The 144,179-nt window shown below is 33.4% G+C and overlaps 11 protein-coding genes and 1 long non-coding RNA gene across 12 annotated transcripts; 4 read left to right on the top strand and 8 right to left on the bottom strand.

Annotated features, from left to right (window-relative positions):
• The first annotated feature begins 563 nt into the window (after nucleotides 1-563).
• LOC11426526 (F-box/kelch-repeat protein At3g23880) lies at nucleotides 564-2,191 on the top strand. The gene is made up of 2 exons (XM_003614550.1): nucleotides 564-1,834; nucleotides 1,960-2,191. Exons 1-2 carry the CDS (start codon nucleotides 564-566, stop codon nucleotides 2,189-2,191), a joined length of 1,503 nt encoding a protein of 500 aa, XP_003614598.1.
• A 723-nt stretch (nucleotides 2,192-2,914) lies between these two features.
• Nucleotides 2,915-3,595, bottom strand: LOC11409659 (proline-rich receptor-like protein kinase PERK2). Its single transcript, XM_003614551.1, has one exon. It carries the CDS (start codon nucleotides 3,593-3,595, stop codon nucleotides 2,915-2,917), a length of 681 nt encoding a protein of 226 aa, XP_003614599.1.
• A 6,871-nt stretch (nucleotides 3,596-10,466) lies between these two features.
• On the bottom strand, nucleotides 10,467-11,987 carry LOC11411191 (uncharacterized). Its single transcript, XM_003614552.4, has 2 exons — nucleotides 11,098-11,987; nucleotides 10,467-11,015 (listed from the first exon to the last, which is right to left on the bottom strand). Exons 1-2 carry the CDS (start codon nucleotides 11,767-11,769, stop codon nucleotides 10,875-10,877), a joined length of 813 nt encoding a protein of 270 aa, XP_003614600.1. The 5' UTR covers nucleotides 11,770-11,987; the 3' UTR covers nucleotides 10,467-10,874.
• Nucleotides 11,988-35,779: 23,792 nt separating this feature from the next.
• LOC112422105 (uncharacterized) lies at nucleotides 35,780-37,599 on the bottom strand. Its single transcript, XM_024784851.1, has 4 exons — nucleotides 36,967-37,599; nucleotides 36,749-36,896; nucleotides 36,359-36,435; nucleotides 35,780-36,226 (listed from the first exon to the last, which is right to left on the bottom strand). Exons 1-4 carry the CDS (start codon nucleotides 37,597-37,599, stop codon nucleotides 35,780-35,782), a joined length of 1,305 nt encoding a protein of 434 aa, XP_024640619.1.
• Nucleotides 37,600-42,567: 4,968 nt separating this feature from the next.
• Nucleotides 42,568-43,392, bottom strand: LOC11405160 (uncharacterized). The gene is made up of 2 exons (XM_003614558.1): nucleotides 42,814-43,392; nucleotides 42,568-42,702 (listed from the first exon to the last, which is right to left on the bottom strand). The coding sequence occupies exons 1-2, from the start codon at nucleotides 43,390-43,392 to the stop codon at nucleotides 42,568-42,570; spliced, it is 714 nt and encodes a 237-aa protein (XP_003614606.1).
• Nucleotides 43,393-48,605: 5,213 nt separating this feature from the next.
• On the bottom strand, nucleotides 48,606-50,990 carry LOC11406693 (endonuclease 2). The gene is made up of 9 exons (XM_003614560.4): nucleotides 50,806-50,990; nucleotides 50,395-50,569; nucleotides 50,101-50,208; nucleotides 49,933-49,988; nucleotides 49,757-49,840; nucleotides 49,576-49,668; nucleotides 49,308-49,375; nucleotides 49,078-49,151; nucleotides 48,606-48,989 (listed from the first exon to the last, which is right to left on the bottom strand). Exons 1-9 carry the CDS (start codon nucleotides 50,914-50,916, stop codon nucleotides 48,874-48,876), a joined length of 885 nt encoding a protein of 294 aa, XP_003614608.1. The 5' UTR covers nucleotides 50,917-50,990; the 3' UTR covers nucleotides 48,606-48,873.
• Nucleotides 50,991-57,690: 6,700 nt separating this feature from the next.
• Nucleotides 57,691-67,562, bottom strand: LOC11408231 (endonuclease 2). Its single transcript, XM_003614562.4, has 9 exons — nucleotides 67,325-67,562; nucleotides 66,870-67,044; nucleotides 59,220-59,327; nucleotides 59,047-59,102; nucleotides 58,876-58,959; nucleotides 58,585-58,677; nucleotides 58,410-58,477; nucleotides 58,025-58,098; nucleotides 57,691-57,934 (listed from the first exon to the last, which is right to left on the bottom strand). Exons 1-9 carry the CDS (start codon nucleotides 67,433-67,435, stop codon nucleotides 57,813-57,815), a joined length of 891 nt encoding a protein of 296 aa, XP_003614610.2. The 5' UTR covers nucleotides 67,436-67,562; the 3' UTR covers nucleotides 57,691-57,812.
• Nucleotides 67,563-69,818: 2,256 nt separating this feature from the next.
• On the bottom strand, nucleotides 69,819-70,894 carry LOC120580600 (uncharacterized). Its single transcript, XR_005646391.1, has 2 exons — nucleotides 70,427-70,894; nucleotides 69,819-70,187 (listed from the first exon to the last, which is right to left on the bottom strand). It is a non-coding gene; the product is annotated as an uncharacterized lncRNA (long non-coding RNA).
• Nucleotides 70,895-74,631: 3,737 nt separating this feature from the next.
• On the top strand, nucleotides 74,632-81,325 carry LOC11415791 (pheophytinase, chloroplastic). Its single transcript, XM_003614566.4, has 8 exons — nucleotides 74,632-74,890; nucleotides 74,982-75,074; nucleotides 76,147-76,358; nucleotides 76,514-76,658; nucleotides 76,751-76,823; nucleotides 77,725-77,871; nucleotides 77,967-78,092; nucleotides 80,802-81,325. Exons 1-8 carry the CDS (start codon nucleotides 74,721-74,723, stop codon nucleotides 80,889-80,891), a joined length of 1,056 nt encoding a protein of 351 aa, XP_003614614.1. The 5' UTR covers nucleotides 74,632-74,720; the 3' UTR covers nucleotides 80,892-81,325.
• Nucleotides 81,326-86,543: 5,218 nt separating this feature from the next.
• Nucleotides 86,544-93,087, top strand: LOC11408142 (acyl-acyl carrier protein thioesterase ATL3, chloroplastic). The gene is made up of 5 exons (XM_024783401.2): nucleotides 86,544-86,758; nucleotides 87,504-87,604; nucleotides 92,542-92,651; nucleotides 92,768-92,863; nucleotides 92,954-93,087. Exons 1-5 carry the CDS (start codon nucleotides 86,544-86,546, stop codon nucleotides 93,068-93,070), a joined length of 639 nt encoding a protein of 212 aa, XP_024639169.2. The 3' UTR covers nucleotides 93,071-93,087.
• A 25,894-nt stretch (nucleotides 93,088-118,981) lies between these two features.
• On the bottom strand, nucleotides 118,982-120,894 carry LOC112422107 (protein FAR1-RELATED SEQUENCE 5-like). The gene is made up of 3 exons (XM_024784855.1): nucleotides 120,838-120,894; nucleotides 119,746-120,711; nucleotides 118,982-119,125 (listed from the first exon to the last, which is right to left on the bottom strand). The coding sequence occupies exons 1-3, from the start codon at nucleotides 120,892-120,894 to the stop codon at nucleotides 118,982-118,984; spliced, it is 1,167 nt and encodes a 388-aa protein (XP_024640623.1).
• A 14,287-nt stretch (nucleotides 120,895-135,181) lies between these two features.
• LOC11406694 (acyl-acyl carrier protein thioesterase ATL3, chloroplastic) lies at nucleotides 135,182-139,290 on the top strand. Its single transcript, XM_003614577.4, has 5 exons — nucleotides 135,182-135,597; nucleotides 137,284-137,384; nucleotides 138,256-138,365; nucleotides 138,495-138,590; nucleotides 138,676-139,290. The coding sequence occupies exons 1-5, from the start codon at nucleotides 135,383-135,385 to the stop codon at nucleotides 138,790-138,792; spliced, it is 639 nt and encodes a 212-aa protein (XP_003614625.1). The 5' UTR covers nucleotides 135,182-135,382; the 3' UTR covers nucleotides 138,793-139,290.
• Nucleotides 139,291-144,179: the final 4,889 nt, after the last annotated feature.

The following is a 144,179-nucleotide window of genomic DNA, read 5'->3' on the forward strand; positions in this document are numbered from 1 at the left end:
AAAAAAAAAAAACTATACTTATCTTTAAAAAACAAACAAACTATACTTATCAAAAAAGCAAACTATACCTTATCTTTTTTAATGATACCAACAATATAACAAATATAATATAAATTCTTATTTTTTTAACTGACACCAACAAAATAACATTCTTTTAATCAAATTTACTTAAGAGGATAGTTGGTTGAAACAACCAATTTTCTTTATATATAATATATATATATATATATATATATATATATATATATATATATATATATATATATATATATATATTAAATATTAAAAGGGCCAAACTAACATATTCTATTGTTTTTCTTAAAAAAAAAAAAACTTATCCTATTGTTTTGTAAAGAAAAAAAAAGCCTTCATAAAAAATCAGTATAACGACACTAACAAACAAATAGAAGTATCCCTTAAAAAAAAAAAAATAGAAGTCGAAGTAAAAAAAAAGAAAAAAAAAAACTTATTCTATGGTACTGTATTGGGTAATTTAAGTTTAATAACATCAGGATTCACGACAAACTCAAAGTAAAAATAGAAGTCGGTATAATTGGTTTGCGATGAAAAACGACCGTACTAAAAAGCGATCTCAATCCAACACACCTATCATTCCCGACGAACTCATTGCCGAAATCCTTATTCTTCTTAACCCGAAAACAATCGCGCTATTCAAATGCGTAAGCAAGTCATGGAACACTCTCGTCTCCGATCCAATCTTCATAAAGAATCATCTTAAGAAGTCATCACAAAACCCACGTCTCATACTCACACCACTAACTTCGAAGTACCCTATCAGTAATGTCGAATCCTTCTCTGTGAGTCGTTTACTCGAGAATTCTTCGATCATTGTTTCCGGTGACAATTGCCATGGATCAGAGGACACATGTCATGTTGTTGGTTCCTGCAATGGATTGCTTTGCTTGCTTTTCCATTCTCGCTATAAGAAAAGTTTCTATGTGTATAAGAAATATTGGTTTTGTCTATGGAACCCCGCCACGAGGACAAAATCTGAGAAATTAGGAATTTTTAAAGACTATGTCAATATATATCTATCGAAGCCTTACAAGTTCACTTTTGGTTGTGATATTTCAACCGGAACTTACAAGGTTGTGGCCATTAGTGAGAAGCCGGTTCTTTCAAAACAAGGTGAAGAGGAAGATGTAGTTTCATGGAAATGTGAGGTCAGAATTTTCAGTTTTGGTGATAATTGTTGGAGAAAAATTCAAGATTGTCCTTTGATTCCTGTTTGTGTAATGAATATTCTCATTAATCGAATTAATAATGGCGTGCATTTGAATGGTACTGTTAATTGGTTGTGTCTCCCCGATTTCCTTATGCCGTCTTATGAACATGGTTGGAAGTCTATTACTAATGCTAAGCAGTTTGTCATTGTTTCGCTTGATCTATCAACGGAGACATACAAGCAGTTGTTGCTGCCTCAAGGTTTTGATGAGGTGCCAGAATATCAGCCATCTCTTCATGTTCTGAAGGACTGCCTTTGCTTTTCGCATGATTTTAAGACGATTGAATTTGTTATATGGCAGATGAAGGAGTTTGGAGTTCAAGAGTCTTGGACTCAGTTGTTTAGAATCGACTACTATAAAATCTACCATAACTTGAATTTTTATGGACTCACTGAATGTGGTATTCCATTGTTACCATTGTACCTTTCTACGGATGGAGATACACTTATATTGGCAAATTCTGAAGATGACCGGGCAATTATCTATAATCGGAGAGATGAGCGAGTAGAGAGAATTAAAATTTCCAACAAACTGTGTTGGTTTTCTGCCATGGATTATGTTGAAAGCTTGGTTTCGACTTGTTGGAAGTAAGTTCTCTTATTCCATTTACAAGTTTTAAAATTTACTACTTTTAGACTGTTTTGTTGTTTAATTGTAAGTTTTATGTTTTGCTGTATTACTTCTAGACTAATGGATATTTCTTGAATTACAGATCTGCAAATCTGACTCCAAGCACATACTCCGTACACGCAAGTATGGTAGTAGATGATGATAATGAAATTGGAGATATAGTTGGAGATAGCGGTGCCGAAGAGGAAGGACCTTTGTTATCAGAGAATTTGGACGACGATGAACTAAGCGAGGATGGAGAGATAGTCGGAGGTATCAGTGAGGAAGAAGAAGGGCCTTTATTATCAGAAGATTTGGATGAGGATGGACTATGAAGATGATGGATGAGTTAATTTCATAGATTAAGATTATTTAGTATGATCAAAGTATAGGAAGAAGTATAACATATAACAATTCAATCAGCCACAGTTTTTCTCATTCTGATTTTTATTTATGCTGATATTTATATATGTTGATCGTCAATCAGCAACTATGTTGGAGTGAGATTCTAATTTTTTAGTTGGTTTTTCTTAACATGTGGGGTGATCTCAGTTAGTTAATTTTGGAACATGTTTAGGCCCTGTTTGGGTTGAGCTTATTTTGAGCTAATGAAAAAGAGCTTATGAACTAAATTAGTTTTTATATTAATTCATAAGTTCTCACTAACAAAAATTGTACCTTCATGAGTTGTTTTTTCATAAACTATATTAACAAGCTTATAAATAATACATAAAAACATTTATTTGCATAAGTTGTTTGGCAAATAATCATATCCAAACAGAGGAATATGATGTATGTTTCGATCTATACCAAAACAAACATGAATTTGTTCAGTAAAAACACACATAATCACAAACCAAAAATTAAAACAATTTTATTGTAAGCAATACCCTATTCAAGAGAAACAAGGCACGCAGAACCGAATACCCAAAGCAATGCCTCACTTAAAACACATACCCAAGCATAGTAAAAAAAAAAACAGCAGCCTATGGTAAAAACAGCAAACCTTACTAATATTACCAAAAAAAAAAAAAAAAAAAAATTATTGGTACGATGCACTATTCACCCCCTTCTGGGACGTTCCTTGCCTTTCGAATAGCCTGCACAACCACCACAATAAGCATGACAATGTCCAATCCTCCTACTATAATCCCAACCCATTCCCCAACACTACTTGCTATATTACCTCTAGCACGACCTGCCTGTCTTCCTCCATTAATATCGCCACCACCTATTCCTCCTCCTACACCGCCACCACCACCTTTGTCACCTGTACCATCCCTTCCATGACCTTGGGATTCTGCATTTCCACCTTCACCCGCTCCATGGTTTATTTTAGGAGGAAAGGGTGATGAAAAATTGGGTGGCGGAACTACTGGTGGGAGAGTTAGAGGATAGGGTGGGATCAGAGTTGGAAATGAGGGTGGTACTCTAGATGGTGGTTTTGGACTTGGTTGTGGTAAACTTGGAAGAATTGGAGGAGAGGGTGGCGTTGGATGTTGAAAAGACGGTGGAACTCGAGACGGTGGATGAGATTTTGGCACTAATGGTGGTAAACTTGGAAGAATTGGAGTTGGGAAAAACGGTGGGATTTGAGGTGGTAACGATGGTGGGTAAGACTGTAGATTTTGAGTTGAAGTTTGAGGAGAGGGTAAATATATAGTCTCTCCTACAGTGGTTTCAACAACGAAAAGCAGAAGCACCGAGATTATTAGAAGTTGTTTGTTGAATGCTGCCATAGTTGAACAGTTGTGGAGAGGGGTTTAGAGTTTAGAAGTAGATAGTATACAAAAAGATGTCTATGGAGGGAGGGGTATATATAAGCTTTGGTAGACAAACAAAGATATGGCCTGTCCTTATTTGTCTTGTCAGTCATATAATTTTGAATGGTCCTACTATGTGTGACCAAACAAGCCCTCGTGCAAGTACTAATTAGAGCATCTCTATTGGTCATAGAAGTTGAAGTTGGTAGGTTAGTTAGAGGAGCATGATTATCGGTTGAGAAATGCCGTGTCTTTACTGGGCAAGAAACAGTGTGTCAGAAAGATGTGGATATTTGGCTTTGAAAAGGAACCAAAGTTGCCATCGTTGCACTGCATTACTACGGCGGTTTTAGAGTAAAAAAAATGGCAAATATATAAAGTACAAATAACACACATTTCTCACATTATGATTGGTTATTGTGAATTTAGTGGGACTCATTTTAAAGTTTTAGATGAGTGGTATGAATATTTAAAAAATGTGGATGAGTGATTTAAATAATTGGAAAATGTGAAATAATATAATATATTATATGGGATCCATTTATACCATCCATATAGAGCATCATTATCGGTTCAACTTTACGGTGTCTTTTAAAACTCTTTACTAAGACCATGTGCAATGGTTACAAATTTTCAATACCCTTCAACACCCACTTTTTTAATTCCCAACACTTCACATCATTTTCTCTCTCATAATTCAACACCCATTCAATTTTTACCTCTCCAATGGTTTTTTCATTCAACACCCTACCCCACCACCTTTTATTTCTTATTCTTATTTAATTTTATATTTTTGTTTTTATAATTACCTAAAATTATTGATTATAATTAAATTAAAATAATACAATTAACTATTTATTTTTTAGTTTTTTTGGATCAGAAGAATTTTGGGTTTTAAAATAATGAAATTATACGATTAAATTTCAGAAGAATTTTGGGTGTTGAATTGATTATTATTGGGATCCATTTCAATAAACAAAGACTAAAACTTCAAAAGAAATGCTAATAATAAGATTAAGAGAGTGAAAATTTTGGTTTTTTTTCTGTGTCCAAATTAAATGATCCAAGTCTCTATTTGTAGAGGAAAAAAAATCACAAATTTTGGTAAAAAAAAATAAAAAATTAATTAATTTGCAATGAAATAATTGAGTCCAAATTATTAAGAAGATAAAACTCCAAGCAGCCAACAGAAACGCGACACATGGCATACGGTGCAGATTTTCAACATGTTGAAATGGTTCATTATCTCTTTCATCCACATCATTTTCAATAACCCCTTCTCCAATGGTTTCAGTAGTTGAAAATGGCTTTCAATAGTTGAAAATGCAATGTATCATAAAGGGACAGATATTTCGCATGGTAAGAGAGTAGCAAAACTCATCAAAGTGGCATTGCATTGCTACCTTAGTTTTACTGATTGTTGGATTTACTCCCTCCATTCCTTTTCTTTTGATGTTTTAGAACTTCAACTGTATTCCAAAATTTTTGATGTTTTAGTGAATTTGTTATTGTTTTCTCAAGTTTACCCTTGTTGGAAAACACAATAAACTATTAAAGTAGTTGTGACCTTTGGTTTATCATATGTGAATTTAATGATAAATAAGAACATTTAAGTAAAAAATACACAAATGTTTGTATACTTTAATTACTCCTTAAAACTTGTGTCAAGAGGTAAAACATCAAAAGAAAAGGAATGGAGGGAGTATAAACCATTATAAAATTAACTTATAATTTGAAAAGGTGTTATAATTAATATAATACAATTGTGAGGTATATTGTGGGATCCACTTTAAAGTTTTAGATGGATAGTATGAATATTTAAAAAAGGTAAGAGAGTGGTTTAAATAATTGGAAAGTGTAAAATAATATATTGTATTATGTGGGACCAATTTTTACCACTAATATGGATGGTATGGATATTCATAGTATTCAGTTTATGCTATTTGCTTGCTTAATTATCATATTTTTTGTTTAATTGGCAATACTCAATAAATCAATCATTAAAACTTTATACTTACGCACAAACCCACTGATTGGAAGATTATTTTTCTAACATTAAAAATTAAAAATCGAACTCGACATCCCTATGATATACCGCTATTTTATTTTATTTTTTATTCAAAAAAAAAATATATGATATACCGCATTTTAAAGCCGACCCAACACATATTAAAGTCCAAGACAAATGTTAAGAATTAAGATAATGTAATTTTGAAGTTTTTTTATTTTATGAAAAAGCAAACAAATAACTAAAATCACAGGAGAGGCATGAATAAAATAAGAGTTATATTTTAAGCTAATCTAATGAAAGGTAAACCTGAGTGCGTTTGATTTGCTAAAAAATGAATGACAAGATATAACTACTCAAGTTGTCCAGTGTTTGATTTGTAAAACTGTTTCAGGTACAGGATAAACTGGAGGCAAGGGACAAGACAAAAACTCATATTTTTGTCCGTCATCAAACCACAACACAACTTTTTGTCTCACGTATAAATTGTCTAAAATATCAAAATAACATTTTGTCCCTCAAAAATCGTATAAAACAAAACATTACTCAATGCCATAAGAAATTTGTCTTGTGTTGTTCTATCTTGTGTTGTACTGTTCTGTTCATTACTTACTGTTTTGCAAACCAAACACACCCCTCTAAACCAAGGGCAAAACAAAGAGAGGAGGCTTATCCCACCATTGAGAAGCATAATTAGCTAGGCTCGACCATTTTTAGCCAAGGCATCTGCTACAATTTTTTACTATAATTTTGAAGCTTATAATAGTACTTTAGTAAAATTACTTGATTCTAATTTTAATTAAATTTTCATACATTTTAGTTATAAAATCATACGTTGAGCTAAAGTGCTCAATTTCATTTGATATTTCTTTTTCTATTGATAACAAAATGAACTAATTTAGTTTTTGTTGAAGCAATATTAATAAAGTAGAATATGAGGTCTTTTTACAAAGTAAATGTTTATCAATATTAGAAATTCAGGCTTTTTATCAAGTAATATTAGAAATATGAGGTCTTATCCCTAGACCAATTAGACACCACAAATGATATAATGGTTGAATATAGATCAAAATAACAAAAACTTAGAGTGTGTTTTGATGGGGAATATTTTGAGGGAATGTAATGTTTTGAAGGAATTCAACTACTTTAAGTTGAATTCTATTTTCTGAATTCATCTGAAAGTAGTTGAACTCCCTCAAAACATTACATTCGTTCAAAACATTCCCCCATCCAAACACACTCTTATGGTAAAAAGAACGATTAAAACCACAAAAACTGATTCAAGTTTAAAATTCTTAACAAATTTCATAAAATAAAATAAAAACATCTTGACCCCAAAAGAAATAAAGTGTGTATTAATAGTCATACGAAGTGTTCAAAATAGTCAAAATTTACATTGGACAATTTTTGTTTAACCTTTCAATTTATAGGAGAAGGTGAAACACAATCAAATGAAGATTAAACTCAACTCATTTCATTAATTATAAATGATTTAATACATACTACCTCCGTCCCTAATCATATGACCTTTTTGAAAAAATAACGAAAATTAAGATAGTGGATATTTGTATTAAATATATTTGTAATTACTATTGTTGTTACAATTTTATCCTTTAAGAGACATAATTGGTTTATGTTTTCAACATGTTATTTATTGCTGATTGAAGAAAAAGTTGTATAAAAAATAGGGGCATGCATGTAAAGAAATAATTAATGTAGTTGGAAATAGCAAAGAGGTATTATAAAAAGGGACAAAAAAATTTCTCAAAAGGGTCTTATAGTTAGAGACGGAGGTAGTAATTATTATTTATATTTAATAGAAGGCAAGCAGACAACAAACTGCGTTGCTAGACCTTGTTGGATGACAAAATCAATCCTCGTAAACTTTTTTTTTTTTTTACAATAATGTAATCATAAATTTGGTGATTAACACGCAACACTAACCACCTTACTAATAAATGAGCAATATTGTTTAAAAAAATGATCTTAAAGTTTAAAAAAGATTGATACGTTTTACCGTGCAAAACAATAACACTAAATTCGAACTAAGAGTTGAGCTTACCAGATACGTTGTCTTGAACTGGTTTATAAGACATGTGGGTATGCTCAACTCACCAAAACGACATTGTTATAATTTATTTTTTATTTTTTAAAATCATGGGTTGGGTTAGTGTTGCTAAAGCCACACCAACCTTTGAAGAGGTCCTCCCATGGTAGCGCAGGAATTTCTCATTTTGACGACGCCAAATACACCACCTCATCGTCACAAAGCTGAACAAAGCAGAGTCAAAAATTCGTTTGCTGGCTCTATAATACAGTGAGAAATACCTTTTTGAAATGATTTAAACTTAAATATAAAAGAGTAAATAGTCAATTACCCCCCTGAAATTGTAACTTTCGTCAAAAAACCCCCTGAAATTGTCAAGCGTCTGTCAATTATCCCCCTCCGTTAATTTCCTCCATCCAACATGTTGATGTAGCTGTTAACTGCCACGTGACACTGACACATGGTCAGAAAAGTCATGCCACGTCATAGAGGGGTAATTGACTATATTTATTTATTTATTTATTTTTAAAATCTGATTTTGTTTTTCTTTTCATAATTAACATTTGTGTCATCCACTGAACATGCAAATACCCCCCTGAAATTAAACATTTATGTACAAATACCACCCTCAAATTTAAAATTTATGTAGCAAATATACCCTCAAATTTATAACTTATATGCAAACATCCTCTCCAAATGTAAAACTTATATGCAAATTACACCTTGAATCATAAAACTTTAATGGTTAAGTAAAACTTATTCTTAATCTATAATTTACTATATCTCTAATAACAATAAAAAAGAAAAAAAATCACATCTTTAAAATAAAACAAAGGGGGAGAGGTTATTGGTGCATGAATGGATGGTTGTGTGTAGGCTCAGGTAGAATTGTTTTTTCGCCAAGAGCTTGGGAATATTTCTAGCTATGCTCCTTCATGGGTTCCCACGGAACACACCACTAGTTCTCTATCTGTTAAGGCCTAAGGGTGTTGCTCGAAATGATGACAAATTATTGTCATTACACTTTTGCTGTTGGAGAAAATTTAACTTCCCGCTGTAATTACACTTTGCCATAACTACCAAATTTACCTTCATATATTATATATATGTCTTGGTCAAATCCTTGTTAATTTTTTTTCCTCTGTAGGATCTGCAATTATTTGCTCTCAAAACACAACATTTTGATGCATATGCATCTCTGTTTCCATGTTAGTTTTAAGTTGTTAAATGCAGACTTAAGTTTATGTATTTAAATACATTAACTAGGATGTATGAATATCATCATTGATGACCATTTTCATTTTAAACTTTTGTTGTAGACTTGTTTTCAGCATCATGTAATCAATGCATAATTTTTATGGTGTGATTGAAATTGTGATTTTTATAACTGTTTTATTTTAAAGATGTGATTTTTTTTCTTTTTTATTGTTATAGATTAAGAATAAGTTTCATTAAAGTTTTATGATTCAAGGTGTAATTTGCATATAAGTTTTACATTTGGAGATGATGTTTGCATATAAGTTATAAATTTGAGGGTATATTTGCTACATAAATTTTAAATTTGAGGGTGGTATTTGCACATAAATGTTTAATTTCAGGGGGGTATTTGCATGTTCAGTGGGTGGCACAAATGTTAATTATGAAAAGAAAAAAAAAATTTAAAAAAAAATAAAAAAAGAATATTTTTTTCAAAAAAAATAAATAAATATAGTCAATTACCCCCCTATGACGTGGCATGACTTTTCTGACCATGTGTCAGTGCCACGTGGTAGTTAACGGCCACATCAGCATGTTGGATGGAGGAAATTAACGGAGGGGGATAATTGACATACGCTTGACAATTTCAGGGGGGTTTTTGACATTTTGCAAAATTCAGGAGGTTTTTTGACGAAAGTTACAATTTCAAGGGGGTAATTGACTATTTACTCAAATATAAAAATAAGCTATGTGAAAGTTTGTATGGAATTATACGTTGTTTTTACACCAATATCAAATTGAATTATAGTTAATAATAGGTAAAAACTTTGAACGAAAATCAGTGAATAAATAGTATAATATAATATCCCGATATATAACATTTGGCATATTGTTCTTCTTTCTTCAAAAAAAAAAAAAAAATTTGGCATATTAGTAATATACATATCACAGCATTTGGCATAATCGCTTCAATTTTGTAACATTTTTGCTGGTACTTACTACTTACTCCCTCCGTTTTTATATATAAGTAAAATTGACTGTAGTAATATACATATCAGTGAATGAATCTTTATTTATATTTAGAAACGGAGGGAGTACTCAATAATCGACTGTAGTAAACATTTCTCACAACAAAAATAAGAAGGAATATACCCTTGAAATTCAAAAAGGCACAGTGGCCGTCTCGATTTCAAAAAGAACAACTACCGTAAAACATAACATTTTGTAACATTGCATATGTTTCAAAGACCGGTCTAGTAGGTATATAAGACTTAATGGACTGAGTGATATGATAAACATAATCTTAAACTGAATTTAAATTCAGGTGACCAAATCAACGATCCAATTCATCAACTTCAAACTTCAGCAATCAATAACCCTTGCCACAAATAGTAAAAAAGGTTACACATACATTGGATTCTATTATTGTTAGAGGTGGAACTCATGAAGAGAAAAATTGTACTTGTAACTCTCTTTTCAAAACATTCCCAAAAATGTACTTGTAACCATAAAAGAGATCTAAAAACAACATTTTCATATAAAACCTGACACACATTTCTCACTGTGTAAGGTGAGGTGAGCCAAACCAGTACAAATTAAGTTAAAACAGTACTATTTATTAACCAGATTTAGCATCAAAGTCAAATTTACACCAAACTTAGCAATACTAAGAAAAACTCATCAGTGAACAGAGTCATTGAGTCACAGACCAAACTTACACCAAATAGCAACATTAAGCATTAAAGGATTAAGGACTAAGGCACATGCATCATTGAAACATCAAACTTCAAAATTGTGACACATTTGAAATGCATCATTGAACAGAGTCACACACCAAAAAACTTGATATGCTAAGTAAGTACTAAAAAATTAGCTTAACTAAATTCTAAAGCTATCTCATTTCTCACCAAATTTTCCAGTAGAGTAGAGCACTATTCTTATAAACAAAAAGAATGAACTAACCATATTATATCTATAAAAAAAACCCTAATATTAGCACCATCTCAATCTGATTCATCATCATCATCATCATCCAACCAATTCCTTAACCCTTTCCTCTTCCCAGATTTCCCATTCTGATTTGTATCTTGAACCTCATACATTTCTTCATTAACTTCTCTTAACCACAATCCAGGAAAAATATTCTGCAAAAAAAATAAAAAAAAATTCAAATCAATGAATTTTTTTAAACAAGATAAAATTAAAAAGGAAGAACATGCAACTTACATTTATCTGTCTTTGAACATTTCTGGGCCTCTTAGTGGGCCTTTTCCGAGGCCCACGGCCCATAAACGCCACGAAATCTTCCTCGATTTCCTTCGTTAAAAGCTGAACAGAAAATTTCCTTCTTTCAATCTTATTATTATTACTTTTGACATTGATGTTACTTCTCAACCTCGATGACACGTACTCGCCGCCGGCGACAGCGACGGTTACGGTGCTTTCAACCTTCGCCGGAGAAGGTGAATCACGTTGTTTGATCTCTGTTTTTCTTCTCGTTCTCATACTCCACGACTTCAAAGTCTCTCTTTCTTCATCGCTTTCTTCTTCGATTATTCCTTTTCTCAAAATCGTGTCTTTCAATCTATCCGTATCGATTTTCAGATCATGCAACAGTTTCTTCCTCACAACAGCGATCCCTTCTTCATCATCATCATCATCACCGCCAAAGCCGATGAAGACTCTCCTTCGTTGTACTGAACCACGATCGGCGCCGCCGCTGGTTGAAGAACCGTTGCCGTCATAAATGGCGGCGTTGGAGCATCTAAGACTGCGTTGAGTACCCCACTTCAAGATTGGTAAGGTGAAATTGTGAAGGGGTTTGCGTTTTTTGGAAATGGGTGAGATAGGTTCGGTTTCTTCGTTTTCTTCTTCTTCTTCAATACCTCGTAAAACCATTTCGAAGAAGAAGAATGAGAGAAGAAAGAAAAACAGTGGTTTTTGAGAAATTGGGTTTTTGTGTTGATGATGGTGAAGAATTGTGAAGTGGCCGGAAAATGTAAAGTATATATAGTAGTGAAGAAATAAAGAGATGAAACGGTTTTAAAATTCGGGTTTGGGTTCGGATCCTTTTGTTGGGTTTGGATTCAAATATGTCCTTTTTCTTTTTTCTTTTCTTTCATGAATGGACAAGTTGAGTTGAATTTAAAATATAAAATCCAACCTGTTGTTGAATCCATTTTTTTTTTCTCCTTTCAAAGGTTAGATTCAATTGCAACAATAAAGATTAAAATGAAAGGGTCTTGCTTACGAGTTGTTTTTTTTTTTTTTTTTTATGTTTCAAATTAATTTTAATGTGATGAATACACGAATCTTATGATAAATTTTTTATTTATCAAGTATCTTTAAGGTATTTGTTAGCATTTTTTAAAAGGAAAATAAAGTTTTTTGATAAAATTTGCTATAGTTACAAGGCTCTGTGGATAAAATAGACTTATATTTTAATATTTATTTTGTTGGTTTAAATTAGGTATCTTTTTCACATGTGCAGAGCAACCGTAGAGACTAATCTCTCGAGTTTTGTGGAACTTAAATGAACAATCAATTAACCATCTAACTCATCCATCATTAAATTCAAAGTGCATATTTTCTATTTTTTTATACTCCTTCCGTTTCATAATACTTGTCCATTTTGGAGAATAATTTTGTTTCACAATACTTGTTACTTTCATGTTTCAATGCAATATTAATTATTGTCTTGTCAATAATACCCTTACATATTTATTGTAGAGAGAAAAAAATAGAATAAAATAATAAAGGGTTAAATATGTTTTTGGTCCCCATAAATATGTCAACTTTTCATTTTAGTCCCTCTAAAATTTTGCTTCAACTTTTAGTCCCTATAAAATTTTCAATCACTACTTTTGGTCCCTATTTTTAATTTAATTTTTGTATTTTTTAATAAAATTGTGCAGAAATGTGTCAAATATTCAAAAAAAAATCCTAAAAAAAATTAGATTTTTTTAACAAAACACAAATTAAATATGAATTTTTAACCATAAACAATATAAAAATTCATATTAAATTCATGTTTTGTTAAAAAATTCTGAATTTTTTTTGGAGTGATTCTTATAATATTTTGAATTTTTCTGGAAAATTTTATTAAATAATATGAATTCTACATATAAGTTTACTTTAAAAGAGGGACCAAAAGTGAAGATTGAAAACTTTATAGGGACTAAAAGTTGAAGGAAAATTTTAGAGGGACTAAAACGAAAAGTTGACATATTTATAGGGACCAAAAACATATTTAACCCAATAATTAATAAATGGTTAAGGGTATTATAGGAAACATGCACATAATTTCATCAAAAATAACAAAATTTATTTAGTTTCTTGTAATTTCTTCAAATTGGACATGTATTTGAAACGGATGGAGTATTAAATTCAACTTTCCATATTTGTATTTGATTAAATAGCCTTAAATTTAATCTAATTCATGCTCAAGGCTAGAGCCTTTACTTTATCGTTTTCCTTTCAAGTAAAGTTTTTAGTTTCACATAAAGAAGGAGAGTTCACAAGAAGGACAAGACAAAAACTTAATAATTTAGTGGTCTCAAGATTAGAACTAATTAATGAAACAGACATGAAAATAATTACAACTTACAAGGAACATCTGGTAAGAGACTTTCACAAGTTTGGGTGAAAATAATGGCTTAAGATGAAGCCACAAGACCCCTTGAATGATGAAAAAGTGAAAATGGAGGCTGTTTATTGTTTGTATGTGTGAAATAAGTAGAAACAAAGGACCTAGGGTTTCAATCAGTGAAATCACTACAAATTATTTAACTTGGGGCAAGAGTTGGGTTCTATCTTATTTTATTTTACCACTTATATAATTATTTTGCACAAAGCATTCAATCTATAAAAAATTTCAAATATAAAAATCGCACAATTCTTGTCAAAAATAAAAATCACACAATCAAAGAAATCATCAATTAATTTCAGATGAGAATCTTATTTAAACTTTAGGAGATGAGAATTAGAGAAGTTAGGATAAACGTTCTTATTTGATGATTATTAGCCAACGTGTACGGGGAACCTTTAAAACCTAAATAATCTAACTCACATCTGGGCAATCTAGATTGTATAGTAGATCCAACCAAAAACAAGATTCTTTGAAGGTACACAATTGGTCTGCTATACTTTTAAAGCTTTATCCTCCAGATCAACATAATTTTCTTTTGAATATATAATATCACATAACAAGATTTAACTAGTTAATTCTGTCATGAACCCAATAACAACTATCATATTGGCTGAACTACCAAGACATGCCCACCAGAAGACCATCTTGATTGCATAATACGTTAATGTTGATTTTTTTTTTTTTTTTTTTTTAAATTGATGATTGAAGATTCGGCAAAATCGTGGCACAATTTGGTGAGATCGTGACACGATGTGGTGCAGGTTTTAGAACTTCTGCTATACTTTTATAAAAAAAAAAAAAAAAGCTTATTACAATCACTTTTTAAAAACAACTTATTTATACAAAACAACTTATTACGACCTCTTTTGAAAAAACAGCTTATCTTATGAAAAAAAATTATTACGATCTTCTTTTAAAAACCAACTTATTCAAAAAAACTTATTTATACAAAATAGCTTATTATGACCTCTTTTCAAAAAAACAGCTTATTTAAAATAGCTTAATACGATCTCTTTTTCAAAAACAACTTATCCAAAAAAGCTTATGTATACAAAACAGCTTATTACGACCTCTTTTCAAAAAACAACTTATTCAAAACAGCTTATTTATACAAAACAACTTATTACAATCTCTTTTTCAAAAACAACTTATTCAAAACAGCTTATTTATGCAAAAACAACTTATTACGACCTCATTTTCAAAAACTGATTAGTCAAAACAATTTATTTATCCAAAACAGCTTCATACGACCTCTATTTCAAAAACAGCTTATTTATACAAAACAACTTATTACGACCTCATTTTCAAAAACCACTTATTCAAAACAACTTATTTATACAAAACAGCTTAATATGACCTCATTTTCAAAAACCGCTTATTCAAAACAAATTATTACGATCTACTTTTAAAAAACAACTTATTCAAAGCAACTTATTTATAAAAAAAAAAAGCTTATTACAATCACTTTTTAAAAACAACTTATTTATACAAAACAACTTATTACGGCCACTTTTTAAAAAACAACTTATCTTATGAAAAACAAATTTATTACAATCTTCTTTTAAAAAACAACTTATTCAAAACAGCTTATTTATACAAAACAGCTTATTATGACCTCTTTTAAAAAAACAGCTTATTCAAAACAGCTTAATACGATCTCTTTTTCAAATACAACTTATCCAAAACAGCTTATGTATACAAAACAGCTTATTACGACCTCTTTTCAAAAAACAACTTGTTCAAAACAGCTTATTTTGTATAAGAGATCGTATTAAGCTGTTTTGTATAAATAAGTTGAATAAGCAATTTTTTGAAAAGGAGGTCGTAATAAGTTGTTTTGTATAAATAAGTTGTTTTGAATGAGCGGTTTTTGAAAATGAGTTCGTAATAAGTTGTTTTGTATAAATAAGTTGTTTTGAATAAGCTGTTTTTGAAAAAGAGATCATATTAAGTTGTTTTGCATAAATAACTTGTTCTAAATAAGGTGTTTTTGAAAATGAGGTCGTAATAAGTTGTTTTGTATAAATAAGTTGTTTTGAATAAGCGGTTTTTGAAAATGAGATCGTAATAAGTTGTTTTGGATAAATAAGTTGTTTTGAATAAGCGGTTTTTGAAAATGAGGTCGTCATAAGCTGTTTTGTATAAAAAAGTTGTTTTTGAAAAAGAGATCGTATTAAGCTGTTTTGCATAAATAAGTTGTTTTGAATAAGCGGTTTTTGAAAATGAGGTCGTCGTAATAAGCTGTTTTGTATAAATAAGCTGTTTTGAATAAGCAGTTTTTGAAAAAGTGATCGTATTAACCTAATTTGCATAAATAAGTTGTTTTGAATGACCGGTTATTGAAAATGAGCTCGTAATAAGGTGTTTGGTATAAATAAGCTGTTTTGAATTAGCTGTTTTTGAAAAAGAGATCATATTATGCTGTTTTGCATAAATAAGTTGTTTTGAATAAGGTGTTTTTGAAAATGAGGATGTAATAAGCTGTTTTGTACAAATAAGTTGTTTTGAATAAGCGGTTTTTGAAAATGAGGTCGTAATAAGCTGTTTTGTATAAATAAGCTGTTTTTGAAAAAGAGATCGTATTAAGCTGTTTTGCATAAATAAGTTGTTTTGAATAAGCGGTTTTTGAAAATGAGGCCGTAATAAGCTGTTTTGAATAAGCTGTTTTTGAAAAAGTGATCGTATTAAGCTGTTTTGCATAAATAAGTTGTTTTGAATAAGCTGTTTTTGAAAATGAGGTCGTAATAAGCTGTTTTGTATAAATAAGTTGTTTTGAATAAGCGGTTTTTAAAAATGAGGTCGTAATAAGTTGTTTTGTATAAATAAGTTGTTTTGAATAAGTTGTTTTTAAAAAAGATTGTAATAATTTTAATAATGCCTAAAATTGGAATTTTGAATTATTAAGAGGACAAAATTGTCAATTTGTATGTTTAACCCCCAAACCCCCCAATTTAGGGGAATTTTAAAATTGGACAAATGAAGTCCTTCAAAACCCGCCAAAACCTTTCCCTTATTTTTTTAAAACTCGCAAACAAGGTTTACCACTCCATAAGCCTTTCCTTCCCTTCCCCTCCCCTCCCCTCTAAAATCCAACTCGCAAACAAAGCCTTAAGGTTTAAGCGTGGAAAGCATCTTCAAGATAAGAGAGAGCTGCTGGTTGTTAATTTGTTTGTAGGCTTCAAAGTCTTCCTTAGTCACAAACTGCTGTGAAGTAGAAGGAGAGGCAGCGTATGCAACTTCGTTCGCACACTGAGAGGGAAGAACTCCACACTTATTTTTGCATTGAGGAATTTCTATTAAAACTTGTTGCATTTCTGGTCTGAAGGGAGTAACTACAGTTTCCCTTAGAACAAATTCAGGAATGGGTGTTTTCCTGGAAGAATTTCCTTCAATAGGGAAAAATTCAGAAGTGTCCTTAAGCATTTTAGCATTCTTTCTTTCTTGTGCTTCCTTTACATTTAACGCAAAATTATAAAGAGTTTCCATTGCTTGCTTAAATGTTGCTGTGTTGTTATTAGCTGCATAAGAGCCATATGTCTTATTTTCCGCAATCCACTTTTCAACATAAGACAAACATTCAGCCCATTCGACGTTAACTTCTTCGGGATTGAGGGTACTCAAGTTATGACTTCTTACCCTATTGACTTTTTTGATAAAAACGTGAATAAATTCATCTAGATTAGGAAAGCCAATGGGAAGAGGTGGAATTGATGGTGTAATAGTTGATTGAGTTGCAAAAGGTAAGTTCAGGTTCATATTCAGTTTGAAGAGGGGAGTATGGTATACCAAGTGGTGTCTAATCCATTTCTTCACCTATTTCACGATTAGCAATAGTTTCGTTACCAATTTGATTGGCTATTGCAATGCGGTTAGCTGAAGGTGAATCACTTGTAGAGGAAGTAGAGGGGTTAGATTTGTCAGGTCGAGGTTTAGATTGTTCAGGTTGAGGCTCCGGTTGTTGTTCATGTTCAAGTTTAGTTTGAAGAGGGGGATATGGTGTACCAATTGATGTGTCAACCATTGCTTCATCTATTTCAAGACTAGCCATAATTTCCTTACCAATTTGATTGGCCAAGGCAATGGTGGGTCAGGTGAAGATAGATCACTTGAAGAGGAAGTAGAGGGGTTAGATTGTTCAGGTTGAGGTTGTTGTTCATGAAATTGAACTTGAAGTGGAGGGGGTTCGAGTGTATAATTTAGGGTTTCCCTCCTTTGTTCAAATCCCTCGAAATTAGATGGTTCATAAGTGTCAGTTGACGAGAGTTCAGGGATTTGAGTGGTTTGGAGAAGGTGGTTAGATGAAACAGTTTCAATAAGGGTGGCAGGTGATATGGTTTCTTGTAAGGGTGTAGATGAATCAGGTAAACTAGGTGAATCTACAACATTTTTACTAAAACCTTCACTAGAAGAATTTTTATCAAGAGTATTACCTCTTATCCTATATAGCTTTGACAAGGTCATATCATCTTCATTATTGACCATCAAGACGTCTTCCATGAAAGCTTTCTTGCCTTTCCCTTTATTCTTGCATGCTTTTTCGTTGACAACTATATTTTCTTCTTGTCCAACAAGAGCGGTGGCAGATCCACTTGATTGATCTTGACTCATAGCCTTCTTAGTCTTACCTTTACAAATCAATAAATAAATTATTATTTTTAACTAAATAAAAAAAAAAATTATCAATCAAAAGGAAAACATTCAACCAACCATTAACGGTTTCTTCACAGCTTTAGGCATCTTAGTAGACCTTTGACATGGTTGACAACCCTCCGCGAGCCTCTTCTTGCCACCGGCAACGGCGCCATCAATTCTAGTATGAGACGTGAAATTGTGTTTCACATTATCAGAGGTTGTAATCGGTGCTTTCATATATATTTTTTTTTGTTGAAGAAAGGCTGGTTGAAGCACCAGCGGTATTGATAATGGTGGTGTTGAAGCATGTGAGATTGCGTTGAACACCCCACGTCGGTAATGGTAAAGTGAAATTGTGAAAGGGTGTACGTCTTTTGGGACTCAAAGACATAGGTCTGGTGGTGTGAGAAACTATTTGGAGGATGTAGAAGAAGAATAGGGTTTGGTGCTTGTTCAAAAAAGATTAGGGGTTTGGTGGTGGTTATGCAAAGTGGCTGGAAATAGTAAGTACTATATAGGCTTAATTACACTTTTGGACCCCTATCTTTCCAAAAGTTGCGGTTATGGACCCCTAATTAATTTAAATACAAAACAACCCCCTATGTTTTGATTCTTTGGCAGTTTTGAACCCCCAGTCAGCGCTAACGTGGCACCCTAAGTGAGTGCCACGTGTCAAATTTTTTATTTTTATTTTGCCTTGGGGGGCCAAAACTGCCAAAGAATCAAAACATAGGGGGCTATTTTGTATTTAAATTAGTTAGGGGTCCATAACCGCAACTTTTGGAAAAGATAAGGGTCCAAAAGTGCAATTAAGCCTACTATATATAATGTTGAGGACGCGGTTTGGATTTGGATCCATCACTTACTGATTTATTGATTTTGACATTTTAGGCCGTTTTCCGTTTTCTTCGTAAACTATTTTCTGCCTTAATCAAAATTGTGTACATTTCAGAAAACTTTTATTTATTTTGCACGGTATAATTTTACAGCTTTAAAATCCTGACTTATATCAAAAGGTTTAATTAATAATTACTGCTTACGTATTTTTTCTTCTACATAATCAAAACTGTGTACATTTCAGGTAATGTTTAAATTATCTAGTATACAGCATTTGCAAACTTGACTTATATGAAAAAATAAATTAATTACTGCATTTAAAACTCACTGAATAAGCATCCTCTATATATCACACGTGTTTTCTTAATATACCAATAAAATGTTTAAAACTAGTGTAACGCCCCGTGCCAAGCACGGGATACATTTTATTTAAAAAAATTTAATATGATTTAAATTTTAACATATTTTTTAAATATTATTGTTTTTGTTTCTTTTCATCCATAATTTTGGCGTTATGTGATATTTTATCTTCGTATTTAAAATTGAACAATAAATAATCATTTATTGAGATCAAAAAGTTAAATTTTATAGATGACTATTTTTGTGAGAGTGATAAAATAATCAACAAAAGTACAATTAAATCCAAAAGATAAAAACACTATAAATAATTAATATATTTCTAAAAAATTAACTAATTAGTAAGAGTTTGTATTAGCTTTGGTTTGTCAGTCATTCAATATATCAAATGGATATGATTACCTATGTTTTAATTTTTCACTCTTAATAAAAATATTAATTTTTTACTTAATCACAATGATCTCTACGATCACAATTATAAATAAAAAAAACCTAATTCAAAATTTTAGTTACATCTATTATTTTTATTGGTTTCATAAATAATATTCATTGACATTATTTTTTTAATTTATGAAAATAAGCACATTTTTGAATAAAATTTACCTCATAAATATATGTATATTTTGTACTTCATTAAAAAAAATGAATTTTTATGTTAAATTTTGAATATAAAAAAAGCATTAACAAATCATTTTTGGTTTTATATTTGTGAACAAAAAATAAGTTTAAAACACAAAAACAATATTTTTAAAATAATAGGTTATCGCTAATTATTCACACTTAGTGAAACTTAATTTTTGTATTTACTTTAGAATTTGTGTAAAGTTTAAGACAAAAGTAAATTGAAAATATGGAAACTGTTTTTTTATTTTTTTATTGAAGTGTCAATACATGCAACAAAAACGCTTTGTTTAATTGAAAATTGAAATTTCTAAGACAATAAAAGAGGTGCCCTACATCACCATACAAAATAACATTATACCAAAAGGTGTGCAAACTTTACCAAAATAGACCTGTAATAAAAAAAAAAAAAGCTTATTAACATTCTTCAACTCCTCAATAGTGGTCCTAGGAGTAAGTAAGAGAAACTCCTCATGTACAGATATGCAAGATGAATTTGGTAACTGGATCAATCCCGATGCAGGAGAATTTGTATTTGCACTAAGAAAGCTGTAATAAAAAGTATCAATCAATAATATTATAACTTAAGAAAAAAAATGTTATATTAAAAAAAATATATATACCTTTTCCTTAGTTCCTTTGTTTCACCAATTTCAGGATTGAATGTGATTCTAGTGGAAGAAAATGCATTTTGCAATGCTGGTTTTCCTATCATTAAGATTCAAAAGTATATGAATCAAGTATATATATTCGTATAAACAAACAATCACAATTGCTAGTCATAAATTATTACCTTGAAACAATTTAACTTTTGTCAACATAATGGCTACAACAGCATTTTGAGATTCACCGGAAGATAGGAAAGAGTTCAGCTCCAACTCAATGACATTCATATTTTAGTTTTTACACCATCTCTTTCGTACTCTCTTTCAACTCCAACTCCAATCATGACTCCAATTACATCTGCATATATAACACACATTAAAATATCAATCAAATTACTATTTATTATTAAAAGAATATAACGTACAATTGAATCATATTAAACAAAACATTATTAATTCAATATATAAATTATTGTGTTATTTTTGTAAGCAAAAATAATATTTAAAAAAATCTACATAAAGAAAATTATAGTCACTTACCAACTAAGTAGTTGTTGTCGTAAAATTCATTGAAAACATCAGGTGCAGGTGTAAACGAATACACGTTTGTTGGGACCAAAATAGTTATAGATAGTTTGACTTTTGTGTTGATTGTGAAATTCAGTTTGTATTCTTTGCGTGATGGTCGATACAAATCACTGTTGCTAGCAACATTAAATGAGGAAATCGTGAACACCATTCCCTCTTGGAGTTGATTCTTGAACTTGTAGATCAATGTTCTTCGTATAGACGCACCAATTTGATCACCCTAGATAAAAAAGATGAGAACACTATAATTTAAACAAAAAAATACTAAAAAAAACAAAAAAGAAAAACAATATGAAAAAGGTAACTTTCGATCCATTAGAACCAACTCCATGGAAAATGGTAGTTTTTTATTTTTGTAGTCTTGACCAAACCAAGCACGAACAACCTTCACAACCAATGTCCACGATTGTTTTCTTGGCGAAACATTAAAGATGAAGTTGTGTTTCGTTGACATTTTCCTTTGCAATAGAAAAATTATAGAAATAGTTTAGAATATAGATATCAGAGCACCAAAGAACAGAAAACGAAGAACTATATTTTGTGATTGTTGTGTACTCATACCCAAAATCTCTACTATTTATATAGAAAAATAGTATCATAACGGTTAATATAAATTAATTATCAATTTAACCGTTTTAAAATTAATATTATCAACGTCTTTAATATTATAAAACGTGCATTAAACGATTAAATTATATTTCATGTAACGTACAAAAAATTAACTTCATAACATTTGAAATTTAATTTAATATTTAATAATATCTTATAAATAATTATGTAATATAGTTTTGTAACAAACAAAAATTAATTATATAACCTTAAAAACTAATTAATACAATGAATTTTTTAATTAGTAAGTTAATGCCTTAGTGTAACGTCCCAAAATTCAAAATATAATTTATTCAGTTTATTTATTATAATTTTGTAACCAACCAAATTTTGAATGTTACATATAAATGTTAATTGAATACTAATTAGATTAATAATTATTTGATTTGTAACGTTCAAATTTTTATTGTAAAATATAAATTTTAATCGAAACAGTAATTATATTAATCATTATCTGATTGTAACCAACTATTTACTTTATGTACAATTTAATGTTAAATAAAAAACGATTTTTAATAATAATTAAAACTATTAAACTTGTATTAAAAATTAGGAGGAAATTTAGGAACATATGCCAAGTAGGCTTTTGATGAGGTGGGCATCCTTAGAGGAAAGGAATTTGAACTAGGCTATTTCTAAGAACTCTAAATTGTTAGTATAAAGATGTTTTCGAATTTTTTCACATCTTCTATATGATGTAAAACTAATTTTATATGAAACAATGCTAATACATTGTAACAAAAAAAAAGAAGCTAATTTTTACTGTTTTTTAATGTATTTATTTTTCTTCGTGAAGCTTTAATTGGACAAAAAAGAACATTTATTTTTTAATGCTAATACATTTGTTTTTTAATGTATTTATTGTAACAAAAAAAAATGCTAAATAACAATCAGATTTAATTAAAAGCTAAATCAGAAGCTTTAATTGGACAAAATGGCTTTTCGTTATCTCTTCGTGAAGAAATCTGTCGGGACATATAGCAGTCCTCTATTTTTATATCAAAGTATAAATGGGGTCAATTTTTATTGGCTAGTCCATACAGAGTTTTCACCCTCATTTAAATAGGCTATCCACATATGAATGGTGGATCGGTCTCCCCAATTAGTCGGGCTTTATATCGAATATCGATTTTTCAATAAAAAAACAAAATAATTGCTATTTTAACTTTTTTTATTTTAGATGCTATATCGATATATTCATGAAATAACTATTTTTAATTTTTGGAAAGAAAAAAAGTGTTTTCAATCTTTAATTTTTGCATTGTAACTTTTTTTCGTGCATATTGATAACAATTTAGGGTTTAATATTATATTCATATATTTTCCGTGCACTGAATAATTATTTTTTTTAGAGTTGCATCGAATTTTTTTTTTTTTTTTTTGTTAAATTGGGAAATATTCATGTGAAAATTAACTACTTTTGTTTCAACCCCTTGCAAGAACTTTTTTTATGACCAAACTACTTGCAATTACTACACTTGTATCGCTTTTCTTTCCTACTCACTAGTGATGAGTCTCTAGCATTTTCATCTGCATATTTGCCTCTAGCCTTTCCTACTCAGAAGAATGCAAAACCAGATCAGAACATCAGAAGCATCAATTCACATATTAGAAGTAAGCGTTAATATACTCCTTGTAATATATGTCATTTTCGATTTTCCCCTGTAAAATTTTTTGTTTAGTTTTCGTCCTTGTAATTTGAATTTTTTTTGGTTTTTGACCTTCATGACAAATTTCACCCCCTGTAAAATCTTCAAATTTCGGTTTAACCTCCTATAATTTGAGCAAATTTCGGTTTACCCCTTTGCTAATTTGAGCAAATTTCGGTTTACTCCATTTCCATCTCATCTATTTTGTACAGTCAAAATTCATGAAGGTCTAAAACCATAAATCTTCAAATTACAATGATGGAAACTAAACAAAATTTTTTACAGGGAGAAAACCGAAAGTGGCCAATATTACATAGTATAAAGCACTGTTAAGCTTAGAAGTAACATATCAACATTTCTCATATCAGAAGCAACATGACAACATATCAGAAGCATTATATCAACATATCATAAGCAACATAACAAGCAGCATTTCCCATATTTCACAAAATTTTACATATTGCACATGTCACGTATCAGCATATCACAAAATTTGGGAAAAACAAGTTTTCAAGTAAAAAATTATCGACATTATTAGGTGGAAAAACGAAGGGAAGTGAAAATTTCACTCTACTAGAAAATAATTCACCTCGCACTCATGCTTATTAGTCAAGATTTACCGGTGTAGCTAAGAGGTATTACTTTTACAGAAAACATGTGGACAAATAGATAGAAAGACACAAACTAGACATGAAAATATAAATTGGTTATACCTTTGATAAAACATGATTAAGTCTATCTCAGTTTTGGTTAGATTTTCTAAAGCCTGTAAAAGATGGATAATAGTTAACACATCACTCATATTCATCATTCAAGATTCACAAAACTCATGTGGACAAACCAGAAACTGAAGAGGTAGAAACTAGAAGAAAAAAAACTCACCTTCAATGATGAAACAACACTAATTAAGAGAAAAATAAGATATTGATTTAAGGATAGCGACGATGAGAGAACACGATAGCGACAACGATAGACAAATTGAGCATCAAAATATAATATGGTTCCACCTTTGATAAAACATGGTTTGGTCCATCTCAGACATGGTTAGTGTTCCTTAAGCTTGTAAATGATGGATAATAGTTCGCATCAATCATGCTCACAACTAAAGATTCTTTAGTCTGCCAAAATATATTCCTAACACAGAAATTACGCAGGCAAGTAGTCATCACAACGTACAATACGTCTGCACATATAGAGCTGACACACCAAAGCAGGAACAACCAATGTCAAAGAAGAACCTCACAAATAACGCTAGGACTACAACTAAATAAAACATTACAAGATCTATAACTCAAAAAAAATTACCATCGCAAAAAAATAAAAAAGACTTTGTAAACTGTTTGCACAATTTCAATTGAGTTAATTTGTTCTTACACTAGATTTTACAATGCTAGTGTAAATTGAACAAATGAACAGACTCCTTAGGATTTCTACGATACGAACTTGAAAATAAATCCTAAGTGTTTTCCTCAATTTGATTTAACAGAGAAATGACATAGTAAAATAGTAGAGTCTTGTTACTTATGATGACGTGTCATCTTACGTTATTCTTAACATGTTTTTTAGTCATTATCGGTAGGTTTTAACAGCAAAACAGAGGAGTATTAGAGCATGATAAATCAACAATTAGTTTTTTTAAGTGTTTATTATAGTTTATTTTATTTAGATTTTATGTGTTTTTATTTACTTTCTAGAACTATTTTACTTCAATTGCTTGTTATTTCATTTCAGGAACAAATATGGTGAAAGATTGAGTCTTGGATAAAAAGAAAGGGTTTTGGAGCATGATTAAAGGATGAAAGGATCTAGAGCATGATTTGGTGCTGATTGGAGACTAAAATATAAAGATCCTGTGCAAAAATATCAGGCATGGCCGTGCCTAACAATGGCGTGGTCGTGCCTCCAAATGTTCAAAGAAGTGCCATTTTTCAGAGAGCTGGGCCCGACCCGTGCCTGTGGTGGCACGACCGTGCTTGATACCCAGCTTCCCTTTTGCTTACTTGACAAGCACGGCCCGTGCATGCACAGGCACGACCTGCCAAGGTTCCAACTGCCTTTTTTGTAATATTTCTAACCTAAAGACCATTAGTTGCCTTATGGAACATTCTAGTGATTTATTTCTTAGGGCTTAAGTTAGTTAGGCTATAAATAGAGAAGCCACCAGACATATCTTGTAACGCCCTAATTGTTATTTAATTATTTTTAGTTGATTTAAAGTCTTTTATATGATTTTAAATAATTTATGTTGATTTTGTGGTGTGGTGTATTTTATTAATGGCTATTTTCATTATTTAATAGAATAAGTGGAGAAATAGAATTATTTTGGAGTGTGGGAGTTAATTAGGATTTAATAAAAATTAAGGGAGTTTAATGAAATAAAGGGGGAGTTATAGTTTTAGGAGTGAGGAAAAGAAAAGGTCAGAAGCAGTTTTACGTGAAACAAGGTTTGGGAGAGAAAATCAAGAACAAGGGTGGGAAGAACAAGTGGAGTCAGAGAATCCGATTGTTGTGCTTTTGTTCATCTAAATTAAGGTAAGGGTGAGACTATCTCTCAATAATCATAGTATATAATTTCTGAAAATTGATCTAATTGAATTGTTCTTGAAAATAAAAATTGGGAATTAGGGTTGATGCTGATTTTGAAAGGGATGGTGTAAGAATCATGTTTAATGTGTTTAGTTTAGGGTTTAGAATGATTTCTTAATCTATAATGTTGCTGGGATCAAAATTATGAAGGAGATTAGAATTTGTGGGATAAATTGGAGAAGTTTTGTATGATTGCTAGAATGGTCTGAATTGTTGTTGTTGATGCATGTTTTATGTTCATTTAGATGCCTAATTGTATATTGAACCGATAAACAATCTTTGGAAACATGTTTGGGCATTGGGAGATCAAAATTGGGAGTTTTGGGTGAAAAATGGGTGAAAACCGTAACTTTTGTTCTGCAGAATTTTGAATGGTCGCTTAAGCGACGCTAGTTGTTGTCTGATGAATGCACGCTTAAGCGGGCTATAAGCGAGCTGGTAAGCGTGCAGTCACAGTAGCTACTGGAATTTGGACGCTTAAGCGTGCAGATGGACGCTTAAGCGAGCAGTTATTTTTCCAGCACTTTTGGAATTTTGTTCTGAGCTTCCTAGGGTCAATCTGAACTTCTTAAAACACTTCTTTAACTTGTATAATCATTAGTCTCATACTTAATCCTACTGGAACATCTCCTTGAATGAAATTTGGACTTGGTTTTTGAAATCAAAACTTAACTTTGAAAATTGCTCAAGAACGTTGACTTTTCCGGAAAATGGGATCTTCAAGGAAATGGAATGGGATTAAGATAGAATAGAGATTATATGATTCCTGAAAATTGTAGTGATTGGTTTCCTTGAGTTTTATTTGGTTTTGCTTTTGAAAATGGAAGATTCTTGTAAAATGTTAAAGAGAGACGAACATTGATGAAAATATCCTTTTAAGCCAATCACCTTATAAATCGTTCATATTTAGTTTTGTATGACTATATGGAAGTATTTGATTGATAGATGAGTGTTGAATGTGATGTTTATCTTAAGGTGATGTATTTTCCTCTTGACTTGGAAAGTGAGCAAATCATATATCTGATGTGAAATTATGTAAAGGTGATGATAATTGGTGAATACATCTACATTGTTTATTATGATATGGTGGGTGAATATATATGTTGTTGTGAATGTGTTGATGAATCTTGCTATTAAGAGTCGTTGTGTCATAGTTGACTATGAGGTGGAGTATGTCATAATTAATTATGTACATTGTTTGTTGTCGTTGCCGTTGTTGAGTTTAGTGAATTTGGAGATGATTGAGTATGAAACCAAGTGAACATATACTATGTTGAATGAACTTGATGCATTAGTTTGATTATTATTAATTGTACATTTTTCTGGAATGGTTGGACTGGTTTGTGATGATTTTGCTGTTGACGGTGATGTATGCTTTCATTTAATTAAAAACCATACATGTTGTTGAATTCTGAAGTCGTAAATCATATATACATATATGCATTAGTTGAGTTGTATGTAGATATACACAAGTGGGTCATTTGCATAAGCATAAAAGCGGTGATGGCCTCGGTCCTGGAACACCTTGTCGTTCAAAGCGGTGGAACACTATGTTGTTCAAAGCGGTGTTAGTGGTGAGGACTTATGTCCTGATGAGAATGCTTTAACCATTCGACAGCGGTGAGGGTCACGGCCCTGATTATGGTACCACATGCATAGTTGCATTTGTTGAGGAGTCTTAGTGGAGTTGTCATGTCTTGCATGAGTCTTAGCGGTGGTGTCGAGTTGTTGCATGAGTCGTTGTTGTTGGTTTTAATTATCATTTGGTTGATGTTGTTAATGATGATATACTTATATATTGATGAATTATTATTATGACAGGGTGTTAGATTTAATTGATGAGTTATATATCTATTATTGATGATATTGTTGATTATGAAATATATACATATATTGGATAATTGTAGTTATCGTCGTTGTTGGTTGAATTAGTAAGTGTTACTAAAGTTAAAGAAGTAAGAACATTATTGTTAAATATATGTAGTTGTTTATATTGTTATGATGTGATGATTATGTTGTGTCGTTTATATTATTATGAGAAGATGTTTATGATATTGATTACGATGTTATGATGACTGTTTATGGTGTTGAATATGAGGTTGTTATGATGTTACATGATGATGATTATGAATGTTGTGATGATGATTATGTGATGTTATCTATGAGTTGTTAAATGTACTTGATGATGATTGTGTTAAGTTGATAAGTTGTCTTTTATTCATGAATTGCTAATGGAATGTTTGATGAATAATTATTATTATGGAATGATGATGTTACGTATAGTTGCTAAGTTGTCCTCTATTCATGAGTTGTTAATAAGGTGCTTGGTGGAGAATGTTAATACGAATTAATGATGTAGTTATGTTGTATATGAACTATGAGTATGATGTTGTTACGTTGTTTATGTCATTGATTATGAAGTTGTCATGTTGTATACGGATTATGAGTATGATGTTATATGATTATGATTAAGATGTTGATTATGATGTTAAATGATGCTGTTATGATGTTGTTTATGATATCGAGTTATGATTGTTGATATGATGAGTACATGATATGGTTTAGGAGTCGTTAAAAGAATTATTATTACTAATTGATGGAGTTTAAGTTGTTAGATGCATTTGATGAATTATATATTATTATTTATTGATTGTAAATCTCACCCCTTCTGCTTGAAAATGTTGCCCTTCGTATGGGTAACTTGCAGGTATTAAAGATTAGTAGGAGTGGTGGCTCAAGTGTCTTAGGGTTCTGATACGTAATGGGATGAGAAATTGTTGTTATGTTTATCATTCCTTTATGTGTCAATTTTGGAACATGTTGTTGAAGCTTTTATTGTCGTTGAATTAATTCCGCTGCAAAGTTTTAATTACTACGTTGTTAAAATTTGAAGGATAATTATTTAATTATTCCATTTGTGATTTTTAAGAAAAGAAGTGTAACATTCCGTTTAAGGTGTTTTACTCTGATTAATTTATGAAATTTTTATGTTGGGAAAACGGGGTGTTACATATCTCTTCATCTTTTGTTCTTGAGAATTTTATGTGACAATTGTTTCCATTAATAAAAGTTCTTCTTTCTTGTTATTTACTTTCATGTTCTTCTTCTTCTCTATGTCTACGATGAACATGAGTGAGTAGACTTCTTTGTTTTGGGATTGTTGGATGAGTCTAATGACCTAATCCCTATCAAACCAAGCCTAGAACCCTAATTTTATGTAAATATATTTTCTAATCTAATTTCATCGTTTTTCTAATTGAATAACAAGTATTAATCGAAGGATCGAAAGGTGAAGTTTAATAGTTGTTATTTCATCATCTCAAATATCAAGCGAATGATAGAATGATGAAGTTTAATATTGGAACAAATGAAATTAGACAAGGATTACGAAACATGAGAATAGTCTAGTAAACCTTGAGACCTTAAAGTTTCGTTCTTAAAGGGTTTCAATAACAATCAACCATGAGAATAGTTGTGGTTGTTATTGAAATACATTCATTGAGACCGAAAGGAGATATGAAAAGCCAAAGAGAAACTTGTCTTTAGAAAATAGATCCAACGTAAGATTTATGTTTAGGGTTTGGTTTGTGAAAGATTTGTTATCAAGATGAACCAATAATCCCAATGCGGTTTTATCATTATTAACTTTCAATCATCAAAAATCCCAACTTTTAATCTTTAAAACTTTCAGCTAATCTTTGTTTGAAAAGTAAATAAAATAGACAACTCTCTGTCGGAACGATAACTCTTTTTACTACTTCGGTAAAATCGTGCACTTGTGGATTTACGACATCAAATTTCCTATGATTTCAGGATATTTGTAATGTTTTCTATATTTGAGTCAGTGATTTTGTTCTTCCTAAAACATAACAATTTTAGCATGTTTTGATGTAACAAGGGATAACTTCTAACTTAGGATCTTTCAAAAAAATTGTAGATTGACCATCTCTAACCTTCATGAGAATAATATCAGAGAATAAATCAGTATACTCAGCCTAACATGTTCCTAATAAGGAAATCTCTTTCCACAACTTTGAGACACCTCTTAAACCCACCGTCCTTCCCCCATCATGATCTTATGGAAACTCTTTAAAATATTTTGCTCCAATATTATCTTTCCTCAAAGCCTCCCTTCATGTGGTCAACCTCTAACTCCACTTCCCAAAAGGGCAAGATTAACTAATCTTAAATGTCTGATACCCAACCCTCCTTCACTCTTTGGCTTACAACAAACATCTGACACCTAGGGAATATTTCTATCCCCTTTAGACCCTTCCCAAAAGCAATAGTGTTGAATCCTCACAATCTTTCTCCAAAATCAGTTTGACATTTTAAAAAAGGAGAGGAAAAAAAATCAGAATTAGGTTAAGAACAGAGTTTAAAATATTCACCCTCCCACCCAAACTAACAAACCTATTTCTCCATGAGCTCATACGAGATACCAGAGAATCTAACACAGGCTGTCAAGTAGACAATCTCCTAAAATTAGCCTCAATTGGAAGACCCAAATGCTTTTAAGAATTCTAGAGATTGTGACATACCTATAATGTCTTAACTGAACATAGAAACAACGGGTTGCAAATGATTTGGTCAACTTTTCCAAACATTGCATTATAAATTTTATTGTATATATGTCCCCTTAGTAAGATATCATATCTTGAAAATCCCCAAAAATAAAACTCTCAATTTATACCATACTTATATATTTGAGAAATGTTTTATGGGAGTTTCTACGGTGAAGTCAGGAAAATGACTTTTTTGAAAAAGTTAATTTTGATTTTAATGTTTGATTCATTTTTAAATTGTTGATTACTGATTAATGATCAATAGTCAGTAATGCTTGCAACATCTTGGACTTACAGGTACTATTTTATCGTTGACATCTTTAACATGCAAACAGATTTGATGATATTATGTGATAGTCTTAAGTGTTACACTTTGTGGGGTGTTACACTTGAAACAAGGTAGGATAAAATTAGATTAAGTGTAATATTGTTAATCTGATGAATTGATGATACTATGTAAACTGAACTTTTGATTCCACTGTACAAACAGTGGGGTGCTACTCACTACAGTTTTGATGTTATAATGTTAACTTCATAAAAAAAGTCATTTTCATGACGTCACCATAGAATTTTCCATGTTTTAAATATCAAACCTTACATCAAACCAACATGACTAACATGTCTTCAATTTGCTTAAAAATGAAAAAAATTATGGTTGAACTGCTCAATAATTTAACCATGGACAATGTCAATTTCGGTTTCAATCAAAATTTCAAATATTTCTTTCAAGTTTTAAAATGAAGACATATCTAATATTATGATTTTTACTCGCAATAAAAAAATTGGACTAATATTTTATACTAAGTTAATTTCAATAGGCCTAAATTATAATTTCAAATATATTTTTATTCGTCTCATATTCGCTTTCCAAAGTTCACAATTAGAAGATAAGGTGTCATGCTTCCTCCAACTGTTTCTGCAACATATTCTCCTACCACAAAATTTATATCGTTAGATTTGCTTAATGACATAGATTTTATGGAAATGAAAATGAGAACAATTAGAAATTTCCACACACAATACCACATTTTGTCAGTCCTCCCCCTCTCTCTCTCCATATACATATATATCAATTTGTCAAAAAAAATAAAAAAAATAAAAAATAATATATATATATATATATATATATCAAATTTCATCTTGCAAAATTTAATCGATGCTTCCAGAAAAACCACTAAAGAAAGCCTCTTTGTCTCAAAATTAAAATCTATAAGCTTTACAACCAAATCTAAAACTGCAACAATATATTCCAAAGTTTATCTACAAGTACCACTCATAGATTTTAACCAGCCCATGCTTCTTTGATAAAATAAGAATAATTGGAATAGATAGATGTCCATGTAAAACAAGTGCATAGTAAAATAAGATGGGAAATATTAACTAGTGTCTCTGGAGCATTCTTTAATCATTTTAAATAGTAAGTTTTTAATGAAAAATTATGTATTAAATGTATTGGAAATTGTAATTGTTAACTTTAAAAAGAATAACTGCTAAATTTAAAATGCTTAAAGATTACCCCGAATGCACTCGTTAACAAGACTCAAATAAGATTAGATTATAATAATCAATTCCTAAAACAAATGTAAAATGATATATAAAGGTATGAAATTTGAGAAAATTATAAATTGGTCAAAGAATTGATCACATGAATTGGTCAAACAAATACTCCATCCGTTTTTAAATATAAGTAAAATTGACTTTTTAGGTTCATTTATTTAATGATGTATATGGACTACATACATCATTAACTGAATAAATCTAAAAAGTCAATTTTGCTTATATTAAAGACGGAGGGAGTAATGTGCAAAGAATTTACTTTCTCGAGACACTAAAGACAAAAAGTAATAAAATCCTCCAACTTTAAAATATCATAAATTGGTTAAACAAATACCGAGACACTAAAGACAAAAAGTAATAAAATCCTCCAACTTTTTTTTTTTTGAGGGAAAAATCCTCCAACTTTAAAATATCATAAATTGGTCAAACAAATAATGTGCAAAATTTTTTCTTTATATTCAATAATTTATTTTATTATTAAATTTTAAAATTTGGATTAGAATTTTATTTATTTATTTTGTGAATAAATTAAATATAATTTTTATTATAAGCATTGGAAATAGATAAAATTAAATGCGGTAGTTTTTTTTATATAATTATATATATGTAAAACAAGTGCAAAGTAAAATAAGAATAGTGCATAGTATTCAATTCCTTTTTGGTGGTGTCCAGAGTTCGAACCCCAAACCTTACATATATTATGCATTGTCCTTATCAACTGAGTTAAGCTCACGAGAACATAATATTCAATTCCTAAAACAAGTGTACTCCCTCTGTTACTAATTATAAACAAATTTTATTTTTTAGGTTCATTCAATTAATGATTTATATGGTCCATATTATGAACCATATACACCATTAATTGAATGAAACTAAAAAGTAAAATTTGCTTATAATTAGAAACGAAAGGAGTAAAATGATATATAAAGGTATGAAATTTGAGAAAATCATAAATTGGTCAAAGAATTGGTCAAATAAATTGGTCAAACAAATAATGTGGAAAGAATTTACTTTCCCGAGACACTAAAGGCAAAAAGTAATAATATCTCCAACTTTAAAATATCATAAATTGGTCAAACAAATAATGTGCAAAGAATTTTCTTTATATTCAATAATTTATTTTAGTATTATAATTTTAACATTTCAATTTGAATTTTATTTATTTATTTATTTTGGCAATAAATTAAATATAATTTTTTATTATAAGCATTGGAAATAGATAAAATTAAATGTGGTAGTTTTTGATATAATTATATATATATATATGTACTTGTAGGTTCAAGTACTGATATATTTTGAAACTTCATAACCTATACAATTTCTCAATCTGTGAAATCTGTATTCATATTGCAATATTCACCTTCGTCATGAACAACAACAACAAACAACTATGGGATTTGGTGAATAGCATTTCAGATTCTGAGTTGCGTGAAAAAAAATGTACTGAACATTACATGCCGTGTCACATTGATGGATTACTATCAATTTTAGCACCACACTTTTATAGCCAACATAAATTGAACCAAATTCAGCATTATCATCAATTTATAGAAAAGCTATTAGAGAAAAAAAGGGTAAGAAGCAAACTGTTGTCAGCCCTGATGTCAAAAACTATGAAAACATCAAAGTCAAAGAAAGCATCAGTTTCAAAGAGGGACGCAAATCTGCCGCCTCCGATGGTAGTTTTGGCTTTGCCTGCAAACCATGGAGCCTAAGATTTTGTGATTGTGTCTTTGCGGTTCTATTATAGCTTAGATATGTTAAATTTATGTGTGTGTGCTCGCGCAGGGGGGCACATGTGTGTGTGTGTGAACCAGAAAATTTAATATGTAGTAATCAATTAATATTGTTTTTTAGTTTGATATATATGAAAGCATGTAATTACTAAAGTTTTATATGTTTTAACATATTTACTCTGTACAATATACCTTCAGCCCTCCACCCCTACCCTCATCTCCTCAATCCTAACCCTCCCCACTTAAGATGTAATCATGGTTGTTGGTAATGCGACGATGTACACCCTCTGCATCACCTAAAACCCCATCAGATTTCGTGACCTTATGGGGTTCTATAACCGCCGATGCACTCAGATCTGGTTTTAGATCGGAGATCTGTGCTTCAATCTGGTTTTCATTGATTTGTGACTAGAAGTTTCTTTCAAAAATGGTTTCGTTCTACTTGATGGATCCTATAATCTCTCGCTGCTGCGAGCTCCACCCCAACAACGTTTGGTATTTATGTTATCCATTTCAAAACCAATGCGGCCTTATGGCCTGTGCAATGGTTATAGTTTTGACAGCTCTTTTAAGACTCGTTGGATCTATTCTGTTTGAGGTCATTAATAATGGTTGCTCAGTTTCATTAGAGCCACGTCATTGTCGTAACATTACGATAATTGCTGCTTTGAGAATCTAGACCTTTGTTGGTTTAGATTTGTTGGTTTGATATGTGATTGTTGCTAATTTTCTGGCTTCGTTCGCTCTTCTGTTGTTGATAGTATCCGTCAGGATTGTCATCGAATGGATTGAATAGATACTCGGTTCATGCTCACACTATTTAGATCAATTATATTTCCAGATTTATTGAAATCTAAAGGTTTTACGGGCTAATGTTATGCACTAGTACCCCCCTAAAACCAGTTTAGGATTGAGTTTTCTAATCTTGTTTGGGTATGTGTTCATTGTCTTATCCAAAGGCATGTTATTACTTGTTATGGTTCATGAACGAAGATGATGTTATATGGATCTGTGTGTGTTGGTACAGTCGGCCCATTTGCCAACTTTCAAACCCTAAAATTGGTGCTTGCTTTCCCATTTACCCTGGTATGTGGGTTTGTTGGATTGTATCCATGATGATTGATTGTTTCTTAGGATTGATTAGGGTTGGTTCATTTGTGTTGATTTTTAACTCTATATTATCCATTTGGGTGGACTACACTTTTGTGTTAACATTCTTGGTTTGTTCTCATGCTTCCGAACCTCCGTACTTTTTTTTATTTTTATCTAATCCATATATCAGCTTGCTTAGCAAAAATAAAAATGTACTCACTCTGTAATTTGATGATTTTGTTTGATGGTAAAACTGTTAGATCAAATATCTTTTGTTGAAAATTTGGTGCAACTATTGAATTAGATGTAAATTTTTATTTTTGATTTTTTAAAGTTTTGTAGGTAAAAGGGGTGAAACACCCTAAATATAACTGCCAGCTTTCGCGTGCTCAATAAAAAAAATTATTTTTGAAAATTTGTATTTTCTAAATTAATTTAAAAAACATTTTTCCTGCTGCGTTAAAAAATTAATTTCCGAATTTTCTAAAGTCAGATACCTTTTTCACTCTTTCGATGCAAAAGAGGTATCACGGTATTTTTTACTTTTGTAGTAAACTTTTAATTTGAAAAAAAAACTCAATTTTCGAACTAAAAATATACTTCTCGTTTCAATTATATAACATAAAATTTATTAGAGTAACATTGGTGTGACAATCCTCACATTTCATACTCAAAGTAAATTACTCACACACAGTGGCAGAGGTAGAAAAAATATCGGGGGTGGGCCAGCAAAATATACTCTAATATATAAAACATAAATTTTTCAGTTGTAATAAACTCTAAGCACAAAGTTTAATCAAAAAAGTAAACTACATACCTTAGAAAATTAAAATAAGTCGTTACGCGATCCAACTAACTTGAAATCATCAATAACTGACTCAGAACTAATACTTGCACTAATTTCCCTTTCGATATAAACTGTCATGGTATCATTTAGAAACCCACTTCCCATCTTGTTTCTCAACCTAGTCTTGATAATCTTCGTTGCTGAAAAAGATCTCTCAGTTGTTGCTGTAGAAACTGGAAGAGTCATGATAAGGCGGAGTAGTCTATCAATCAAGAAGTAAATTTTATTCCTCTCAGTTGCAACCAAACACGAGCATAATTCTTGAATAGTTGATAAATTCTTCAAACATGGTTCTTTGCGGGCATCAACAATGAATTGCTCGAGTTGATAACACAAGTGAATCTTCCCTTGATCATTGAAATCCATGGGATAATATTTATCAACAAGAGTGCAAATAGTATCAACATCAAAAGCTTTATAACTATCCTTAGGAGTCAAAGCACAACTTAGAGTTAACAAATTCATTGCATCCTCACTAAATCTACTATTCAACTCTTGTAATTGTTTATCAATGGTAGTAAAAAATATTTCAACTCTAAAATAGTGCTCTATTGTTACCTGGTTCTCTTCGAGACGAGAGCGTCCAAATCTTGTTGCTGAATGCAAATCATCGAGATCAGGAATCTCAATAGCATCTCTTACACAAAAATATCTCACATTAGCAAGTAATTTATCCCAACCATCTTCTCAATTGTTGAATAAGAGTTTTTGTGTTACGAACCAGAAACATAGCATTAACTACATCTTGAGCTTGGAGTTGCAAGGCTTGACAAAGCACATATGTTATCCCCATAATTTCTTTCATCAAATGCAAGATAAATATAAAATCAAATGACTTCAAGTAATTGTAAGCATTGTCAGCATTCCCACTTGTAGAATAATTTGTTACTTCCTTTGCAATTTTTTTTAAAACAAAACAAGTTGCTTCCTACATGCAGATCAAGCTACAAATAGAACTGAAATGTGATCCCCATCGAGTATCTGTTGCCCGTTTCACAGTACCAATTTGGTTTGCACCTTTACCAGGTACTATCCCTTCAATTTCCAACAAATATTCATTTTCTTTTAGTTGGGCAGCTTGTAACTCATCATGTCGCTTAGGAGAAGAACAAACATTATTGACAATAAAAAGTCAGTTTCTCAAAGAATTTATGAATTGGTTTGACTTCACTTGATGCAGTAATCAAGGAAAGTTGTAATCTGTGAGCAAAACAATGGATGTAGTATGCATAAGGACAATCCTTCATAAACAATGCTTGTAAACCGTTCCATTCTCCTCTCATATTGCTTGCACCATCATACCCTTGACCACGAAGGTTAGAAACATCAAGGTTATGTCGAGAAAGTATATCACACACTGCTTCCTTAAGACTTAAAGATGTAGTGCTAGTAACACATCTCATATCAAAAAATCGCTCTTGTATTAAACCATCTTTATCAACAAATCTTAACACCAGAGCCATTTGTTCCTTTTGTGACTCATCGCGAGCTTCATCTACAATGATACAAAACTTGGAATCACCAATTTCCTCACGAATATGTTTTTTCACTCTACTAGAAAGAATTTCCAAGAGCTCTTTTTGAACTTGATGGCAAGTATATTTTCCATTCTTTGGAGCATTATTCAACACAACTTGTGCAACTTCATCATTATAAGAGGCCAAAAGTTTTAGCAACTCAAGAAAATTACCTTGGTTTTTTGATATAACCTTTTCGTCGTGACCCCTAAAAGCACAAGCTTGAAGTGTTAACCAACAAACAACATCAATTGAAGCCTTGAGACGTAGTCGGTTATTCATCATTTGACTTGAGCTTTGTTTTTGAAATCCATGTCTAATGTGTGCCTTTTGATTCAACAAGTCATTACAAGCTTTCACTGCATTGTTGTGATGTGAGCAAGGATCCTTCCCAATGTGCTTAAGAAAAGCACAATTCTTTCCATCTCTAACTCTCTTCCAACCTCTAAATTAAAACATGTAATAACGAAGACATCAAATTCAGAACGTCCATTTGGTCCATTGTTAAAAAGATAGCATGGTAAGCAAAATGCGGCATCCTTTGAAGGTGAATATTCTAGCCATGAATAAAACAAGCTAAACCAAGTGTCTTTAAACCGTCTTGGATGATCCCCTTTACCAGACGAAGGATATTCTTCTAAATGGATTTGATATGGACCCCAATTCAGATAAGCTCTTCGTATTTCATCCACATGATTTGCTGGAAATGTCCATATTGGGGAACGCTTTTCAAGATCACGTTCTAAATAATTCAAAAAATCACCCGCGTTATGCAATTCTTCAATTTTTTGAACATCAACATGTTGAGTTGTATGAGTTATGTCTTCTTCAATTCTTGGAACATCAACAGGTTGAGTCATATGAATTATGTCTTCTTTAATTCTTGGAACATCAATAGGTTGAGATGTAGAAGTTATCACTTCTTCAATTATGGAAACTTTAACAGGTTGAGATGGAGGAGTCATTCCTTGTTCATCTCTTTCACTCTCACAAGCTCTCTTCTTATAAAAATGATCAAGTGTTATACTCTTCTTCTTCTTAACTTTTCTTTTCAAAAAAATAAATAATTTCATAAGTCAAATAATTCCGTAAGTCCATAATTCTATAAGTCAAAATCACTTATGCTTCAAAAGTTTAATTGGAAACAATTAGAACATATTCATTGCAAATAACACATTGGCACATTGCTACTGCCATATAAAAACATTCATTTACCAATAATATGAACAAAATGTGGGTGAGCCGTGATAACATTGCTACTGCCATAACAAGAGAAGAGATTGCATTTTCAAAAATCCAAAAGTTGTGGGTGGGCCGTGATAACATTGCTACTGCCATAACAAGAGCAGAGAATCACATAACAATTGCAAGGTTGCTCAAGATGTGCATAACAACAAAAATATGAAAACATTGTAGTTTCTAAATTCAATTATCAAATACCAACAATCAACAAACAAGAACAACAAATAAGAAAATCAATTAACATTCAAACTTAGTAATAATAGCAATCATCAATCAAAAATTATCAAACAACAACCAATCTTAGTAGCAAACAACAACAAACAAACACCTTTAAATTCTAAAATCAAAAAGAAAATCAACAATAGTAAAAAAATTACCTTTCCATTTGGATAGGAAAAATAGAGAGTGAAAAGAAAAAGGGTTTTTGTTTGATCTTTTCTGAATGAGAGAGAAGGGAGTGATGGCGGTCGGAAGGGGAAGAAGTGTCGGCGGTTGCGCGGTCGGAAGGGGAAGAAGTGCGGCGGTCGCGCTTCAAAGAATGAGAAGAAGTGCGTGTAGTGTAATAGAGGAAGTGGAAGGGGAAAAGTCTGAAGTGAGAATGCTGGTGGGCCACTTGGAAAAACAAAATAAGCTGAGGGTATTTCGTAATTTCCCTATATTTGGGGGTGGGCCATGGCCCACCTCAGCCCATACAAGCCTCCGCCACTGCTCACACATGATAAAATAACATTCTAAACCTATTTTTGATGAATTCATATTAAAGAGCGGTAAGAAATAAGCACGTGATTGATGGAATAATGCACGTATCAAATTTGTTGAATCGGAAATCAATAATAACAACCACGACAATGAATGAATTTAAAAGAAACAAATTGGAATTGAAGATGGAACTCTTGCAGTGCATCGTGGTTCTAAAATTTATGATATAATAATACGATAGCAAGAGATACATAATACATAGTGTTTGGGTTCTTTTTATAGACTAATTTTACAAATGAAAACTCCTAAAATCGTGCAGGAGATGTGCACCAATAGTTGAATCATATCAAAAACTTAAGAGTAATATGGAAAAAATTGGCTTTCGGGCCAGTGACGTCATGCATCCTTTTTGAGATTTTTTTTTCTGTTTTACTTCCAACACCCAAGTATGTGTAACACAAGGAAAACACCAGCAGTGACCATGCAAGACACAATAATTGACTCTTAAACAAATGGATATCAAGCTATTTAGACGGTGTACTTTGTGTGTTATCAAAATGCAAAGAATTACACTAAAAACATAGCTAAAAACATCATATATATTTCTTTATCAACCCTAAACTTAAACTGGTTCATGCAGTCAAGCAACAAAACAGCAAGAAGTTGGAATTTACATGAATTTTGATGATGGAACATACCTTTTCGGAGATTGTGCTCATATTGTCATTCTTCCCACTTCCAGACTTGACTAACTTACCACTTCCATGCAAGCGGGACAAGCTTAGAGAAGATACTTATTACTTCCAATCACTTACAATTCCAAGATACACATATGTACCTCATAAAGATAGTGGGGTTGGTCAAGGAACTTGCCACACTCCAGTTGTCATGTGATTGTACTTTGCTGTGAGATTGAAACAATTCTAAACATACACTCAAGGTACATATTATACCACACACACATATAGAGGTCTTTTTCAATGTTTCTGAATGAATAAAATATTGTGCAAGGGTCTCTATTTATAGCCATTGGTTACTTAGGGATTAAGAGAGGAAAGTTGGGCTTTATCCGCCGATCCAACTTGAAAAACAAGCAAAATATGGATTTTTCACCCTATACCAGGTGCATGGCACATGGATGGGGGTGCAGGACGCCTTGGGCATCAAGGAATGCTCGTCCCAGGTGCATGGCGCATAGGTACAAATGCAGGTGCGATTTCTTGCGTTTTCAACTTTTTTTTTACACATATATATCACATCATTTGGTATAATTGCTTGAATTTTGTATCTTTTATGCTGGTATTAGGATTAAGGAATATTTCAAACTTCTTGGTCTTTACTCAATAATCGACCATAGTAAACATTTATCTCAACAACAAAAAAGGTAATACAGTATAAAATATGCATATTACTACAATTTGCACCGCAAAAACTGTTAAACTTTCAAAGGCCCATCTAGTAGGTATAGCAATCAATTATCAATAACCTTGCCATAAATGGGTATATACCAATGTTTTTAAAACCGGACCGGATAATTAATAAATAAATTAATAAATAAAAAAATAAATATAGTGTTACTTTGTTAAAGAATAAGGAAAAAATGTAGGCCCAAAAAATTAGTTACTTTGTTATTACTTTTGAGCCCAAGCCCACTTATAAGTTGTTAAAACCCTAGAGTAAAAGTTTCTTCTCCTCTTGCTTACAAGTTTACATTATGATGAGTGTTATTTGAACAACTAATTTGATGACAACTTATTTGACAATTATACTTTACAAAGAAAAAAGTGATTTGGCACGGAAACCATAACAATAGAGAGATAACGTAAAAAAAAATAATGTGAGTATGGGAGAGAAAATTGTTGCAAAAGTTGTCACTAAATGGATGTTCAAATATCATTTCTCTTACATTATAACAGCCGCCACATCTCTTATACCTTCTTCTTCTTCTTCTCTTTTTATATTTTTTTACAACATCTCTCTTCTCCATTTGAATGCTAATAGGAGTTTTGGCTGTATATAGAACATGAAAAACCAGGAAGTCTTAACTGAAGAAAAAGGTCTAGTTTCCAAAACTCTGTATTTCACTTTGTCATCTTAAAGTTTCTTCTACTCGTTCATTTATGGCCAATGAAAGGAAAAGAGAAGTCTCTGATAACAAAAAAAAAAAAAGGGAAGAAGTGCAAAAATTGAATTTTTTTTCCTTTTAATTTTTTAACCGAGCGGTTCGAATAAACCGGATCCGGTTCAGCGGTCTTACCGGTTTTCGACGGTTCTTTTCTGTTTTACCGGTTTTTACCAGTTCTTAATACTACTGGTTTTTAAGACCTGTCCGGACCGGTATAAACTCCGGTTCACGGCTGAACCGGCCGGTCCGGTTTTAAAAACATTGGTATAGACTACACATGAACCTTTGTTGATAAAAGAAGGTTACACACATACATTGGGTTTCTATTACAGCGTTGTAGAGTTGGAACTCATGGAAAAAAAAAGAGGTTGTACTTGTAACTCTCTTCTTAAAATAATCCCTAAAAAGTATCATTCATAAAGAGCTATAACAGAGATCTACGCAAAAAATTTTTACAGATAAAGCTTGAACCAGAAACATATTTCCCATTGCATAAAATGAGACAAACTAGTACAAGTTAAAAGAAAACAGTACCAATTACCAGGACCGTTTCTGAGATTTTGGTGGCCAAGGGCGAATCTACAATTTGGATCCTAACCTAACTAATAAATATATATAAACATCAAGACAATTACTCTTCTCCCATTTATAATTGCCAATTCCCATAAAAAAAGCCGAATGTAAGTTAGCTCAGATAGGTCTATTTTCAATGTGACTTAGACATTTTTCAGCGTGAGTTAACTAAGTAGCACAAAAAACTAAGCAACTTTTTTTAGGGTCTAATAGACCCCTAAAAAAATATTGTGGGTCCAAATTTCGTACTTATTTTTTGAGGCCTAGGACGATGCCCTGCCTTATATACGGCCCTGAATAGTACAATTTAATACGATTTTGAAAGACAAAGTAAAAAGCTGCCCAAGACAATTGACAAGTAATAAAGTAGTAGTACTAACTGAAACATCAAACTTTAAAATTGTGACACATTTGAGCTGCATCATTGAACAGAGTCACACCAAAAAACTTGATATGCAAAGTAAAAGTCAGCTTAACTACGGTTATATCATCTATCATCAAATTTAGTGGGGTACTATTCTTGTAAACAAAAGAATGAACCAACAATATTATATCTATCAAAAAACCTAATATTAGCACCATCCCAAAGATTGAGAATCAAAACAAAAAACCTAATATGATGATTCTTCATCATCAAAACACTTCCTTTTCCCTTTCCTCTTCGCAGATCTCTCATTCTGATTTGTATCATGAACCTTGTACTTTTCAGCATTAACATCACTTAGCCACAATCCAGGAAAAACATTCTGCAAAACAGTAAAAACAAATTAGGTATTTATTATCAATGATAAATTAAACAAAAGCAGTAATATATTGAGAGATTAATTATTCATTAAAAGGGAAAACATGCAACTAACGTCTAACTCTTTCTGAACAACTCTGGGCCTCTTGGTGGGCCTTTTCCGAGGCCGACAACCTGTCAACACCATGAAATCTTCATCGATTTCCTTCCTCAAGAGCTGAAGAGAAAATTTCGGTGTTTCAACCTCGTTACTAGGAATATTACTTCTCAACCTTGACGAAATAGGATCGACGAAACCATGGCCAGCGGCGTCAATTTCAATTCTCGACAGAGAAGTGAAATCACCATTTGCATTATCGGATGAGGTAATCGGAGCTTTGCTTTCTCCATTCAAAAACGCGTACTTCAATCTATCAGTGGCAGTTTTCAAATCAGTTTTTAGTTCATGCATGAGCTTCTCTCTCACAACCGCGATTCCTTTGGCATCAGTTGATTCGTAGGAGTTAGGGCTAGAAGAACGGCGGTCACCGAAGCAGTTGATTGAAGCACCGGCGGTATCAATAACGGCGGTTTTGGTGCATATATGAGTTCCCCACTTTGGTAAGGTAGATTGGTGAAAGGATTTGGGTCTCCTTGATTTTGGAGACATAGGCTCGGTCTCTTCTTCTTCTTCATGAAAACGCCGTAAACCCATGAATTTAGCGGCAAAGAAAAAGAAGAATAGGGTTTGGTGTTGATACAGTGTGAAGCGGTATTGTGTTAGTGTTTCTGTAGAGTGGCCGGGAAATATATGGGCCCAGAAATATATATATATATATATATATATATATATATATATATATATGATTTTGAGGTTTGTTAACTTCGACCAATAAAATAAAGGTCAAAAATAATTTTTTCGTTTTTTTTAAGGTGGTCCTTTAAGTTTCAAAAGTCTCAAAACAAGTCATTTTAGTTTTTGAATCGTTTCAAACAAGTCATATCGTAGATAGCATAATTGGTAATTGCTTCCTTGAACTCATCTTTGGTACCAAATCTGGCTCCTAACAACCACTTAAAATTAGTCATCTTTTTAGGCATGATAAATGGTGGATAATGCTCTTTGCTGCTATCATCTGAATCATCACCATTATCCTCTAAAATGACTTGTTTGAAACGATTCAAAAACTAAAAGGACTTGTTTTAGACTTTTGAAACTTAAAGAATTTGTTTGGGACTTTTGAAATTTAAAGGACCACTTTAGGAAAAACGAAAAACTTAAATGACCTATAAATCCATTTGACCTAAAATAAATACTTCCAAGTTAGCAAAAGTGCATATTTTTATTTGGACAAAAATATCTTTTATCATTATTATTTAAAAGGTTTTGTTAACGAGTGTCCTAAGGGTACTCTTAGATTCCTAATAAAGAAATTATTTTTTAAAAAGTCAAAAACTCCAATTTCCAATGCATTGATTTCATAAACTTTGACAAAAACTTACTATTTAAAGTTACTAAACAATGCCCTAAGGGCATTTGTTAACATTTCCCTTATTTAAAACTAATAGCTTGAGGATTACTTTAATAATTTTCATTAAAATATTTTTTTTTGAGGGAATTAAAATTTATTTGTTAACTTGCACTAATTTGCTATACTCATTAATGTGTCTTTTAGCAATCCACACCTCAAGATGTGATTATCAACCTTTTAGTTATAACTTGTTAAAAGACACCTTCATAAAATGTGTATTCTAACAAAACCCTATATATATATATATATATATATATATATATATATATATATATATATGAGACGACACGGTTTTTTAAGCACGAACTAGGTTTGGATTTGGATCATTCACTTGGGATGAAAACGGGTGAGTCGTTGTGAGGTATTTTTTTTGGTTGCAAACTGTGAAGCCCCGATTCTCTACAAATGATGAAGAATTGTGATCACACGTATCTGATACGGATACGTCCCGATACGTTGCAATACGCGTATCCGAGAAGTATCAGGCAATAATTAATATTTATATTTTTTGAAAAAATTGACTGATACATGTCGGATACAGTTAACTTATATTTCGATACCGATACTTCTGTCTTACATGTTTCCTTTAAAAATAATAATAAAAGAACTGAAATTAAAATACATAAAAAGACCGATAGCGCTGTCAAAAAATACTATCTCTTCTAACCCCAAAAAAGTAGGGTTCTACGTCACCGTTGAGAGATATCTATTCCCTCTTTTAACCATTACCTACCACCTATTAACTCAATCTAATCATCAACGTCATTGATTGCCTCCATCAACATATAGTTGGTGAGTTTTGCTCCGTTTCTCTTCTCACTAATGCTATGTTTCCTCTCTTCTTCTCCCTTTAATATCTTCTTCTCTTCTTATGTCCTTCTCTTTGATTGGGAAAAAATTGTTTATTTTTAAATTTTTTGTTTTCAATTTCAATTAGTCACTATTAAGTAGTCAACATTAACACTAGTGTCCTTTTTTGATAGTACCAATGATGTTCTCTTTGGATGGTACTAATGATGTTTAACTATATTTTAATTTGTGCAGAAAAAATTTCATTTAGTGGCATTTACAATACCAAAAATAACTATATTTGGACATTAGACATTTTTTTGTCAAAATCATAGAAATTAAGAAATATAATTACTGTTGTATGAGAGTATATATTAGGAAAAATATTATCTAATATCTTTCTTAATTTGTATCAAATGATCAAAACGTCATGTAATTTGGGACGGAAGAAGTATTGATTTTGACATCTTTTAGTAAAAGTCTAATTCGTAAAAATATGATTAGCTTATAGTTGACAAATAGCATACACAGTTTACCAGGGGTTGAGCCAGGGCCTTTGCTAGGAGCACATTTGCCAGGAGCTAAACCCCTGACAAGGTCATTTGCGATGAGCAGATTTGCTGGTGATTCTGCTCCTGGCAAAACTCTTGGCAAACGTCCAATTGCCAAGGTATTTAGCATTTTGTTAGGGCTTCTGCCCCTGAAAAAATGCAACATTTCTTGTAGTGTTTAGTAAAAGTCTAATTCGTAAAAATATGATTAGCTTATAGCTGACAAATAGCATACAGCGTTGACGATTGATAGCTTAAAGTGTTTAATTGAAAAATAAGTTTATTAAAAATAAATTGTTTGGTAAAATTTGTCGTTGAAAGAGGATAAAAATAGAATGGCATAAAATTATATGTTTATTTATTACTTTTTTTATAATAGTATCTATAAACTCTGTTTACTTAATAATATATTTATTTGTAAATATTTAATTTATTTTTAATCTCTAAAATGGTAAATGGCCTATAAAAATTCAATCAAAAATTGGTTAAATCTACTATTAATTATGTTTTTTTAACTATTTTATAAATTGCAACAAGAACATTACGGGGAGAGTAAAATGCATACATACAAAATTAAAGAACAATAGGCGGGAGGAAGAGCATGTAGGGAGTGTTGTGTTTTGTTGAATTCTATTGTTTTGCAAGACGGAGTAGAGGACAGGTGGTCCTGGCATCTTGAGCCGACTAAAGGTTACAAAATTAAGTTGTTGTCTTATTGGTGGTCTTAATCCCCTCATGTGCTTGGAAGTAGTCACTAAGATTGCTAGCTTTGTTGTTTATGTTGTTGCTTTTAATTTTTTCATATAATTGTTTGAACTTTCTCTGAGTTTTATTCTGGCACTTCTTGTGCTAGGTAGAATTCTACGTTTCAATTAATATATTTTATTTTGTCCTTTAAAAAAAAAAAGACTAGAGGTAGTTTCCATCAAGAAAAAAAAAAAAAAAATGCAAATGTGTGGTTATATTTCATCGTCCATTGTTAATGACACAGAGAGGATGTTAAACGGCTTTTGGCGGGGAGGAGGTAGCCAGAACAAAGGAATTAGATGGATGTCTTGGGATAGGTTAACTTTCTTGAAGTCTAAAGCTAGGATGGGATTTAGAGACTTGAAAGCTTTTGATACTATGTGCAAGTCGAATAGTCTAGTTGCAAGAATTCTCAAAGCGAGGTATTTTCCAAACTCCTCGTTTCTTGATTATAATCTTGGTCATAACACTAGTTGTCCGTGGTGTAGTATATGGTTCACTCGCCACAATCTTTCTTATGGTTGTAGCCTTGAAGGTGGGGAATTGGAGATAGTGCTTCTGTTAGAGTTATTAATGACCCATAGTTACATGTGCATGAGGGAACTTGTGTGCCTTCACCGCATACTTGAGAGGTTCATAATTTGCTAGTGAGTGACTTAATTGTTTAGGGCCAAAGAAGTTGGGATGTAGCAAATATCCACTCTTTGTTTCCTTCTAATGTACCTTTGTTATATCAAGATGGCATTGATACAATTGTTTGGAAAGAGGATAGAAGTGGAAGTAAAAACAGGCTACATATTGTTGAGGAGAATTTCGGGGACAAGGTTAAACTTCAAATGGCTTGGAATTGAAAAGGTTCTGTAATGTGAGAGTACCGCCAAAGGTACAAAACCTTGTCTCGAGGATCTGTAGAAGCTTCGTACCAACCTGGAAAAGGCTAAACGAGTGTCACGTCCCTTATTCATCTAGCTGTGCAAATTTGCGTTGAATTGGAGGAGATTTAGTGGATTTGTTTTTTCAATGTGAAAATAGTGTTCACTGTTTTTTTTTTAGGGAGAGAATAGTGTTCGCTGTTGGTATGCAGCAGGGCTGTGAGATGTTATTCGTGACAGAATTCAGCGATTCTCAAGCATAACAGTGAGTTGTTAGACATGCAAGAAAAATAAAAAGGGTAGTGTTTTAGGTTATGATGTTGTTACGGAGCATATGGTGTATAACATAAATGTGTAAATGTGGAACCATCAACAGATGACGGCCCAGCAGATTTGCTCTCTCGCAAATTTAAGGTTGGATGAATGTTTCGTTCAAGATTTAATGTAACTAACAAAATCAAATTATTGAAAAAGTTAACGAATACTTGTGGGTATCAAATATTCAACTGATTTTACTCCTGGTTCCTTTTTAGGGTTTTTAGTATGGTGGGTGGCTCTAAAGGCGTTGATCTAGACATCTTCTCTACTAAGACTCTGAGCAATTTATTATCTGCTTTGTAACCTGTAGGAATTTTGTTGGGTTTTTTGTTTCCTTGTGAATTTTTTTGAATCTGGATTGCATGTAGTCAAAACTAAAATTAGATTTTATCAAATTGATTAAAACTATATTGGATCTTGAAATTCGGACAATCTTAATCGGAAATCCGTAGGTTTCATGACTGCAAGACTACTGTTCCAGTGGATGCAATTCCGATTATAAAATTGGAGACAATTTTGATCCTGAGTTCTAGTGGCCAATATAGTCAAGACCGCAAGTTGGCTCGTGGGATTGTACGATTCTACGATCCAGAGAACCACGGGTTCCATGCAACAATACTAGAAGTTGACTAGTTGCTATCAGACAAACTATAAAGGCATATGTGCTTATTGTTTTTAAGTTTGTTTTGAATCCAACTTTGATTATTGTTTTATTTTTATGTTTTCTGCTGTTAAAGCACTTAATGCCTCACTGTTTTATTTTTACTGTAGTTCAAGGTCCAAAAATATCTTCATTTTGAAACCAACTATTACTTTGCATGGATATTTCCAAAGAATGCTAAAGAACAAAAGTTGGCTTCCGCCATCGACAATTGGAATGAAGCTACGACTCCATGGTGCAGGTATTGTTGCTTTCACCTTTGATCAATATATAGTTTTTGACCCGTTACTTTTTATGATGAACATATTATGCAGGTATTGTGGTTATGGCTCTTCTACTCTTAAATATTAATGCTTCAATTTTTTGGTTCAACCTAAACATCTTTGTAAGTTTGAAAAGTTTATTGCGTAACGACATTTGAATCAAGTCATTTGTAATGTATCAATGACCATTCTAGCTACAGCCGACAGGGCAAGATTGACATTGGAAAGTTAATTCAATTCTTTTATACAGTAACACAGAATCAGCAATAGCAAAGTTACAAAGTAGTAGCAAACTTCTACGCCCACCCCCCGCCAATTTTTCCAGAATGGTGGGAAACAATAATGAAGTTAAGAGTAGGTTATTCTCTTTGAAAAACTAGAGGAATTGTAGTGGCATATTTTAACAGACTTCAAGAGAGTCTGGTAAATTTTGCCTTATTATAATCATAATTATTTCACTAAATCACATTGACATTGCCAACTGTGGGTCAAAAATACGATTTAGAGTTGCAGCCAATCGAACTCCCCCTTGAGCTAATCGCAAATTGACGATAGGATAACGTGACAGGAAGTAATCATCTGCAAGAATATTTTCATTATATAATTAAATAAAGTATAAGAAGTGTCAAATAGCATAGTTCTACTTCTAAATTTTCTTATAGCTTACCATCAAGTACTGAACCTTCAGATGCATCCTCATATGCCCATTTACAAGCATCTTTGCTACTTTCAGTAGCATATCTGAAAAAATAGACCAAAGTTAAGTACCTGTTTTCTAACTTTTAAGCTTGTAATGGAATTTTTTCAATACATAATAAGACATTTAAAAAATTTGAACAAAATTCAAAGAGAACTTAAGTACTGAAGTATGTGACAACTATATCAGATAGAACATACGTAATCGGGCATGGGGTATCCTTAGAACCGCAGCTCTCCCAATCTTCTACTTGATCAGCCCATTCTCTCTGTATATCGAGAAAAGAATTAAGAAGAAAGAAATGAGTCATGTTGGTTAGCTCAGTTGGTGGCTACCAGAGATATTATATGCATGGGTCCATGTTCGAACCCCAGATTCTCCACTTAAGAAAAAAAAAAAATTGACATAATAAACTTCAAAACACAATTTCTCGTACTGATTTTTACAAATTAAAGACATATCATGTACCGTGATATTTTGTTGAATTGCATCAACGAACTCGCTTAGTTCTGAGTCATAGAATCTTTCAACTTCTGTCTCAATTATGCTAACATCCCAAACCTTCATATAAAATACAATTTAAAAATGAATAGAAAAATCTATATCATATGTACGTTCTATAATAGATGAAGCAATGTATTTGACATACATGATGAAGATTTTGTTTTCTTTTGTACCAACGAACAGTAATTTCATTGCCTCCTTTGTCCGAAACAAAGCCACAATGTAGAGGCTGCATATTAAACAAGTTGCACATTTACTTAGATGGAAGCATTCAAGCATGTTATTTGGATTATATTTGATTTTGCTTATGTTAATGCAAACCTGATGGATATCTCCCATAAAATGTGAAAGGAATAGAAGAGCTTGGGTGAGGTTATCTGATAAATGATCGATGTTAGTGTATCGAAATCGAGTGGATGTAAACTTACAAAAACACAAAACAAACATTCAACTGAGGTTATTTAATTTGATTTTTTTTTTTTGTTTTACATTTAGATTCAATGTCACTGCCATAGTCCAGGAGCTGTGTAGTGTAATTGCTTATCGCGGCCACGACACATCGCCCCTTTGTTCCAGTTTTATGATCTATACAATCCCCTGAATGTTTAAAAAACAACAGGTCAGTACTATAGCAAGATGTTTTTTCAAATTTTGAGAAACTATATACAAATACTACGTGATGCTATTATTCTGGTCATGATATAAATAGAGTTTGATGGTTGTACATTGTCACTGTAAAACAAGAATCATTATATATAGAAGAAGAATGAGAAAGGATGTTACTTTTGTCCTTGTAAGTGCAAACATTGTCAGGTGTATCAGCAAAGTGTAGAGGGGAAGACCACTGAAAGATAAACCTCACATGATCTGCCCATGAACACTTGCTAGATAAATCATTGTTTGCAGATTCTGGCAACAATTTTTTCACAGCCTTAGCAGCTGTATTGCTTAGGCGAGCCTATTTAAAAGCAAAAAAATTTAACTAAAATCAGAACACATTATAATAGAAATTATTACCAATCAAATTTAGAAATGAAAAAAAAAAATATGAAATCCATCTTTCATTTTTTCATTACTATTTAAAATAAAAAAAAAAAAAAAAAAAAACTCAGTATCTGATTCAAAAACCGATTAAATTTAATAACAGAATTAGTAAAGAATATTTCATTAACAAGGTAGGAACTAGGAAGCCACCTGAGCAATCTTACAAACAATGGCATGTCCATCATCTCCCCACCCTTGTGTATTTTGGATCAAAAGAAGGAATGAAACTATGGCTACAAGTGCAATTCTATAACAACCCATTGCACTTTAATTACTTTATAATAAGCCACACATGTAATGATGGTATTTGATATGCTGCTTTTCAATAAAACAAAACTATATATATAAACCGGTTGTGAAATGGATGTGTTATTTATTTCTTTTTGGTAACGTGCAAAATTGAGATTTGAAGTAATATTTTAGTGCTTGTTAAGTCAACATTGACAGGTAAGATAAGATGCTATGATTCGTGATTAAAGCGTGGTAGATATTTTATGGTTGATGAGTTCTATCTTCACAAGCAAGTACCAATAATATTCGAGTGAAGGTAGAAAGAATATTCCCAATTTCCTAAAGTGACTGGACATATGATTATGATTTTAGATGTTGATGATCTGAAACATATAAATAAATAGAAGTACAATAGTTAGTTTGATATTGTTGGTGCTGTTCTTCCTTATCCTCTTGGACGAAGCTTCCCAACCACCAAATATATTTTTAGAAACTGTATTTTTCAAATGACATGTTTGTCAAAATAGCAAATACGTCTCTGAATTTTATAAATGTCAATAAGTTTAGTCTTTCCGTCAAGTCTCATCATTAACAGTGATGACATGGAGTTTCAAGTCAGCTTCCATATGTACAAGGACGAATTTGAAGAAAGTCAATACAACAGTCAAATCGATCTCTGAATTATTCATTAAAAATCAAGTTGGTTCATGAATTATGTCACTCACTATCAAATTGATCCCTGTATTATTTATCGTATCTATCAATTTGATTGATACTGTCAAATAAATGCTAAAAATGTGAAGAAATTGATTCGATCCCATCTCACTTAGGTTAAACCTTGCTCAAACTCTTCTAATTTGTCTACGCCATTTTAATCTTACCGTAATCAAATCATGCACATGTTTTGAATTTCATGATTTTTCACTACATTTAACGGTTTCTTTTTAATTATTTCGTGATTTTATTGGTTTTGAATTTCATGATTGTTCATGTATTTTTGTTGAGTAGTTGCTATGAAAATGCATTTTACATTGTGTGTTGTTGAAGATGTGATAGGTTGTTTAGATCACATGAAATTGTTGTTTATGAATATACTTTCTACGGGGGCGGGGGCGGGGGCGGGGTGAGGGAGGGAGGGAGAGAGATGTGTTGTTTATTGTTTACCGTGGTGAAAGATTCCATTTTTGGTTGTTACTAAAAGTATTTTACTAAGGGCATTATTTGGATAAACAACTTAATTGAGTGCTTATAGTATAAGGTATTATGTATAAAATAGGTTTGTCTGGATGAGTTATTTAGCGCAAAAAAAAAAAAAAAAAAAAAAAAGAATTAGAACGACTCATATGAAAACAATACAAAATGTTCTCCAAATCATTGACAACTCTTCTAATGACCTCTTATTTACCCTCAAATGCAAAGAAAATAACTAAAAATATAGCCTAAAATATTATATGATGCTTCGTGATCACGTATGCATTGATTTGATCAAAATAAAATGGAATAACCATTATTGTAAAATGGGCTAAAAACAAAGGACCACGTTTATAATTTTGGGACAAAATCTATTTTTCGAAAAAAAAACCTTATTTCTTTTTAGTGTTTGCAATAGAGATTTGAAGTAATATTTCAGTGCTTTTTAAGTAGGGATGACAATAGGATCCAGACCCAATGAGTAATCGTAAAAAATACTCATAATAGGTAGGGTAAAATCTCATTTTCATGGGTTCGAGTTTGAGTCCAGCTATTACCCGCAAATTTAAATGGATACGGATACGCGTAAGGGTACTATAATGTCCACCCCCGCAACCCGCATTTACATATCTTATATAATATGATAAATAGTTTATTTATTTTTTGTGTATAATTATTTAATTTATTTAGCTATCCTTATTTATTAATTTCGTTAGGTCTGCAGCATTTTAACCTAATTTTTTCCGCTCATTTGCTTTATTAGGTTTGCAATTATATAACGTAACAAGTTCCATCTAAAAAAATGCATCGCACACCAATTTCATTCCAATCCTCTTATTTGATGCTGCACATTTGTTGCAGAAACTATGAGCATATCAATGATCACGTTTGATGCCTTCTATTTTATACTTTTTTTTTATTTTCTTTTTTTGACAATTTTTTGTACACTTTCTTTTTTAAGGAAATATTTTGTACATTTATTTAATACTAAAAAAATGCATCGCACCAATTTCATTCCTATCTTCTTCCCTTTTTTTTTTGACAATTTTTTTTTTTTTTTCCAAAAAGGAGGTTGATGCAAAGAGCACCAACCCTAATATATTAAACTAAAAAAGAGTACAAGAAAGAAAAGGGGGACTAGGCCAAAACCTTTTAGAAATGTACGAACCTAAAATTAGGTAAGCCCATCCTATTCCTATTGTACTCGCCCCTGATATTCTCAGGTATAGAGCTATACCAAGCAAAATGATTGAGAGGAATATTCAGGCCAATATTAGCCATACCATCAGCACAATAGTTTCCCTCCCTGTAAATGTGTGAAAAAGTGAAGTTGACTCTTCTGACAAAAGCTAAGCAGTTGTTCCACCTGTTTCTTAATATCCAAGGAACATAAGAAGAGGATTTCAAAGCTAAACAAACCAATTGTGAGTCGGTTTCCAGCCATAATTGATTATAACCTTTGTGAGAAGCAGTTTCCATCGCAAGAATGGCAGCCATCAGTTCCGCATTGTAAGCATTAACATTTCCCAAATTTTGATCAAAGCAGCCTAAACAAATACCTTCCTTGTTTCTGAAGATACCACCTGCAGAAGCATTTGGACGGTTTTTTGAAGAAGCACCATCAGTGTTCACCTTTATCCAATTGAAGATTGGAGGAGACCAAATCACTTCCTTGATGATAGGGGCTTTAGGAGGATGAATTGGGACTCTGAAGTATTTCATAATGGAGAATTCCTTCATGTCTGGTATAGCAGCTTTAGAGGTATTGGACCCTGACAAGTAGACTGCAGAGATGATATTGTTTAAAATAATTTTCCAATGGATGAATTTGTCTTGAAACCTAACTTGGTTCCTTCTAAACCAAATGGCACTGATAACATTAACAATGCAAGCTTGCACAACCACCTTACATTGAGAGGACCAATTTTTATCACAAATCTTCCACATGTCCTCCACATTTGAGATACGAATGGAAATATTAAGAATACCTGCGAGCCAATTCCAGAAATGCTTGGCAAAAGAACATTCAAAAAAGATGGAAGGATGTCTCAGCTTCCTTAAAGCAATTTGAGCAAATAGAAGGTATGTTGCATCCTCTAATCTGTAAGTTATCATCAGTAGGGATTCTACCATGCATCAGCCTCCAGCTAAGCAAAGACTTGGAGGGAGGGATGTCTCTACTCCAAATAAATTTAGACCAATGCGTGTTCTGACCAACCGGAGATTTAAGGGAATAAGCCTCCTTAAGAGAAAGATCTCCATTAGCCATACTAAGCCAAACCAACTTATCTTCAGCCTCTTCTATTGGAATGGAAATTTGATGCACAATTGAAGATAAAGAAGGAAAAGCCAGCTGAACTGAATTTGGTATTCTCCAATTGCCTTCACTGATGAAATCTTAAACTAAGGCTTGAAGATTTTGAGAAATGGTATCAGGAATATTCAGTAAGTTTGATAGAGACATTCCACACCAATTATCATTCCAGAAATTCACCCTATCTCCTTTACCTATCTGCCAACCAGAATGGTCCGAAACAAATTGAAATTCACTCTTGATGCTGCTCCATATAGATGAGAATATATGATAAGAGACAGGCTTCATGTTTCTAATACATCTACTTTGCAAAAGCTTAGCCCATGATTGATTGGAAATTCTGAGGTCCCAGCAAAGTTTGAGGTTGGATGCTTCATTCAAAGATGATAAAGATCTCAACCCTAATCCTCCTTGATTGATTGGCAAGCAACTTTTTATCCAAGAAACTGTTACTAACTTTCTTTTTTCCACATCCCCACTCCAAATGAAGTTCCTGATCCATTTCTCTAGTTTGTTGAGAAGAGATTTTGGCCAACAGTAAATTGACATGCTATGAATCAGCATGCCTTGAATGACAGATTTTACCAATTGAACTCTACCTGCAATGGATAAAAGAGAGGCCTTCCATGCTGCTAATTTGTTCTTGATTCTATCTGCTATAGGTTGAAGATGTGAAGCTTTTGGTTTACCTCTAAAGATAGGAACACCAAGATAGTTGAAAGGTAATGAGCCAATATTGAATCCAATATTTGTTGCTAACTGTTGAATTCTAGCGGGAGAGATGGATCCAGCATATACAATTGATTTTGCTGGGTTGACAAATTGTCCAGAAATTGCAGCATACCTTAGGAAAAGAACCTTTAATGCTTGAATTGATGATGCTTTGGCTTTGCAGAACACCATAATATCATCTGCATAAAGAGTATGAGACGGGACATAAAACTTTTGCAAGGGCATAATTTTGCAAGGGCAATAGGTCTATATTGCTCAACTGTATTAGCATTCTCAGTTTTTGGGATTAGAATTAAAGTATTAGAGTTGAAGTTTGGAAGAATCCAACCCTTAGAGAAGAACTCCATGACTGCTTTGCAAACATCATTACAAACTATGCTCCAGAAGGATTGATAGAATATTGCACCAAACCCATCAGGGCCAGGAGCACTATCCTTATTAAGTTCAAAAACCGCCCTCTTTATCTCCTCTTGAGAAGGAATCATTGTTAATATTTTGTACACAATACTAGAAAAATTCATCGCACTAATTTCATGCCTTTTTTTTTTTGACAATATTTTCTACACTTTTTTATTTGAACCAATTTCATGCCTTTATTTCATTCCTATCTTGTTGCCTTTTTTTTGACAATATTTTCTACATTATTTTTTTTGAAGAAATTTTTTCTACATTATTTAATACGTTTACAAACAGAATACACTAATTTCCATGCAAACTCGGCTACTCTAATTTCCATGTAAACTTGATTATATATACCAAGCCCTAAAGATATTGATCACTGATGAAGATGGTGAAGATACCAATGTAACGTCTAACGTCGTATATGAGGAAGTATTTCGCAATGTGTGATGAAACTACATGCCAACGTATTAAAAATTTCATATTTATGATAGAATTACCGAATTTTCTTTTATAATATTTTCAGATTTCATACATTTTATGAAGTGTTTTATTTTGTCTACTATGGATTATCACGTGTTATTTTTTTCACCATTATCAATATTATATATTGCATTTTATTATTCGTATGTCAATCCCTTTACAATAAACCTGTGCGGAGCACGGGTCTAAAATCTAGTTTAAGCTTAAGCCTAAGCCTAAACCTAAAAATTACTTAGTACAATAACTAATCCCTTATGTTGGTATACAATTTTTGAAGGATGTTTTGGATGTTTTTATTTTGTTAAATACTACGATTTTGTACTTTTTTATGAGTCGATTTGAAAAATTGTGAACCACAATTTTATTTCAATTGTGATATTTTTATTGTCTTTTCATAGTTAAAATGCGGGTAATAGGTGCCGGTATAGACAGTAAGGTGCCCATAGGATATAGGGGCGGGCACTAAAGTTGTTGCCCACAAGGATATGAGCTTGAGTACGAGTATCTTTTAAGTCAACATTGACAAATAGGATAAGATGCGTCGGCTCTTAATTCAAGCGTGGCAAATATTTTATATTTTATGATTTCTATCTTCACAAGCAAGTAGCCATAAAAATTGAGATGAAGGAAGAATATTCCAAAAATGATTTCACATATATGATTAGAATTTTACATGTTAATAATCTGAAACATATAAATAATAAACATGTGCTTTGCCAACCATATTATTGTTGGTGCTGTTCTTCCTTGTCCTATGGGACGAAATTTCCCAAGCATCACATTTCTAATTTAAAACAACATGTGCTTTCTGAAAGTGTGTTTCTCAGATTACATATTTTGTTTGAAATTATATACTTGAAGTAATATGAGTAGTGGGAAAAGTTCTTTCTGCGGCCTATTCGCCAAACATGACTTTGAGCCAGTATGTTAATATCGACCAGCCATAAAGATTTTTAGGCAAAATACATCATCGGAAGATATCTTGCCATACGCAAAAAGAATAAAAAAATACACTATCGTAGGATATCTTCCGATAAATATGTGGCGGCCTCATAGCAACATCGGATCTAAACTGCAATACCCAAACGTTGAAAGGTTTCTAGAGCTTTTAAAATGACTAGAGGAGGATAAAAATTGAAAGGGATTATATCTTTTAGAGGGACATCATCTCTTTTTACTTTGTACGCCGATATGTTATCCATTGTATATGTATATATCGTGAATCATGGCAACAGATCTCCAAGTTGATCTCAGACTGGATCCGTGAGCATGGCATTGCATAACACACCAAAGCTTCCTGGTACGAGACCTTCAAACCATACGCGGCACAGACTTTTATGAAATCATTGTTGGTCAATCGTAAACATGGGAGGTTACAACTTGCAAGGGTAGTCTCATTGTGCTTAAGATGGATTTAAAATGATGACATCTTAGAAGGGTGCCAATCTTCAAAATGATTTTGAACAAATGTTTATGACATCCACATTTTCTTTATGGACAAAGGTTCTTTTGCACCTATAAAATTATCTCCAAAGGAAATATTTTAATGTTCATGTCCCCTTCTCCATCAAGATGCTTAGAAGGATCACATGTAGCCTCTTCTTGCTTGCATACTTGTCCACTATAATTCATTTAAAAAACGTATCTTTAAATTAAAAAATAGAGTATTGCAGCATAACATAAAATAAAATAAAATGGAGAAGATCGAAATTATTATTTATTAAAGTGTCGCTTATGGTCATCTTACTATTTCTCATCTTCAATTGCATCATAAATCTCTCATTTGAACTATTGTTATTTACCTAAATTACATCGACATTGCCAACTTCGTGTCATTGTCAAAAATACGATTTAGAGTTGCAGCCAATCGAACTCCTCCTTGAGCTAATCGCAAATTGACGATAGGAAAACGTGACAGGAAGTAATCATCTGCAAAACATAGTTTCATGATAGAATTGAGAAAAAAGAGTAGAAGAAACTAGTCTCAACTATCATAGTTATGAACATTTTAAAGCTTACCTTTGAGGGTTGACCCTTCAGATGCATCTTTATATGCCCATTTACAGGCGTCTACGCTACTCTCAGAAGCATATCTGAAAAATTAGACCAATGTGTATTCCAAATACCACAGATAAATTAATAAATCCTGACTATGGTACAGAGAAGGGTTAAACTTGAATGAAAATATTCTAAGAACTAAAAACATATTTAACGCCTCTAAGTTAAAATTCGTCTAAAATGGAAGCTGCTGACATCTAAGTATCTAACAAAGAGGATTTAACTTACATATTTTTGTATTCGGAATTATGCATTATCAATATTATTAAGAGATTTTTATAAAACTAAAAATTAAGAGAATCCATATTAAATTATCCTACTAATAGGTACGAAATATGGAACATACATGGATGGGCATGCGATGTTATCCAAACTGCAGTTCTCCCATTCTTCGACTTCTTTAGCCCATACTTTCTGTTTGCAGGAGAAAATATGGAAGAAAAATATGAAACTTTGAAAGTACAATTTCTTGTAATGGTGATAACCGATGATGAATATTGTGATGCATAGTAATGGCGTACCGTAATATTCTGTTGAATTGCATCAATGAACTCGCCTAGCTCTGAGTCATAGAATCTTTCAAGTTCTGTCTCAATTATACTAACATCCCAAACCTTCATCGCGTAAACAATTAGATAGTGAAAAGTATAATAGAAAATAATTTTGATACACTGTAAAAATGCTTACACGGTCTGTCAACAAATGACAATTATGAATTGAATCTTCATATGTGAGTTTTCGAAGTAGATATGAATTAAATCCTATATAATATATATGTTTTATATACTTCATGAGCAATGAATTTGACATACATGGTGAAGATTTTGCTTTCTTGTGTACCAATGAACAGTTATTTCATTGCCTCCTTTGTCTGAGACAAAGCCACAATGTAGAGGCTGCAAGTATGATGATTAGCAACATTAATTTCAAAGTTATATGGAAATATATATCATGTGTGATTTGATGCTTCTATAGATGCAAACCTGATGAATGTCTCCCATAAAATGTGAAAGGAAATAAAGGGCTTGGGTAAGGTTATCTGATATAGTGATATAGTGATGAATTTAAGTGTTTGTTAGTCATAAAGAGGAAAAATATAACAAAAACAAAATAATGGGGTACAAATTAGTTTATTAATTTGGAAAGGAGCATTTACATTTAGGTTTTATGGCACTGCCATAATCGAGGAGCTGGTTGGTGTAATTTGTAATAGCCCCCACAACACATCGCCCCTTAATTCCAGTTTTCTGATCTTTACAATCCCCTGAAAGTTAAATCGACAAGAAGTTTAATCTTGCAAAGCATATTATTAATAAGGAGATTAGACTAGTGGCATCTTCGACTCATGGTTCGATTAGTTCAGTGAATTTTACTAAGGATAAATTTGACGATAAATAAATAAAAAAGAAATAAAACATTGAAAAGGAAAAAATAGAAATAAAAAATTAAAATCTGTTGAATGAACTATGGTTGAACTCATTAAACCTTGATTTAATCTAGTTAAGGAGGCGTTGATCGTTGGAAGTGGGGGGAGTCGTGTTATATTCTGTTAAGGAAGTGTATCTAGTGTTGAGTGAACTGGAGTTAGATGTTGTGGAATCGGCTAAGAATGTTTGAAATCCATTAATCCCTCAGAAGGTATCGGTGTTGATTGGGAGGCTTTTGCAAAATAGGCTTCCCACTAAAGATAATCTTTGTTTGAAAGGGATAAGAGATAATGCATCTACTTCTTGTGTCTGTGGTTGCGGCAGTGCTGAAAAAATTAATCATCTCTTCTTTAATTGTCCGGTTTTAGCTGTGGTATTGAACGAGACTTTGAAATGGCGTGGGATCCAAACTGCCATTTTTTATGGAGGTTTTGATGACCTTAAACAGTTGAAAGGGCTGGTGTTAAGTACTAAGAAGGTGAAGGATATATTAGGCTTAATTTGTTGCGCAAATATATCTATAATCTGGAAAGCCAATAATGCCATGATTTTCGATCAAGATGGGTTTAATTGGGAAAAAGTAGTGAAGGAAGCAAAAATCTTTTCATCGAGTTATTCAATCAAGGTGTAAAAGTTTTATTTTCTCTTTAAATCCGTGGCTGTTTCATCCGGTGGAGTGTATGGGAGTGGAGGTGGAACTGAGTGGCGATTTGGGATCATCGTCTCTTGTTTCCTGCTTCTTTTGTATTATGCTTTCTGCACAGGCTTTAGGAGTTTTTCTGTATCTGTTTTCTCTCTACTGCTATACCTCTGTGATGTGGATCGATTTTCGGTGTTAGCCTTAGCCTGCGTGTGTAAGCAGATCATGTTCTGTTGTGGCCAGTCTTCTGCATTCAGCAGGTGGTTTCGAGTTAGGCAGTGTGATTTTGGACTGTGGCGGTGTTTTGGAGCATCTTTGGGCCTTTGATATCTTAGGTTTTTTGGCTGAGATGTTAGTTTTGGTGTAGTCTTAGGTTCTGTTTTGCCTCATTGCTTTGTTTCTACCTATCTGTTGTTCTTCAGCTGTATTTCTGTTAATGGCTGTTTGTTTGTTTTGGGTGGCCTGGTTTTAGGCTCTATCTCTTTCTCTGTTGTGTATGGATTGTTTGTTTAGACACTTTGTATTTTTGATTGGTCCAGCGAGAAATTCTAATATGGTCATAGGATCAAAGAAAAAGTATTTGGTCACATACACATAAAAATTTTTTTTTAATAATAAAGAAGAAATAAGTGTCTTGCTAATATTGTTTTCTCTCCTTGTGAGAAGTAAGTTTTCTCTCATTCTCTCCTTGTGAGAAGTTTTCAACCATAACCAATCTTGAACCTTTTCTTGCCTCTCCCCATCGCCTCCACCTCTCCCCATGGCCTCTCTCCACAACCTCTCCTTGAGTGATGATGAGGAAGAATTAGAGCTGCAACCTGAAATTAATTCCACACAGATTGCTGATCCCAACCTCCGCCTTGTTGGTCGCTTCCTAACAAACAGACCCATTCGAACCTACATGATGATGGAAAAAATTGAAACATTCTGGAACCCTGTCCGTGGTGTAAAAATTCAAGAATTAGAGCCAAACTTATTCACTTTCCAATTCTACCACCACCTTGATTTACAGAGAATCTTGAGAAAAGGCCCACGGTACTTTGACAATCACTTGTTGATCCTGGACACTATTCCTGCGAATACTAATCCAAATCTAGTTGCTCTCCAGACTGTTCCATTTTGGATTCAAGTCCATGATCTTCCCGCGGGTTATATGTCTGAGAAAGTTGGAATAGACATTGCAAACTCCATCGGTCAATTCATTGAGTATGATGCGAAGAACGGTTCAAACTATCTTCGACAGTTTATGAAGATTCGTGTCTTGCTAGATGTCACGAAACCTCTGAAGCGTATGAAGAAGATCAAAATGCATGGTGGTGGAACCAGCACCATCAAATTCAAATATGAAAGGCTGGGAAATTATTGCTACTATTGTGGTATGTTGGGCCACATTGAGGACTACTGCGAAAAGCTCTACTCGGCAAACTCCGACGACGGTACTAGAATCTGGGGTCCCGAGCTGCGCGTAGAGAAGCAGCGCAACCATGGTGGTGGCGATGTGAACAAGCTGAGAGATGGTGGCATCACAATTACTGCGCCGGCAACAGTTACAGTTACCAAAAGTAACGGTCAAAATGAAGATTCTGGTGTTTCAAACATTCCCAATTCTGGCGCATTGATTAGTCTGTTACGAAATCCAAATTTACTGCGCAAATCAAAGCTAGATAATGCGGCAGCAGCTAATTCAAATGCTCACACTAACGATGATCAGCTGATGGAGGAGAATAATGAGGTATTTATTGCCAACAAGACAAAACGGTCCAGGGAAGTAATTTCTGAGAATAGGCACATTCAAAGCTCATCAGTTGTTACAGGAAAAAACACTCATCATGCTCAGTCATCATCTACTCCAAGCAACAAAGCAGTAACTATCTCCACCTCTATGCACGTCCCGCAGACGAATCATTTTTTATCGGCGGAGCCTGGAATCCAGGCCTGCCGGGAACAATGAATATCATATCTTGGAACTGCCGAGGCTTAGGAAATGTTAAGGCAGTTCCCTCTTTAAAAGACCTTATCCGCGTCTATAAACCGGATATTATCATTTTAATTGAAACTTTGGTTGACAGTAGCAAAATTTCTGATCTCTGTTATAAAATTGGTTTTGAAAATCACTTCTCTGTAGACCGAATTGGTCGGTGTGGTGGTCTGGCAATTCTTTGGCGAAATAACATTAACTGTTCGCTGCTCAACTACTCTCAGAATTTCATAAACATGTCTATTCAGGATCCTGTCAATAGTAACTGGAGACTCACCGCTTTCTACGGATACCCCGACTCAGGAAGACGTCGCGACTCATGGGACCTCCTCCGCCATCTTAGCAGCCTATCGAACGATCCATGGTGCATTATCGGAGACTTCAACGACCACCTCTCATCAGCAGACAAACGGGGAGGCCCTGACCGCCCTCCTTGGCTTATCCGTGGGTTTCAAGAAGCCGTAAATGACTGTCATTTGTTAGATATGCCGCTGTTGGGATACCAGTTTACATGGTTTAAGAGTGTTGGTACTGATGCATCTAAGGAAGCGCGTTTAGATAGAGCCCTTGTCACACCCTCATGGCAAAACATGTTTCCGAATGCAGCACTTCAGACTCTTGTTGCTCCAATTTCTGATCACACTCCCCTTCTTTTGCAGCTTCAACCAATTCCTTGGAGACAACCTTACCGCAGTTTCAAATTCAACAATTCTTGGCTTCATGAGCCGGAGCTCATTGATCTTGTGAAAAACAATTGGGAGCACTATCCTTCCACCAACATCTTAACCAAACTGAATTATTGTGTGGAGGACATATCAACCTGGAGCCGTTCTGTTACCCCAAACTTCAAGCATCTTATTAACAAACAGCGATCCATCATTGAGGAATTCAGAACAGACGCAAATGATGCCAATGATCCTGAACTTCAGGTCCTGCAGCAAAATCTCGCAACTTTAATTCTTCAAGAGGAGAGTTATTGGAGACAGCGTTCTAAAATCTTTTGGTTATCAGAAGGCGACACAAACAGCAGGTTCTTTCATGCTTCTGCTTCAGCCCGTAAGCGGAATAACACCATTAAAAAGATGCGCGATGACCATGGCAACTGGATATCATCGCACGATGACATGTGCACTTTGGTTCGAGATTATTTTAATTCCATTTTCACTGTGAGGCAAGGCGACCAGTAGGCAATTCTCTCTTGTGTTCAGCCACGGATCACAGCTGAAGACAACAATACTCTCACACAGCCTTTCTCTGAACAAGAATTCAAAGAAGCTATTTTTAGTATGCACCCCGATAAATCTCCGGGCCCTGATGGCCTCAACCCGGCTTTCTTCCAAAGGTTCTGGAACGATATTGGAGGCGACATCTACACTACTGCTATCAATTGGCTCTCCACCGGGGTCATTCCCTCCGACCTGAATTCTACACATATTGTTCTTGTTCCAAAAGGGGAAAATCCAGAATCAATGAAAGATCTTCGTCCCATATCCCTTTGTAATGTCCTTTACAAAATCATTGCCAAGGTTCTAGCAAACCGATTGAAGCCTTTGATTAATAAATGGATTGCACCAGAGCAAGCAGCTTTTGTCCCCTCTCGTTCGATATTAGATAATGCGCTTACAGCTTTTGAAATTTTACACTACATGCGCTGCAAAAGAAAAGGAAAAGAAGGGGATATAGCTCTGAAACTCGATATTTCAAAGGCATTTGATAGTGTCAGCTGGTCTTATTTACAAGCAATCTTATCCAAATTGGGTTTCTGCTCCCAATGGATCACATGGATGATGATGTGCATCTCTACAGTTGAATACCATGTCATCTTTAACGGAGACCGCATCGGCCCCATCACTCCTACACGAGGTTTACGACAAGGTTGCCCTCTGTCCCCATATTTGTACATTATCTGTGCTGAAGGGTTGTCTGCTACTATTAAGAATCACGAGCTTCGAGGTAAAATCCATGGAACCCGCATTTGCCGTAAGGCTCCTCCTGTTAGTCACCTTCTTTTCGCGGATGACAGCTTCCTATTTTGCAAGGCGACAATTTCAGAAGCTCAATGCCTCAAAGACATTCTTTCTAGTTATGAACTCGCTTCTGGGCAAGCCATAAACTATAGGAAATCGGCGATTTCCTTCAGTGCAAACACTCCACAAGACTCTATCTCTTCCATCATGACATGCCTTGGCATTTCTAGTGCAATCGGAAGCGGAAAATATCTAGGTCTTCCATCTATGGTAGGTCGTAGCAAGAAGGCAATCTTCACCTATCTAAAAGATCGAATATGGAAGAATTGTCAATCTTGGAGCGCTCGGTCTCTCTCAAGGGCAGGGAAGGAAATTTTGATCAAGTCAGTGGCCCAAGCCATTCCGTCTTACTGTATGGGAGCCTTTCTTATCCCTACATCTCTTTGTGATGAGATCGAAAAGATGATGAACTCATTTTATTGGGGCTCTAAAAAGAACGGTCGTCGTGGAATAAATTGGCTACGTTGGGACAAGCTCACTCGCCACAAAAGTCAAGGAGGTTTAGGCTTCAGGAACCTCGAAGCATTTAATCTTTCTATGCTCGGTAAGCAAAGTTGGAAACTCTTATCCGACTCGTCCTCCCTATTTTCAAGAATCCTCAAAGCTAAATATTTTCCCCGAAGGGATTTTTTGGATGCCAATCTAGGTCATAATCCAAGTTACACATGGAGGAGTCTATGGAGTACTCAATCTTTACTTACCTTGGGCCATAGGTGGAAAATTGGAGACGGTTCTCAAATTAATGTGTGGAGTATGCCTTGGATCCGCAATTTGCCAACTCTCAAACCATCTACCCCGCCTCTATTGCACCACGCGGATCTTACGGTTAGTTATTTGTTGAATTCAGATGGAAATTCTTGGAATATTCCTATAGTGCAATCTCTGTTTAATAGCGTAGATGCAGAAGCAATCGTTTCCATGCCTTTATTCCCTCGTACTGCTACTGATCAGCGCATCTGGAAGGCTACTGCAAACGGATCTTACACTGTCAAATCAGCATATCGTCTTTGTTCAGACCTTATAACTGCCATCAATCCCATCCAACATGATTATCGTTGGAATTCTATATGGAATTTGCAGATCCCACCACGAGTTCGAGCTTTTCTTTGGCGCCTTGCTCAACATTGTCTGCCAACTCGCGCTAATCTTCTTACCCGTGGTATTCCATGTGATGACTCGTGCATATTTTGCGACCAATTCGCAGAAACGCAGACTCATGTTTTCTTCGTCTGTCCGAAAGCATCCAGCTGCTGGGAACTGCTTGGAGTTAATCACATCATCCGAGACCTGCTACTCTCTAGTAATGACTGCACTTCTATGTTTTTTGACTTGATTGACAGGTTACACCCGCAGCAGCAAGTACTAGTTGCTATGACTCTCTGGAGCTTATGGAAGAGTCGTAATTCCAAACTTTGGGAGGCCACAGATACTACTCCAATTTCTATTGTCACTCGAGCAAAGGATGTCATCAACGAATGGAGTTGTATGCAACGAGAAAAGGCACCAATTCACCACGCAAATTCTGTCCACTCCTGGATCAAACCACCGATAGGTACAATTAAATGCAATGTCGATGCAGCTGCATTTAATAATAATTCTATCATGGGGTATGGTATGTGTTTTCGCGACTATACAGGTACTTTTTTACTTGGGAAATCAGACTTTCATCACTCATCAGCCACTGTTTTGGAGGCAGAATCTCTAGCCTTGCTTGATGCTATTAAATTGGCTATTTCAAATGAGATGCATGTTGTATTATTTGAAACTGATTCGAAGATCTTAGCTGATGCACTCACCAATAACTCTTCCCCTACCAATGAGTTTGGAGATCTTGTAACCCAATGTAGAAGTCTCTTACTTGATAAACCCGACTTTGCAGTGTCGTATGTTAGGAGGCAAGCAAATAGTGTTGCTCATAGTATTGCTCGAGCTTCGCTATCTCATCCTAGCCCCCATATTTTTCATCATGTATTGCCTACTTTGTACCGCCTAATTATGAATGAAATGAATTGATTCTGCTTTTGCTCAAAAAAAAAAAAAAAAAGAAGAAATTGATAAAAATGATGATTGAATATTTTGAGGAGAATCTTTTTATGTGTGTGTCCAAACATTATTGATTTGGTCACGTAACGTCTTTCTATGATTCCAAAAAAATAAATTATATCAATACTGTAATGTCAAATTTCTTGAATTGATTGAAAGGATTGCAAAATTGAATTTGATATTGCAAGATCATGCGAGATGCATTCATGATCATGAAACCGATGTAAGACGCATTCATGATCATTTCACAGGTTCTATAAGAATATCTCTGGTCTAGCACTCTTCAAAGGAAGAAAAATACTCCTAGAAAGGTAATGTAAACATGTCTTAATTGGATGTCCACGTGTAGCATAATTAGTAGGCTTAACATTTCTCAATATTTCTATGGACCATGCCCACGTGGCAAAAACTTTAATAACAAACAAAGACCTACTATCATATTTTATTGCAGCGTGGTACACTGGCGTCCAATCATGTCTTAGTATTATTTTATTTTATTTTATTTTGGCAACCAATTATATTTGAACAACAATCTACGCAATAACCACACCCCACCCACCCCTCAAAAACAATCCACATATTTTTTTCTAAAATAAAAAATCTACACATTAAAATCTACATTAAGGGTAATTGATCAGTGAAATGAACATAAAACAATGATAGGAGAATATAAAAGTTTGTTGCTGCTTACTTTTGTTATTGTAACTGCAAACAGAGTCAGGAGTATCAGCAAAGTGCAAAGCAGACGACCAAGGATAGATAAACCTCACATGATCTGCCCATGAACACTTGCTAGATAAATCATTATTTGCAGATTCTGGCAGCAATTTTTTCACAGCCTTTGCAGCTGCGTCGCTAAGTCGAGCCTGTTATCACAAAATCAGAAACGAAAGCAAAATTAGTACAAAAATCAAACTCATAATTATAAACATTTCTTGCATTCATGTAGTCAAGACAGTTCACTTTAGATCAGACGGTCAAAATTCAAGTTTAATATTTCAAATTACTAAAATTTAAATTTTTTGGCTCGTCCAATCAAGATGGAACGGCCACTTATGTTTGACTGCGTGAATGTATGATCCCCTAACAGTGGTAAATTCTACTTCAAAATATTGAAAGATAACAAGGTAAAGGCAGGATCCTGACCTGAGCAATCTTACAAACAATGACATGCCCATCTTCTCCCCATTCTTTGGTATTTTGAACCAAAAGCATAAATGAAACTATGGTCACTAGTACAATTTTGTAACAATCCATAGTACTTTACTCTATTAGTGCACAAACGTGTGGATAATATTTTTGTGATTAAGTCAACAAGTTGTTGTCAATAGTGTGATAAATTGCTACCCGTTCCATAAAAGTGGCAGATATTTTATTCTCGCAGGGTATTATCTTCTCTACCAAAAACCAATAATTTAATTGATGATGATGAACTCATAATGTGAAATGACAATGACATGTGAATTGGTTAATTTAATCATTTAAGTACATGATTATATTAGTTTGATATATAATTAATTGGTATTGTTTGTGAAAATCAAATTTTTCTTCTTATGTGTTGGAAATCATAAGTGGCATCTCAGAAAGATGGGATCTCAATAACAAAGTAGACTAAAAAGCTCCTATAAATGTGGAAATACAAGTTACGGAATTTTTTATTTTTATTTTTTTCCGATCAAGTAACCTAGTGGCTAGATTCACACATTATATGTCCAAGTAGCCTAATGACTAGATTTACAAATTATCTCTGATAACTATACGGGACAAGTTACGGAAACTTATCTGATTGGTAATAATGAAAAATTGAAAAACAAGTTAGTCGAGGAAACTTATCAAATACTCCCTCCGTCCTAAATTATTGGGGGACAGTTTGGTTTCATTTTGGGTTGAATTCACATATTTTTAGGATAGAACCCAAACTGATACTCATGTAATAAAAAAAAATGCTCAACCCAAACGCTATAAATGGATTCGGATTGTGGTTTGGTTAAGTTTTTCCTGAACCGATGAATACTATTACATGCAATGTATTCATAACAAATCAATTTTAACATACATCTCAGCAAAAGCACCAAACACGCCATCAATCATGGATCACTATAGTCTTTACTATTAGGGTATGTTTGGTTTGGAGAAGAAAGTTAAAGGAAAGAAAATGAAAGGATAGATAGTAGAAGGAAAGAAAGGTAGAAGAAAGTGAGATGATTGTTTTGGTTGTTTGGTATAAAAGAAAGTGAATAGATTGTTAGAGGAAAGAAAGATATGTATATTTGCAAAATGACAATTATAACCTTAAAAGGTTTTAGTTAAATATATTTATTTTTAAATTAATTACGCTATCTAAAAATTTAAATATATTTTATTAATAATTATTAATTTACATAACATTTGTTATTTTTTTTTTTTGTTAATGTCATTATGCTGAGAGAAAAAATTGCGGAACATGATCAAAAGCATGGTTTGTCTTACCATTGTTTGCTGGTTCAACAAAGTAATATTAACCATTATAGTAAGGGTATTTTCGACATTTTACCAAAAAGTTGGTGCTTCTTTCATGTTTCCGTCCAAATCAATGAGGAAAGGTTTTGAGTGTGGGTCCCACCTCAAACTTTCTTTCCTCAACTTTTTGAAGTGCTGCCAAACGGTGGAAAACCAATCTTTCCACAACTTTCTTTCCTTCTTCAATCCTTCCTTAATCTTTCTCTGGATCCAAACCAAGCCTTAGGGTTGTAACGAGGCTAGGCTACATAGAATATTTGTTTTTCTTAAACAAATTGTCATACAATAAGAATCCTTTAGTTGATCTTCTAATTTTGAGCGAGAAGACATGTTTTCAAGGATGATGAAATCAATGTTAACTATGAACAAAAAAAGTTCTACGACTTCTCATCTTGTTGAACGCCTCCTCTTCTTATCCCTTCCGACTTGAGCCTTATGACTCTCAAACTGTCCTACAGCTAGGATGGATTGACAATTGGGAAGCCTCTGTGACCTTCACTGGCCTTGGTGAAGATCTAAACACCTTTGTTCTAAACCCTTATGAACACCTCTGCTACCATCAACACACATATGGTTAGATTTATAAAAGCATATTAATCACTAGAAAGTTTGTTGAGAGCTTGGGTCTTGTAGAAAATTGGTAGTTTAGAGAAGGCTTGCCTCTTATGGAGTTCACATACAAAAACAATTTCCATTTCAGTATATAGTTGGTGAAGAAAGTCTAAGTTGATCACAAACACAAATAAAAATGACTTAGGCACACGCACATAGATAATTTTTTTTTTAAGATAACAGTAAAAAATAATGTGACTAATTTACTTTTCTTTTAATTCTCTCCATTTATCTATGTATGTTCAAATATGTTTGATTTGAGTTTGGTGCTATACGAAGCTCTGTTTGGAAAAAAATGTAGAATTCTTTTTTGGTATGAGACTAGTATGAACTTTATTTTGGGATCAGAATTGGTACATTAGACAGTTGATAACGTAAAGTAGACACACGTGAAAATATTAGAATTTTGCGTAGTATACAGTGAAATTAGGATAGAAGCAAGGACTCTTAATAATATTGCTTATTGCTATATTTTATTTCATTACCAATCATTATAGAGTACAAAGCCATACTTGCATGGTATGTGATATTTGAAAAGGAAGAAAATTAATAACAAAATAATTCCAACAATAGGGTTCAATACAACTATTAAATTACAAATTATTTCATACTTTATTATAAATAATATTTCTTAGTTCTTGTAATCATATATAAGGACTTTATACCTCTATTTCTTTCATCATGTGCCTCTCTCTCATCATCATATTTTCATTTATAATTTTAGGTTTCACACTCAAAAAATCACCCTTGTGATCATATTCCGGTTCAGGACCATCATATTCCGGTTCGGCATATTCAGGACCATCACATAAACATATGAAATTAATACACCGTGTAATCATTGGAGGCGTACAGAAATCTTCTGGACAAGTAGTTGGATTTTCACATGGAACGGTTACTGTAATTGAAAAATAGAACATAAGATTGTTACTATGTAAGAATTAAAAAAGTAAAAGTTAGTCCCCGTGAACGGGTGTGGTTATGGTGCATAAGGAAATCCTTATGCACCCTGCATAAATTCAGAAATGGTTTTGGAGTACAACTCACAGAAACCATTTTCACAGCAAAATGATTTTGACATAATTTTATGCAGGGTGCTGGAAATCCTTATGCAGGGTGCTGGAAACCATTACGTACATCAAATGGTTTTGGAGTACAACTCACAGAAACCATTTCCACAGCAAAATGGTTTTGGCATACTTTTATGCAGGGTGCTGGAAATCCTTATGCAGGGTGCTGGAAATCATTACGTACATCGAATGGTTTTGGAGTACAACTCATAGAAACAATTTTTGGATTTATGCAAGGTGCATAAGGATTTCATTATGCACCATAACTGTGCCCCACGTGAGCTTAGCTCAATTGGCAGGGACATTGCATAATTTATGCAGAGGCCGAGGTTCGAACTCCGAACACCCAACTTCTCCACATTTTAATGTGTGAGCTCCAATCACTAGGCTCACTAGACAAAAAAAATTAAAAGAATGCAAAATGGCTTACATCCTTTGCATGTAAGAAATTGAACGAGAAATAGAGAAAGAAAGAGGATCATAATATAAATAAACTTCATAATTTTAGATAAATATTTCCTTCTTTCAACGTAAGAAATTAAAAAGAATTTTATCACTTTATAATGTAGATAGCTCAAGCTTTCTTTACGCCAAGTAAATATTTTCTACCATTTATAGAATTTTGAAACATTAAACTTCCTAAATTAAAATCATTACAAAATGGCTCTTAAATAAATTGAAGTGTTGTGTTTGCCCCTTTTACACACTTGTATAAACGTCACATAAAAAATTCCCAAATGTAAGAAGTTTTTTTTTTAACCTTTCATGATAGAAAAAGGTAAATCCCAAATGTTTTTAATAGCAAGTGTATTTTTATTTTATTTTTAATAGCAAGTGTCTCTTTATTTCTTGCAATTTATAATTTGATATATCAAGTGTCTCTTCATTTATCAAATTCCATTGTTTGTTGTGTTAGTCTATATTTCCATAAGCTTATGTTTGAGATTGACTTTGGTTTTATAACTTAACTTTTATATTAAGTTTGATTGAATAATAATAATTATGCAATTGTAAATTCCTATTCAAAGTTGAATTTTTTTTTTTTTTGGAATATATTCAAAGTTGAATTAGCTAATCACTTTTATTTACTTAGCTATCTTTGGCGCAATTGTATCATTTATGATAGTAAATTTGATTTACGAAAATCTTTTATAAAACCACGTTTCCAAATAATTTGTAAGAGGGAAACTATTCAACCCTCCTCCCTTATAGATTCGCATTATCCCTGTCATATGGACCAACAATAGTTCGAATCTTTCAAGGAATTTGAGTTTCTCAAAGTTACAAAGGACACAAGAAGCTTTCTTTTCTCCTCTATAAGCTATGGGTTTTTTCTAGTTCATCAATATCTAGGAAAATCGAAGGAATCTAGATGGAAAAAGAAATCTTGACGAAGATTACAAAAGGATCTCATATGATTGAAGGATTGAGGTGTTCACTTTATGAATTTTAGGCTCGGATCAAGTTGAAGATTATCTTTTTCTTTTCACATGAATCCCTAAGGGTCCCTAACTTAGTTTGAAAAAGATTTAAACGGTGAAACATATCAAATGAAAATATAACTAAAATCATAATGAATAAGAAATTAATTTAATCCAACAAATAAATAGAGATCAATCCTATAACTCTAATCTTAGAGGTTTAGTTACTCATTGTGATCAACATAACAAAAGAAATTAAAAGCACTCTCTGGAGAACAAAAGGAGGAAGAAACCCTTCCTTGAAGCTCTGATGCTTGACCCTTGCCTTGTACTGCCAACTTTCTGAATGAATAAAATAGTGTGCAAGGGTCTCTTTTTATAATGCATGATTACTTAGGGGTTAAGAGAGTGAAAAATATGGGTTTTCCACCTAAAACAGCTTGGAAAACAAGAAAACAACACTTCTTCCCCATGTTCAAGCACAAGGCGCATGGTTTGGTGTGCAGGGGTGCATGGGGCAATGATGGTTGTTGTCCCATGCGCAGGGGCGCATGAGGTAGCTCATCCTGCGCAAATTCAACAGTTTTCGACCCTTTTTCACGCGTTCTTCTGTCTTGCAAAACCTTGGAACTTTAAATGAACTTTCTTCACTTTCTGTTGTCTTTAAATACCTTATAAGAACCATTGAACTTCAATCTTAATATCCTTTATCCTTCACTTGGTGTTTTGTTTTGCCGATTTACATAAACTTAAAACACCTATGCATTTGCATGATTTATGATAAAAGTGAATTACAACGACTCAAATGAAAACAATACCAAAAGTTCCTCAAACCATTGACAACTCCTCTAATTGACTTCTAATTTTCCTTCAAATGCAAAGAAAATAACTAAAAAAAACATAGCAAAAAACATCATATGTTATTCCATCATCAATCCGGTTGGACCAAAGAAGATGGTCGGCTGGTTGAGATCTGTTTAGTTAATGGAGATCTAAGCTTTATTATGTCCGCCTTGAGCCTAGATCTGTTGAGTCGTCTGTCGTAGGTCCTTCTCCACTAGAGAGGGGTGGTGTACCTGCATGTTCTGCGATGCCCAAGTTAGTGAGGGTTTTAAAAGATTATGTTGCTATAGGTTGGGTATGAAGTGTCAAACCTGACCCAAGGCTGAGCATGGGTATATATAATGGTCAACTAGGGTTTAGTTGTCACCTCTGTTCCTTCCAGCTATACGCGGTGGTCGAACGTAAGCAACCCTCGATGAGACGAGGAACTCTCTCCTCGGTACGGATATGAGTAACACTCGTCTTTTGGTGAGGAACTCTCGGCCCGTATCGTGATCCAGTATGTTTTAGGATGTGTTCATCGTATCACATGCTAGTGAACTTAGGTTAGACTTGAGCTTAGACAAATTGGGCCTTGTGACAGTCTGAAACACTTACCCCCTAAGCTATAGGCTAAGAGAGTCATATTGTAGTTTTTTTTATGACCCGTCTTCATGGACAAGTACCCTGTCGAATTTTGTCATCTTAGAATTTTGAGAGCCTCACCAGGCTTTGAACGGGCTTACGAGGTTTTCGAACCTCCTAGGAGTACTTGGATAGATCTTCATCATGAATTCCTCTAGTTTCTCTCGGAGGCTTCGAGGTACCATTCTAGTTGACAATTGCTTCCCTTTGTTGAATGGGTTATGTCTAGGGGGCGTAAATGGTTGCAGGAACTTCAAATACTCGTCTCCCATATCCCGAAATCTTCTACTTTGAACCTTTCTGCAGATAGGGGTCTTTGTTGTTTCAGCCTCGTGGTTCTGTTTTGAATGTCTCCTACTTGGCTTCGTGGTTAGGGGAGTCGTTAATGATTTTGAAAAAACCAACGTCCTTATCAATTGAGTTATATTAATAGGGCAACTTGCTTTTGTTGATATAAACAAATAAAATTTGAAACCAATATAATGCATATATTCAATGGATTTTTCCACATAAAAAAGGGGTAATAGTCACTTTAGTCCCTGAATGTGTAATGATTAGTTATAATAGTCCATCAATGTATCAAAATTTTAAAATAGTATTTGATTGTGCATTTCGTTAGTAAAAATAGTCCCTGATGTTGAAATGTTTCATTAATATTAACATATTTGTCCTTCAATTTACTTATTGTCATTTCAGTCTCTATGTGAAAAGAGTTATTGTGAGCATTGAAAAATTATTTTAGCGTCAAAGACTATTTTAACTAACAGAATGCATAATCAAAAACTTTTAAAATTTGATAGGTTGAGGAACTATTGTGACTAATCACTACACATTCAGACCAAAATAATTTTTTCATATAATTTTTTTAATAATAATATTATATTAAGGGACAAATTGTGGAAAAAGAAACACTTTTCTAGTTTATCTTCTTGATTTTTTCCCCAGTTTATAAATTTAAGCGTTAATAGTGTTTTACCCCCTCTGTAATATAGGTTATTTTCGGTTTTACCCCTATAAAATATTTTTTTTGGATTTCGTCCTTATAATTTAAAGATTTTTGGTTTTGGACCTTCATGAATTTTGACGGTACAAAATCGAAGATATTACAGGGGGTAAATTGAAATTTGCTCAAATAAATAGGGGGTAAACCGAAATTTGCTCAATTTACAGGGGATGAAATTTTCCATGAAGGTCCAAAACCAAAAAATCTTCAAATTACAAGGATGAAATTTATAAAAAAAAAAAAATTACCGAAAAAAATAGGAAATGACTTAAATTACACGGATACAACAATATTAATCCTAAATTTAAACTCAACTTAAAAACGATAAAATTATGGCGAACAAAACTACGTGGCGCGTACTTGAGCACATGAATAGAGTGGTGAGAAATTGAGCTACGAAAAGAAAAGTAAAAGCATTGGTGCAGTGAATCAATGGAACTGAAACGAGTAGAGTTGGTTAGTTAGCTACTATGACATTTGCTTCCACCACAACTCTCACTCTCTCCCATCGTCGAACACCATTCCCTTACTCCAAATTTCGTTCTCCTCAACCAAACAATGTCGTTGCATTTTCTAGTTTCAGTAATCAAATTGTTTCCAAATTAAGCATTCAAAATGAAGAGCTCCAGGTTCAAACTAGGTAATTCTTTAAACTTGTTACATTCTGAAATCTGAATCAGATAGTGTTCTTACGTTGAATTGGACTCTCTTATTTTATTTTGTACTTGTAGCATGTGGAATTGGAAAGGTTATAATATTCGCTATCAATATTCTGGGAACAACGGTCCAGCATTAGTTTTGGTGCACGGTTTCGGAGCTAACAGGTCTGTCTACCTTCTTAATCTCATTATTGAATATCGGTATCTGATACAATTCCGTCTCTATTTTTGGAGTATCTCGGCTTCGTAGCTGTTAGCATAGAAGTGCTTATATAGAATATTTCTATAATGAAAAGTAAAATATAGTCAAACTATTTTATATAGAATTTTGCTAACCAGTGCTATGGGCATTAGTTAAGGAAGTAAAAGTAGACCGAAAAAACAAATTTTGCATTGAAAAAACACTTTTTCAACTTTTCAAAAGTTGAATATTCAATTTTGTAGATAATATTTCGTTTCATAATTCTTTAACCAGGGCACTTGTTAGCGTTTCCTCTTTATATAAGCTGTTTAGATTCGCTGTCTAGGAGAGCTTAGAGGAATAATCTAAAACAACCCATGGACATGTCATAAGTTGTTTTCAAAAGATCTCCCAAATAGTTTACAAGTGACTGTGTTTGAGGTAAGCTCAAATAAGTTAGTCCAAATAGTCCCAATTAATCAATGATCTATTTATGCGATGTTAGCATTCTATATTGAGTATTTATCCGGTCAAAAGTTCATGTAAATGAACACATCTATTTAACCAACCAATTGGACTCAAGTGGTTAATGAGATCCATCGGGACAAATTGTTCTGGAAAATTGAGTTTGATTTCTGGATGGAACAATTTTTTACTAGGCTTTACTTACCTCCTGACGAAACTCCAGATTACCAAGGCCCCTTTCCCTAATATGACAGGAGCATTTACTCCAAAAACAACAAAAAGAAAAATAACACATATCTATTTTCGTCCGTGAATTATGCGGATCTTTACCGGGGGGGGTAAACCTGTTTCTTTATATATATGAAATATGCAATATGCAAAAACCAGACTTTTTCTTTATTCTTGAATTTTTTCATGAATAGAGGTATCTAGAAATTTGATTAAGAAACATGTATTCATGTTCTTTCATTTCAATTAGAAAATGCAGGACACATATTAATATTATATCACATATTTATTGTAAGGGTCTTATAGCTAGGTCTGTTTGGTTCTGCAGTTATTTTGAGTGATTGAGAATACACTTCATTGCAGTGATCACTGGAGGAAAAATATTCCAGACCTAGCAAAATCCCACCGTGTATACTCTATTGATCTTATTGGATATGGATATTCAGACAAACCAAATCCTCGTCAAATTGGAGACGATTCCTTTTACACGTTTGATACATGGGCCGCACAATTAAATGAGTTTTGTCTTGATGTCGTTAAGGATGAAGCATTCTTTATATGCAATTCTATTGGAGGTAAATTCTTTTCAAGTGCATTGATATTTAATTACTGACCGGGGTATTTTAAATTATTTGATTCTCATTTCATTGTTACAAGCGAAGAGATACATTATTCTGATATTTTTCACTTTTCATTCTATTGCTAAGAATTTGCTATTATTTTTGTGCAGGAGTTGTAGGTCTTCAGGCAGCTATAACAGAACCTCAAATCTGCAAGGGAATTCTCCTGCTTAATATATCTTTGCGTATGCTTCATATAAAGAAGCAGCCTTGGTTTGCAAGACCTTTCATCAGTTCATTCCAAAGATTGCTTAGGTACAGATGAAACAGAAGTTTCATTTTATTGAACAGATTTCATGTTCAAACCTTAAGCAGGGGATTTACCATTATCAAGGTTTATGTTATAGGGATACTTCTGTTGGAAAATTCTTCTTTAAAGCTGTTGCGACAAAAGAATCTGTGAAGAACATTTTATGCCAGGTACTCTTCTAGCTCAACACTTAGCTAAACTTAATCTCTTTGAAAGTCTATATTTAAACAATGTTACAGGATGAGACTAGTAATGCATTATAATAAAATTAAATGACCTTGTTGATACTTGATATGAATTCAGGTAGTTGATTACAGAAATGGTAATATCTCCTTAAAGAAACAGTTTCACAAAATATGCCGTGTGGTGATGCTCAAAACTGAACCTGCAATAAGCAGATAAAAACTGCATACACTCTGACTGGCTGGTTTCTGGCTTACCCTCAACAGCCTCTAATCACCTTCATTCTCTCCTTGCTCTCTCAATGTCTAGCACTTGGGGAACCCTCCCTTAAAAGCTAGCTATCAAAGAGAAAAAACTAAGCCTCTTAAATACTTGCCCGAGCATCACATAATACTCGATATGAGATTTGAACACCCAATAATACCCTAGTCTCTATGATATCACCCCATAACAACAGATAACTAAACCTTTATGGTCAGCCATTCTGTAGGTTTCCCTTTCCGAGCCTTCAATAACCAGCTCTTGTACAAAGGATGGAAACTGGTCTGAATTGATATATTTACTGAATAATACTTCCGAGTTATTTATCAATTTTCTGGGAATGAGCATCCAAAAGAAGAGTTACATTAGAATTGCGAAATACTACAATATATATACAAGCAACCAGCTCCAATGCTTCCTAAACAAATGCTTCCTAGGTCCAATTAAGGCTGTGGCCCTTTCTCCTCCACCTTCCTCCAAGAATACAGGCCTATTACTAAGTCCTAACAATATCAAATACTTATGTTATAAGCAACCAGCTCCAATGTTTATCATTCTTTATATATTGACAAACAAGGATGATTTTCCCTGAAACTATACTGATTGTGAATGAATTACTTTTGTCAGTGCTATCACGACACTTCCCAAGTGACCGATGAGCTAGTGCAGCTCATCCTTAGTCCAGGGCTGGAACCTGGTGCTGTAGATGTCTTTCTTGAATTTATTTGTTACTCAGGAGGCCCTCTTCCGGAGGAACTGCTACCCCAAGTAAAGGTAAGTTTCCTCCCGCCCTACATGATGAAGTGGGAAGTTTTAATAAACTTTAATGCAACAAATGCAAATAATATGCATTATTTCTCTTATTTCAGTGTCCGGTTTTGATAGCATGGGGTGACAAGGATCCTTGGGAACCAATTGAGATGGGAAGAAATTACGGAAATTTTGATTCAGTGGAAGACTTCATTGTCCTTCCAAATGTTGGCCATTGCCCTCAGGTTCTTTCTCTCATTCCATTCGCTTGCTTTCTTTCTATAATATATGTCTCTGTGTGTGTGAAAGAGTTGATTTAGCATTTTCATGTGATGATTATTTTCCTGCGACATTCACTTTTTGTGATGTTATTGTTGTCACACGTATATGTAGCAATAGGAATTAAGGATATTAAAAGTGCAGGAACCTTGTAAGTTTCAAGGGAAATATTCTTTTGCATGACTTCAACACCAAGAAAGTAGAACAGAAGGCCATAGAACTGCATTATAGATATCATATTAACAAATGTCATACTCAAACACAACAGCAGAGTAAGAGTAGTCATCTGTGGTTAAGACATGAGTTCTACATCTTTGTAGGAGAGTGAGTGACAACAGTACATGCATATTATGGACCACACACAAAGATACTAGCCATAACTACTATATACAAACCAAAAAGGATTGGTCAAAATTGAAATGATAATGCACAAGGAACAATGATCCTCTAAATCCCAATGTATATCCCTTATTATCACCGCTACATATCTAGTCTTGCGTAGGCAGTGGGGAAAATGTCATAACCATATGTACGTTAGAAGCAATCATAATCAAAACCTGCTTCAGCGTCAACTTTTTTTTTAGGTGATGCTTCAGCGTCAACATATAAAGTCAAAGTCATCGGAACCTTTCCTCTATAGATGAACTCGTTTTCCGCTCTGTCAAACTCCCAATTAACACATTCATAATATTCAACATCAATTTGACAAGAAGGGAGATCTGAATCAGTTCTTAGGGAGAGAGTGCTTTTGGCAGAAGCTAATGTTTCCTCTAATCTACATGTCTATTTATACGAGCTGTTTTGGGTATTGATCAATTTATCTATGATCAACATGAACTTATTCATGCACCAATCACACATCAGTGATGGCTCAGGGACAAAAGGGAAGGTAGAGAAAATAGAGAAACACTCTAATATTCTCAAAGAAAAGTTATATTACTTGAATGATTCAATGCTTATCCAAAACACTAGGTGGTGGGCCTTATTTATACTACTCTAGGAAGGCTCTCCATTACCAACTAGAAATATCTAGAAACAAAGAAAAGTCTAGAGATATGGATACTCTAGTACATAAGCCTAGAAGGATCTAGAAAAGTTAAGACTTCCCTAGTGTTTATTTAGTAGTGTCTAGTAGCTTCCTTATTATTCCCTAGTATTCTAGAGACTTCTATATTATTCTTTAGTCTTCTAGAGACTTCCACATTATTCCCTAGTATTCTAGAGTCTTCCATATTATTCTTCACCATTCTCTATCAAGTGATTCTTATGTTCAACTATGAACTTGAGTTAGGAATGTCAACAGGAATTTAAGTCTGTTAGAAAATATTGGATGAAAGTGAGGCTCTTTGAGCTAAGGATGGTTCCTTTACATTCTGTAATCTAATTAACTAGTATTGAGTTGGCTTTCTAATTAACTGAATGCACCAACATTTGTCTGGGAATTTAATTGTCTAACTATAGTCTTGACTTTCTTAGCATCAACTTAATGCTTTCCTAAGCCAATAGGTGAATATATAATTGCATTGCCCTCGCCTTGCAATGAGTTCCAGTCATCCAGTGTTTGTAGAAAGAGTCAAGCATCTTCCAAAAAGGGTTAACATGTAGAAGGCTCCCACCATGACTATTTCAAAGTGTTCGCAATAGAATTCTACCACAAATATACTAGCTTCATGACCTTTCAATCCTTGTCATTGGTTAATAAGAAACAATCAATAGTCATTAACGTGACAGCCACCCAGTGGTTATGGACCTATCAGATTTGAGTAATAATTACTGATGGTAAATATTACACATTTGACCAAGTACTTAATGATCTCTACCGGCCGTTCTAAAAAGAGTAATTAAAACTGCTCTAGTGTGTCCCGACAGGCTTGTCTGACCTGTATCACCCTCAAGATGGTTGATATCTTAGATCTATCTTTGGGTCAGGTTGGTTTAGTTGCAAACTTGCAGCACAGAAACATACCTTGCACTATTTGTAAACGTTCCTCTAAAACGTTCTGTGATATTCCCCTCAGAAGTCATTCCTTTCATGCACATCCCTATATTCTAGTTACATCTTCCAGCCCTACCATGTCATACAGATAGTGGAGTTCAGCCGAAAATGACCACGATGTCACTAGGTTCAATCTGTCATCTATATACGGAGGACTTATATGCTCTCATAGTTACATCCATTGTTCTATACTATTATTTTAAGACCAAAAATGACTTGATTGTTTAAGTGTTGAACAGGTACTTACCCTATCTGTCTACTGATTTTTGTTGTGCACAACAACAATTCATCTATTTGTAGAAAAAACTCTGAAGTCATCCTATTTTGACTATGAGAATAATCACATAATTACCAGAGTGCCTCTTATACCAATCAGATATAAGTGACCGTTCAAATTAAAAGTGGTTTTAACTTGGATAAAACTATACATCTTTTTCATTTCTTATACCAGAAATGTCCATTGATAGTGAATTAAGATTCAATATTGCTCCATAATGATGGTTTACATAAATATATCATTTTTCTTCAATGTTTGTTTTGGTATGTTTATTTTCTTTCTCTCATTTCTATCTTTATGTTAGAACCTATTGCAACATTAAGTGGTCATATCTAATCAAATGAATAACTCTATTTTGTTTGCAATAATCTTCTTACTTTGTTAACTGTCCACTTCATGAAGGATGAAGCACCTCAGCTTGTGAACCCACTTGTGGAGTCATTTGTGGCACGGCATGCCAAATCTTCATCTCTTACCCCATCAGTTGATTGATTCCCTGTCTGTCACTTTATTGATCCTGCCGGGCACATTGAAATCGTGTACATTTCTTCATTTGCTTCCACCAAGAGTGGGTTTTTTACTTTTGTATAGTATATACATTATGAATTTTCTTTCCATCGAAAGATTCATTTTGGAAGGAAAAGTAAGGAAGTAGCTACATCATTGTTGTCAAAGTCAGTAGAATTAAACAATTAATTTTTATATATTATATGTGTATTGTACATCATTGGTTTTGTATATTTTTTTCCTCCTAACTTTAGGACTTGATTCCTTGTACTCTTCTAGGTTATTTGATCAAAGGAATTAAGGAAACCCTCTATTCCCCAAATGCTTCCATGTCTTTCTGGGGATAGAAAAATGGATGGATTGGATGAATATGAATTTTGATCCTAATGGATGGATATTTACGTGTGTTATTCTTTTAATTTTATTTTTATCTTTTTAATGAATTCAATCTAAATAGATTTTGGTTATTACTTTTCCCACCTATGATCTTCTGAGGCACCCATTGTTTTTTCTTCCGAAAATGCCTGGAGGATTTTCGGATTATAGAATCTGATCGTTCCTGATCAAAAGGTGGCTGCCTGTGCTTCTTTAATGTGGTGGTTGAAGGTGGTGGAATACTTCAGTTGAGTGCTGGAATGGTGGGGGGGTGTGTACTTGCAAACACTCCAACGCTCAAGTCATCAGAGTTTTAGAATGAGGGTTTAGAAGTGAAAAAGATTCTACCTTGGAGGTTGCGAGGAGCCTTCTATTTATAGAGGTGGGTGAATGAAGAGCCGTTGTAATGGCACACGTGTGTCTGCCAGTTACGAAATCGAGGGAAGTATAACCGCTGGTGAGATATTCGCGGGAACGTGGGAAAGAGACGTTACAGTTCGTTTGAACTAATCTCAGTTGCTTCGTGCACCCCCCTCGCGGAGAAGGGATGTGTTGCGAGTAAACTGCCAAATGCAGCATTTGTGCTTGATTTGTTATTGGGCCTAAACAGTTTGGCCTATGTCTCTGATCGGTACATAGCAGAATTTGAATTGAGTTTTCCCCGGTTTTTTTGATGAAAAATGAGTTTTTCACCTATTCGGTGATAGTGACATTTAGAGACTAGACCTAGCTATCAAGGTGATAGTTAAGTAATATAAATCGGTAAGTGCCTCTACTTTGTGCTCTACCTTCTGTTTACAGTTTTGCATTTATTTTATCTCTACCAAGTTTTTTTTAGACTAACATGTTCTTTTAGAAAACAGTTTGTGCCAAAGGTCTTCAAAACATTATTTTATACAAGTTTATTGTTTTTTGTCTCTCTTTCGGACAGTTATACAAGTTTAGTGTTCATCACTTAATCTTTTGAAAATAACTTACATGGTCAGCGATCTTCTTAGAAGAGAGTTCCAAATTGACAACATTTTTCCTTTTTCGATCCTCTCTGATCCTTGTAGAAGATCTAGTTATTTATGACTCCTCAGCTTTGTTTTTCCGCCCTAGAAATGAAAAGAGTTAGAAAGACATGTACAAGGAAAAAACAAAATTCATATTCAAGATTCAAAAGAGGAACAACGTACCTTTGTTTTTTCCTACATTTTTCTTGCAAGGAAGTAAAAGCAGAAACCAATTCAAAGAGCAGGTTGTCTAGATTCACTTCTCCACTGCCATCAGAAAAATGCTTTTGCCACCACACAAAAAATGACTGAGTACATTCGTACGAAAGTTCAAAGTGGAAAGGTGTAAAGATTGGGAAATATTTGTTGAACTTTGACAGGATGGTTCGCCATTGAGCTTCGGTTTTCGGTTTCCTCATATCTTGTTCAAAATGATAGAATGGACAAGGACGAACCTGAACCAAACCAAAATGCCTAGCTACAAGATTAGGCTGATAACCATACACCCCGAAGAAATTTGTCGACGCATTGGGAGTAGTCCTGCTAGGAAGAAACCTGGGAGTCAAGTAAGCTTTCCAGATGGTGTTTGTCTCGTCTTCGAATCTAGCATCTTTCGCAGGGAATTCTATGATGTACCAAGATGGCCCACATGTTCTTGTCGTGAAAGGAGCAAAGGAAAGCATAAAGACATCGCAGTTTAGAAAGACATTGAAGGCCTCAGAAAACAAATCTTGGATATGCTTATTCTCTTTGTATCGAAGCATAGCAAGCCCGGTTCCTTCAAAAGGTCTGTCTTTACATGCCTCCTCAGAATCATTTGGAAGGAAAGCGCCTAGTTCAGGTCCAAAAGTGGCGAAAAGCTACGTTTGAAATAGCTAAGTCGGACCTGGGATCATTAGACTATCGACTTGCTCTCGTATATCGGTTACTCATTGGTTGAGACTTTCATACAAACAGCCTAGGAGAAGCTTGCTTAGGCAAATTTGCTTCCCCTTGTGTAGTTGGTAAGCTAAGGTTCTATAATGTTTCGCTGCTTGAATAGATCTTGTGCAGAAGACATACATAGACAACCATAAAGTTAAAAAGGCTATATGTTCTTCATCATAAACATCCTTAGCTTTGGTGTTGTGATGATCTGTGATATAGTTATCAAAGGCAGCCCTTTTGAAGTCGAAGGTTATGTTTGACTCGCAAATATCTAGATCGAAGATGTCACCTGTTGGCCTAAGACCAGTTATAGCCACGACATCTAATAATGTAGGAGCGAACATCCCACATTTTAAGTGAAGACTATTGGTCGAGATGTCCCAAAAGTGAAAAGCAGCTAACAACGTATCTTGGTAGCACCTGGAACCCTGTCTTGATAGCTGGATAAGATTCAAAATTCCAAGTTCTTTCCAGAAACTCCCTTTCTTTTTCTCAAGCTTGTTAAGCCAGACGAGATATGGCTCATTGTTCTCAAATCTGGGAGCCGCCTTAAAAACCTTAGTACCTAAAAACTTAAGGTCGTAGGGAGCGTCAGGGTTTTGAATGAAAATCAAAGGGGAATGTGTTTTATAGCAAGGAAAGATTTTCTGAACTTCCTCGGTCTCGGTTTTCTCAAATGGTCCTAGGTATGCGTGTTTTGAGTCAGAGTGAGGTATCAATACCTGGGATTTCAAGATTTGAATATTTTCTTCAGTCAGAGTTGGTTCTTCTGAAATCCATGCATTTCCAGATTGCGCTGGCAATGAAAAATTGAGCAATCCTCGTACTGACGTTGTTCAAGGCGACGAATCTTCTGTATTGTTCGCCATGATGAGGTTATCAGGAGGTTTTGTTTGTTGAAATGAGAAGTAATCTGGGTTTGAAATGCAATGTGTTCTTTCACAATAAAGGAGAAAGAAACCTAATTGCGAGTATGAGTGGGAGAATGAAGAGCAGGTAAAAAGAAATGGTTACTTTTTTATAGGACTTGATCCTTAACATGTGTCAACGACGTTGGCAGCTATTAAAATAAAGGAAAAATTGCAGATCCAAGATGTGGGACGTGGTTCACTAAGTGAGGAGTGATGACATCACTAAAAGGATGATTTTAACTACCAATCGACCAAAGAAATACACTCAGTGCAGTTAAAAAAAAAAGCACTTTGTTAGCCTATATTTTCAACAGGCCATAATAAATGTGGTCAAAGAAGTTTGACCTAAGATTCGAATAAAAGGGAAGGAGTTCGTTTCTCAAGATTTGATTGTCGAAGTGAAAGTCCAGAAGATATGATGATCAAGAGAATGATTCGACAGAATAAAGAAGACGTCGAATGGAGGTTGGCATCGAAAGGAGGAGTTGAGCAGCAGTGTCTCATCAAAGAGGCATCGTTTGAACGTGTCTGTAGCAGTTAACAACGGTTACGTCTCGAACGTGTCTGTAGGCAGTTACTTAGTATAAGTAGCATTTTTCTCTATGGAAAACAGGTCAAAATTCGCATACACACAAAACTTACACACTGAAACAATCCGCGCTTCAGGAGAAACGAGCAAACAAATTGCAAATGTATGAATCTGTGTATCACTTTTACATTCATTTTAATGCAATTCTAGTTTAACTCTTAGACTTTTTTTTTTCCTTTATCCTTTACTTGTTTAAAGCTTTTACATCGATCTATTGAAGATAATCTCGACGGATCTTACCCTGTTTTCGACGGTTATATGCATAGTTCGCTATTGATACAAGACCAACCGTAATTTCTAGGAAGACAATCAAGCACGAAATGTCTTGAGATTTGCTGGCTGACCTCGCTCGCTCTTTGTCTTAAACCAGTTCAGTAGTTTACCAAAATCCAGGGTAAACAGGTGGTGGGTTATTCAAGCAACTGACACGACATGTCCGGAAGCTTGCGGTAGTTTGGAACGGTTAGACATCTGTTTTTGGCTTGTGATACTCTCAGTTCTATTTGGTATTTAGTGTTTCATTGGTTAGGCATTTCAGCGGTTATGCCTGGTGAGATTCGACGTCAGTTTCATCATTTATTCATATGGCTGGTTTGCCTAGATTTACTAATTTGCACCTAAGGGTAATTTGGTTTGCGTCTGTTTGGGTGGTTTGGAAGGAAAGGAACAATCGTGCATTCAATAATGCGGCCTCTAGTCCTTCTACTCTCCTAGAAAATGTTAAGCTAAATTCATTCTTATGGTTGAAATCAAAACTGCCAGTTTTCAATTACAGTTATCATGATTGGTGGAAACATCATCTTTTGTATATTGGTGTCCAAGTTTTTTGTTTTGTTGATGGTGCTTCGGTTGTTTTGGCACCTTTCTTGTAAATACTTCTGGTTGTTTCACCTTTTGCACACCTTGTGCGGGCTGTTTCAACGTTGACTAATATATATCATTTTAGTTTGTTAAAATATATATATATATATATATATATATATATATATATATATATATATTAATTAAAACATAAAAAAAATAAGAAGATTTACCATTCAATCGGATAAATGTATTATCTTTACGAATATAACTAATATAATTATTTCTAAAAAAAAAACTAATATAATTAGGCTTGCTTCACGTTTTTTCGTCCAAAATAAACAAAACATATATTAATTTCAAGCTGTGGTCCATTGTTTGCATCGTCACTAATGAATATGCCATCCATCGTGTGTATCTCTTCCACATGTATGAAATTAAGAACCATGCAATTAGGTATACGTACCTTCACTTAGTAAACTAAAAGAATTAGGTACATGTAAAAGAGTTAGAGCATCGATAATGGTAGTAAATTAAAAATGATCTTTAAACGAATTTTACATGTATACATTTATTTATGATTTAAAAAAAAAAAAATCTATCAAGGACTCAATAACTTCAATTATAATAAACTAAAAATATACTTAAATAGATCCACTAATATATGCTTTTATTTTTTGGTTTTTAAAAGTTATATTAATTTTTAAAAGAACAATAGAATTATAGAGACCCAATAAATAAAATTTGTCTCTGATTCAACCAGAAAAAAATATGAAGGTCTAAGCTAGCAAGTGCGCATCTTTTTATTGGAACAAAAATATCATTCATCTATATTATTTAAAACTAATACATGGGGTTTACTTTAATAATTTTATTATAAAATATTTGTTAAATTGCACCAAATTACAGTAATATTAATGGCTGTGAACACGACATTTATAGATCTAAAAGACGTTTTATTTTCATCATTGGATATATAAATATAACGTCCACTCCACACTAAATATTACACAATACGTGCAATTTGTACCCTAAAAAAATGTTGCATCTATTTTCATTTCCTTGCTCCAACCCTGCTTCTACCACAACCTTCACTTCCCCATTTCTCCTTCATACTACGTCGTCTCACCTCTCCGGTAAATCTCCCACCTCTCCGTTTTCGAGAAGGTCGTTTAACCCACCTGCACTCCGGTCAATTCTCCCTGCGAGTACCAGCTCTTCTTTACAACTCTTCGATGTCAACGAGAGCAAAAGGTACATGTAATTTCTCCTCACAGTCCTTGTTTTTGCTTCATTATTAATATGAATTTTTATGGTTACTTTTTTTCCAATATGTTGAGTTGAAGTTGGGAGCTTGAAATTTAGTCTTCCTTTTATTTTTGCAATTGATGGATCATATATAAATAATATTTTCTTATTTCGTTGACTTTACCTTGATATGTCATTTTCAAGGTTGTCAAAATCGGAACTTTACTTCAGGTTGAAAGGGAATAGCAAATCGTAATCAAAATCGAAGAATTTTACTCAAAGACTTTTGTAGAATCGATATAGGAAATTGTAAAATCGCAATCAAAATCGATGAATTTTACCCAAAAAAATTAATATTAAATATATGTTACAAATGGTATATAGTCATAAATGACTTAGTTTATAAAAAATCGTAAAATCGCGATCAAAATCGATCGATGAATTTTGTCTATTTTGGGATTCTACTATGGATTTAAGTCGTTGAAGATGAAGAAAGTCGCAAAATCCTAAATTTTAGGATTTAAGTCGGGATTTTGACAACAAATACGATGATCATTTTCAGGCTTCTTTTGTTTATATTAATATATATTTAAGAGAAATGCTTCCTTATTATTTATATATGTTAATTTTTTTTAACGGGAAGATTGACAATAAAAACGAGGTTTTAGATCGGATTTTCTAGCAATTTGACACTTCTCTGTAATATCACAGTAAAGGTTATACTTATGGAAAATGCCTTTTTCATATGCAGCATGTGTGAGTTCTATGACGTGGAACTTAAAGTTCGTGATTATGAGGTTGATCGGTATGGTGTGGTCAACAATGCAGTTTATGCTAATTATTGCCAACATTGTGAGACCTCATGAGCTATATTACATGTAGATTTACAGTACCAATTACTGTTACTTTTTTATTGAGTTCAATTTTATCTTGATTCATGTTTTTTTTTTTTTATGAATCGGCAAATATTATTAACCAACAAGCCCGTGCAAGAAGCACTAATAAGCTCGGGTGGAAAAAAAATACAAACAAGGAGAAATCAGTTGCCCTATAAACACCGGCTCGAACAAAACCCCCTTAAAAACCACCCATAAACAAAGGAAACCAACCAATAGAGTAATGACGCAAGCATATACTTATGACACAACCACAAGCATACCCCTGCTTCAACACCTAGACAATCGGACCTACTAACGAGCTGCCTCCACTCAAACAACACAGCTGCTGCACCAAAACACAAGGCAACAGCTGGACTGCCCCTCCAAAACAGCAGCAGCAGCACGGCTGCTAAACCCAGGCAGCACAGCTGCTGAACACAAAAAACCAGCAGCGCAGCTTCCGAAACTCAACCAATATCGACGCTGTTAACACTATCAGCAACGTACCTGTTGAGTTACAAGAATATTGAAACAGAAGAGAGAAAAGTGAAGAAAAAGTATGAAGCAAAGAATAGTATTTTGCATAGAATGAAAGTTAGTTACAGAGATTCCTTATATAGGTTGTTATTGCATGTACACTCAATACTAATGTGTACTAGCTGTATTACATCATAGCTCAACATCCCTATAATCTAGGAGGTTAGTTATTCCTAGTAACTAACTCAAACTAGTTCAGGGTTTTCTGTAACTTGTGGCACAAGCAACTGAGATGCATTGTGTTCCTGTTGTTGATCTTCCAATAACAGTGTTTCTATCTTCTTTTTATTATATTTCAACAGTACCAACCTCCCGCAGCTGAACCGAAATCAAAACACACCACCAGCCGCCATGAGTGTCTGCTCCCAACCCTTACAAGGCACGAAATAGGGTCCCAATTCCACTCATAAAATAGACAAATCGGGGATTGCGTCCTACTCAACAACCATCTCAAAGAAAGGACTTTGATTTCCTCCACAATATCATCCAAGATGGGAATTTTCTGGTTAAAAATGTTGTCATTCCGAGCCTTCCACAACACCCATATCGTTGCAAGCCAAATAAGCCAACGCCCCCTTTTGACCTTTTTGTTTCTCTCCCCACCTCCCCAACATTCCCAATGAACAAAGAGATTTGAAGGTGTGAGAAAGAGACAATCTAGCCATATCATAATTCTTAAGCACACTGATATGGCCAAATCACAATGAAGAAAGATATGTAGTGAGGTTTCCTCCATCCTTGCACACACCGCACACAAGGAGGATTCTTCGTAGGGTAGCACATGTCGCAAGACAAGATTAACCTTAGAAGGAATTCGATTATGAAAAACCTTCCAACCAAAAGCTACTACCTTAGAAGGTGCCGGAATTTTCCAAAGACATTTAAAAACACGTTTTTCATCCTCCCGCCACCTATCTTCGCTCAACACAACCTCTTCCAAACTAAGATAAACCGACTTAACCGTGAAAACTCCCGACTCTTCCAAACCCCACCTCCAAACATCCGCTTCTTGAGACCACACCATCCCTTCCAAGTCTTCTCTAAGACTTAAAAGTAGCTCCTCCTCCCACACAAAAAGGTTTCTTCTCCAAAGAAATTTCCACCCCGGACCCACCTCCAAAATCTCCCTCATTTCCCCAACCAAAGCCTCCTTTTGATTTGAAACCGAAAAAAGCCTTGGGTACTTTAAACGGAAGCATTTAACTCCTCTCCACCTATCATTCCAAAAACTTGTAGCCAATCTGTTTCCCACCTTTCTCTTTACCACCGAGTTAAACCAATCAAGGCCACCGTAGTCTCCTAGTTTTACTACTTCCTTCCACCAAAGAGACGCGTATCTCGGCCACACCAAGTTACTCCCATCCAACAAACTTGAGACACCCTCCCCATACTTCTTTACTAAAACTCTTTTCCACAACGCTTCTTCCCCTTCACTCAATCCTCTCACCTCCTCACTTAATTCATCTAAGTCGTTAATTTCCTCCACCAATTTCTCCACCCTTTCCTCCATACCTCCATACTCCTCCTTATTCCACTCTTTAATTTTAACTTTAAGACCCTTCAACTTCTCTTTAAGCACAAAACTCATCCACCCACTTACATTTTGATTCCTCCACGCCTCTTCTACCACCCCTTTAAAGTTGAGATTTTCCAACCAAAAATTATTGAACCGAAATGGTTTTGGGCCCCAATCCCACCCTCCATGCTTAAGCACCAACGGACAATGATCGAACACATCTCTTGACAATACCCAAAGAGAATTTTCCCACCAAGCTTGCGACCATTCCTCCGAGATAAGGACTCTATCAATCCGGCTCATTGATCTTCCATTTGTATGATACCATGTATAACGACGACCCAAAACATTAAGGTCTTCCACCTCCAATTCCCCAATAAAATTATTAAACAAAAACATCTCCAAGACTTGAGTTGCCGACGCCTCCTCATTAACCCCTCTCCGCTCATCCCTCCTACAAACCACATTAAAGTCTCCGAGCACACATCATGCCCCTCTATCTCTATTGACTCGCTCTTCGACAAGACACTCCTATAATCTTCGTTTCGCCGGCAAATCACATTTTGAATAAACATTTAGAACAAAACATTTATTTTTCTCAACTCCCCACTCCAAACACACCCTAACATAATCTTCCCTTTGGAACAAAAATAGCAAACTAGCACAAGATTTTCTCCGAAAGGATGCCATCACTATTGCCTTCCGATGGTCTATATAACCACTCACAATCTTCGCTCCCCCAAATAGAATAACACAATGCCGGAGAAACTACTTCCAACTTAGTCTCTTGTATTGCCAAGAAATCAATATTTTGTTGCCTCACAAGATCTCGAATTTTGTTCTTCTTAACCCTCCCACCTAGACCCCTCACATTAAAGGTCGCCACTATCATAATAATAATCTTGATTCTCCCATTTTAGCCTTGATTTTTACCGCTACCTCTTCTAGATGGACAAGTTTCTCTATTATACCTCCTTCCTCCAAAGAGTGTGAAACACCAATAATATTTTGAATCCCCAACTCTCTCTTAGCCGCTAGCACCTTCAAAGTGTTCAAGGTCCCTTCATCTACCCTTAATTGTGAATCCGCAACCGACTCCTCTTTATCACCCATAAAGAGCATAACACCCGAACTTTGAATTCCTCCCACCTCAAATGAACGAGCATGTCTTCCACCCCCTTCCTTGATCCTCGCGCTTCCATCTTCTCCACTCCAATCATCTTCCTTTCCAACCGGTTGTGAAGCCGACCTTCGATGAGTTGATCTCACATGATACTTGTTCTTCATACTCTTACTAGACTTAGGACTTCCTAACAAATCTTCAGGTGCTCCAACAAGTTATTTTTTTTCAAATGCCCTAGCTTTTTTCTTGATCCTGGTTTTTTGTCTCTTCTTCAAAAAAACTCCTCTCATCCCCACCAACCTCTTGTATTGAATCACTAAACTCAGACAGTTCTGAATCTTCGTAGTGAAATCTTATGTGTTTGTTGGAAATAAACTCCCCATCAGTACCATTAACATGCTTACTGCACCCCTCCACTTCACAAATCCTAGCGACAACATTCACCTGGGCTTCACATTGGATAGGCCCATCTGCACTACCCAACAAATATTCCTTTTCAGCATGGCCCCCACCAAATACCCCCCACTTTCCAGCCACACGCGCGTGTGGTACCAACACAGCTTGCATAGCCGTCAGGCTATCTCTCTCCTTGTCCCCCTCATACCTGCAAATTATGTCCTCATGTGAGTTGTTGACAATGGAAGGCCAACAATTTTTAATTATGAGAGTCACGTCAAAACTACGTACTTCTCTGCTCAAAACATTCTGAGAGGTCCATGTTAGATGGATACATAAATATATGTTTTTTAAAATGATCCTCTCAAAAAATTGTTCAAATATGGAATTTTACTATTTTTAGTATAATAGTAAATTTTGTAATAATTATTACTATTATTATTATATTGACCCTTTATCTTTTAGTTATCAACACTGTTAGTTTGTCCTTGTGAGCATAGCTCAGTTGGTATATATGGACAATGCATAATATATGCATATGCAAGGTGCGGGGTACGAACCCCGACCACTCACTCAACAGTGTTAGTTTTAAGAAGAGGTGTCTTCACTTAGTGGATGAAGTCGGCACTTGAAAATGACTCTAGTTACCAAAAACAAATATCTCGTGTGTATGACAATACAACTGATAGTCCGTAGAGAACGACCGATATTGTGAGATAGAGTGGTTATGTAAAATGAATGAGTGAAATTTAAAATTACTTGAAAATTGAAAAGATAGGAACCCTAATCCTCCAGGTTCCATGTTTTCCTTTTCCTATTCCGGCTCTTCCTCATAGTCTGACCTCCATAATTTTCTTCTTCTGACTGCTCAAGTTCTGATTCACTTGACTGTTCGAGTATTGATTGCTTTGAATTTCTCCCAATTGTCAACAACCTATTCATGGCTTCATGTAAGCATTTGATGGTGAAGTCACCTTATAGCATTGATAGTACTCGTTGGATCTTATGAACACCTCCTTCTCCTCCAAATCAATCAAAACTTTAGCGAAAAATCAACGAGCAGTCTTGCTTTCCTTTATCCTCTGCAACAATAACATTGATTTCGAATTGAAATTCATTAATTCAATTATCAAGTCTTTAACCATATCAATAGGTTCTGCATCAATAAGGTTATGACATTGATTATGTTTATTTTCAATGCAATTTCCATTCGTGTGCCCCGGCCCTTGAATATTTTTATTTATTTTTTACTTTTTCGCTTAAGCCGACCCAGTCTTAAATACCATACTTTGTTTCTTCCACACATAAACTGATCAGTTATGCATAATATCTTTATAAGGTGGTGATGAATTTTTTAAAAGCATTGGTATTAATTTTGCTGATGTGATTCGGAGTGGTGATGCAATGGCACTGTCAAATTTATCCCTCAAATTCCTTGCACCATTAAGAGTAAGTCACACCAAATTTGTTTATTATTTTTTTGTTAGGTATAATATTTTGATACAAATAGATACCATAGATCAATTTGTCAATGTTTCTTCTGATTTTATAAAACTTGCAACCAGAGTGGAGACAAATTTGTTGTAAGGGTTAGAATTTCCGGCATATCGGCAGCTCGTTTATACCTTGATCAGTTCATCTATAAGCTACCAAATCACAAGGTTTGATTTTATCCTTTACTTTTTAATTTTTTTTTTTGTACAAATATCATTTCTCTAATATATGTTGATTTTTGTTGAATTTAATGACAGCCTGTTTTGGAAGCCAAAACCACCGTAGTGAGGCTTGATAAAAACTATCGTCCTCTTCGAATTTCAGAAGATATGAAGTCTAAAATTTTTAAATGTATTGGTGGAGACGACTCTTAATGCAAATTTCTGAAGAACATTTAATTTATCTCTTATTCCTAAACAAAGCTTGGTTGCCCTAATTTTAACCTAATATTTTAGCAACTTTTCCCTCCTTCAAAACCTAACCATATTTCCTAATTCCCCTCCTCGAAACCCTAACCATGATTTCCTAACTTCACTCCCCCTAAAACCTATCTAATTGATTTCCATAAACCATATCTCCTAACTCCCCTCCTCCAAACCCTTCTCTTATTCCTAAACAAAGTTTGGTTGCCCTAATTTTAACCTAATATTTTAACCTAATCTTCTTATTCCTAAACAAAGCTTTGTTGCCCTAATTTTAACCTAATATTTTAGCAACTTTTCCCTCCATCAAAACCTAACTATATTTCCTAATTTCCCTCCTCCAAACCCTAACCATGATTTCCTAACTTCACTCCTCCTAAAACCTATCTAATTGATTTCCATAAACCATATCTCCTAACTCCCCTCCTCCAAACCCTCACCAATATATTTTAATCCTTTCTCCTAAACCGAAATCTCTTTTTAAAACCATACCTTTCACTTAAACCGAAATTTCTACCTATCTAATTGATTTCGATAAACCATATTTCCTAACTCCCCTCCTCCAAACCCTCACCAATGTATTTTAATCCTTTCTCCTAAACCAAAATCTCTTTTTAAAACCATACCTTTCTCTTAAACCGAAATTTCTACCTATCTAATTGATTTCGATAAACCATATTTCCTAACTCCCCTCCTCCAAACCCTCACCAATATATTTTAATCCTTTCTCCTAAACCGAAATCTCTTTTTAAAACTGTACCTTTCTCTTAAACTGAAATTTCTACCTATCTAATTGATTTCAATAAACCATATTTCCTAACTCCCCTCCTCGAAACCCTCACCAATATATTTTAATCATTTCTCCTAACACGAAATCTCTTTTTAAAACCATACCTTTCTCTTAAACGTTCCTAAACAAAGCTTTGTTGCCCTAATTTTAACCTAATATTTTAGCAACTTTTCCCTCCTTCAAAATCTAACCATCTTTTTTTATAAACCTAACATTGTTGCCCTAATTCCACCTAATATTTAACCTAAAAAATTATAGCCACTTTTCCCTCCTTCAAAACCTAACCATATTTCCTAATTCCCCTCCTCCCAACCCTAACCATGATTTCCTAATTTCCCTCTTCCTAAAACCTAATTCTCCTCCTTCAAAACCTAACCATATTTCTTTTTATTTATAAACCTAACATTGTTGCCCTAATTCCACCTAATATTTAACCTAAAAAATTATAGCCACTTTTCCCTCCTTCAAAACCTAACCATATTTCCTAATTCCCCTCCTCCAAACCCTAACCATGATTTCCTAATTTCCCTCCTCCTAAAACCTAATTCCCCTCCTTCAAAACCTAACCATATTTCATAATTCCCCTCCTCCAAACCCTAACCATGATTTCCTAATTTCCCTCCTCCTAAAACCTATCTAATTGATTTCCATATTTTCTGTTGCCATATTTTTTTCCTCACTTCCTCAACTCATTTACCCTAATATATTATCTTTTATCTTTTATTCCTCGCTGTTGTAAAGTATAAATCATTCTTTCAATCCCTTTTAATCTTTTGTAGGTCTATTGGTGAAAAACCCTCTTTCTGATCTTGACAAAGCAATCAACAAGCTGAGACTAAAATACAGATCATATATCGTTGAATATGACATTGATGATGTATGTGTTTTTTGCGAAATATATCTATTCTTAATTATTTGCATTCTATTTTATCAACGTTTGTGATGTTTTTGTTTGTTATTTTTTTAGGGTGCAGTATGCTTGCCAAACATGTTTGGCGGTGATTTTATTTAACCTAATATTTTAACCTAATATTTTAGCAACTTTTCCCTCCTTCAAAACCTAACCATATTTCCTAATTCCCCTCCTCGAAACCCTAACCATGATTTCCTAACTTCACTCCCCCTAAAACCTATCTAATTGATTTCCATAAACCATATCTCCTAACTCCCCTCCTCCAAACCCTCACCAATATATTTAAATCCTTTCTCCTAAACCGAAATCTATTTCTAAAACCATACCTTTCTCTTAAACCGAAATTTCTTAATCCTCCTTCAAAACCTAACCATATTTCCTAATTCCCCTCCTCGAAACCCTAACCATGATTTCCTAACTTCACTCCCCCTAAAACCTATCTAATTGATTTCCATAAACCATATCTCCTAACTCCCCTCCTCCAAACCCTCACCAATATATTTAAATCCTTTCTCCTAAACCGAAATCTATTTCTAAAACCATACCTTTCTCTTAAACCGAAATTTCTTAATCAACATGGCTTCCAGAAACATTCAAACTTTGTTGTCATACCACTACCTCACTGGTAACCATATCTTCATTCCACTCTGGTTTAAACTAAATATATAGATTTTTGCTCTTATTCCTCGCTGTTTGAAAGTATAAATCATTCTTTCAATCCCTTTCAATCTTTTGTAGGTCCGTTGGTGAAAAACTCTTTTTCCGATCTTGACAAAGCAATCAACAAGCTCAGACTGAAATACAGATCATATATCGTTGAATATGACATTGATGTTGTATGTGTTTTTTGCGAAATATACCTATTCTTAATTATTTGCATTCTATTTTATCAATGTTTGTGATGTTTTTGTTTGTTATTTTTTTAGGGTGCAGTATGCTTGCCAAACATGTTTGGCGGTGATTTCGGAGATCAAATTGGGCGCTATGCAATATTGACTGATCCTAAGTCCAACAAGGTGTGAAGATCAGAGGGGATGCTCCGATGGTTGGGTCACATGATACCATCTACCTTGATGTTATTTACAATTAGTCCATGTTTAGATAAATTGTGCAAGACCTTTTCAATTTGAATTTTAAGTTTTAGTTTCTTAAAGTTTTGGAAGCATCTATTTTTTTTGTCTTTGAATTTAGCAAATGTCCCTTGAATTTCATAAATAATTTAGCCTTGCTTGCTTTGCTTTTTGATTTATATATTTGTGTTTGTTTTTGTGTTGCTGAATCAATTTAGTAGCATGGTTGTGTTACTGAAGCATTTTAGTAACATGACTTTTAGTAACATTATTAGTAACAATTACTAGAATCAATTTAGTAGCATAGTTGTGTAACGTCTCCTCTTAACATTATTACTAACAATTACTAATCCAAATCTATAAAATATGTTTTGGGTGGAAACAAACTAAAATCCTAATCCTAATTTCTCTCAATCAAGTAACTAAGAGATTTCATCCACATCTCTAAACTAACTTTTTGGTGGAAAGAAACTAAAATCCTTATTTCTCTCATTCAAATAATTAGGGAATTTCATCCACATCTCTAAAATATGTTTTGGGTGGAAACAAACTAAAATCCTAATCCTAATTTCTCTCATTCAAGTAACTAAGAGATTTCATCCACATCTCTAAACTAACTTTTTGGTGGAAAGAAACTAAAATCCTTATTTCTCTCATTCAAATAATTAGGGAATTTCATCCACATCTCTAAAATATGTTTTGGGTGGAAACAAACTAAAATCCTAATCCTAATTTCTCTCATTCAAGTAACTAAGAGATTTCATCCACATCTCTAAACTAAGTTTTTGGTAGAAACAAACTAAAATCCTTATTTCTCTCATTTAAATAATTAGGGGATTTCATCCACATCTTTAAAATATGTTTTGGGTGGAAACAAACTAAAAATCATAATTCCTCTCATTCAAGTAACTACTAAAGATTTCATCCACATCTCTAAAATATGTTTTGGATGGAAACAAACTAAAAATCATAATTCCTCTCATTCAAGTAACTACTAAAGATTTCATCCACATCTCTAAAATATGTTTTGGGTGGAAACAAACTTAAATCCTAATCCTACTTTCTCTCATTCAAGTAACTAAGAGATTTCATCTACATCTCTAATCTAACTTTTTGGTGGAAACAAACTAAAATCCTTATTTCTCTCATTCAAATAAGTAGGGGATTTCATCCACATCTCTAAAATATGTTTTCGGTGGAAACAAACTAAAAATCCTTATTCTTCTCATTCAAGTAACTAAGAGATTTCATCCACATCTCTAAAGTAACTTTTTGGTGGAAACAAACGAAAATCCTTATTTCTCTCATTCAAATAAGTAGGGGATTTCATCCACATATCTAAAATATGTTTTCGGTGGAAACAAACTAAAAATCATAATTCATCTCATTCAAGTAACTATTACACATTTCATCCACATCTCTAAAATATGTTTTGGCGAATCAACTATGGTAATTCTTAAGTAAAAAAAAAATGTAAATTCTTAATTAAAACAAAGTGCCCCATCAACAATATTAATTTCATTTTATTCATATTAATCTTTATCCTAAAATGTTGGCCACTTCCTAATTTTGTTCCACTATTTTGTGCTTATCCTGATAACTAATACTCTTTATTGCTCAACCGACATATCCTACTCACACATATTCCACCTTTTTCCTATAAATATATCATAACCTATTAGCCAAACCATCTCAATCTAAATAAGCATCCTCTTTCTTGGAAAGGAAAAAACAAGCCAATGATGTCTGCCAAATACACTCCAATCTCAGCTGTTTCTGGAGGAAGAAAGAATCTCAAGATGTGTGTGCGAGTTGCTCACATTTGGTTGATTCGAGAGAAGAAGGTCCCCACTAGCATCATTTTCATGAACATGTTACTGGTCGATGAAAAGGTTTCTGCATGTTTGCACTCTTAACTTTAAAATTAAAGTAATGTCATTTTTGTTTTTTAGTTATGTAATTTAACCAGCTGTTTAATGTTGTTGTTGTCGTCAACAGGGTGGACGTATTCACGCCACAGCTAGAAAAGATTTGGTGGCAAAGTTCAGGTCCATGGTTCAAGAAGGGGGTACATATCAGCTTGAAAATGCAATTGTAGATTTTAATGAAAGTCCTTATAAGGTAACTTCACACAAACATAAGCTTAGTATGATGCACAATTCAACTTTTACCAAAGTACACTTGCCTGCTATCCCTATGAACGTTTTTGAGTTCAAGCCATTCAATGAAATTCTCTCTTCAACTGTCGAGGAAGTATCTACGGGTAGGACTTGAATTCTGAATGTGTGTTGTACATTATTTCTACCTATAAGCATTCGTTTAGGAATTTCATACATTTGTTTTTGCTTTTGTATACGTAATTTCAGATGTTATTGGTCATGTAATTGAAAGAGGTGATATAAGGGAAACTGAAAAGGACAGAAGGAAAAGCAGGGTTATTGATCTCACTTTAGAAGATCTTGAGTAAGATTTGTCTCTTTCTTTGTACCTGGTTGTAATATAATTTTAATATACCTTATGTTTCTGAATTGATATTTTGGTAATATTTTATTACAGAAACAACCGCTTGCATTGCTCTCTTTGGGGTGAACATGGCGACAAAATTGTGACCTTTTTTGGCAACCATGACAACGACACACCTACTATATTGATATTGCAGTTTTGCAAGACACGCGTGTATTTAGGTATGTCGTGTTTTAAGTTTTTGCTTTCTGCTGATATCAACAATGAAATGGGAAATTATGTTCACTTGCTGTTGATTTTTAAAAAAATTAGGTGCTATGGGAGTTGTTAATGCCTTTAATGGGACTAAGCTGATACTTAATGGCGATTTGCCTGATGTCGCTGCGTACATGACACGGTAACCATTTATATTTTCATATGCTTTAGAATAAAGACAAGTTTTTTTGGTCATAATTAAGTTGTCTGGAGGTCTCACCACTCTTCTATTAACATTGGTGCCATTTTATTAGAATGAAAAATGCATCAATACAGTTCACCCGAAGTGTCAGCCAAATTTCAACGAACAGCTCCGCGTCTTTATCAGATGACTTGCTCAACACTAACCGAATGACAATTGAAAGCATGATTGAGTCAACTGAGGTAGCTATCTATTTATTGAAATTTTTAGATGTCGTTTTGGATTCATCTTTGTTATTTTTCACATGGACAGTTGTACATTGCAATATCACAGGTTACTTCGAGGGGTGGTTTAAAGATATTGATTAATGACGACGACGGCGATGATACCGATGTTGCATCAAGTGTGGTCTACAGAGAAGTTTTCCGTAATGTGTAGGACTTTTTTGGGTACTATTCATTTTCTTACTTATTGAAAGTATTTGCATGTCAACGAACTTCAGTTATAGGAACTACGTACTAGAATTATGGAACAATAACAAAGTCTATGGTAATTGTCATTTTGCTTTGATTCACGACAATTTTTACATTCAAGCGAACTACAGTGTCTTATTTTTTCAGTGAGTATTAATTTTTTTAAATGACACGTGCGTTAGCACGGGTCAATGGTCTAGTATTTTAGCAACTTTTCCCTCCTTCAAAACCTAACCATATTTCCTAATTCCCCTCCTCGAAACCCTAACCATGATTTCCTAACTTCACTCCCCCTAAAACCTATCTAATTGATTTCCATAAACCATATCTCCTAACTCCCCTCCTCCAAACCCTCACCAATATATTTAAATCCTTTCTCCTAAACCGAAATCTATTTCTAAAACCATACCTTTCTCTTAAACCGAAATTTCTTAATCAACATGGCTTCCAGAAACATTCAAACTTTGTTGTCATACCACTACCTCACTGGTAACCATATCTTCATTCCACTCTGGTTTAAACTAAATATATAGATTTTTGCTCTTATTCCTCGCTGTTTGAAAGTATAAATCATTCTTTCAATCCCTTTCAATCTTTTGTAGGTCCGTTGGTGAAAAACTCTTTTTCCGATCTTGACAAAGCAATCAACAAGCTCAGACTGAAATACAGATCATATATCGTTGAATATGACATTGATGTTGTATGTGTTTTTTGCGAAATATACCTATTCTTAATTATTTGCATTCTATTTTATCAATGTTTGTGATGTTTTTGTTTGTTATTTTTTTAGGGTGCAGTATGCTTGCCAAACATGTTTGGCGGTGATTTCGGAGATCAAATTGGGCGCTATGCAATATTGACTGATCCTAAGTCCAACAAGGTGTGAAGATCAGAGGGGATGCTCCGATGGTTGGGTCACATGATACCATCTACCTTGATGTTATTTACAATTAGTCCATGTTTAGATAAATTGTGCAAGACCTTTTCAATTTGAATTTTAAGTTTTAGTTTCTTAAAGTTTTGGAAGCATCTATTTTTTTGTCTTTGAATTTAGCAAATGTCCCTTGAATTTCATAAATAATTTAGCCTTGCTTGCTTTGCTTTTTGATTTATATATTTGTGTTTGTTTTTGTGTTGCTGAATCAATTTAGTAGCATGGTTGTGTTACTGAAGCATTTTAGTAACATGACTTTTAGTAACATTATTAGTAACAATTACTAGAATCAATTTAGTAGCATAGTTGTGTAACGTCTCCTCTTAACATTATTACTAACAATTACTAATCCAAATCTATAAAATATGTTTTGGGTGGAAACAAACTAAAATCCTAATCCTAATTTCTCTCAATCAAGTAACTAAGAGATTTCATCCACATCTCTAAACTAACTTTTTGGTGGAAAGAAACTAAAATCCTTATTTCTCTCATTCAAATAATTAGGGAATTTCATCCACATCTCTAAAATATGTTTTGGGTGGAAACAAACTAAAATCCTAATCCTAATTTCTTTCATTCAAGTAACTAAGAGATTTCATCCACATCTCTAAACTAACTTTTTGGTGGAAAGAAACTAAAATCCTTATTTCTCTCATTCAAATAATTAGGGAATTTCATCCACATCTCTAAAATATGTTTTGGGTGGAAACAAACTAAAATCCTAATCCTAATTTCTCTCATTCAAGTAACTAAGAGATTTCATCCACATCTCTAAACTAAGTTTTTGGTAGAAACAAACTAAAATCCTTATTTCTCTCATTTAAATAATTAGGGGATTTCATCCACATCTTTAAAATATGTTTTGGGTGGAAACAAACTAAAAATCATAATTCCTCTCATTCAAGTAACTACTAAAGATTTCATCCACATCTCTAAAATATGTTTTGGATGGAAACAAACTAAAAATCCTAATTCCTCTCATTCAAGTAACTACTAAAGATTTCATCCACATCTCTAAAATATGTTTTGGGTGGAAACAAACTTAAATCCTAATCCTACTTTCTCTCATTCAAGTAACTAAGAGATTTCATCTACATCTCTAATCTAACTTTTTGGTGGAAACAAACTAAAATCCTTATTTCTCTCATTCAAATAAGTAGGGGATTTCATCCACATCTCTAAAATATGTTTTCGGTGGAAACAAACTAAAAATCCTAATTCTTCTCATTCAAGTAACTAAGAGATTTCATCCACATCTCTAAAGTAACTTTTTGGTGGAAACAAACGAAAATCCTTATTTCTCTCATTCAAATAAGTAGGGGATTTCATCCACATATCTAAAATATGTTTTCGGTGGAAACAAACTAAAAATCATAATTCATCTCATTCAAGTAACTATTACACATTTCATCCACATCTCTAAAATATGTTTTGGCGAATCAACTATGGTAATTCTTAAGTAAAAAAAAAATGTAAATTCTTAATTAAAACAAAGTGCCCCATCAAAAATATTAATTTCATTTTATTCATATTAATCTTTATCCTAAAATGTTGGCCACTTCCTAATTTTGTTCCACTATTTTGTGCTTATCCTGATAACTAATACTCTTTATTGCTCAACCGACATATCCTACTCACACATATTCCACCTTTTTCCTATAAATATATCATAACCTATTAGCCAAACCATCTCAATCTAAATAAGCATCCTCTTTCTTGGAAAGGAAAAAACAAGCCAATGATGTCTGCCAAATACACTCCAATCTCAGCTGTTTCTGGAGGAAGAAAGAATCTCAAGATGTGTGTGCGAGTTGCTCACATTTGGTTGATTCGAGAGAAGAAGGTCCCCACTAGCATCATTTTCATGAACATGTTACTGGTCGATGAAAAGGTTTCTGCATGTTTGCACTCTTAACTTTAAAATTAAAGTAATGTCATTTTTGTTTTTTAGTTATGTAATTTAACCAGCTGTTTAATGTTGTTGTTGTCGTCAACAGGGTGGACGTATTCACGCCACAGCTAGAAAAGATTTGGTGGCAAAGTTCAGGTCCATGGTTCAAGAAGGGGGTACATATCAGCTTGAAAATGCAATTGTAGATTTTAATGAAAGTCCTTATAAGGTAACTTCACACAAACATAAGCTTAGTATGATGCACAATTCAACTTTTACCAAAGTACACTTGCCTGCTATCCCTATGAACGTTTTTGAGTTCAAGCCATTCAATGAAATTCTCTCTTCAACTGTCGAGGAAGTATCTACGGGTAGGACTTGAATTCTGAATGTGTGTTGTACATTATTTCTACCTATAAGCATTCGTTTAGGAATTTCATACATTTGTTTTTGCTTTTGTATACGTAATTTCAGATGTTATTGGTCATGTAATTGAAAGAGGTGATATAAGGGAAACTGAAAAGGACAGAAGGAAAAGCAGGGTTATTGATCTCACTTTAGAAGATCTTGAGTAAGATTTGTCTCTTTCTTTGTACCTGGTTGTAATATAATTTTAATATACCTTATGTTTCTGAATTGATATTTTGGTAATATTTTATTACAGAAACAACCGCTTGCATTGCTCTCTTTGGGGTGAACATGGCGACAAAATTGTGACCTTTTTTGGCAACCATGACAACGACACACCTACTATATTGATATTGCAGTTTTGCAAGACACGCGTGTATTTAGGTATGTCGTGTTTTAAGTTTTTGCTTTCTGCTGATATCAACAATGAAATGGGAAATTATGTTCACTTGCTGTTGATTTTTAAAAAAATTAGGTGCTATGGGAGTTGTTAATGCCTTTAATGGGACTAAGCTGATACTTAATGGCGATTTGCCTGATGTCGCTGCGTACATGACACGGTAACCATTTATATTTTCATATGCTTTAGAATAAAGACAAGTTTTTTTGGTCATAATTAAGTTGTCTGGAGGTCTCACCACTCTTCTATTAACATTGGTGCCATTTTATTAGAATGAAAAATGCATCAATACAGTTCACCCGAAGTGTCAGCCAAATTTCAACGAACAGCTCCGCGTCTTTATCAGATGACTTGCTCAACACTAACCGAATGACAATTGAAAGCATGATTGAGTCAACTGAGGTAGCTATCTATTTATTGAAATTTTTAGATGTCGTTTTGGATTCATCTTTGTTATTTTTCACATGGACAGTTGTACATTGCAATATCACAGGTTACTTCGAGGGGTGGTTTAAAGATATTGATTAATGACGACGACGGCGATGATACCGATGTTGCATCAAGTGTGGTCTACAGAGAAGTTTTCCGTAATGTGTAGGACTTTTTTGGGTACTATTCATTTTCTTACTTATTGAAAGTATTTGCATGTCAACGAACTTCAGTTATAGGAACTACGTACTAGAATTATGGAACAATAACAAAGTCTATGGTAATTGTCATTTTGCTTTGATTCACGACAATTTTTACATTCAAGCGAACTACAGTGTCTTATTTTTTCAGTGAGTATTAATTTTTTTAAATGACACGTGCGTTAGCACGGGTCAATGGTCTAGTAGATTGTTGACAAAGTAAACTAGGGTTAATAGTGTTTTACCTCCTGTAATATAGGTTATTTTCGGTTTTCCATTCTGTAAAATATTTTTTTTGAATTTCATCCTTGGAATTTGAAGATTTTTTTGTTTCTGACCTTCATGGAAAATTTCACCCCTTGTAATTTGAGCAAATTTCGGTTTACCCCCTGTCATATCTTCGATTTTGTACTGTCAAAATTCATGAAGGTCTAAAACCAAAAATCTTCATATTATAAGGACGAAATCCAAAAAAAATATATTTTTCAGGAGGTAAAACACTATTAATCCATAAACTATTTATGTTCTTTGCTTCAATATGGGTCGATCTCCATCTTTTTATAGATAGTGATCCACATTGTCTTATCGTGTTTCCTTTTAGAGGATTAATGAAATCATGTAACACTGTATTTTGTTATAGCTTTTCTTCTGCACGTATATTCACAGGGAACTTCTATGGTACACTCACAATTTTGAGTGTACCAGTACTATTGTTTCACAAAATATATAAATTAAAGATCACTTTAATGAAATAAAAAGGTATTTGTCAATATTTATATTTTAGAAAACATCATTTCATAAGAAAAACAATCATTTCATTGTTTATAAGGATCATATTATAAAATTTACATTTTGTCATAAAAAATAATCAATATTCATTGTTATGAGTAATAAAAATTCTTAAAAATTAAATTTTATTTCGTCGAAGTTTTTGGTATATAAAATTTAATTATCTTAGTTGTCAATGATAGAAAATAATTATTTTTCTTCAAAAAAACAACTCATTTATTATTAATTTTACGACTTGATGTACCGATACACCCAAATTTATTGGGTGTACCATAGAATTTACCATATTCACATACCTTTCCACTTTGTCACCTCCATGAAACTTGTTCTACACGATTATCATCATTAATGGGGATAGACTTTATAAATTCTCTAATTTTTTTGTTAAATTAACTTGATCTTCATCACTGAATCAATATTATCGAGAGTTTTGTGAAAACGTATTTAAAAAGGTGTTTGACTTATTGAATTCATTCACGACACCGATAACAAAAATTAAGACAATGATAATAAGATAAGATTTACTATTGCACTGGGATGTTCAATTGTTAAATCTTAATACAAACAACTATCAATAATTCACAACACAATTTAGAAAACTAGACAATTCTCAAACCAAACCTAAATGAAATAAAACAAACTATTACTAATGAACACTAGGTATATGAACTAATGAATTGAAACTTATTGAATTCAATTGTGATCAAATTGACTTAGAAAAGAATCTTAATACAATGAATTAAGATTGGGTTTACAATTAAAATTATGATCACATTCAAATCAATTAGCTACAATTATTAAAATTCATATACAACAATTAACACAAAGTAAAAGAGTAAAGAAAAGAGAAAAGACATCGAGATTTATAGTAGTTCCGTCTTTCATTATAGCTTTTGGATACGTCTACTCTTCTTGATAGAAAACGTCTCTATTAAGAACTTCCACTATTGTAGAAATTTGATTACAATGTTGTGATGGCAAAAGTTCATTCAATTACCCTAATTTTCAGTTCTTATGCAACCACAACCCCCAATCTACAAGTAACCCTTGAGTTGGTGATTCTCCAAATCTTCGAATCCTCAATCACCCATGTAATCCTTAAAGCTCTTGACCTTGAACTCCTCTTTGCTATGTTCGGTGCTTGGACCCCCTTGAACTTGAGAAGATTAGAAAGAACCCCAGATTCTGATTCTAAGACAAATCTACATAAACAAATCGGTGATCAAAACCTAAACTAATACTAACAATTCATAAAAAACCTAAACTAATCATAACAATTCTACAACAATTCATAAAAAAACTTAAACTAATCATAACAATTCTACAACAATTCATCAAAACCTAAACTAATCCTAAAAATTCTATCACAATGTCCTAACAATTCTACAACAATATTATATTCAACTCTAATCTAACATCAAATCATACAATCAAAAATCAACAAAACTAAGTATGTGACAATTTAATAAAAAAAACTAACAATTCAATCACAAAACAACAATGCAATAGGATGATAACAACTTACTTAATTTTGTGCTTGAAATTGGCTTGGAATGGCTTAACCTTGTCAAAAATTGCACCTACGGAACTCAAAACTGCAACAATGGAGTTTTGGAAATTCGTATGTCTGTTCTGTTCTTATAACAGATCATTGACGGTTCACTATCGAAGGAACCTCGGCAGTTAGCTGCCGCCGGTTCCCTTCCTCGGCAGTTAACTGCCACTAGAACATTTCAATCTTCTACGGGTGTTTTTCAGCCCTTTACAAAGTGTGAACATCAATTTTCAAGACTTTTTTACAATGTAAATCGTCTAGAGTCTTTGAGGGCACCTACTCTATGTTAGTATGGCCCAATTCAATTAAATCCCATATTTAATTCCTATAAAATGCATAGGCTATTATAGGGTTTTTTGTGGGACACCCCTATAAAAATATTTTAGTTGAATATTATATTCAACCTTAATTTTTTATTTTTGAAAGAAAAAAGAATATATTCAACTTTAATTATGATGCTTTATCCAAAATAGTGCATTTTTTGGCATGTGGAATTGCATGTACGAGATTATGAAGACCCGTGCTAGTCACATTCTAAAAAAAACCAGTTACATTTTAGAATGGCTAATATACCCATAAATTGAACATAAGTAAACTTAATTTGCATTAACCTAGATTGAACGTAAGTAAACTGAATTTACACTAACCTCTTATATACATACTATATACATACGTAAACTAAATAACCTAAATTGAACATAAGTAAACTTAATTTACATTAACTTAGATTGAACATAAGTAAACTGAATTTACACTAACATCTTATATACATACTATATACACACGTAAACTAAATTTACATTAACCTAAATTGAACATAAGTAAACTTAATTTACATTAACCTAGATTGAACGTAAGTAAACTTAATTTACACTAACCTAAATTGAAATACGTAAACTTGAATTTACATTACCCTACATACGTAAACTACACTAACCCCTTTTATATACATAGACGTAAACTTAATTTACACTAACCTCTCACTTAAAATCAAATTGACAAGCATATCTCATACCATAACAAACATTAAACAAATAATAGAAACTCATCGAAAATGAAATTCATGAAATTCACTAACCTTTATGAATATAGTACAGATCATAACAAAGATGTTGATTCAGATCTTGATTGCACATCTATGGTGATTTGTGGATGAAAGGGGGTAAGGGTTCAGAATGATCATAAAAGATGGGTTTTTAGAAATTTACATGAAGAGGGCAATTTTAGTATTATTATAAAATTTTAAACAAATTTGGGTGTAACTTGTTTTTTTTTTTGTGTGACTAGCACCAGTCGATTATGAATTGGATCAATACGGTGTGGTCCACAATTCTTATGCTTGTTATTGCCAACAAGGTGACAACTCATGAGCTATTTCTTCATGATGTTTTAAAAATCTTGGTTTTGTATGTATATCTCTAGTAATTAATGTGTATAGATTTAGAGATGTTAGTTTTGAACTGTATACAAATCTAAATGAAAACATCGTTTTATATAAATATTTTCATCAGGTCGTCATGAATTTTTGAAAAGTATTGGTATCAATTGTGATGATATCTTGGCTGCTAGTGGTGATGCATTTGCCATATCAGAACTATCCCTCAAATTCATTGGTCCTCTAAGAGTAAGTCACGCCAAATTCGTTGGTAATTTTTATTTGTAAGGAATAATGCACGAAGAGTATGTTTTTTTTAGATGATGTTTGAGGTTCAAATCTCATATATGTTATCTTTATTATTCATTAGCGTTCAGACGGACACCCGTGCCCGTCTGTCCACTTTTTCTATTGCGCTAAAGTATGTATGTATTTATTTGAGTTTCTTTATATAAATTAATATACACCATGTGTCATACACAAATATAATTATTTAACACCATGTAGAAAGAGTAATATATAATACTTCTCTAAAAAAAAAGAGTAATATATAATACTTATAATAAAAAATAAAAATCTGATAAATAGAGATATCTTGGTTTGATACTAAGAAAGGTTGGCTTTTAATTTTATTTATTTTTTAACAATGGAATAGAAATGAAAAACAGAAAATTGTGTGCTTATTTTGCAACTACTCTATTCAAATTTGAATCTATATAGAGGTACACTCTTTTGTCAAAGCTCTCCCTTAAGAAGCAAGTTAATAGCAGTAAAATTACATAGTACCCTTTTGTCAAAGCTCTTCCTTGGTTGATGCTCCCATAAATCCTTATTATTGAGGATTTGCAAATACCAACATTTGTTGGACCTTTCAATTACTCTGTGATAAGGTTCAAGGAGAGAGTTATCTTACAAAAAAATATTTGCTTATATTCAAGTTTGTTCAAGAAATACATTGTAGATTCAGCTTGAAATATTTGAAGAGGTTATGAGGTAAACGGTTTGTTTTTTAGAAATGATAATTGTACAATCATTTTAAAATAGATTTTAGGATCTCTCTCTCTCTCACACACACACACACAATTGCTCTCTCTCATACTTTTATTGTGTTTTTACTCTCTTTCTATAATGTTTTTGTTATAAAAAAAAGTTGAATGAGACTCAATAAATAACATCACTCATATTTTTTAAGAACCATGAAGTGAAGGAATATTCATATCAACTAACAGCTTGATTCCATTATTTACATCAAATCATTTTAATCATTCTCTTTATTTTTATCTTTCTCATAGTGCCTGTATTTCCTCTTCTTTTGCCCCCGTCTTATTTGTTGCGGGATTGTCTGCATGATAGTAATTAGAAATAGAAGTTGTTCCCCTAACTAATTTAATGAAGTGTCACCACTCACAAAACATAGATTTCTTTAAAAAATTTGTTCTATGTTCATCTGATATGATCACAAATTTTCCAGTAATCATAGGTCGTTACCGTTTTTATATCGGAATAAAAAAGAGAAATTAAACAAATACTTAACAAAAACATGTCAAATTCGGCCTTTTTTAAAAGAAAAGAGAACAACCAATATAAAAAGAAATTAGGATTTGTACACTCTGCGATGAAGTGAAATAATATAAATTGTTATTTGTTGTTTCACCACACCCTCCAAATGTACTAATCGGATTAACTATATTTGCAGCAGCTGCTCGATTTCGTCATTAAATGACAAATTGCTGATGGCCAAGAAACCACCCACCCTTCCTCTTTTCACATTTCTATCCCTTCTCCCTCACTGACCTCTGCACCATCATTGGTCGGTAGCCTCGATGTCCCTACTCTCACTTCTTTAATTTATCTTTTGTATGAACCGACACAACAAACCGAGGTCATCAAATGGGTTCGTCATATACTTTAAACAAATAAGCTTCAAATAAGATTAAAAAAAGTAATAAAAAAAGTATTTGAAACAAATTGAAACAAATTGAAAACTACTAAGAAGCAAACATTGTATCATTTAATAAGAAGTATATCAACGGTCCTCTGGTGCATTCATTCTAAATGTATTTTGTAGATCCAAAACAAAATAAAATTCATCGAAATATAATTAAAAAAATATGGAGCAAGTGTTAACTTCAAAAAATTATATAGTATACAAACATGAAAATTGTAGTATAATGAGGCTGTTAGTGTTGTAGGATAATGAATATTGTCCAACAAAAATTCACTATTAAGATGTTGCTTTTTGCATCCACATTCTATAAACACGAAACTTCATCTACAAATACAAAGATTTGTTAAAAAGAAGATATTATTTCAAGTTTTTGAAAAAAAAAACGATGGAATATGAATATGCCAAAAAGTATAAGAAAAAAATGAATGAGGTTTAAAAATCAAAACCAGCAACTCACATGAAAATTTAATAATAGCCAGAACCAATGACAAAAATTGAAGAAGGAAAACTGTTGAACATGATAAAATAAATTAAGTACGTGATATAAACAAACAATTGACCAATATAATCACCTAAGAGCTAATCAATGCATATTGAATCTAAAATCAAATAAAAAAGAGGAAGATGAAAGCATGCAATAGGGATAGTTCAACAACAATTGTTAGTGTTGGATTTGTTTCTTCTTGATCGTCGAAACAATGTGAAATATGTAAAATGTGAAATTGAATGAAAATAATATGTACAATAATCGCATCATTAACGTGAAATTAACCTGATAATCTCTTAAAAGATTGGTTGTAAAATATTTTTGATATTGTAAGGAGTTTATGAAAGATTGGTTGAAGTTCAAACTGTATAAAAACACAATGCAGTTAGAAAATGAAATGTTCTAACTACATTATTTTCAAAATTACAAATTGGAAGTAAAATTAAAGAAATGAATTTAAATTTTGATGTGTAGTGAAATAAAAAAAAAATAAGGTCCTCCACTATAAAGGGAATTTAGATTTTAATTACATAGAATCATAGAAAGTATGATAGAAAGAACATTTTTAACTTAGTACTAAAATAAGGATTCATGGTAGTGATTAAAATATCAGTCACTCAGTTACGTTCATAAAAATGCTACACAAAGACAAAGAAGAAATGTGTTGTCTCCTTCATGAAGGAAATTGCCAAGGTGACAACTAGGCTACCCATGAAAGAATGACGGGTAATTTACTCCAACCAATACACATTAGCCACATAAGCACATATTCATGAACTATCTTGACCCCACAAATAAATTGCTCATTTTCATTGGTTGGTGGGTAAATTACCCACCATTCTTTAAAGGTAATTTAGAAAAAACCAATTGCCAAACTCGTAACTCTGTTTTGATTGCCATCGTGACCTACTTGGTAGATGGTCACCGTATACCCACCATTTACTCAATGCATTGTTTCCGTCACAACCTATCTACTCTATTTTTCTTTCTCTAAATTTTCCTGACCCCTCCTCTTTGTTGCAGGGCGCTCATCTATATCCCTTTTCCTTTTCATTTGTTTCTTCTTCTTTCTATTATTGATAAATAGAGCAAATAAACAAATGAGATAATAGTAACATTATTGAAGGAGACATGAGACAACAATGACATTTTCTTTGAATTAAAAGTAACAGTTAAATTGGTGGAAAATTAGACTAATATAGATAGTTACCAAAGGCCAATAGTAGTTTCAAATGGCCCTTTTCTCAACCATTTCCATCATGTCTTCTTCTTTCTTCCTTTACCTTTCCACGTTTTTATTATAACCATCTTTTAATTGGGTTATGTGGGAATGAGATGTTGAGTGCTTTAGAAGGCAGTTTTAAAAATGGAAGAATGACTTGTTAATCCCCAACCATAAAATATCCACTCCCCCATGGATATTATCTCCAATGCATGCGGTTGTTTCTTAATAAGAAAGAAAAGAACAGTTACATTTTGTTTTTCAAATTTGGCAACCTACACAACCAATTCCACATGTATAATTTTGTTGGAAATATTTGCAATAAGTGGGGGCATAATAGGAATGTAAAATAGGCTACACCAAACCAAAAAGTATTGCCTTTATTAATAGGTATAGATTATTAATACCAGTTGAGCTAAGTTTACGAAGACATAAAGAGTATGTTTTAATAATAACATAATAATTTTTAAAATAATGTTTTTTTAGGGAATAGTTTTTAAAATAATGTTATTTTACAATGTAATTTAAGTTTTATAGTGTAAATTTTATTGTTTGAAGGATAAATTGGGAGAATATTTAAAAAGAAGATATTTTATAAAGTATTTTTTCAAAGTTAGAGATTTTAAATAGTTAGAAAGTAAAGGTCTAATTACTTTGCATGTGATTTTATATTTTGTATCTCTATAACAACCCCTTTCAACTCTTTTGGGTTGATTTTTTCTTTTTCAAAAATACTCTCAACATTTAATACAAATAACACATGTAACAAATAGATAAAGGATATATTTAAATATTAAAAAAATGTAATAAAGAATATATTTGTATATTAAAAAAATGTAACAAACACGAAATGAATATTATAGAATTTTTTTAAAAAAAATTGATGGATATGCCCCCTTGTTGAAATTTAATGATAGAAATGCCTTGTATGATTAGTGATTTGGCGAGCAACAGCTTTTTTCAATTTTTTATTTGATGTTTGATAAATCATTTGGGGAACAGCCTTTTCTCAATTTTTTTTTTTTTTGTTTTGTTTCTTTTATCTTTTTCGTTTGCTTTAATTGATTTTTTTCAGATAAAAATAGATAAACATAGTTGATTTGATTTATTTTTTTAGGGAGTGATTTCATTTGTTATAATTTAAAAGTAAAAAATATTTATATTTATATTTATATTTTTAATCAAAATAAAAAATTATATACAGAATGGTTCATAAGAAAAAGATGCAAAATAATTAAATAATTTTATGTTGGTAAAAAAAAATTGATGTAATTAAAAATACCAAAGAAGTCTTATAAAAAGAGACAATTTTATTCTAACGACAACAATATGTAACGTAACAAATGAAATCACGACAATCTTAACACGTGACCGAGACCATTACCGTTATTTGAGATGCAAAAGATGGTAGTCTATGAACCTTACCAAGACAACAAGCATTACAAAAATCTGACAAGCTTTTATTTGGTAATTGTATATTACAAAGTTTGATAATACTTTGGAGCACCTCATGATGAGAATGTCCAAGTCTGCTATGTCAGTTACCATACATGGAAGGAAAAGACTCAGTAGAACTAGATGTTGAACTACAAGGTAAATATTCAACATTATTACATTGAAAATTATTGAAAGTTATTGAAATTGAAACCAGTTGAGGGACCTAAATGAAAAGAGGCAGAGTTACTAGTTTGTGCTGGAAATTTATTGCAAACAGTGTTGACACTAGAATTTTGAGAGACAGAAGCAATGGTCTTGAATGAATTGGTGTGCTCAAACTGATAGAGATCATCATGTCCTAGAATACCTCTTAAAAGCACCTTAGAAGAATCCAGAGATTTGAGAAAACAGTGATTATGATGAAACTCAAAGTAAACATTGTTATCTTTAGCAAATTGACTCACACTAACAAGATTTTTGGTTATAGAGGGAACAAGAAGGAGATTATTCAGTTTTAAAGTAGTTTGAGGATGTAAAGGAGAAGTAAATTGTAAGGAACCAACAGAGGTAATAGCGAAACCTTGTCCATTTCCAATATGGACCTGATCAGAATATGAAAGAGACGTGGAATCCATGAGGTTGGATGCATAATGGGTGACATGATGAGTAGCACCTGAGTCAGGGTACCATGCATTGCTGAATGAATTGTGTTGATCTGAGCTAGTTAAGAAGGCATGGGGAGCTTGACCTCTCTGATTCCCAGCATGTGTAGGAGGCCTAAGAAACTGTCCAGAATGCTGAGGACGTGACATGTTCTGCATCCATACATTTGGAGGTGCACCATAGCCTCCTGGTGAGCCATAGGGACTGTAGTAATCATACTGTGGGGCAGAGAAACAGTAGTGACAATAGCTTGCATCATGACCAGTTTTTGAACATATTTGACATTGAACATTGGATTTTCCACCAAAACGGCCACCACGTCCTCTAAATCTACCACCAAAACGGCCACCATGTCCTCTGAACTGACCATTTCTTCTTCCCAAAGTAGGGTTAGAGTTAGGAAACTGATTGTTTCCAGTGCCATCAGTATAATTGTGGTTTTGAGAATTAGGACCGTGAGATTTCGATTCTGAATTTGCATTTTCAGTGAGATTAACTGAAACAGGTTCAGTGATTGCAACTTTCTTGAACTTCTCATTTCTAGATTCTTTTGTGAGAAGCTGAGATTCAAATCTAAAGAAACAACCTCAAATTTGGCATTCACACTAGCAACAATAGGGTCAAACTCTTCAGGAAGTGCTTCAAGAACAACTTCAATTAGGTCCCTATGAGAGATTGGATCTCCAATTGAAGCAAGAGACTCTGAAATTGTGCAAATTCGAGCAATGAATTCAGCGACAGTGCGTGAACCTTTCGTAATGGATCTAAGTTCAGATCGAAGTTGACGCGAACGCGTCTTCATCTGCGTGAAGCAGTAACTATGAATCTCATCCCAAACCTGTAACGCCCTATTTTATTATTTATTTTATTGAGTTTAGATGTCTTTTTATAATTTAGTCGATTTATTTTGATGAGTGATATTTTTTTATGTTATATGTTGGTATTTATTAGTATAATATATATGTTATGTGGTGTAGAAATATATTTGTTATTTGGTGTGGAAATATTACGTTATTTGGTGTAGAAATATTATGTTATTTGGTGTCGAAATATTATGTTATTTGGTGTAGAAATATATATGTTATTTGGTGTAGAAATATATATGTTATCTGGTGTAAAAATATATTTGTTATTTGGTGTAGAAATATATATGTTATTTGGTGTAGAGTTAAGGATTTATATAAAAGGGGAGAGTTAAAATTAGAAAATAAGGATTACGTGAAACCTGTTTTTGGAGAAAAAGGGAGAAAACCAAGAGAAGAGAGAAGTTAGAGAAGAGAAGAATCTTGTGAGAAGAAGAGCAATCTTGTAGAGTCCGATCATCTAATTTAAGGTAAGGGTGGGACTAGCTTTCTCTAATAATGGGTTGTATAATTCTGAAAAATGGTTTAACCTTGTAGTTGTTAGTAGTTTTGATGTTATAGAAATTAGGGTTAGATTTCATTCATAATCTTTTGTATAATCTCTTTTTCTTCTTCTACCCATAAGTGCCTATTTGTATAAAGTGATTATTGTGGATTTAATTGGTGAAATTTGTGCTTATGTTTTGATGCAATGTTTGGGTATGTGAATTTGATGTTAATTAAGTTGTTGATGATGAATTTATATGCTCAAGTTATGTATATATGTATACTTGCATTTTTGCTCAAAATTGGTGAAGTATGATGTTGTTTTTTTGATGATTTTCTAAAATAATGTTTTGGGTCAAGTTTTATATGGTTTTGAGTCTCTTTTGATGTATATAAATGTTTACACAAACTTTGGGATCAAATTTGGGCATAGGGAAGTTAAATTTGGGATTTTGGGGTGAAAAATGGGTTTTTCCCGAGTTGCCATCTGACAGCATGTTCTGTTTCATGTTCTTGCATCTTTTTCACATGTTTCTGTTTTGAATTGGCCTTTTGTATACACATGAAAGTTGTAGATAATTGTGTTAGCTTTCCCATGGCTTTGGTTTGACTTGAAAATTTTTGGTTTCTGAGTTATGATGAAAATACTCCAAGGAGGTCTTAGTGAAATTTTATGAAAATTCCGCATAACTATTTCTAGGTCAACCCAAAACTTATGGATTGTCTCCAAAATTCAAAGCTTGTGTACTATGAGTTCAATTAAAGTGTTTGAAGAGTATTTAACCTATGTTTTGATGGATCTAACTTGGTTTGACGTGAATATCGTTGTTGGATGATTTAATATCTATATGAATGTATATGTTGATGAATATGATATTATATGATATTGTTTATGATTAATGAATATGAGGTTATATGATATTGTTCATTATTGATGAATTATTATATGAATGTATATGTTGATGAATATGATGTTATATGAAGTTGAATTCTTATATGAATGTACCTGTTGATAACTATGATGTTATTAATGATTAATGTTGTTGGTTAATGTGAAATACATATATTATGTGAAAAGGTATGTTATAGAAAATAATGTTGTTATATCATTCAAGATGTTATTGTTGATGCTGCTATGTTGTAAGATGTTTATGTTGTTGTCTATGCTGTTGTTGAAATCATTATTGTCATTAAGTTGCAAGAGTTGGTCTAAGTTGTAAAGTTGTAAGATGTTAATCCAAGATATTGGAGTCATATAAGTTGTGGTGTTTTCTAAGATGTAAGTTGTTGAGTCTGTAACACCCCGTTTTTCCAACATAAAAATTTCTTAACAAATATCAGAGTAAACATCACAAACGGGATATCACATTGCACATAATCATAAATGTAACAATTTAACTTTCAACAAAAATACTTCGAACATCGCAGCGGAGTAAGTTCATCAATCATAAATAAGTTTGGCATGCAGGCCCCATCATAATATCTCAATAAATTCAGTTAAAACAACTTAAATCATAAATATCATAGTCAAATACGTAAAGGAAATGAAGCATGCAATCATAAACCCCATCCCGTTACGTATCAGAGCAACCTAATCGACTCAGTGAGGAACACGTCACTCACGACAGCAACACATCACTCTAAGCTCGATCACCTGCAAGTTACTCATACGAAGAGCAACATTTCCAAGCAAAAGGGATGAGATTTCACAAAACAATAATATTAATCAATATAACTTAACAATCGTAATTAACAACATAAATCTTCAACATAAGCATCTTAAACATCATAGCATCATAGATAATAATATATCATGTAATCACTTAATTAAAGCATCATAAATCTCATAACATCTTAACATCTTTCATCATTTGACTCGACTATGCGACAATGCAACTTAGACCTCTTATATGCATGTGGTACCAATTCAGGGCATGAGCCCCCATCGTTATTTAAGTATTAATATACTTCCAGTGCATAAGCCCCCATCGCTAATTTGAGCTAATGCTCCATCGTGTTGAGTACAAAGCTCCAGGGCATGAGCCCCCAACATATGTATGCTAATGCATGGACTCGATCTCTTAAAACATCATAATCATCATCTCTTATGTATCCAATAATTTGGAGGTTCAACATCATCTTGTTCATCTTATATCGACTCATGCAACTTGGTTAAATAACAATAGCAGCATAGGCAGATTACAACAACATTATGACATCATATAACGATATCAAATAAAAGCAAGCATCATCTCAATCATTCATTCATTAACATTTCAAGTAATGCAATTAAACATCATCTCACGTCATATTCAACATTAACAATTCATAACAGCTTCACAGATTGCAGTTAACTTCTTCTATAGGTCTCATTACTACCCCAAGGGTCCATCTCTAAACAAATTATGCGACACAGATCGCAATATCCTCACTTGCACTCAGTTCTAAAAGTGCTCGCGAGGCGAGAGCATCTGCTCGCCATGGCGAGTACAGGCCAGATTCCCAACTAATGTTGTTATAAGCTAAACCAGGTTCAATCTCATTATAAGTTATCATTTAATCTTTAATAGGCATCTTCAGGCACTCAAAAACATCTAAGGTTCAACTCAAAAGTCAAAAGTACAGAATTCTACATGCTCTCTGGTCATGCTCGCTATGGCGAGTTCAGTTGTTCGCTGTGGCGAGCTGCGACGTGCAACTCGCGAGGCGAGGGAAAATGGCTCGCGTGGCGAGCGATGAACTTCATCACTCGCGAGGCGAGGATCATCGTTCGTGAGGGCGAGCGATGAATATAGGCTCGGGCAGAAGTGCAGTTTTTACGAAAATCCATCTACTCTCATGGTTTAAAGCCTAATTTCAATTCCATAATTCATCCTAATCATTATCTAGGGTCAATGGACGGTTTATGCATCAATCTAACAACTTATCATCATTGGATCATCAATTTCACCTATTAACCCTAATTTCATAAACTTCTTAATTCAATCCTAACTTGTTAATTTGATTATTAGAGTTACATAAATTAATAAAACTGAATTGTTAGTCTCACCCTTACCTTGTTTGACGAAAATCGCGGCTCTCTTCTAGTCTTCTCCCTTCTATGGCTTTTTCTCCCTTTTCTCCAAAAACAATCGTACGTACAAACTTTTCTAAAACCCAGGTCTTTCCTTTTTATATCTCCTCCAATTATCTTATTTTATCTCTCTTTCTCCCCCAAAACTCTCTAAAATCTCAAAACAGCCCCTAACTAAATATTTTATTTTATTTTCAAATCTTATTTTATTAAACAACAAAATAAGTCTCATCTCCTTATAAAAATCGCAACATCACATAAATCATCTAAAATCATCGTAAATCATCTAAATCATCGTAAATAATCTAAATCATCATAAATCACACATATATTATATAAATATAATATAACTCGTTTAGACTCAATTAAATAATCAATTAATTAAAAGTGGGCGTTACAGAGTCCATGCATACTCATTCATGTTGGGGGCTTGATGCCCTGGAGCCTTTGCTCAAACACGTTGGGGGCTTGATGCCCTGTGAGCTTTTGCTCAAATAAGTTGAGGGCTTGATGCCCTGGGAGTGTATTTATGCTCAAATAAGTTGATGGCTTGATGTCCTGGATTGGTACCACATGCATGATTAGAAGTTGAAGTTGCATATGTTGAGTTTAAGTTGTAGAAGTTGCATTGTCGTTGTCGTTAAGTTGTCATTTGTCAATGAGTTGTTAATGAAGAACTATGTGAAGTATTAATATTTTTTAATCGTTGTTGTTTATGTTGTTATATGATTATGTTTATGATGTGAAGTATATGATGTTATAAGATGATGTTTATGATGTGATGATTATGTTGGTGTTTATGATGTGTTGTCTATGTTGTTATAAGATGATGTTTATGATGTATCGTTTATGTTGTTATAAGATGATGTTTATGATGTGAAAATTATGTCGTTATATGATGATGTTTATGATCTGATTATTATGTGTTATATGATGTTGTATATAATGCGATGAATATGAAGTTAATGATGATTAGAAGTTGGTTGAGTTATTAATGAAGTATTATAAGAATAGTTAATGTTATTAATTGATGAAGTTTAAGTTGTTAAATGCATTTGATGAATTATATGCTTATTATTATTGAATGTGAAGTCTCACCCCTTCTGCTTGGAAATATTGCCCTCACAATTGGGTAACTTGCAGGTAATTAAGAATAGTTGTTGAAGTGAGTTGACTCTCTCACGTGTCGTCGTCTTAGGGTCGCTCTGATACGTAACAGGATGGGGATTTTGTTGTTGCTTTTTGTTCCTTGCGTATTATTTTATGAAGTTTTATGAACTTGTAGTTGGAATAAATTTTAAGAGATTTTATGATTGAGGCCTTGGTGCCAAGGTTGTTTTAAACGTTAAAATAATTTCCGATGCGATGTAATAAATGATATGTTGTTGAATTTGAAGGATAAATAATTATTTTATTCTGTTTTTGATTTTATGAAAAGAAGTGTGACATTCCGTTTATGTTGAAATACTCTGATTTATATGTGAAATTTTCAAGTTGGGAAAACGGGGTGTTACAAAACCTGCCACGAGTGGCGAAGGAGAACGAATCGCGAAAGTAGCAAAGGCGAAATCGTTGAAAGAATCCAGGTGTAGAGCAATTAATCGTGTTCTTCCCATTCAGTGTAAACAGGATTCTCCGTTCCTGCTCCACGTGCTGCATTTATGAGATAAACCGGTGGAATCTCAGGTGAAATCACAAATTTCACCATCTTCGTTCCGCGAAGAACACCTTCGACTTGTTGCTTCCATTGAAGGTAGTTCGTATAATCAAGCTTAACAGAAAGTACTTGTTTGAAGGTTTTGGATCAAGAAGCTCTAGATATCATATTAGAACTGAAAATATGTTTATTATATTATATTATATGGTGAGAATGTACATTTATATAGGTAAGAGTCTCCTAGCTAACCCCTAATTAATAAGGAAGATTAATCAATACAATGACTAGCGGAGTTAAAACTAAATAGTCACAACTTTTCAATATTTCCACTACGTACTTAATTAATTATTCTAACAATATATATATATATATATATATATATATATATATATATATATATATATATATATATATATGGGTTTTGCTAGAAGACATCTTTTATGAAGGTGTCTTTTAACAAGTTATTCTATGAGCATTTGTTAAAAGACATCAACTAATTTTTATGAAGGTGTCTTTTAGCAAAGTTATAACTAAAAAGTGGAAATCACACCTTGAGGTGTGACTTGCTAAAAGACACCTTCATGGGTGGCTTCTAGCAAAACCCTATATATATTTGAACTTTTATGGTATATGTGTGAAAGCTTCTCAGCAAACTTTTTTCTAATGTGCCACAAACATAAACGATGCCGAGTATTAGGAAATACCTTAGATATTGCTCCGCACATTGCCTTATCTTGATCTGTAATTATTGATACATGACTTTTTCCACCCATTGCCATTAGCCAAGTTTCAAACAACCATGTAAAAGACTTCTCTGTTTCATCTTGCAACAAAGCACAACCGAATAAAATGGACTGATGATGATGATTCAATCCAGTAAATGGCGCAAATGGCATAAGATACTTGTTCTTCTTATATGTTGTATCAAATGTAACAACATCTCCAAAATAATTATAGGCCAACCTCGACCTTGCATCAACCCAAAAAAAATTAATCATTCTATCATGATTATCAACTTGAATCGCATAAAAGAAATTTGGGTTCTCTGCTTGTTTTTGCTTACAAAAGTTTAACACTGCTTGAGCATCTCCAACATCCAGATTTTTAGATCGGAGATCTCTAAGATGATTCCAACAATCTCTATTAGAGAAAGCCGAACCTTCATTGCTAAACATTGTAGCGACTTTTCTGGTAGGCAAGCCCTCTTGATCAAACTGTTCAACTAGATTCTTTGCTGTCCCACCCATTTTTTTATGGCACCTAAGATAGTTTATACTCTTGGGGCTAACTATTGCATGATTATGAGTATTGTTAAATGTAATGATAGTCCATTTGGGCCTCATTTTTGCTTTTGAGACTACCAGTGTTGCCTTATAATCAGTTCTTGATGTTGAACATCTTTTTTTGCTTTTTACTGTGATTGTATTGCTTTCTTCTTTGTCATTACTATCAACATGTTGGCCAGCATTAGAGCAAACAAATATGCATAAATTTGTCTTAGTTGAACGTGTACGAATTCCAAAACCTTCTTTTTTAGCAAATGATGTGTATAAATTTTTAACATCATCAAGAGAGTCAAATTCCATATCAATACAAGGATCAATATTTTGATGCTCATGAACATCTAAGTCATGCTCAGGGTTTCTTCTTTCTTGAGAATTTTCATTGCACTATATATTAAAATAAAAAACATTGTAAAGTCTTAAAAATTAAAATTCTATGAAATACATATGATTTTGTTAAGAAATATATAAAAGACATAAAACAAATGTAATTGAAGAATTAATTCATAATACCTCTATGCCCTCCATGTTATGACTATCTTCTTCGGCATTTGATTTTGGACTTTCCATTGTTATGTGACTTTTCTTCTTAAAAAAAGTGGCATGGAAGTGGTGTAGGGGAAGATAGAGTCAACTGGTATAGGAAAAGAGGAGATCGAAGTTGTGATGGTGAATAGCTTGGGAAGTGAAGCATAAAATACTAGTATAGCAAAATTACGGCAATTAGGTTTTGGAGTAATGAAATAGGGGTAACTCATGTGCAAGAGAGCCCTAAGAATAAACATGTAGAATCCTTCAAAAAAAAATAAAATAGAATCGGATAATTTTTGGAAAGGAATTAACTAAAAGAAGAAAGAATAAATTATTTCTAAAAATAAAAGGTGGGTCACTTGATCAAGCATGTGAGCACTTAATGAGTTTATGAGAGCCGTTAGATTAAAACCGTATTAATGGCTAGGATTTGGTGTCAAATTTAATTTGACACCTTGGTGTCATTTGATCCTATCCCTATATATATATATATATATATATATATATATATATATATATATATATATATAGGATGTATCTAATGAGAATGACTTAATTATATGAGAATGGTGAGAACACTTATCAACCTTTAGATTTTAAACGAAGGGCTGAGATCAAAACGTGGACATGTGCCAATCATATGCTAAATCTCACTCAATTATTTCTGTCCTTTCATTCTCGTTAGCGCTTCTTCTTCCTTCTTCTTCTAAAGCTGTTGTTTCTTCATCTCTTCACCATCAATGATATTTTCCGGCGACCCAACCTTCCCCGACGCCAAGTCCACCGTCGCTACCATCCACCACACATTTGTGGTCGGAAACCCCATAAAACAAATCATTCCAAATCCAATTTCAAGATGTCTGTGTTTTTTAATCTTTGTTCTTCACGATCTCTCTTTTGATCGATTTCAACCCATTTGAGGATCTGGTTTCACCTAATAGTGTAATTCACCATTTGATAAATGTTCTCACCATTCTCATATAATTAAGTCATTCTCATTAGATACATCCTATATATATATATATATATATACTTTATTTTATCATTTACAAAATTTAATAAACTAGATGATTATATTTATACTTACTTTTTCATTATTATAATATCATTAAACAACTTTTTTTATAATAAAGATTGTTGTTGGTGTCATTAAAAAAATTAGATTATATTTTTTTTTGAAATAAATAATATTGATTAGTTTGGTTTGTTATAACTTAAAACAACAAACATTTCTATTTTTCTTTTTAATCAAAATCAAAATTTCATAAAAAAAACATCGTTCATAGTTATTTGAGAACGGAGGCTTAGCAGCTATCTTACAACCGTTGGCATATGTGGTATTTGAACAATGTCTTATGTCCCTGAAAGTTACAATAGCCAGTTCTTTCTTATAGCTCAACTAACATTTTATTTACTGAAATCTGTGATAGTTTTGTTTTTTTAAGAAGGAGGAAAGAGACTTTTAAAATGACTCAGATGCGCTATCAGTGACTCGATTCTTTATCTATATTTCCTTGTAACCGAAAGGGCTCGACTTGGTTAGATGGGTGCGTGCAACTATAGATGTGTTTTTATCTATCCTTCCTTGGATGTGTTTTTAATTTTGGTTAATCTGTGAAAATATTTGGTGTTTCTATCTCCATCTGAGTGCCAAGCAACTATAGATTTCTCCCTCCGAAATTTTTCTTCTCCATTTAGGGCATTTATAAGGCAATTTGAGCTGCTTTGTGTTGCTCCATCATTGAATCATAAATACCTAGAAAATCAATGTTAGATTGAATATTAGACAATTGCTGCTCAGCTTCCTTAACCAAGTTGTGAACATTACCAAAAACTATTTTTGTTCCAAATCTTCAATTTTTGCTTTAAAATTTTTAGCTTTGGTTTAAAACAAACATAGGGCAACCAACTATATTGATATTCCATGCTTCTTGAATTATTCCTTTACAATCCTCATGTTGAATCCACATTTGCATAAATTTAAATCGAGGCATGAATCTATGCTGAGAATTCTCAAATTCAAGTAAAAGAGGGAAGTGATCTGATTTATGCTTAATTAAAGTTGAAACATGAAGAGAGCTGCACAAATCAATCCAAGATTGGTTACAAATGTCCCTGTCTAATCTTCTCTCAGTATGCATGAGGCCCCTTCTTCCATTAGACCAAGTGAACTGCACATCTCTTGTTGGAAAGTGAATGAAATTATTTGTATCAAACCAGTCAGGAAACTCATTCATAAGGCCTCTAGCATGAGGAGTGGCACCTCTAGGCTCATGAGAAACTATAATAGAGTGAAAATCACCTATTGAACACCAAGGAAGGTTTAGTTGTGTTTAAAGATGTCTTTTAAGAATGTGGTTAGTTGATGCATAGATGGTCGATATACCAAAGGTTTGGTTATTATCTACAATGGTGAAGGTTACTTGTTGGTTATCATAAGAAATTATGTCAGGGTTCAAGCTATTGGAGTAGAAGCACCAAAGATTAGGGATAAGGTCATCTCTATGATTAAAGGCAAAAGGTTTAAAATGTAATCTATGAAACCAATTTCTAGGGAAATGATCAAATAGCATCCAAGGTTCAGCAATGAAGATAAAGTTAGGTTTATGTGCTAATTGAGGTTTTTAAGAGCTAGTCTTGAGGGGAAGTTAGTTATCCCTCTAATGTTCCAAAATAAACACTTCATTTGAAATGTTTAGATGAAACCTTAGATCTTGTAAGGTAAGATGTCTTGACTTTTGAAGGTAAAGCGTTATGTGTTTTTTTTCCTAAGTGATTTTCTAGTAACAAGTTGAAAACATGATCTTTCTATATTAGCTTGTACACCTCTTTATCGATTTGATGATCTATGTCTGCTTCAGCTGCTAGAGAATCATTGAGTGTTGCTTGTTGATTCCTAATCTTCTCCTCATCTGCATCTACAAGATTGGACCAAGATTCATTTAGAAATTGCATATCTTTCTATATTCTATATGGTGTAGGCTGGATGGTATCAAGGTTCTCCATTTCTAGTCTTTGTGTAGAGTCTACAAACTCATATGCTTGTGAGCTTTGATCCTCCAAATCAGAGTCATTCACAGGGTGATCTGCAATTCCTTCATTTACTTCACCTTCTATTCCCCTACTTTCTCTGCTTCCAGGAGTTGAAATCATGATTCCAATATCCTGATTCTCCTGATTGTGCTCTAAAATGTTAGTAGCCTTATTATTCAAATGAGAGATGTTATCAACATCTTTCTGCAGGGAAACATTTATGTCTCCTTCTTCAATCTCCAAATCTAAAACTGCCATATCCTTGGTGATCCATTTCTTCTTCTGTTGTTGCACATCAATGGGCTGCTTCTTTGCATCTTTGTCCACAGCATCAACATTTTCAACAGCTATTTGCATCTTATGTTGTCTGTCTGTTTCTGGCTTATTTGCTTTCCTACAAATCATAGCATTATGCCTCACCATCTTTCAAAAACCACAAAATTCAGGTAAGATCTCATATTCAAACTCACAAAGAAGGAAAAACCCTTCCTTTCAACCAAAACTTCAAATTTCAGATCCTTTGCTAGGTCAATGTCCACCAAAACCATAGCAAAGTGACCAAAGGTTCGTTCTATGGTTGGCTTGCTTGTAATAGAATCAACATAAACAGGTGTTCCCACACTGCTTTCTATACAAAAATAATCATCTTTCTCCAATATTCTTGAGCTAAGCCATGGATTTTCAGCCAAACCTGAACATAGGTGTTAGTTTTCAAGCTACGGTTAAAGTCATTAGTCCATGGAAAAAGTTGCAAAAAGCCAGAGTTTAAAAGCCATGAACTAACATATCTCACTCTTCTAGCATCTTCAATAGAAGAGAAAACAAACTCATAAAAACCCTTCCCTAAGGAGGTTATTCCCCATGGGGATAGATCCTTCCAAATCGGTTTTAACTTCTTTTTCAAGGCAACAACAGTTAAAGGGGAAGAACCCTTAGGCCATATGACTCTTGCATGTAAATTATTTTTACATGTATACAACCCTAGATCATATTCATCATCGGGGATTTATTAGCTGTTATTTGCACCAGCCTCAATTAATGTGGTCAACAATAGTTGACTTTTACTCTTGCAGGAATCGAAGTATTTTCTTCAAACAAAGGAGTTCGACGAGATGTTGGATTTAGCGTAGAGAGTCTCAAAGCATTGAAGTTCGACAAGTGACCGAGCAAGAAGCAAAGTCGTCGAAGTCAAGCAATTGCCTTTGGAGCGGAAAGATTCAAATTTTAAAAGAGAAGTGGTTTCCTCAAGGAAGAACATGGGAGACAAGCGGTTGTCTAAATGGAAGGAGTGTTGATCGTGGGATTAGTTTCTTTCCACTTATTTCCTATGTATAAATAATAGTTTCCCATAGGGAAAACAGGTCGCAAATCGTATATACATAATTCTAAAACACTCGAAGTACCGGCGCAAGAGAAAAGAGTCTTAAAGAATGTATGTAAAGGATTTGTCGAACCACTTTTATTTTTAATGCACTTGCATTTGTACTTTTTTCTTTTCTTTAAGTTTCTGCAATTTCAACTTAATGTTTTAAAACATGTCGAAAGACGCCACATGGTCTCGTTCCGTTCGTTAAGCAACCTATGAAAGCGCAACAACAAAATGCACAACATGTCCTAGGATCTCTGGTTTCGTCCTTCTTGTTATAATCAAAATCAGTCGGTATTTGTTTACCAAAAACACTGCTAAACATGGTCGAAATAGAGAACTTATCTCCCTTAAGTGTCGGTTTAGGCAGCTGGCTAGAGGGTGTATCACAAACATTGGATAAAACTTGCGCGAAGGTTTTTTGTGCAGAGGGTTGAGTTTTTGTTTTTGATTGTGGTGCGATCTTTGCAGATTCAGAATCATCTAAACATTTCTAAGGGATTGTGAATGGTTTTGAGGCTAAAGGAGGTGGAACAGGCATGGTGGTGGAAAGGGTTGGTGAAGGCATAAAGGCGGTGATCAACTGTGTTATTCTCCAGAGCAAATATCAAGTCCCATTTTTCACGTGCCATATCTTTTTATCATGTGGTATATGAATTTTCTCGTTGTGGTTGCCTACGTAGCCGGTGATATGCATTTGGACATCATTTTCATGGCATAACATATGCATTTCTGTGTGGTGCCTAAGTGGCCAGTGATCTTTACTTCTTTGTGGTTCCTTAGTGGTCGGTGATTTTTACTTCTTTGTGGTGTCTTAGTGGTCAGTGATTTTTTCCTTTTTTATGGTTTCTTAGTGGTCGGTGATATTATATCTGGATCATGTAGTAATTAAGAGCATACAACTTATGCATAATTTCATTAGAGTTTGTTATACATTTGTGATTTAATAATTGACTAAACTCATTTATAGCAAAAGAGATTTGTATGGACTTATCTTAAAGTATATGACTTGATTTTACTTTTATTTATTTTTTATCGAGAAATTTTGATACTATCTACTTTGTGGCATTGTTATTGTGCTTTGAGTATGAACCAATTTGGATAAGGAAATTGACCATTAAATGAATATAATGTTGTAGATACCAAAGTGGAAATTTGATGCTTGATGTGTGAAGAAATGCGTACCGGGAAAATTGAGTTTTTCAAAGAAAAAAAATTAGTTTTTATTGAGTTGTAATTGTAATTTAAACTATCATTGAATTATTGTTATTTTTTTTAGTCAACGAATTTGAAAATGCAGATGTGGATTTATTCTGTTATGAAATAATCGATTTTAAAGGAAATTTTGTTATTAGTTTATTTTAATAGTTTGCATATAGATATATTCTCTCTTAAGTTTTTTTTTCTAATAGTGAATCAAAAAAATAAATATAGTCTCATTTTTTATAAATGAATATTTTTAAGTAATGTTTTGGATTAAAAATCTGGGATGTTACACTTAACATTCCAATAATTGGGTTGTTACAACATCTCCAATGTAGACAACAACTTGAGGGTCAAATCTAGTACCACAACAAAAGTCAAATTTCATTCCCTAAAAGGTGTCATAAGTTGTACGAATAAAGTTTCATCTTGCATATCTTCTAAACAAGCATTTTATAATAATTAGCAATAATAATTTCTTCTTAGAAGATGGAATTTAAATGATGGACTCCCTAATCAAAATATAATTTGAAATGTTTGGAAAATTAAAAGTGATACAATTTTGATAGGTGGGGTTGGACAAAAAGCTCGATATGCCTTAAATGGAGGAGCAAAATCAATAAATGCAAAATTAAGAAAGAATAAAACAATCTAATTATTATATTATTTAGTGTTTTGTTTCATTTCATTACCAATATCTTTGAGTACAAAGTTATAATTGCAAGGACCGTTGAAATTATAAGAAGAGAAATATAAAAAGACAATTATTGGGTTCTCCAAGATTAACTAAATGAAAACTAGAAAATATTATAGTATAAGGTAGTATTTCATATATTTATTGCTATTATAAGAGCACATTCTTCCATTCATGATGTAAGTGTACTCTTTTTAGGTTGGAACTCATGTAATCGAGCTAATCTACACCAGTTATTAACACACTCATATTGACGAATATAATCACTCTTTGGACAATCATCAGTAGTTTCACATTTTACAAATGCTGTAATGAAAATTGAGTAAAATAGTATTACTATAAATAAATAAAATTATGCATTAACTACAAACAAAAGAAGGAAAATTGAAAAGGTAGAAGAGATAACTCACCATCAACATTCTTTGGAACAAGAAATAGAGTAACCAATAAAATAATAACAAAAGCAAACGTGAGAGTATTAAACATATTTTTATCTCTTTTCAAGTAAAAAGTAGAATATGATTTAATGATTTTATAGTGATTAAAGTGTGTGTTATGCTTAAAACAATTAAAAGTTTTAATAACTTAATGAGTTGTTGAAAACATCCTTACATTTATATATAATAAATGTCTCTTAGGTAGATCAAGGTGTTGTGTTGGTCACTTCACCACACCTAATAGATGGGTAACATAAAAAATAAAAACTTGGTCATCATTTTAGATTATTTTTTAATTAAATTTTCAATATTTGATAATTTAAAGGGGAAAATTATGGTATTTGGCATGCATGTACTTGACAAGAGCTACATAACTAAGGATCATGTTAACAAGATTCTTAAAAGTTTACCGGCCAAGTGGAGACGTAAGCTTACTACCATTCAGGAAGCTACAGATCTGAACAAGCTAGGATCGGAATCCCTCATTAGCAACATGGAATTCAATCATGATGAGGCTAAACCTAAATCCAAGTCTATAATGCTCAAATCCAAAGGCAAAAATGGTCAAAGGTCTGCAGGCTGAAGATGAAGCTCCAAAGGAAGCTAATGAAGATGTTGAGGTTTTTAATGATGATGAACTGGAAATCCTAACCAGAAGAGTTCAATAACTATGGAAGCAAAGACGTCGATCTCCTAGAAAAGGTGATTTTTCCTCCAGGGGTTGAAGCTTCAGAGAGAATATGGAAGAACCAAAAAACTACTTTCACTACAAGAGGTCTGGCCACATCAAAGCTAATTGTCCAGTTCTTCAAAATTACAAATCCAAGAAGGAAAGCTTCAAAAACAAAGTGAAGAAGAGTCTCATGGTTACAATGGAAATGTGACACCCCATACTAAATTTATCTAGAATATTTAGCATGTACATTAACTTAGTATTTGATACATTAAAATTATAGCAGAATTTCTTTCGAATGAATATATAAATCAATACAAGTCCGTACATATGATGAAAGCCAACTATCAAATACATATATATGATACATATTTGAAATTCATGAGAAATAATCTAAAACTGGTATGAAACGAGCATTTAACGATAACTCATTCAGTTGCATATATGCCTCTTTTTCCTACGAGCAACCTGCGGATCTGTAAAATAAATATAGATGGGGGTGAGACATTATGTCTTAGTGAGTTCCACCTATCCTAGGTTTTAGGCAATCTCGGGGAAACCTATGATCGCCATCTGTCTAAACTCAACCCGTTTGGGTTCATACAATTTTGTTCTACATAACCGAACAATCAGGGGAAAACTAGGGTCTTTATATGTGTTCTATCATAAGTCTGATCTTAAGTATAGCATATTCGTATTCTGTTTACATATTAATTTTAGAAGGTTAGCGTTGAACAATCAAATTATAATCTGAGTGCATTTTCTGGAGTGGATCCCTATGGGAGTAACCCTAGTCACCATCCCATTGCTATTAGGTGAAAACGCATATCTAAGGCTAATCACCGGAACTCCTTTGACTACGTATGGTTTACCATATATGATAAACCCATCCAGCGGAACCTGGAGCCTTCTGAGGGACACAACTTATTTATTATTATATTTCTCTAACATATATCTGATATGCCTTCTAATCATGTGCATATCTGATGCATGTTGCTAATTGGATTCACATATTGTTGTTCTATGCATATATCTAATATGCCTTTGGTTACATCAATAACATAGCTATTCTTGACTATCTAACTCGAGTCTCTATTAGGTTCCCGTTTCTAAGGGTTAGACTCCTACCCATGCATTTTCATATCTACATATATAAGTTAAAACTCTCGTGCATTATGCAACAATAAACCTATGTCTTACTTGCTTCACATTTATTATTTTAAAAGAAAGTCTTTCCGGAAGTGCAAATAGGTCTCTGTGCATGAACTGTTCATTTAAAGAAAATAGTGAAAGTTTGATGTACATGACAGCTCGCTTGGCGGGCATTTGCTCGTTTGGCGAAGCCAACAACTGAGAGGCTCGCTTGGAGAGCTAACACCTCCCCATTGTGAGCTTAGTTAGAAGCCAAGCTTGTCTTGATCGCTTTGGCAAGCTCTAGCTCGCTTCAGCAAGCATGACAGGACAACATACCTGCAAAATCATGTTTCTAAGTTCAAAATGCATACCCAAACACCCAAAAGGGGTATGCAGTTCTAGAAGGCATATAATTAGTGAGATTTCTATTTATAAAGCAAGAATAATAGGTTATCAATTCCAATACACAAAAAGGGCAACTAATTCATAATTAATCTAACAATTTCATGTTATCTCACATAACACACAACACCCCATAGGTGGGAGCTAGTGATGACAGGTCATCTTACGTTATTCTTAGCATGTTTTTCAGTTATTTTCAATACAGTTTAGCAACAAAAAGGAGGAGTATGAGAGAAATTGCCTATGATTTCGGGACTATTGTAATGTTTTCCATATTTGATTATGTAATTCTAGTTTTCCCGAAACATAGCAATTTTAGTGGTTTTTTTTTAAGTAATTCACAAAGAGATCATGCAAATCGGCAAATCCAGAACATCTGAAGAACTCTGACGACTTAGGAAAACCAAGAATGAATATTCAAGAGGCCTCATAAGACTTACAAATTGGAGGAATTCCGTTCCCAAAGTTCCGAGGAAAGTTATTTGAAGACGAAGACCTAAAACGACGGAAAATTGGAGAATTGGGCCCACGAAATAGACATCATTCACCTAGGGCATGGAAAAATGCTTATGGCATGAAATTTACATCTCATGCGCCCAGTGCATCATCCATGCGCCTAGGGCATGCATTTTTCTCTACTAATATGCGCCTAGGGTGTTTGTGATGTGCCTCGTGCATGCAAAAATGCAGGGCACAATTGTTTTATCATGCTTCTGTGATGGGTAAAGCCCGCACTTTAAGCCCAAACCCAGGTAGAAACAAATCAAAATTACTCTCACTTCCCCTAAGCTCTACTAGAATGACACTGACACCCCCTTAAGTTTTTATCTAATATACAAACACATCCTTTTAATTTTCTGCTACTATTTATTTATTTTCTTTTTTTTGGAAATTTTCGTTAAAATTTCTTTTATGAAACTTCAACAACACATAAAAAGTCAGATTCCAATCTGTTAATCATTGAGCGAAAAACCCTTGTCCACTACTGCTGGTGCAATTTGCAATGAAATTAAGAGAGAGTGGGTACTAATAAGAACCTTCCATTGAATAACATTCACTGAAACTAGTAACAAAACTACTGATCTACATAATTCCAACTTGCTTCAAAAACAATGAAAAGCCACACTCTAAAACACATAAACTCAACAAAGTTTCAGTAACTTTTACTTCCATCTTCAATGCTACATCAAACCATCGAATTCAATCACAACACATAAAGGTCAGATTCTATTCCGTTTAACCAAAAATTTCTTCCATCGCCAAAATAATTTGATGTGTGCATTTGTTGATAAATTGTGGTGGAAAAAGAAGTGCACTTTTGTTGAATGTTTGATCCAGACCAGTGCTCATGTTTGGACTTAGTTGATGACATTAGTGGATTGACTATCGATGGTTGATTTACAATGCGGGTTTATCTATTGCCATTCCAATTAAATATTAAAGGAAAATTCTCTCTCAAAACAAAAGTTAACGGAAAATTATGGGTGTTAATAGAGAAGTGAGGTCCTTGACTACATGATGATAACTTAGCAGGGTTTATGTAATGTTTTAAACTAGAGAAGAGATCAACATCCTTTTAATTGATCTACTGAAAAGTGAGCATAATTTTCCCTATCTGAGGTGAATGAAGAGTAGCTGGTAGCCACAATATTCGGGTGCTTCAGAATGTCTTGGACACGCCCGTATTGCCTCTTCATCCATTATGGCAAGTGACGACACATTGTCCCTTTGCTAACAATAATCCAACCAGAGTACCAATATATATCTGCTAATGGCACAACATCCCGATGATCAGTGTATGAGCTGAATATGACGTCCTCCACCTCCAGCCAATCTAGGATGCCTCGATAGTGACTCACTGAAGTGTGGCCCCTTTTCGAAACAAAACAGTTGGCACGTGGGAACTGAAGTGTTCCAAAAACCCATGCCTACAAATATAAACAAACAAACTTATTACGGCAAATACATTTATATACATCAACACACACACACACACACACACATATATATATATATATATATATATATATATATATATATACATTTTTAAAAACACATTTATAGTACAATATACAACAAATTAAATTACTACCTCAAGTAAAGACGAGTATCCGCCAATGGAGACCTTCTCGGGGTCGATAGCCTTAGAAAGCTGGTTGTAGAGATTAACCTATCACATCCCACCTCATAACCACTCATGCACCCTGCTGAAATTCTGCATTCCTTCAAGCCATATCATCTTAATGTGTTTGTTTCTCTTACCGTAGAGAATGGTGCATCAAACCAAGAACAACATGAAAACCCTCAAGCAATAATCATGTGTGAGGTCTTTCTCCGCCTCCTCTTCATAATCAGTCGGCTCCTACAAGTCATTGTCTTGACTAAGGTATTTCATGAATAACTTCTCCAGCCAAGAAATACCAACATAGCCACTTCATTGTGCGTATGTTTGAGAAATCGCCTTCTCCTCAGTTACACCCAACAAATTCGTTAAAATCTCAATACCATACTCATAAGTAATCTAGTCGGTGTGTCTTGTCAGCTTCCCTTCGATGGCAATGTATAGTAGACACGTCACATCATTGAGTGTTACAACCATCTCCCCCAACAGGTAAAGGGAAGATGTTGGTTTTTTTATGCCACCTCTTAGACAATGCGGTCATAAGGGCACTATTGATGCTAGCAAACCTGATCTAAAGTAGTGGTGCAAGATCGGATGCATTAAGTCTACTCCATAGCTGATATGAAGTTTATGCTGGGATCTCCAATTTTCCGGTCTTAATCTTCCTCGCATGTGATATAGCCTTTACATAATGTGTCATCTTAAACTGAAATAGAAAACATAAAACAAACCATTAAAAATACAAACATTTGAATAATTAAAAAACTAAACGTTTCAATATAACATTTTAACCATTAAAAATATAATAATTAAATTAAACATTTTAATCATTAAAAACAAACAATTAGAATTACTTCGATGTCGCTCCAAAGCTTGTAGGTGACATTCCCAACAAATGACGATAAAAGTGACAAGTCAGCAGGGCCCTCGGTAAAAGAATTTTGTGCGGGTGGAGCTTTCTAGCCTCCTCTGCATGGTGTAACACCACAAACTGGTAAGGCTGCTCGTAGTGCTTCTCAGGCTGCACGTAGCACCCCTAAGCAGCGTGGTAGTACTAGTCATCCTTATAGTGTTGGCTAGGGTGCACTATATGGGACGCACCCGTCTGAGACGTCCCCTCGTGCCTCTCCTACGTCCACGTCCCTTATTAGTAACAAGGTTCTCCGCCACCCTCTCTCTACATGCATTGTCCGTCATTGTGTCTTTGCAAAGTCGGTGCCTATTTTGATTGTCATACATATCTACACGACATAAAACAATGAAAAAATCAATCAATTTTTCATTGAGACATTTATCAAACACTTGGAGTTCAATCTCTATATTATGAGTTCATTGTGTTATTTCAATCTCTAAACTACCATACTGGAGTGAAACTTACTCTAATCAACATCCAAAGTCCAATTTCCAACTTATTTGATCATTAACATGCAAAAAAAACCTACATTTCATATACCCTAAAAAACATTTATAAAAAAAATCTTACATTTTTTTTTTTTTTTTATAAAAAAAGGACCAATGCAAAATGATACTTACAAGTAGTTGATTTGCTAAAGTTGAAGTTGAAATTAGATTTTCTTGCATTGAGAGGGAGAAATTCATTTTTTGTTTTTTTGCCTTTTGGAAGTATGGCAGAACCAGTGGCGGAGCCAGGAATATTGTAAAGCCCGGGCAAAAAAAAATTTGCAACACATTTATAGGGAGTACATAAGAAATTGCAAGCAAATAATAAAAAATGTAAAGAAATTGCCCAATTTATAGGGGTTTATATAAGAAATTCATAGGGATTTACACAAGAAATTGCAAAAACTTTGGCCCGGAACCCGGGCGAGTGCCCGGGATCGCCGGGCCTTAGAACCGCCCCTGGGCAGAACTGCTGCTATTTTGGAATAAATTAAAACTTAATGGCAGTTAACTACCGTTTATGTCAATAGAGAAATTTTTAGATGTAAATGAACAATTTTGTAAATGAAAAGAGAAAATTCCGAAGATACGAAAAGAGTGAATAGTAAAATGCGACATGTATAGAAAACAAGTCTTATTTGTATATTTTGTCCAAAAAAAATTATTATTTGTACATTAAGAACGATATTAATACGATTATTTTGTGATAAATTTTAAGGAATATTTTTTTTTTGGTAGATGATATTTATATGTCCTCATAAGCATAGCTCACTTGGTAAAGACAATGTATAAAATATGCAAGGTCCGAGGTTCAAACTTCGGCCACCACAAAAAAAGATGATATTTATACAATTTTTTTTTTGAACGGCGTGATATTCATACAATGTTTCTCTCTATTTTTTTTTTTTTGGTAGATAGACGAAATGACAAAGTCATTATAAACTCACACACACAACACAAGTGGAGGTACCGAGGTTCGAACCCCGATCATGGCATACGGCCTAACAATTTTGGCATTTTACCAGTTGAGTTAGGACTTCTGCATATGTTTCTCTCTTTTTAATGTCAAGAAACAAGAGAGAAATAATATATAAAAAAGTTGATTAAAATTTTCATGGTCGTATAACTTAATATCTATTGATATAAATATAGTAATTGTGAAAGAAAAAGAAGAAAGTCATATATGACATTGTGGTTGGCCAAGGTCACCAACCACAATGTCACCCAATACTACACAGATTCTAGAGCCCGGCACGGCCTGCGTTGGGCATGGGCCAGCCCGGCCCGACCCGTTTTAGTCTTATGTTTTAAATTTAATCACTCTTTTTTATGTATTTTTTATGTATTAATTACTCACAACTATTTTTTTGCTAAAATATGATTGGATGAACATAAAAATGTAAACAATTTTTACATTAACGTTGAATAATAGTTAAACTCTAGATTATTACTTCAATTAAATCAAATTAATAATTTATAAAATTTAAAATTTTAAAACTTTAAGCTAAATTCATTCATACTTATTAAGTTTATTTATTTAACATTTTTTTTATTAATAAATTTTAAATTAGTTGATAATTTTTTAAAAAATATACTATTTTTTTAACAAAAATCAAATGAAATATGAGCTAATGAGCCGACCCAAAGCCTGATGAACCAGTCTGGTCTGGCCCAACTTTTGTATGAGCCAAATGGGTTTGGGCTAAAAAAAACCCCAAGTACATTTTTGGGCTAGTTTTTTAGGCCCAACCCAACCCAAAAACATGGGCCAATGTGCCGGCCTATTAGGCCAGTCCATTTTTGACAGCTCTACTTCCATCTATCTCTCTAGTTAAGTCACATAAGTAAAATCTGACAAGGAAGATGACCTACTTCCATGGTTCTTTATTTCATGCATTGAAAATGCACAGTTTGGATGGCACAGCGAACTTAGTTAGTTGGATGGTAAAATCTAGGAGCATAACTTAATTTCAATAATTTAATTTTCAAAATGCTGCATTTGGATGAACCATTGGTTATAACGCCCACACTCCAAATTTCAACCTCAAAGAAATAAACAAAAATGTTGCACCCATTTTCATTTCGTTGCTCCAACCATGCTTCTACCACACCGTTTCCTTCCTTATTACTCCTCAATACTACGTCGTTTCACCTCGCAGGTAAATCTCCCACTTTCCCGTTTCTTCGCCGGCCGTTCAATCCACCGGCGCTCCGGTCAGTTCACCATGTGAGAGCTGTTTCGTCTTTACCACTCTTTGATTTCAGCGGAGGCAAAGGGTATGTACATCTAATTTCTCCTGAAAACCCTTGTTTACGCTTTATTGTTAATTTATTTGTTGTTATTTTTCTTTCACTGATGTTGAAGTTGGGAATAATTCTTTGGTGGACCACTCAAGTGGTCTTAAATGCAATATATCCAGAGCTCAAGTGGTTAATAAACTCTACTCAAGTTTGGTCAGACTTGACAAGATCCTTTCTTGAGAACAGGGTCGGCCTAAGGTTAAGGTCACTAAAGTTCTAGCTTTAGGTCTACGAACAAAAGTATATTTTTAATTAAATTAAAGTAAAAAGGCCTCGTATGCAGACAAAATGTCTAAAAACTTGTTTTAGGCCTCACTTACTATTGAAGATTATTGGGCCGGTCATGTCGGGGATCCCCTTTCCCTGGGAACTAGTTTGCTAACAAAAATATATTTGATATCTCAACCTACAATTTATTTGATCTATAAAGCACAATACTGACATGGATATCGGACATGACATATATGCTGACATGTCGACACCGCTAATAATTTGATAAAATCACATAATTTAGTGTTATCATATGTGTCGGTGTTGGACATCAATGCGTGTCCAACACTGGGACACGCCTAATCCGATGAGCATCCGTGCTTCGTAATATTTGATGGCTGGTAGTATATGTTATCTTGAGCATAACAAAATAGGACCAGTAGAACTCATGTTTTGGCATGCTCAACGGAATATACATGTGTTGTATCATTTTGTTGTGCTTTGTTTTCTGTGGAATTGTTGTAACAATAGACGTGAGATAGATTGAGGAAAGAAGTAGTTTTGTATCGGATTGTTGTATGGACTGGACTGGTTTGGCACACCTTATGCTGTTAGATATAATCTAATTTACCAGTTAATATAACTTTTCCTTTGCCAAATAATAAAATAAAATGTGATGGGTTAAATACAGTTTCGTCCCCCTATTTTACCTCATTCACAATTTTCGTCCCTCATTTATAAATTCAGTATCTTGGTAACCAAGTTGTCAAAGTACTTCGGTCTCGCTCAAAAAAAAAAAAAAGTACTTCGGTCTGAATTTTAATCATATGGCACACGAGATGTTTATTGGCTTTTTTTAAGAACATTTTGACAATTTTTCTCAACTATGCATCTCTCTTGCCACATCATCGAATTCAGTCTCAAATGCATATGTGAAGATGTTAATTGTTCTGAAAACTGGGGAATCAAAATTGTGTATCTAAAATATGGGGACCGAAATTGATGATGAGATAAAATAGTGAGATCGGCAATGTATTTAAGCCTTATATTGATTAATCTTTGTTATCCTCTCCCTCCATCTCATGTTACAAGTTGTTTATAGTTTAACACATGAACATTAGGAAAAGTATTATAGACTTTTCTAAATTGTCATTTGTAAGAGTATCAAAGAGATATTGAACATGGCTAAGGGTATAATAGAAAAGAAACAGTTAAATTTCAATTTGCTTCTCTGTATATAGAATAGTTTGAGCAGTTCGGGTAGGCTTATTTATTTCTAGTTAGACAGCATTGTATTTTATACATTTAATCTGTATTATATTTTTACTGAAATCATTGAAATGGAGATGTAAATTTGTTCATTCGTGAGATCATATATAATATTCTTCTTGCCAGCTGAGACTTTGTAATATCAAAGGCTGTTTATACTCATTTGCCTTTGTCATTTTGCAGCATGAGTGGGTTCTGTGATGTTGAACTAAAAGTTCGCGATTATGAATTGGATCAGTTTGGTGTGGTCAACAATTCTGTTTATGCAGGTTATTGCCAACATGGTGAGACCGTATGAGCTATTACGTGTAGATTTTCAGTACCAAAAATTGTTACTTTAATCTCTCTAGATCACTTTTTCTAGACGATGTTTTTAGAAAACTATTTTATAAGTATATCTCTTGTAATTGATATATAAAATTGAAAACAGATGTTAATTTTGAACTGTTTAGAAATCTAAAATGAAAACTAAAGTTTGACATGACATGATTAGGACAGAAGTGCTGTGGTAATTTGATGACTTTAGGATAAAAATATTGTTTAGAGTCAGTGTCTTTAATCTCTTTCTGTAGGGAAAAAATCTATAGTTTGATTTATACTCTTGAGTTGATGACTTGAGTTTACAGTTGCAGTCCATATTAAAATTTACCTGTGTTAAGAGTATCCATTTAGTAAGCAACAAAACCAGAATCGACTTTGTTTTATCATGATTAAACAAAGTTATAGACTCAATGATCATATCAAGAAGAAAATGTGATTGGTCTAAACCTTGATTAAAAGGTGTTATTCACAATACTCGGCTTATTATGGTTTTGTGCTTGCGGTAATGTCTTAAACTTTGGATTTTGGAGGGTGATATCAAAACTTTTCTGTGCAAACTTTCATGCAATCTAACAGTTATCGACATGGCTAGCATCTTTTTGTCCTTTAGGTGTTGTACACATGGTGTTTTCATATTTGATCCTGGTTTATTTGGTCCTTTTTGATTGTTGGGATCAGGAGGGGTAGCCCTTAAAGGATCCTTAATTGAAATATGTTAGATTAATTATTTGTAAAAATTTTAATGTATCGTTCTGAATTTTGTAGCAATTAAAAGCTATACTTTGTTTCTTCCACGCATAAACCTGATTGTTTATATGCAAATACCTTCATAAGGTCGTCATGAATTTTTGGAAAGCATAGGCATTAATTGTGATGCCGTGGCTCGCTGTGGTGATGCATTGGCATTGTCTGAACTATCCTTCAAATTCCTTGCACCTCTAAGAGTAAGTCATGCAGAATTTATCGGCCATTTGTGTTTGTTAGGTATAATCTCCTGATACAATGTAGTACTGTTAAAGGATATGACATATTTTTGCCAATGTTTGTTCTGATTTTAAAAAACATGCAACCAGAGTGGAGACAGATTTGTCGTAAAAGTTAGAGTTTCTGGCTCTTCAGCTGCACGCATATACTTCGATCACTTCATCTATAAGCTACCAAACCAAGAGGTCCTTTTCTATCCCTTATAGTTCACTCTTTTTTTTTTTACCATCTTCAAAAATGTTTCTTGATATTGGTGTATTTGAATGACAGCCTATTTTGGAAGCCAAGGCCACAGCAGTGTGGCTTGACAAAAACTATCGTCCTATTCGAATTCCGGCAGATATTAAGTCTAAATTTGTTAAATTTATTCGCAATGAAGACTCGTGATGCATATTTCAGATGAACATTTGATTGATTGATCATTGCAAAAGTTAACTGTTTTTGTACTTGCCTTAAACTTGTCATGTGTATAGGCAAGGAGGTAGCGGTACTGTAGCACCGGGTAGCACCATTCTATAATGCAGAGTCCAGTAATATTAAAGAATCAAAGGCCTACTGTAAACCAAGAAAAATACTCTTCTCACTTATGAAATTGCTCATTCCCTTATATCAGCGACAGTTAACCGTCGCTGATATAAGAGAATGAACAATTTTGAAAGGGACAAGAGCAATTTTCGTAAACCAAATTCTAGCAATACTAAACAATTTAGTTATAGCAGTATAGGGACTTTTGCCTCTTCTTAGTTTATGTGAAATACCTTCATAAGGTCGTCATAAGAAATTGCTTAGTTTCTTATGCTGTTGAGAAATTTCTTGGAGGTATTCATGTGAAGTTGTTGAATTTTTTTTTGACAATGTGAAATTAAATTCAAAATTTAAACTTTATATACTAAAGAATGTGCTTTAGCTTCAAATATGGCGGCTTTTAAAGTTAGCTACTTGAAGTCCAGTTGTTGGAACAATGATTTATTTATTTATAAACAAATAGAAACTACAATGTTTGTCATATATTGTGTAATTGTTTTCTAAATGAGTCAAGTAATCATCTACCCCATATAATTTTTTTATTTGACAAGTTTATTATATTGGTAGTATTCGGTAAGATGTGTCTTTTAAGTTAGAGTTTTAGAATACATTATGATAAATGGTTGGTGTTGAATATAAAATTAAATTGTACAAGAAATATTATGATTGCATCATACTGATACATGGTTCATAACCACACCATATTTTAAATCAGTTTTCTTTACATGTTGTAAGTCTATTTTACATGTAAATGAATATTTTTTAACTTCTAAAACATAAAAAAATTAAGGGTCTGATACACACAATGCAATAATGTGGAGTCTAAAACTGCAGCTAAAACTATAGTTATAGTTCGTTTACCACAGATACTTTTGACTTGACTATTGTTGTTGCTCTATGCCTAGAAGTCTTGCAGCATACTATACTTTCAATTCTCTGTTTAAAACTGAAATTTTGGCACGTACAGAAAGTTGTCGAACATGATGTCAGGACAAGCAGAATGTCGAGAAGGAAAACATCATGACAACACAAGATAACAAATAGCAACTTAAAGATAAAAGCTGAAAGTAAATGACACAAGTTATTTGTTAACCCAGTTCAGTGCAATGTCACTTACATCCGAGGCTACCAAGTCAGGAAGAAAATCCATTATAATAGTATTAGTTTGAAGCTTGCATAAACAACCTCAAATCTACTAGCTTTGCACCTAATCACTACCCGTGTAATTTCTATCTAAGACTCTCCTAGATATGAAACCTCTCTCACTTCCCCTCAATCACTCACCAGTGATAATCAAATACAATGAAAATGGAGACACACTCCGCGAAACAGAATTCACTCTAGCTTAACAAAATGCGGCCAACTATAGTCTACAAACCTAACAAAAACCATTGCTATTAGTTCTCGTCATTAAGCATTTTCTATCAAATCTTACTTAGTGCAGAACAAGTTTTAATAGTTCATTCTTAAGAAAAAGAAAACGGGTTACAAAGTAGTATAATATCCATGTATATGCAGAGTTTTCTTGATACACATTAGAATACTTCAAAATTAACTGATAAATAAACACAGTTAAATGAAGACAACCTTATGAGTTATCTCGGACAGTAGAAACTGGGGTTTATTAAATTTAAAAACCAATAGGTCAATGCAATTATAGGCATGGACGCATGGTTATTTTTCTACCTAAATAATTATCTGGTAATTGATTGCCTAAAAAAGAAATCATATGTTGATTGAAAGTGATACAATTATTTATTACCTAATCAACATAACAAACAAAGCCAATGACTTGGAGCATCTCTCGTGAAGAAATTTTCTTCCTTTTGTTTACACATAACAACCTTCAAGTTGTATTATTCAAGTGACTCAAGAATCAAAAATAGTCTTCGTCAAAAAAGTTATAATAAAAAATATGCAATCATACTTGTATTGCGTCTATAAAATTATTTGCTTTACTCAAGAGAAACTACAAAGTTTCAACAAAAGTCATTGAAACTAAGTTTTTTTTTTTTTTTTTTACGTGTAATGTCAACAATCTATCCACCACCATCACAGAATACACCTTTGCCTCCTGACGGGACTGTGCCGGTGCCTTGGTCATGGAGTCCGCCTATGCCCACATGGCCACCACCCATATCATCAAATGGGTTAGCATCCGATGATTCTTCTTCTTCATCTTCATCAACATCAACATTTGGTATCGGTGTTGGTGTCGCTGTTGGGGTCCTCGGGGTTATTTTGTTGTTTGCGATTTGGCACAAGTATCTTAGGAAGAAGAGTTGTTGTTCTTCAAGTTCAAAGTGTTAAATGACTTTGAATTTCATCCTTAAAACGAGCTTCAAATTCAAAAGTCTTGGAATATGAGCAATGTGTGACCAAAATGTAACTTCAATTCAATACAAAAGTGAATAATCCTTGGAACTTATAAACATTTTTATTTTAGTGTGCACTTTTCATTCATTACAATAGCATATGCTTGTGCGTATCGAGATTTGGATTATTCATGTGTATTGCAAAATTCTACTTGAATTTTTTTAAAGTTGAAACGTTTACTGTATATCATTCAAGCATTCTACGATATTGGATTGCTCATGTCTCATAGCATGAAAGTGAGAATACTTTAATTTACCAAGTATTCGTGTTTCTCAAACTTTCAATGTTTAACCTTTAAATTCAAACTTTCCAAAAAAATATAAAGTCTACCAATTAGTAGTAGTAATTAATTATACAATTATAAGTCAGAGAAAAAAATTGTCTTGCCTAATTTGGGATAGTGGGAGTAATAAATAATATGTTAAATTACTCTTTTAATCCCTTATTTAATTTCATATAATACTTTGATCTTTTATCTTTTTTTCATTTCAATTTTGTCATCTAATTCATTTACATATGAATTTTCAAATTTCAAATTCATAGTTTTATTTTCTTATGACCTTTCAATCTTTAAATCTATGGTCTTCATCTATGTTTACATAAGAATATGAAATTTGAACCTTGAAAATCCATATGAAAATTACCCAATACGACAAAATTGATTTGAAAAAAAGATAATGGATATTGAAATTAAGTTAAGCGACTAATAATATATTTTTGTCTAAATATTATGACTAAGAGAATTTAATATTCTTCTAACTAGCGACATAGTTGTTAAAAATTGATTAACTACAAAGTTTTATATTTTTTAAGAATTGATTAACTACAAAGTTCTATTCATATTGTGAATTCCGTTCGTGTTTTTGGTTGATCACAAATTAAGAATATAATTTGCTCTTCTCCCAACGCTCCATCCCAACTAAATAGACGAAAGTACCTCTGTCTGACTTAATTCATGCAGGATACTTTCAGTGTGAGTTAAGTTACGCTGCGTGACTGAACTCACACACCTTTTTCCTGTAGCGTGAGTTAACTCACGCACCTTTGACCGGTGGCGTGACTTAACTCACACACTTTTGGCCGGTGGTCTAAGCACATAAAACACATTTTTTGGACGGTGGTCAGTTATTTAAATTTGATTTTACACGTTTTTTGACTGCATTTAGTGTAGTTAAAACCTATGTAAGTCATTCCCCCTATAAATACCCTTCCACCTTCACCATTTCTCACACCATCATCTCACATTTTCTCATCCTCTTCCTTCTACAACAACAATATTTTTTCATCCAAGGTCTTTCATAGAAAGAGGTCTATTTGAAAAGAGGTGCAAAGAAGTGCAATTTGTTTGGATGCAAGGTTGACATTGAATGTCTTTTTCGCATTAGACAAGTTACCGCAGTCGCCCCCAAGATTTTGATTTACCTTAAGATGGTTTCTTTTTACCGCACTAGGGTTTTGCTTTACCCCAATAGGTTTGGATTTACCCGACTCCCCACTCCCCATAGATTTTGCTTTACCCCTTCACCTCTATATTCTTTTGAAGCAGATGTAGTTTTAACCCTTCACCCCCTTTTTTAGACAAGAAACATACATTATTGTAAATATATCAAAATAATAATAAAATGAGATTTTGTGTTTATCAATTTTGTTCTTTTATTTATTTTTGTTTATATTTGCATTTATTTTATGATTTTGTCATCTAAATAATATAATGTTTTCGAAGACTAATTAAACCCAACATGAATTTGAATAAAATTACGTATTGAATAAATTCGAATAAAGTGGCACAAGTACACAAAATCAATTAAAAAAGTACATAATTTTATTTGTTTTAATTTCATCTACATTACACTACATTCTCCCTAAATATATGTGGTATCATCATGATGTTGGGTTTAAGTTTAATTGTTGGAAGTTTAGTGAAAATCTTGGCATTGAAGTGTCTTATACTTAGCGTAGTGATTTGCAGTGTCCTGTGAAAACTCAAAAGAATTAAGAGAACACAACACATTTATTCTATCAAATCAACTATATAAATTCTCACATCGAATTCCCTCATATAAGATGAGTCATCACATATGAATTCAATGGCAAAACTCTAAAAAAAATGCATCAAGCTCAAAAGAACCTCTTAGAGGTGCATTCCTGTCATCACATAAAAGAATGCATTCCAAGAGGTTGCTTTGAACTTAATCTTACTGCCCTACCAACTCACAAGTTTCAATTGACAGAGGAGCATGATCAAGCTCAAAAGAACCTCTTAGAGGTGCATTCCCTTCCGGGACACTCATTCTATACGAAGGAATTCGATATGAGAATTTATATAGTTGATTTGATAGAATACATGTTGTGTTCTCTTAATCTTTTGACTTTTCACAAAGGCTTGCAATAAGACACTTCAATATCAACATCTTCAGCAAACAAACAAGAATTAAACTTAAATTCCAACAAAATAAAGACACTACATATTAATAATGCTACCTAATCATAATTTTCTAGCGGAATCAAACTGTTCAGAATATCTTCAAGTGATCTCAACAACGTGACAAACATATCGATTCACGGGAACATGCGGTGCTGCCAAAAAATCGAGAACATCCTCCCCACGTCGTCGTTCGTTAATTTTAGCCGACTGAACGGTATTCTCCCCTCGTGCAACGTTTGGACGTTCATATCAGATGTATTCCACCCTCCTTGTGTCTCCGGGGTTGAGTTCTTGGTTGATTTCATTCGAGACCTTTTAACATGACATTAATGTACAGAACCTTGAATATCTGATAAAAAAACAAAAATCAACCCTCACGGGAGTTGAACCGAAGTACACAAGTTCATCATCGCATTTTACCACTAGGGTCATGGCTTTTATGTTGTAA

This window comes from Medicago truncatula, chromosome 5 (genome assembly GCF_003473485.1).
Source record: "Medicago truncatula cultivar Jemalong A17 chromosome 5, MtrunA17r5.0-ANR, whole genome shotgun sequence".
Taxonomy (NCBI): Eukaryota; Viridiplantae; Streptophyta; class Magnoliopsida; order Fabales; family Fabaceae; genus Medicago; species Medicago truncatula.

Excerpts from the sequence above, each read along its gene's own strand:
- LOC11426526 (XM_003614550.1), top strand. The coding sequence starts at position 564 with ATGAAAAACGACCGTACTAAAAAGCGATCTCAATCCAACACACCTATC. Across the intron at positions 1,835-1,959 it reads TTGGTTTCGACTTGTTGGAA|ATCTGCAAATCTGACTCCAA; the intron begins GTAAGTTCTCTT and ends CTTGAATTACAG.
- LOC11409659 (XM_003614551.1), bottom strand. The coding sequence starts at position 3,595 with ATGGCAGCATTCAACAAACAACTTCTAATAATCTCGGTGCTTCTGCTT.
- LOC11411191 (XM_003614552.4), bottom strand. The coding sequence starts at position 11,769 with ATGGTTTTACGAGGTATTGAAGAAGAAGAAGAAAACGAAGAAACCGAA. Across the intron at positions 11,016-11,097 it reads ATGTTCAAAGACAGATAAAT|AATATTTTTCCTGGATTGTG; the intron begins GTAAGTTGCATG and ends TTTTTTTTGCAG.
- LOC112422105 (XM_024784851.1), bottom strand. The coding sequence starts at position 37,599 with ATGAATAACCGACTACGTCTCAAGGCTTCAATTGATGTTGTTTGTTGG. Across the intron at positions 36,436-36,748 it reads ATCACATTTCAGTTCTATTT|ATGCTATTGAGATTCCTGAT; the intron begins GTAGCTTGATCT and ends TTTGTGTAAGAG. Across the intron at positions 36,227-36,358 it reads CTCGTCTCGAAGAGAACCAG|GATAGTTATAAAGCTTTTGA; the intron begins GTAACAATAGAG and ends TTGACTCCTAAG.
- LOC11405160 (XM_003614558.1), bottom strand. The coding sequence starts at position 43,392 with ATGGGTTTACGGCGTTTTCATGAAGAAGAAGAAGAGACCGAGCCTATG. Across the intron at positions 42,703-42,813 it reads TTGTTCAGAAAGAGTTAGAC|AATGTTTTTCCTGGATTGTG; the intron begins GTTAGTTGCATG and ends ACTGTTTTGCAG.
- LOC11406693 (XM_003614560.4), bottom strand. The coding sequence starts at position 50,916 with ATGGGTTGTTATAGAATTGCACTTGTAGCCATAGTTTCATTCCTTCTT. Across the intron at positions 50,209-50,394 it reads TTGCACTTACAAGGACAAAA|GGGATTGTATAGATCATAAA; the intron begins GTAACATCCTTT and ends TTAAACATTCAG. Across the intron at positions 49,152-49,307 it reads GATACCCCATGCCCGATTAC|ATATGCTACTGAAAGTAGCA; the intron begins GTATGTTCTATC and ends CTATTTTTTCAG.
- LOC11408231 (XM_003614562.4), bottom strand. The coding sequence starts at position 67,435 with ATGGATTGTTACAAAATTGTACTAGTGACCATAGTTTCATTTATGCTT. Across the intron at positions 67,045-67,324 it reads TTGTTTGTAAGATTGCTCAG|GCTCGACTTAGCGACGCAGC; the intron begins GTCAGGATCCTG and ends TTGTGATAACAG. Across the intron at positions 58,960-59,046 it reads TTATGGGAGACATTCATCAG|CCTCTACATTGTGGCTTTGT; the intron begins GTTTGCATCTAT and ends TCATACTTGCAG.
- LOC11415791 (XM_003614566.4), top strand. The coding sequence starts at position 74,721 with ATGACATTTGCTTCCACCACAACTCTCACTCTCTCCCATCGTCGAACA. Across the intron at positions 74,891-74,981 it reads GAGCTCCAGGTTCAAACTAG|CATGTGGAATTGGAAAGGTT; the intron begins GTAATTCTTTAA and ends TTGTACTTGTAG. Across the intron at positions 76,359-76,513 it reads TATATGCAATTCTATTGGAG|GAGTTGTAGGTCTTCAGGCA; the intron begins GTAAATTCTTTT and ends ATTTTTGTGCAG.
- LOC11408142 (XM_024783401.2), top strand. The coding sequence starts at position 86,544 with ATGTTGCATCTATTTTCATTTCCTTGCTCCAACCCTGCTTCTACCACA. Across the intron at positions 86,759-87,503 it reads GATGTCAACGAGAGCAAAAG|CATGTGTGAGTTCTATGACG; the intron begins GTACATGTAATT and ends TTTCATATGCAG. Across the intron at positions 92,652-92,767 it reads AATTCCTTGCACCATTAAGA|AGTGGAGACAAATTTGTTGT; the intron begins GTAAGTCACACC and ends ACTTGCAACCAG.
- LOC112422107 (XM_024784855.1), bottom strand. The coding sequence starts at position 120,894 with ATGGAAAGTCCAAAATCAAATGCCGAAGAAGATAGTCATAACATGGAG. Across the intron at positions 120,712-120,837 it reads ATAACATGGAGGGCATAGAG|TGCAATGAAAATTCTCAAGA; the intron begins GTATTATGAATT and ends TTTAATATATAG. Across the intron at positions 119,126-119,745 it reads TGTGCGGAGCAATATCTAAG|CAACAAGTCGAAGGTGTTCT; the intron begins GTATTTCCTAAT and ends CTTCAATGGAAG.
- LOC11406694 (XM_003614577.4), top strand. The coding sequence starts at position 135,383 with ATGTTGCACCCATTTTCATTTCGTTGCTCCAACCATGCTTCTACCACA. Across the intron at positions 137,385-138,255 it reads TGCAGGTTATTGCCAACATG|GTCGTCATGAATTTTTGGAA; the intron begins GTGAGACCGTAT and ends TACCTTCATAAG. Across the intron at positions 138,366-138,494 it reads AATTCCTTGCACCTCTAAGA|AGTGGAGACAGATTTGTCGT; the intron begins GTAAGTCATGCA and ends ACATGCAACCAG.